We start from the raw sequence: 144179 nt of genomic DNA on the forward strand, positions 1-144179 counted from the left end.
AGCCAACACCGGACAACATGACCACCCTCAAGCTTGCCACCCGGAAGCATCACCAACTGATCCGCGACACCAAGAAAACCGCATTCAAGGACCGGCTGGATAACAACGCACACAACAGCAAGGAACTCTTCAACATCGTGAAAGAGCTCTCCAACCCCAACGCCGGAAACAACGACATCACCCCATCGCAAGAACTCTGCAACTCCCTCGCCTCCTACTTCCACAACAAGATCGCGGACATACACAACAGCTTCAACACCCAACCGACGAACGCCACGTCCAACTCGACCGAACCACCGCCCCCCACCACCGCCCTCCACGCCTGGACTCCGATCTGCACCGAAGAAACCGTCCGCATGATGAACTCCATCCACTCCGGATCTCCGACCGACCCCTGCCCTCACCACGTCTTCAACAAGGCCGACGCCGTCATCGCACCCCACCTGCGGGACATCATCAACACCTCCTTCACCACCGCCACCTTCCCTGAGAGCTGGAAGCATGCCGAACTCAGCGCTCTACTCAAGAAACCAACAGCGGACCCCACCGAGCTCAAGAATTACCGCCCCATCTCGCTGCTCCCGTTCCCAGCCAAAGTCATCGAGAAGACCGTCAACAAGCAGCTGGCCGCCTTCCTCGAGACGAACGGATCCCTCGACCCCTCACAGTCTGGCTTCCGAGCCAACCACAGCACCGAGACCGCCCTCATCGCTGCCACCGATGACATCCGAACCCTGATGGACAACGGAGAAACAGCGGCCCTCATCCTACTAGACCTCTCCGCGGCCTTCGACACCGTCTGCCACCGCACCCTAGTGCATCGCCTCAGCAACGTCGGAATCCAGGAGAAGGCGCTGGAATGGATCATCTCCTTCCTCGACGGAAGAACACAGAGAGTCCGTCTACCACCGTACAAGTCAGAGGCCACCGAAGTCATCTGCGGCGTCCCTCAAGGATCCTCGCTGAGCCCAACCCTCTTCAACGTCTACATGAGCCCCCTCGCGGCCATCGCACGCCAACACAACCTCAACATCATCTCCTACGCCGACGATACCCAGCTGATCCTCTCCCTGACCAACAACCCCGCCGCCGCCAGAGCCAACCTTCACGAAGGAATGAAAGAGGTAGCCGAGTGGATGTCGACCAGCCGCCTGAAGCTGAACTCGGACAAGACGGAAGTCCTCATCCTGGGATCCTCGCCCTCCGCCTGGGACGACTCCTGGTGGCCCCCCGCCCTGGGCACCGCACCCAAACCGACAGACCACGCACGCAACCTGGGCTTCATCCTGGACTCCTCCCTCTCCATGACCAAGCAAGTCAACGCCGTCTCCTCGTCATGCTTCAACACCCTGCGCATGCTACGGAAGATCTTCCGGTGGATTCCCACCGAGACCAGGAAGACTGTCACCCAGGCACTCGTCACCAGCCGACTGGACTACGGCAACGCCCTCTACGCTGGAACCACCACCAAGCTCCAGAAGAGACTCCAACGGATCCAGAACGCCTCAGCCAGACTCATCCTCGACATCCCACGACACAGCCACATCTCCGGACACCTAAGAGACCTGCACTGGCTCCCGGTCAACAAGAGAATCACCTTCCGTCTCCTTACCCACGCACACAAAGCTCTTCACGATCAAGGCCCGAGCTACCTCAACAACCGCATCAACTTCTACGCTCCCAAACGACACCTCCGATCAGCCAGTCACGCCCTCGCCGCCGTTCCCCGCATCCGAAGAACGACAACAGGAGGAAGGTCCTTCTCCTACCTGGCCGCCAAGACCTGGAACTCCCTCCCGACCCACCTGCGCCTGACCCAAGACCACCTCGCCTTAAGGAAGAAGCTCAAGACCTGGCTGTTCGGGCAGTAGCAGCACCCCCCCCCCCCCCCCTAGCGCCTTGAGACCCTCCGGGTAAGTAGAGCGCTCTATAAATGCCATTGATTGATTGATTGATTGATTGATTGATTGATTGTTTTGTTCTAGAACAGTGGAGGAGGGAGCCTGGGTGATGGATTCCCTATCATGCACATAGCCTCAGGGACTCCTTTATGCATTCCCTCCCTTCCCTTTTTATCTGATCATTTCAGGTGATATTGGCAGTTCCAGCATGGCCTCACTCAAACTGGTATCTTCTGCTAATGTCTTAGAAGGACTCAGGGGGCTGGACACTGCCTCTCAGCCCTCCTCCTCTGATAGTTCCTGCATTAAATCCTAAGGTTTTGCGGAAGCCCAATTTAATGACTTGTAAATTGAGAGGAGGGGAGGTTATTGCTGAAGGATTTGCCAGAGGATCTGGCAGTGCATCTAGGAGATCTTCAACTCTTAAATCTTATGTGCAACATTGGAGATCTTTTTCAAATTAGTGCATCAGAGAGGATATCAATCATACAAGAGCTGATGTGCTGCAGGTACTACAATTTAAAAGAATGGAGCAGCCTTAAGAGTGGGAATTTTTTCACTCAAGCAAGATTCCATGGGATACAAATAAAGCTTTTGGAAGTTCATGTAGAAATTTTAAAGATGGGAATAAACTGGTGATTTGTTTTTTTAAGGATTTGAATGACATGTCTCTCATTCCTCCTAAGCAGTTCACAGTATGGGATTTAGAAATAGTCTTCGGAACTTTAATGGGTCCACCCTTTGAACCTTTGGAGGAGGCTGAGGTAAGATTTCTAACTTTGAACGTTTTCTTTCTGGTTGATGTTACTTCAGGAAGGAGATTGAGGGAATCCTGTGTAGTAAACATGCTTATTGTAGGATTTTTCAGCATCGAGATGTTTTGCGACCATTAACTTCCTTTAACCCTATAGTGAATTCTCGGTTTCATATAGATTAGGATGATACTCCACCAGAATTCTATCCTATGCCTTTTCCGAGGTGGAACATAAGTTGCATTTACATGATGGTAAGACAGTGTTCATTTTTTACATACCCAGGGTGGCCACTTTCAGGCTGGCAGAGGCTCTTTGTTAAAATTTTGGAACTGCCAAAAATAGGAGAGAATCCCACCACAGCCTGTTTGAGTCATTGGGACTCTCATCTCTCTAGCGTATGTGGTAGAGAGTCAGGGTCCACTTTCCAGGATCCAGGCTAAATCTACATTAGCCATGTCATCCTCCATTGCTGAGCTTCAAAGGGCTTCCATTAGTGAGGTGTGTCATGCAGCTATGTAGGCTTCTCCTTCCGCTTTTGCGGATCATTGTAGAACAGATCAAGGGGTGGAGCGAAAGGGTGCTTTTTGGAACAAGAATGCTATCTTCCATGGATTAGTAGGAGATTACTTGGTTCTGTGATGAGGTATGGCCGTGTAATCAAAGACATGGTTTTGGGGGTGTTGCATCCTTAGATGTCTTGCTGCATTATTTTGCGCGGTACATCCCTTATTGTTATAAATTTAGGTGAGTGAGAGATGATGGGGTACAGCGGCGGCAAGCACTAGTAAACGCGGGGGGAGTCGACAGATGATGGAATAGGTATATTTAAATAAATAAATAATACCCGGTCTGTCGTCTGTCGACTTCTGCCCGCCGCGCACTGCCCAGCCCAACTACGCTTACCTGTGTCGTCCGTGGCTGTGGGGTAATGCATCAGTTACATAACTGGTAATTGCATTACTCCAAGTCCTACTCCCTCGCTTCAATTCACAAATCCCTCCCTGGGCAGTCAGGACAACTGGGTGGGATAGGAACCTAGCTTGTCTACTGAACAGGAGGAGTGGGTAAACAGGGCAGGGGCCTTGATAGCAAAAAATAAGAAATGGGTGGGGTGTCTAGCAAGCAATTGCCCCCTCATATTGTTATGAATTAAAGTGAGGGGGAAGGACTCGGAGTAATGCAATTACAGGATATGTAACTGATGCATTAACCCACTAAACCTCCATATTTTGAAACGTTGACATTCGTACCGCATCAAAGAAGCATAGTTGCAACAACACAATAAACAGACTGAAAACGTACTTGGAAGATCTTTCTGAAGGTGAAATTAAAAATATTTCACAAGCTCATTGTCATTTCACTGAAGGAATTTTCGGAGAGGTGACAAGAAGGGTCATGTCTTGAAAAGACTTTGTGAAACTAGTTCTAAAGTGCTTTGTATTGAATTCTGCAGAAACTTCTTTTTAGTTGTCAAATCACTCATTCCCCCTTCAAAGGTCTCCATCAATGACTTATAAACATTGTCAAAATCCACTAAAACATGTTTATTGTAATTCTATCAGGTCTGACCAAACAATATGATTAAAATGCACATAATTATCAAAATATTTTGCATTGGCTCCGCTATCCGTGCCCCATTATCTAAAGTTGCCTCACATCCATTGGTTGACCTGTCAGCTCATGGTAACCCCTCGCCCTGGACCTCGCACTTGAGCTATGAGCAAGGCCACAGGAATAATGCAACAATTGAGGGTCAAGTTATTCGGCAGGGTTGTGTAAATTATGCAACAAAAATAGGAAAATGATGTGGCATAATGCAACACATTTTGTGATAGTATTACTTTATTATTTTGTCCTTTTTAGGTTGAGCATTCGAGACCTCTTCTATATACTTTAGTATATTCTTATGTATATACTTATATGTGGATGTACTTTGTGGGCTCTGGAGATCAGCCCTAGGACGTGTCTGCTTCCGCTTAGGGACCTTTTTTTCTGTTCAACTGCCTCTATTTAACTGTCTTGATAGAAAACGGCCAGCAGAGGTCAGTAAAATACCAGAATTGCTTTCTGCTTAGGGAGTTTCTTTATTTTAATTTTTCTGGCAACTCTCTCTATTTAACTTTCTTGATGGAAAACAACCAGCAGAGGTCAGTTAAATACCAGAATCCCTTTAGCATTCTATAGATTCCAGTCCATAGAAATTGTCTTCCACAAGCACCTGTAGACAATAATATTTTTTTCAAATCCTGTATTTTCAGTGGTACGACCACCGAAGGCCCAGCTTTCATATTAAAAACAGACCTTTGGACTATACCATTTCCTGCTGAAAGGCAATACTTCTCTTCATGTGTCCCCATACCTGGGGTGTCACGCAGTTTGGTGCTTACTTTCCCTCCATGTAAAAGAACCGTAGATGTTTCAGCACCCAGGCTATTGTGCTGCATAGCTAAATACATATAAGGTCCCAAAGGCGAGACCGATTGCATTGCAAATGCTTGCTACACTTGTTAACACTGTCTGGGCATTGGTTGCACCTCATTAGTACCACTTTAACATGGACATATAGCAATAGGCAGGAGAAAGTTGACCAGTCAACCTTGGCAAAGAGCCCTCTACAGCGCAGCAACATGTGCCACTGCGTTTTTAGTAACTTTTGAACTTTTTGAGCTCGAATTCAAATCTGCAAATTGTGCAGCAGATGATGGGTTATGTGGCGATGTTCAAATCCATAATTATGCGCAAAACGCTGCGGCCGCACCATTGCATAATTCCAGTGGCGCTGGCTATGAGAGTCACAGCATATTATTTTACAGAGGCCATCTCGAACCACACAAGATGAAAGCGGAATCTCTTCAGAGAAGTGTCAAACGACAACAATAATTACCATATCGTCCCTCCTCCACTATAATTACCATATCGTCTTCCCCCCCACCCCCCCACTTCTCTTTCTCACTGTCCTCGTCGTGCTACTCGCGCGCTAGGCATCTCTGCGCGTGCTGTACTGCTCAGCGTTCCACGTGCTCTGGAAGCACGTCGCGCGCACAGGAGAGGGCACCAGCTGCAGCGTCTGGCCCAGCACACGCTGCCTCATTACACACAAGACAGAAGGAGAGACGCTAATGAGGAGAGCACTGTCCTCAGCAGTTTTCGCATCCTCCCCCCGCCTCCTCTCCCTCCACGTCCTCGGCTGGGCCACCAGCTCCCCGACTGGAAGGGGGTCTCTCCGAGCGAGTGGCACGCGGTGCAGAAACTCTTCATTCATCATCCGCCAAACAAATTGAAATTTAAGGGCTTGTGTCTCTAAAACATGGAAAACAATTACCATTGAATTTTAATAGCGCATTAATTTATTGAATATGAGATGATGGATGGCGCGAAGAGGGTCTGACGGGGACTTGGAGCGGCGACCATCGTTGTGCTGATCACTGGGAAATAAAAGCGAGTCGTCCTCAGACGTGAAATGTACAGACAAGCAGTGCAATGTCTAAACTCCTGCAGTGCAGCAAAGTCTCGCAGAGGCCTGGAAAGCAAGAAAACAGAGTCATGGTTTTCCTCCCTTTAACAGCCAAACAGCAAATTCGTCGTCACTATAGGCAAACAGTAATTTGTCAAAGGCGCGTGAATCTCGAAGAGCAAATTATGCATCAGGGTTAATTAAATTGTGTGGCAAGAAAAAGCTAATTATCTGGCATAATGCAGCACATTTTGAACCAGTAACATGTTACTATTTCAACATAGCACATATTAATCAGGGTAGTATCATAGGTCCCTGCAGCCCCTGCGGGGCCCAGTCCTTCAGGGGAGCCTAATATAGCTAAGGCCAATGAATCAGTGTTTAATTTAAAAATAAAAATAAACTGGTGCCAGCGCTTTCGTCAGGAGGCCATTGCAGCTTCCACCAAAGATTGCCCCTGCTATCCTCCAAGGATAGTAGTAACCACACAACTACTAACCATCATACTCCACAACGTGACGATTCGGACTAATCCAGACCCCCAAAGCTAAGAGAATGTCTTGGGAGGCAGGTAATTTTTAGTGTAAAATGAAATAATAACTGACTGTTGTTGAGGTTGAGGTAAATTAGCCAGACAGCGCCACCCTGTGGCAAACTGTCACAAGCGCTAGTGTTGACAATGAAGTGCTGGTGCCCAGCACCAGAAACCACCGGCACAAATGAAGCACTGAAGAATATATGTGAAGTATGGTATATTAGTGGGTTAGTTGTAACATTCTGTGGGGGCGGGGGGCATCGTTTTTCGTTACACCACTGACATTGATACTGTTTATATATTACTAAAAATGTAATACTTCAGTAAGCAATCATCTACTAAATGTTGACTAGTTAACCCTTGCAAACAGTTTGCCATGGCACATCACCCTGTGTGACACTCTTCTTTAGTAACGGTTGATCCATTAGTGCTAGAACCATTTTGATTTGTTGAATTTAGCACACTATGCAGAAGATGGTGCTTTGCATAAGATGGTGCAATATGTGGCAGGTGCAGTCAGTCTGTAATTATGCAGAAATTTCGGCAGCAGCAGATTCACATAATTTCATGTTCTGAAAATGTGTCTCTCTAGGATCCAAAACAGAGACTATGGGTGGGAAACAATTAATCGCGACCTGCAAAGACAAGAAGTGTCTCTCTATGAAGGCAAGTAAAGTTGCCCTACACCCAGGGCCACTCTAGGTATGTCATTATGTAGATGTGGAGTATTCCACTTAATTATGAATTTGCTACTCAATCCATCATCTGCTACAGAACTGTGGATTTTAACAACAAAAAACTAGCTCAAAATAATCAAAAGTTGCAATGGAGTGTAAAGTCCTTCACAAAGGTTGACTGGTAGTCTTTCAGCTGCTTATTGCTGCATTTGGATGTTAAATTGGCACTAATGAGGTGAAACCTTTGACTTAAGTGTTAACATGTACACAAATGACAAAATAATTAGGTAATGCTATCCAAAAATATGACACACTATGCCAAATAATTTCCACTTTCTTGCTGCATAATTTAGTCAACCCTGCCGCATAATTCGGTCCTGTCCTGCTGCATAATTCAAGTCTTCCTGCCCATTTCACAAAACTTTACTCAAGGCCAGTTGCTGCTAATACTGAATGAGGGTGGCAGGGCGAGGGGTTAAAAATTAATATTAATTACCTTGTAGGGCCGCTGACTTTCCTCCATTGATATCTCTAGTCCTGTTCGGTCCGGCCGTAACAGGAAGCACACAGGCTCCCCTAAGCCAATCACAAAGCTGCAGTTAGCAAAGGGACGGAAAGCCCTCTACCCAGATCCTGTGGCAACAGAATCCCGCTTTGTGGCGGCTCAATTCTAAAGAAATCACACATTTATTCTTGCAAGATTATTTCTGCTCATAGAATAAGTGGCCAATTTTCTTGAAATTCTTAAAAATTTGTGGGAGAGCTCAATAGGTTTAGGTATTTTGTCAAAAATAAAAGTAGCAGGAAAGTAATTCACACAAGCACAAGTATTTATAACATGCCTCCACCTACAACAATTTTGAGGCGTTCAGTCACAAATACTTTCTAGTGCATGCTTTACTCTCATTCTTGATAGCCGAAATCTCTAAACAAAAAACCGGGCTCTACACATATCTATTTTTTTAAACTGTAAACATGCCTGCTTAAAGTGTTATCCAACTTTTCAATGTATGCCCGAAATGAAATCCCCACTCCCCAGTAATTTTGAAGAGATTTGCTAACATGTAAAATTCCACCTCAGTGAAGAAACTTTGTGTGATGAAAACCACATGGGAGTTAGAATACTGATTTTACAAATACAAAAGAGGAAGTAACTCTTGTAAATTGTAATTGTAATTGCATTTATATAGCTCTTACCACCCCTGACGAGTCGTTGAAGTGCTTTTTGGGGAGTAGCATGCTACTCCAGAACCCAAAAAGGATTAGTGGTGAATCATGAAATTAATTTGAGCTGTAAAAGGAGAGACTGACAAAGATAAAAGATATATATTGGATGGCTACATGTTTAGATTGATACATATTTGGATAGATGAACGAACAGGAAGTAGGGACACACAGATGGAGCAGCAGACAGTTACAAAACAGAAAGACAAGCAAAATGACAGGCATACAAACCGATAGAAGAAAGCTACGTAGATAGCTAGATCGAGGGATAGAGAGGTAACAGATAGATTGATAAATTGTAAAACAGGAAGATTAGACAGTGGAAGAGATTAGTAGATGTTCTGCTAAAAATCAAGATGTTAGGAAATCAATCCTAGTAGCCCTGTATCAAAAACCCACTACTAATTGTTGGCTACAGCTAAGTGCAGCAGCCTTCAGCCATAGGAAGATGCCTTTTGCTAACCCCTGCACCCAGATATTATCACCAGTGGCAGCTTGCAGAGGGAGTGCCACGGGGTGGTGGAGCGGGGAATGGGGAGGGTGGGAGGATAGCGAGGCAGCACGTGCAAGGTAAATATTTTTATTTATTTACTTACTTATTTTACTCCGTTCCGTCGTATGTCTGAGTCCACGCCCCCCCACCCTTCCCCTCCCAGCCCAACGCCCAGCAGCACGCCCTATGCGAGCCGCCACTGGTTATCACAAAAGAACCTGCTATGTATAGCCTTGGGCCATGTGCTGAGGGCTTTGGATGCTGGGCGTGCCTTTCTCTCCCACCCACCTTAGCCCCAAAAAACACTTTACATAGCCATCAGTTGTTCATATCAAACTCTGAGTAGGAGCATAGCTTACAGCAAAGCCTTGCTACCTTTCCCTTGCAGCAGACTGCATAGTGAATGGAATGAGGCCATGCTCAGCTGGCTCTAGATGCAGGACATGAGCTTCAGATATGCCTTATGCCCTTTGGCTTCTCTAAACAAATGGGGTAATGCACAGTGCAGGGGCAGACATACTCATAGCAGGGCATGGTAGGAATCCATGACCTCTGTCCAGTGGCCAAGGCGTTTGCTAACACAGCTGCATAGAAAATTTAGTGAGATGAGGACTGGGCGTAGGTCATGGCCAAATGCTACATCCTACATCAGTGGTTCCTCTGCAGGCCTAAAGGCCACGCGTCATAGGCTTAGGAGCACGAGGACTGGGTGCAAAGCATGACTGGAGTTCTTGCTTGCCATACATTAGCTGCTGCCCATGGCAAAATACCATGCACATTTTACACAGAGGTTTGGAAACTTGGATAAGCCAGGCATGGCCAGATTCAGAATTCCATATGCAGTAAATTGTGCAGATATGCAGAATGGACAAAGCTTGGAATGCTGCCAAGGGCCATGGTTATAGGAAGTGTCACATTTTTGACACTGTCTTGGAGATGACCAAATAATCTACACACCAACTTGTCAATAACAGTAAGTGGGTAAATGTGCATATAATTTTTGGTTGATATCTTAGAACCCTTTCTATGAACCGTAGGCGAATGCAACACTTTTAGGAACCAGGGATCATACATAAACTGTGACATCCTTGCTAAAGTGGAGCCAAAAATGTCCCCAAATCTCAAGGTCATATTTCATTACCTAAGCTGATGTACCATCAGGGCCTTGAACTGTCACAATCTATCCTTCCTATATGTTGTAAACTCAGACGAAGATGGTGGGATCATGGATTTAAACGTGTGAGTATTTAGATAATCATAAACCCTGTTTGAATTAAAAATCCCCAAAAATAGAGGTCAGTAATATATTTTGTCCCTTTCGATTCAGTAATGGATAGTGCACACTTCTGATTTTTTGCACCTGTAAATAGTGCAATCAGTGCTTAATTTAAATCAAGTGGTTTCCAGTGCTTGGCACTGGCACTAATCTGCTCCAAGGTGGCGATGTAAGGCTAATTTAGAGATGACCATAATAACATTTAAAGATTAATTCAATATACATTAAAATGACTATTACCTGCCTCCCAAGTCCTTCTTATAGAGTTGGGAGCTTGTAATAGTCCGAGTTGTCACACTTGAACGAGTGCAAGGGTTAGTAGTTGTGTTGCTACTATCTTTGGCAGCATAGTAGGGGATATGTGTGGTGCAAGCTGCAGTGGCCTCCTGATGAGAGCCCTTGCACTTCTTTTCTTACAAATTAAGCACTGACAATTGCCAATATCGGAGAGAGACATTTTTCTCTTGCTGCTTCGCGGACCGAACACCATACACCATCTGCTCTCTTTTGTTTTAGCAATTTCTGAAGTAAAGCAAATTTATTTTTAGAATATTACATGCTCGATGCTCTCGATAATTGAGGCCCTGCAAGTGTTAATATTTTGTACAACTTTTGCCATCATTAGCACTGCACAATATTGGGGCATATTATCAAGAACGGCGTTAAAATTATCGCCGCTTTAGCGGCAGAAACTGCAGCTAAAGCGGCGATAATGGACTTGATAAGATGACCTTGAGAATTCCAATAGAAGCCCAGGTTCACACCAGAACATGGGCTTCTATGGGAATTCACAAGGGCTTAGTATCAAGCCCATTATCGTTGCTTTAGCGTCAGTTTCCTGCCGCTAAAGCGGTGATCATTTTAACGCCGTTTCTTGATAATATGCCATAGTTAGTTTCTCCCTGATAGTCAAGTGACTCCTTTATACTCCCGTAAACAAGTTAGACTTATCAACAAGTCTAGAGATAATGATGTCTAAGTTATAATATAAAAAAAGTGGCAAGGCCAAAGGCTGTATTATATTTTATATACTTATTCTGGAAATTAGATGACCTGGACTATCAGTTATTGTAAATAGGTACATGTGCTGCCACCTACCAATTTCCAACTTAAAACATGTTAAAGGCAAAACATTACTTCACATGTTATCAGTTTGTCCTCTCTGAGTCCCTCAGTTATTCCCCGTTCTGTATTTGCCACTAATGGGTCTCACAAAATTATGGGCCATTTGCAATGGGGTCTACGAAAGGTGATAATTATCTTATAAAAGAAGCTAACATTGTATAGTGCCCTATTATTTATCAACCATTCACTGACTGTAACCGCCCTCTCAGTGTACTCCACCAGGAATATCACCTTTTGTCTGAGCCGCTAAAAAAACAGCCACTTTCTGAATGCTGACCCAAGAGTAGTGTACCTTTCTTAATTGACTTACTGATGTCATTTGAGATAGATTCCTTGACATTCCAAGCAGCCACCAGCTCCCCAACTCTTCAATGCCTCACAACTTCAAACTAGATCTTAGCATTCAAATCTCTGAGGATAATTATATTTCCATTTAGGGCTTCTTATGTTTTTTTAAGCGATAAACTGGAAAACCTTTAATAAATAGATACATTTGGTTTATCAGATATAAACATGAGTCTAAGAATGATGTTAAGAAAAACTCTATATGTACTACATAGGTGTTTACAGTGATAAAACATTTATATTTCCACTGTCCAAATTCCAGTCTTTTTTTAAGCTGCATATTACCTTTTTTTAATCGAAAGTTGATATCCTTGATTTTTCTTGAAGACTATGCAGCCAGGGTGTGTTCAGAGATGGGGTGCTCAGTTCAAGACCAAACTGCAGGGTCTGACTGAAGAAAAGAGCTTGAACAACATTAAATTGAACTTGTTTAAAGGAATGCCCATGTTGGGACTATTCAGTACCGGGTTTAATCATAGGCTTAAAAAAGTATGAAGGGATGTAATTTCTATTAGTTGTTTGAAACTGATCATTTTACAATGGATCGATATTTTCTGACATCTATATGCCTCATATGCCCGAAACCTAGTAGGTGAGAAATATATTGGACCATAAGCAAATCATTTTCAAACACTTCACCATCAGGGATGGCCAGAGTATACACCAGAAGAGTGAGCAATGCTTTTTGTAACCCCCAAAAAATTATGCTTCCATGGAGTGGTTAGCAGAGTTGAAAGTATGTATTTAGACCAAAAAGATTCTGTATTTTCACAATAACAAAAACACTTGCTCCTGTTGAGCTGGAAGACCAGAGTCATTAATATAAGAAAGGTGCAAATGGTGGAAGGATCCTTCAACAAACCTTACTTACTCAGGAGTAGGGATGGTTGAGGAGATTCCCTCTAGCCTTTCTCAAGGGCAGGAAAGTAACGCCCATACCGCTTGGAGCTTACCGAAACGGGACCACTTGCTACTTCCCCTGCTATGCCTGTATGCCAGACAGATAAAGCCTAAGGCAAAGACTATTTAAGGCTCTTTGAGGTTCTCCATCTTTGCTCAAAGTCTAGAAAGCAGAAATGCAACTCCACAATCTTGCCATTCCCCTTCCATGCTCTCTGACCTTGCTCAGCGTCCAAGGAGCAAAATGTCTGCACCACCATGTGATGCAACCCTCAGCTTCCACATCTGATTTATTGGGCCAGAAATTGGCAGTTGATTGGTGTGTGTGGCAACAAGAGCAACTCTGCAATGGATGCCAAGTCAGCGAATGCCTCATGAGTGTCACAAAGCTACTTTATCGAGCATTTGTTGGGCCAGCGTTTATCACCATGATGCCTGACACTGACTAGGATAGCTGTCACCTGCTTCTTCTGTCCAGCTTCCCACAGGTGGAGTAGAGATTGAAACTTCAAACACCTTTGGGGGCTATCCTCCCTTTGCAGATTGTGAGGAATGACAAGACACATTCTGGTACCTGTGTGTCTCTGGTAAACAAAAAGAGGCTGGACTCTGGATGGACTTTTTCCTGCATAGTGCAAGTACAATAATAAGGCAGAACAGAACATTTTTGGGAAGTCCAAGTATTCCTCATAAAGTAAAACCAAATAAAAATATCCCTACAGGTGATTACTGGATATCCCTGTGGAATTAGTCCATGTTTGCTGAGTCCAGAAGAACATCTAGTAGCATCCTGTGGTATTGTGGTATTGTGGGATTGCACCCTGTCCCATATGAGACATACTAATCGTGAGCAGCAAAGGAGTGCACAGCTATAACTAGAGGACTCCTTGAAGTAGTCGACCATGAGAAGAAACTACAGAAACAATTAGTAATGTTCTTTGCTACTGCATTCATTAAATTTCAAATTAATTTAAATGCATTAGATTACATTACCACATTGAATGTCATTTATTAAAATTCATAATGTCTAAATATAAACTTGGAAAGATTTTAGAAAGAATGCCATGGTTACACAGACAGAATTCACTCAAGAGATAAATGCAATTTTGGTGCACACGTTATAAACAGTCAAGAAAAAAATCATTATATATAAAGCAATATAAATGTCTAATAAATCTTGTATGACTAAGTTGTTTACATCTCATGGTCTCAAGAGAATCCCTTCTAGGTTCCCCCAAATGTTATAGTTAAGGAAGGCCACACCCTGCATCCACACCGGATGAATATGGATGAATGCAATGAAAAGTGACATAGGTTCCCAAGGGGCAGCTAAAGACCACATCCTGAGCCAAAAGTCTTACAGTATGGTCTCTGGGAGGAAGGAGACTGGGTCTTTGGCATGGGCTTTAGCTAAAGACATGGCCTGTGGTCATTCTCAGCGTTCATAGCCATTTGGGCCTGTGCATTGTTCACGTTTATGCCCTTTTCAGAAGAGGGAGTTGCTTAGTGCAAGAGGTGGGTCATGAAGAGTTTCGACACATGAAAGAGAAAAGACTTAGGGGAATATTTACAAAGAAGTGACAGAGCAAGGTGTTAGCATTCTTGGCTTAATGCTGCACTCCGCCACTTCTGAAATGCAGGGCTGCAGAATATTTACAACAATACAGGGCAGCCCCGCATTTCCCCCAGTGCTGGCACTAATTTCAGCTGTCTAGCGCCAATGCAGGCACTCTTAAACTATAGTGCAAGGGTGCCTGCGTTGGGGAAATGATTGTCCCTTCCAGTAGATAAACAATCTTAAATGTAACTTCTATATGTGCTGCTTTGTGAGGCACACATAGCAGTTGCTACTTGTCATTTTTAAAATGATTGTTTATGTGCAGGAAGGGACACCTTCCTTCAAATAAACAATCAAGCATGGCGTTTTGCAGTTTCTATGTGTGCTGCACAATGCAGCACACATAGATACAGCAAAAACGAGTAGAAATAAAGCATTTCTTCTCATTTCACCAAAGACCAAAAAAACCTCTCTTAAACCAAAGAGAGGGGCTCAATGTAACCCAAAGGGAAATAGAGCTCCAATATACCGTCAGGTAAAAAACAAAATTCCTTTTGGGAGGTCAAATGATCTCAAATTCAAACAATCACCTCATTCAGTCAAAATCTCTCACTCAATTATAAGCTATCAACTTATTGTTTGGGAAATACTCAACAAAAGAAAAACCTAATTCATATAAAAATATACACTTTTATTTTCAATAAAAACACATAAATCCATATACAATTTCAATAAAACCCTACACAAAACATGTTAAAACCACCTGGTGTGGAATGGGAGAAATATAGGACAAGACAATACACTTTGTCTTCAGTATTGTTAATTTGGACGCTTTGTTGACAACATTGGGAAGATCTATTTTCCTTATATCCAACTATTTGCTGACAACTCCAAATGTAACCCTTATGTAGTGCTTCGACGCGTTTCGGAAGCTTTTGATGATTATAGCCTCCTTCCTCAGGACAGTGTGTATAGCTTTCTCCACAATCAGTATTTCACCTAATGCACATAACATTACTTTTAGCAAACAGTATTGTTGTTAAACAATAATACACAGAAACAACAATCTCTTTCCTGTGCCCTATACTCTAAGCTGTTTGCATGATGAATGGGTTTCGCCAGTTCACAATGTGACAATTCTACTACTGTTTTTTCATACCGGTTTAAAACATTTCTAAAACATAGCAATCATCTTTGCATATTATTTATGCAATAAAAAACATAAAAAAGAATCTTTTTCCTATGTCTTTTTTTAAGCAACATGTGTATAATCAGTGTACTAAAACAATTCGCGATTTGACAATTTGCAAAAGGCCATATCTATTGATGTTTTTTCATATTGTTTAGAGCATTTCCCCAAAATGGCTCGAAACTTGACAATAGTCTTATATTCCATCTCACACACGACATTTTCACACCATTCAAAAACCGTATCTACAGTTTTAAGCATGACTCACCTATGCAAATGCATCTAGGTGATTAAGACTTATCCGTACTTCGTCCTATTTGGGGTCGTTTTTCGATAAATTTCGATCTCCCACGCCACTGTTAAATATGAATAGGTACAGCCAGTTAGTGCACCCTCCTTCGTGATCGCTAAACTTATCACTCCAACTGCCTTATTTCGCTATTGGGCTATTAACCTGTTAAAATGCGATGATTAGCTCAAAACGTGGTATTTCAATGTCCTCGTTCTACTCCTATTTACGAAAGAATATTTCTTTTTAATGCCTAATCTTAATACAGGTTGCCAAAAATTTCATCTCACACCTCGTATCATAGATAGTTACCTCAAGGCTCTTGTCTTGTGTTATAACCTTGGTGGTCCCATATATTCTTTTTCCACCGTTATGTTTTCACCTCCCTGTTCTAAAAGAGGAGTAACTAATTCAGTACTTTTTATACTCATATAGGTAAATACTATTTTCTAGATTCACACAAGAGCTCACCTGTTAGGGGAGACCTTTATTCTGTTGTGATCTTGTTGCACCCGGGTATCTAACGCTCGTGGCTGCATGTTAAATGGATACAAGAAAAACAAGTTTTCTTTACTTATTATGGAATATCCCCAATGGTACAAATACCGTTATTTTTACAATGGGGTAGTTTATAAACCCAGTTTCGACATTGATTTAATTGCGATTATCTTAATATTTTAAATTACACTGCAATTAGCAAGTTAAAAAAGCACAGTTCTATTTAATAATATCCCCAACAATGCTTTATTTATTTTACTCTCTGTACCCGCCTATTGGACTTATAAAACTTCCTAACTGGATGTATCTACTGTATTTACTGTGAAGCCCGATTTGAAACATACCTTGTATAGTTGCCAGGCAGATTTTCCCGGAGTGTTTCTCTTGGATTTAGGATTTGATAAACAGGCTTGTTTACCGCTCGGTCGCTTTTTGAATGCGTGCTCTTGCCAACGTCCCTACATACTCGGCACGCCCCCTAATCGCTACTTGCATCGTGTACAACTTTATTGTTTCACGAACGTACATCACTATCTTTTATTCCTAACTAGACTTTTTACATACAGCTAGTCGGCGGGATTTCATTAATATTGTTTTTATATTTGCATATTTTTAGCAAGCCCTTGTGTCAGTATAGATCAATTTGAAGTCTTATATTCAAAGTAACACACAATGTATTTGGGTTACCTGTGTTCACAATATGTGAACTTCTCTAGTAGTTTGTTACAGAGTTTGACATTTTTCTTCTTATTACCCTCATATTTATAAGACGATAAAAATAACACTTATTAGGGGCGAAAATAAGATTCACTATTTTACTTTATTTTACATGTTGCTAAAGCGACAATAATTATAATAACACTATTATTGCCAACATGTAAATATGTGGTCCGAGATCTAACCATTATTTATTCTTTTAATGTTATGTTTTCATGCTATCTTTTTCTTGCTTTCTTATTGTTCCTGCCAACATATTAGCATATTAATACAAATAACCAATTTTAGTTGTTATGGATCATGTATTGATATCAGCAAAACTTAGGGAAACACTATTTACTTCATTTATATTTTGTTTATTCTTTGATTTTTAATGTTTTTAGATATTTACTGTTTAATTATCAGATATTCTCTATTTAAACCACAATTCTCATCCAGTCTTCTTTCGTATTAAGACCTTTATTAACTGTGTCCAGGGTGGAAATATACCATTGCTCTCGGTTCCTACGTTTTATTTCCACATTACCACTTCTTTTAGAGGAGGTGATCTTCTCTGCCACAAACCACGAAAATTCCGTATGTTTGTGTTTCAATTTCATGAAATGCTCAACCATAGGAGCATTCATTTTACCGGTTTTAAGGGCAGATCGATGTTCTAATAAGCGTAACCTTATTTCTCTTCCTGTTTCGCCAACGTATGCTAATCCGCATGGGCACAGAAGGATATATATTAGATTGCTGCTTCTACAGTTACTCAGTGTTTTGGATGTCATTGTGCAATTGTTATAGGTTTAGGTCTTGGTGACAATGCAATTGTCACATATTGAGCAGTTGCTGCATTTGTAATTGCCCACCGCTCTGGTACCATCCATCGTCATTTGATTACTCTGGTTTCCCTTCCTGTATGTGCGCACTAGATTTTGACGAATGTTTTCATTGCGCCTAAAAGCAAAAATGGGTTTAGGAATTTTTGTCTCTTTCCCATCATTTAAGATGTTCCAGCTGGAATGGATGACATTTTTTAATTTATTGCTGATGTTGGAGAATTGACTCACAAACACCAGTTTTGAATCAGTCACAGGCTGTTTTTTTTGGTTCAATTCAGGATGTATCATACTCTACCGATTATAGAATCTTGCCCTTTTACATGAATTCTTTAGTAATTTTCTGGGATATCCTCTATCTTTAAGCTTTTCTGCCACCTTGTCTGCATGTTTAAGATAATCACCCACATTGGAACAGTTCCTCCCCAATCGGAGGAACTGGCCAAAGGGTACATTATCTCGTTGGAAACGCGGGTGGTAACTGTTGTAGTGTAATAATGTGTTTTTATCGGTGGGTTTGGTGTATAATTCCACCTCCAATAGTCCCTCTCTATTCTTAATAGTGATATCCAGGAAGTTGACTGAGTTTGTATCGTATGACGCTGTAAACCTGAGGTTGCTATCCCCCATGTTTAGCCACTCTAAGAATTCTTCAAGACTTTCCATCTGACCCTCCCAAATAAAGAAAATGTCGTCAATAAAGCGGCGCCACAGCTTGATATTTTCAAAGAAGGACGCCCATGCTGGTACCCTTACGTTGAAGGAACAACTCATCTTTAAACAGAAACATGTTGTTTTTTAACACCAAGCTGATGCACTGGATAATAAAGTGCTTGCTCGCACCTCTGAGATCTGCGTTTTCAAGAATGTCACCAATCACCACAATGGTGTTATCTTGCGGTATATTGGTGTATAATGCCTCTATGTCGAGGGTCACCAAAATTTGATTGTTGGAATTATATGGCAATCCTTCTATCATAGAAATAATATGAGCCGAATCTCGTACATATGATTTCTGTTGGATTACGAGAGGTTTTAGAAAAGTATCGGCATACTGACTGAGGGGTTCAAGGCGTGAGCCGATGCAACTGACTATAGGTCTCATGGGTGGGTCATTGAGATTTTTGTGTATTTTTGGGAGACCATATATCGCCGGTGTCCTGGCTTCCTTATTGTTTAAGAAATCATATTCAGCTCTGCAAATCCATTCATTTTCCAAAGCTACCTTTACTATCTCCATTACCTCCCTATTTAGAGAGTCCAATTTGGAAAATGACACCTTTTGATAGTGCTCCTTGACTTCTAGCAATTGTAACATCCTGGCATCATAGTCCTCTGTATTAAATACAACCACTCCTCCGCCTTTATCGGCCGGTTTAATGGTTAACTGTAAGTTATTTTTTAAGTCTAACATCGCTTTCCTATGCTCTTTGGACATATTATTGGTGTCAGGATGGGCATGTTCTATTATTTGTCTAACTTTAGATTCAACTGCTTTCTCAAAGATTTCCACATTTATGCCTACTTGTGAGATACTAGGTGTGAACACAGACTTTCGTCTGAGGCCGGATCGATTCAGGGCCGGATTGTAATCCTTATCTTCAAATAATTCCCTCAATCTAATTTTTCGGAAAAAGGCTTTGAGATCTTTCTCCAGATTAAACTTATTGACATTAGCAGTGGGGGCAAAGGTAAACCCTCTTTCTAGGACTTCCAATTCTATTTTATTGAGGGTGTAACTTGAGAGATATATAATTGGAAATTTCGGTGTATTGCCTAAATCTAACGACGATACCGCTGAATCCTTGTATTGGGATACTCCTGAGGGGCCGGGTTGTGTTGTTGGTAGTTCGTTCTGTGGCCACCTTGGTATTCCTGATGTTGGTTCCTCTGGAACCGTCCCCTGTGTTGGTATGGTCTTCCCCCCCTCTTTTGGCGATTTTATAAAAAAGAGTATCCTCCGTTAGATCCATTTGTGCGTCCTACATTGTCAGTGGTGGAGCCTTCCTCCTCTCTACTGGATCCAGATGTATATGAAAAGGTGACACCTTTATTATTGCCCCTGTTGTAAATTGGTCTATGTTCGGAGTTTCTTTCCTCCCTAGGTTGTTGGAAGTAATCTTTATTAGTATAGGGGTAGACCATTTCTAGGCTGAATTTATTGACGTCCTTTTTAAGTTTTATGGTTTTTTTGTTTATCAAATATTCCCTATATCCGTCTATTTCCAAGTTTAAATCCTCTAAGCGTTTCTTAGCATTATCCACTGCTGACATCTCTAGGAGTGCGAGCTCTAATTGTTCTATCTCTTTTCTTTCTATGACCACTCTCTCCTGTGCTGTTTCAATAATTAGTAGGATCCAGTCCCTACTACAGAGAGTAAAATAAATAAAACATTGTTGGGGATATTATTAAATAGAACTGTGCTTTTGTAACTTGCTAATTGCGGTGTAATTTAAAATAGTAAGATAATCGCAATTAAATCAATGTCGAAACTGGGTTTATAAACTACCCCATTGTAAAAATAACGGTATTTGTACCATTGGGGATATTCGATAATAAGTAAAGAAAACGTGTTTTTCTTGTATCCATTTAACATGCAGCCACGAGCGTTAGATACCCGGGTGCAACAAGATCACAACACAATAAAGGTCTCCCCTAACAGGTGAGCTCTTGTGTGAATCTAAAAAATAGTATTTACCTATCTGAGTATAAAAAGTACTGAATTAGTTACTCCTCTTTTAGAACAGGGAGGTGAAAACATAACGGTGGAAAAAGAATATATGGGACCACCAAGGTTATAACACAAGACAAGAGCCTTGAGGTAACTATCTATGATACGAGGTGTGAGATGAAAATTTTGGCAACCTGTATTAGGCATTAAAAAGGAATATTCTTTCGTAAATAGGAGTAGAGAGAGGACATTGAAATACCGCGTTCTAAGCTAATCATCGCATTTTAACAGGTAAATAGCCCAATAGCGAAATAAGGCAGTTGGAGTGATAAGTTTAGCGATCACGAAGGTGGGTGCACTAACTGGCTGTACCTATTCATATTTAACAGTGGCGTGGGAGATCGAAATTTATCGAAAAACGACCCCAAATAGGACGAAGTACGGATAAGTCTTAATCACCTAGATGCATTTGCATAGGTGAGTCATGCTTAAAACTGTAGATACGGTTTTTGAATGGTGTGAAAATGTCGTGTGTGAGATGGAATATAAGACTATTGTCAAGTTTCGAGCCATTTTGGGGAAATGCTCTAAACAATATGAAAAAACATCAATAGATATGGCCTTTTGCAAATTGTCAAATCGCGAATTGTTTTAGTACACTGATTATACACATGTTGCTTAAAAGAAGACATAGGAAAAAGATTGATTTTTATGTTTTTTATTGCGTAAATAATATGCAAAGATCATTGCTATGTTTTAGAAATGTTTTAAACCGGTATGTAAAAACAGTAGTAGAATTGTCACATTGTGAACTGGCGAAACCCATTCATCATGCAAACAGCTTAGGTATAGGGCACAGGAAAGAGATTGTTGTTTCTGTGTATTATTGTTTAACAACAATACTGTTTGCTAAAAGTAATGTTTTATGTGCATTAGGTGAAATACTGATTGTGGAGAAAGCTATACACACTGTCCTGAGGAAGGAGGCTATAATCATCAAAAGCTTCCAAAACGCGTCGACGCACTACATAAGGGTTAAATTTGAAGTTGTCAGCAAATAGTTGGGTATAAGGAAAATAGATCTTCCCAATGTTGTCAACAAAGCGTCCAAATTAACAATACTGAAGACAAAGTGTATTGTCTTGTCCTATATTTCTCCCATTCCACACCAGGTGGTTTTAACATGTTTTGTGTAGGGTTTTAATGAAATTGTATATGGATTTATGTGTTTTTATTGAAAATAAAAGTGTATATTTTTATATGAATTAGGTTTTTTCTTTTGTTGAGTATTTCCCAAACAATAAGTTGATAGCTTATAATTGAGTGAGAGATTTTGACTGAATGAGGTGATTGTTTGAATTTGAGATCATTTGACCTCCCAAAAGGATTTTTTTTTTTTACCAAGACCAAAAAAAAACCTTAATTTTGGCACTTCCTCCTATTTACGCCACCCTTGTAAATAAGGGGCAGCGAAAAAAATCCATGGGTGTTGCAGCAAAACGCCCACCGCAACACGCATTGCCCACCCCTTTCACGCAAAGTATAGCGTGAAAGAGTGTCTTATTTACAAGGTAGCATTATGCCACGTTAAGTGGCTTAACACTGCTTTGTAAATAAGGTGAAGCCTGTATCGCCACAGAAACATCTTCAAAAGTGACGTTCCTGTGATAATTGGGGCTTGTAAATATACCATTTAATCTGAATTTTTGATCCAGTTGCTTGATATGTGAAGAGAGCACTGACAGTGGTGCATCAGAAGAACATTGCTAGCACAAAAGCAACCACTAGCAAGTGCAGTTGTGAGCACTGTCAGCAATTACTAAATTCACCAATTATAGTTATCTAAAGTAACTATAACTCGTGCCCTAAAGAAGTAACTATAGCCCGCACCCCACCATGCACAGTATTGTTGTTGTTAATGTCAGTTCAGTTGTCATCAGTAATTTTATCAATGATATCACAGAACACACCATGAATGATATAATATGTGATGTAATGTGTGAGTCATAAGCAGTGCATAGAGAGGGCGTGAGTTAAAGTTACTTTAGGGCACAAGTTATAGTTACTTTTAATAACTATAACTGGTGAATTGCAGTGGTTTTGATAGTTTAAAGCTGTATGTTTTAACTGAAATTTTCACCTAATTATAACATCTCTTTAATCGTTGTTTTTTAATGTAAGTGAAGATATAATTACAGTTCTTAAGTATAACTTCATTTTATCCATTTTGTTTTTTAAGTGGCTTTCTAGGAGTTTTTAAGCATAAAATATCTGACCAAAAGGTCAGAACACCACCAGGAATGAAAAATTGCTATTGAAAAATGCCAAACAGCATTACTTTAATGGAGCAGTGAATTATAAATAAGAGGCTCCTCTCGCTAATTTATGAATCTTTTTCCCTTTTTTATTCATTTTTTTTATTTTATTTTGTGCGATTTATATATAGCGCGCAAATACCCTGGGTGTCTCGGCGCTGTGCAGTTTAAAGGAGCGCATCTGTAATTTGATGCCTACTGGGTTGAAAAGCCAGGTTTTTAATTGTTTCCAGACAGATAGAAGGGTGGGGCTGGTTTTGATATAGAGGGGGAGGGTATTCCACAGTCTAGCCGTGGCAACTGTAAATTGTCTGTCTCCCCATGATGTTTTCTTTGTCCAGGGAATAGTCAGGAGGTGGGCCGAGGAGGAGCGCAAGGGTCTGCTGGGAGTGTATGGGCGGAGTACCTTTTTTAGGAACTCGGGTCCAGTGTTGTTGATTGCCTTGTATGCAATTCAGAGTTCCTTAAATTTAGATCGACTTCTGATAGGCAGCCAGTGAAGCTAACGTACAACTCGGAAGATCCGCTTGAACTTGGCTTGAACTTGGAGGTGCCGGACAGAATCCTGGTGGCCGAATTCAGAACTAGTTGTAGTTTGTTGAGGACTTTTCTCACAGGCGTTTAAGAGGAGTCTATTGCAGTAGTCAACTTTTGACATTACCAATGTGCTTATGAGAGTCTTACCGGCTCTGGGGGGAGGAATGGTAGGAGTTTCCTTATCATCTTAAGAGTGTAGAAGGTTGAGGAGATGACCGCATTTGCATGGTGTATGAAAGATAACTTGTCGTCGAACATTACACCCAGATTCTTGACCTTTGTGACAGGTACGGGAGGAGATCCCAACTTAGATGGCCACACAGGTGGGAGCCCAACCAGGGGCCAGGCTGCCAAAGATCATTACCTCCATTCGGACTTTAACTTTAGGCAGTTGTTTGCCATCCAAAAGCTGATGGCTAGCATTCTCTCTTGGAAAACTGTCAGCAATTGCTCCTCCATCGTTGTGTACTGCATGCACCAGTTGTGTGTCGTCGGCGTATGAGGTTAATCTCATCCTGTGTGCTTTGATGACCCTGGCCAAGTCCGACATATAGATGTTAAATTAGGTTGGACTTAGGGTGAATACTGGGGAGTAGAAATTGCTGAGTTTAAGTGACTGGGTGCAGTTGGAGAGAAAGGAGGTTAGGAGGGCCCTGGCCCTATGCCTAATGCCGATGGAGGAGACACGGTTGATCTGAATATCAAACAGTACTACAGAGTGGTCTGTCCAAGTCAAGGGGAGAACGGTGGTTAGGGAGATATGCGTATTGTTAGAAAAAAGACCCTCAAGTGTGTGACCAGCCCGGTAAGTGGGTTTTGTCACTAGCTGGAGTGTGACAACTGCCTTTTGTAAGTCTTCGGGAGATTCAAGGTGAAAGTTAAAATCTCCCAGGAAGGTATAGTCGGGTGTTCCTGCTAATGGTTCTATTAGGCTTCCTATGACTGTGAGAAAGTCATCTCGGGAGCCCGGTGGGCGATAGAGGAGGGCTCCTTTGAATGATTGGGTATTGGTGAGCATAATCGAAAAGGACAGTGCTTCACAGACCGACGAAGAAATCGTTTCTGTTTTAACTAAGTATTTATCTTGGTAGATAATCGCTAAGCCACCTCCCTTCTTTATAGGTCTATACTGTCTGAGTGCACAATAGCCGTCGGGAGTGGCAATGCTAAAATCGGGTCCAGATGAAGGATCACCCAATGTTTCCGTTATGAATAGGAGATCTAGGTTGTGATTAGCTAGTAATTCAGGGATTTCAAATTTGTGTTTAGGGAGGGAACATGCGTTTATGAGGGCGGAGTGAATGTATTCATGGAATGTATTCATGCCAAGTGTGTGCCCTGGTCGCCTCCCAGGGCACCCACATCAACAAAATTGTTGTGGACTATGGGCCTCCGAAGCCACTGCTGGCTCACCGCGCTGACGAGAACTTGCATGAGTTTTCCAAAGTTGGTGCGCACTGAGGCATCCACATCCCCGACATTAATTTGGTCTCTGTTGTATCCCCAACTCCAAGGCACCAACGTCGCTGCCGGCTTCCCATCACCAACAATACTGGGTGCCCTGGTACCCATCCCAGGTACCCACATTACCAAATCATTGGACATCGTGGAGGGAGCCCCAAAGCCTCAGCGAAGCCTGCTTGCTCCTCATGCCAACACCCATAGTGGTGCTGTGGGAGACGGCTCACTAAATTTACTCTTGCCTGAGCAGGAGCAGCATATTTTCACTGCTCTATCCCCAGTGGGAGCAAGGTTGTGTGTGTTTTCTGCCCAGGAGAGTGCAGCTGAGTATGCCCACACTCTCCCGGGTAGGAAACAGCAGTGTTGCGGCAAATTACGTACTGGGGGCACTGCTTAGATTGGACCCCTATAGGGCAATGGGGTATTTGGGCTGAATTAGGCTGGGGGGGGGTTCCTGACACCCTCTCCCCTTCAGACCCAGGCCCACCCAGGGAGATTATTTTTAAAAGAGAGAGAGATCACTTTTTTTTTGTGGATCCGTAGATCCTCCGCGGATACCCAGCAGCAATAAAAACAATGTGGGCCTCTGAGACCCCCTCACCAGGCCTAAGAGGGCATGGTATACCTAGCCTACCCCCATATGTATTTTTTTTAACTTTTTTGCAGGATAGGAGCCTGCATCCTTGAGTACTGAATTGACTAACATCACATCTTTGTTGATGAGCTGACAGTCAATCAGATCTTATCTACAGATCTGCCGGCTCCGTGGATGTACGGTTGAAATATACAATTTTTTTAACCTAAATTTCTCAAAAACTACTGAACAGATTTACACCAAATTACAAAAAGCACACTTTCTGGACCAAGATCTAGCTTTCTGCCAGACCCAATGTAAGTCCATTAAGCAGTTTTTGCGGTATTGGTGTTCAATTGTGGGGATCCCCCCTTTTTCTTGAATCCTTCCAGACGGATCACCCTGAAACCTTCCAGGAAGGAGCCATGGTGGAGGAGAAGTTTCCAGGCTCAGAGCATTGCATAAATCATGTAAAAAGAAGCAGAGAACTCTGGGTAGTTCCATGTGCTCTCCACCTAAACTTGGGAACTATATATATATATATATATATATATATAACTATAGTTATAGTTAGGACCTAGTTACCATAGGAAAATCGCAACCTTCTATTCCCCATAACTTTGGAGCCGAATAACGAATGTTCGCGAAATGTTAAAAATGTATGGCCCACTCTGGTCCGGTACTATCTTAAAAGTTTCAGGGTGAATCTGCAAGTGGGTGCCGAGAAAAAAGGGGGGTCACAAAACGTGTTTTCCCCATGCAATTTTCCATAGGAAACTTTAGACACGCCTACAGTGGTAGAACCGAGGCACAAGAAAAGAGAAAAACTAACACGCAAAACACAAAAAGGGGGTAGGGCAGAAAGACCCTGACCCCCTAGGCCTGCACAGGGGGTCCCACAAGGACCCCCAAGGCCCAATTTTTAAATCGCGGGATGCGCAGAGGATCCGCGGATCCGGGCGTGAAAAAAAAATGAAGCGTGGCCGCCTGCGCTTCGTTACTATTTAGCCCCCGGGTTGGCCAAGTCCCGGGTCAATCTTTATATTGTAATGGGGGCCCAAAGGGGCCACCCAGCCCCGGAGACCGCCACCCCTCGGGGCTTATAAAATAAATGGGTAGGGGGCTCAAAGGCCCCCCCAAGCCCCGGGGACCACCACTCCTCGGGGCTTTTCGAAAAAATTTGCGGGGAGCTCACAGCCCCTCCGCAGCCCCGGGGACCACCACCCCCTGGGGCTTGTGCTTAAAAAAAAACCTAACCTGTGTTGGGGGCTCGAGCCCCCCCCCCCCACACACCCTGGGGATCGCCACCTCCCCAGGGCACTAAGTTTGCAAATTGGGGGGTCTGGTATGGACCCCCCAGCCCCGGGGACCACCACCGCCCGGGGCTTTGAAAATGTTGGGAGGGGGGCCGCGCGGCCCCCCTGCTGGAGCCCTGTCATGGCCCTAGGGACCGCCACCCCCGAGGGCCGGCACCTGCAGTGTCCCAGGGTCCCCACCCCGGGACACTGCTGTTTGCTAAGGCAGGGCAGTAGCCTCGCTGCTCTCGCCCTGCCATAGCAAACTCTGCTTTGGTTGTTGGAAGAGCGAGCAGGAAACCTGCTCTTTCTTCCAAAAACCAAAGCAGATTGCATTTCCAGACGGGGAGCTGCATCTTAGCAGCTCCCAGTGTGGAAAAGCAATGCCGGCTCCCGCAGGACGTGGGGAGCCGGCGGGATGGGGGGGGGATTGGGGACCCCCCACGGTCCCCAACGGAGAGGGCCAGCCCCGAGGGATGGGGTCCCCGGGGCTATTAGTGGCCCGGGAAGGGGGCCACGTGGCTCCCCTCTTCAAAAATAAAAAAAAAACAACAACAAAATAATTTAAAAAACATTGGCCGGCCACAGGGGATGGGGTCCCCGGGGCCATAAATGCCCTGAGGAGGGGGGCAAGGAAGCCCTCTCCAAAATAATTTTTTTTTAAATGGGCATGCCCCGGGGGATGGGGTCCCCGAGGCCGATTATAGCATCGGGAGTGGGGCCACGGCCTCTTCCAATTTTTTTTTTGTTTTTTAAATACATTGGGGTCAGGCCTTGGGAGATGGGGTCCCCAGGGCCAGTGTAACTGGAAAAGAAGGGGGGGCCACACAGCCCCCTTTCTTAGCAAAATAACATTTAAAAAAAGACTGGCATCGTGCCTGAGGCCCCGTCCCCTCCCTGCAGCACTCTGCAAACGCGCCAGGGGGCTAATTCCTTTTGAATACTGAGGGTCCCTGGGGGCCAACTAGCCCACCAGGAACCTCCAGTATGTGCCAGGGAGCTACGTTGCAGAGAGGTGTTCAGAGGCCATGCCCCATTTTACACTGCTCTACAACGCAACTCTGTGGCGCTTAATGGAGGTACCTGGTGGGCTGGTTGCACCACATTTTGTTACAGAAGTATTGATAGACTAATGCATCATCTCACAGATCTCCTCAAATACTTATACAGTGAATGATAGATTTACCGATACAGTGATGCATGCAGTCATAGATTACACTGAAAAAGTTATGCACTGTGTTATAGAGATATTAAGAAGTTGTACATTCTATTATACAGTTGTTTAGGTAGTAATGTGTTTAGTGGGTTGGTTATAATTCATTTTGCAGTTATAGGTTTTGAATGTGGTGGCAGCTGTTGACTATCTGAATTTGTTTTGTCATTCCGCGAAGTACGCGGTGATCGTGGCTGCCGAAATCATTGCGACCTCCTGCGTCACAGCGAAAACAGAAAATCAGTTTAAAGGGTTGATTTTATGCAATTACCTACATGAATATGACTTTAAACAGTGCAGTAATAATCCCCAGTGTACAAAATACAGTAAAATATGTGCCTAGATGTGTTTTGCAACCCCTAAAAAAGGTGAGATTGTCGTGGTTACCGAAGTCATCGCGACTCTGCGCATAATCGCAAAAACAGGACGTAGGATTCACACAGTTTTTTGAAAAGTTACTACAGAAATGTGTGTACAAACATGTTCTTTAAGTTAGTAATATGTCTATCGTAATAGTTAAAATAAATTTTTTACGTTAACTTTTTTTAATGTGGTGGTGGTCGTCTGCTTTTGTTTTGCGATTTCGCCACGTGATCAAGATCATCGTGACGTCATCGTCGCGGATTTTATAAATTTCAGAAAATTATGTAACAAGAAAATTAACATAATTTTGGCTTCTTGGGTGGCTCTGATTTAAATAATGCCTTTAAGTATATTTTTCAGTTTGGGAAATACATTTACTGATCACAAAATATTTTAAAAAATAAAACCAGTTATTCATGTACTTTCTGATGAACACATACCAAATCAAAAAATGAGTGGTATACAATATAAATATAATATACAATATACAATTGCGATTCTCCTATTAACATGCCTAGAGAATCTAGATTTCATTAAAGACACGGAGGCTCACATTATGCAATGACTTTTAATTGCAGATCCAAGCAGCCGCATCACAATACAAAGGTTCCAATAAGACCACTGAGATAAACTAAGAGAAATAACATAGCAACTATCAGCCTCTTTTAAAACAGGCGAAAAGAAGATCCAGTAGAAAGGAGAGAATTCGAAATGAAATCCAAACAAGAGTTGAAGAAGGCTACCAGCCAGTGAGAAACCATCCAACGTAGCTCAAGTAGAAGGGTTATCTGAAAAGAAAAGAACAATTAAACATTGTGTCCAAAGGAACAGAGTAATCACAACGAATTTAACAATTTAAATCACATGTCAATGCAAACATATTAGAAACAACATGTCAATGAAAAAAATATGAGCAATCAGGCTATAAGTGAGAATAATAATAAGACACCAAATACCAAACAGGGAATGGGATGGGTGGGATAATATGAGCCTCTGTGTCTTTAATGAAATCTAGATTCTCTAGGCATGTTAATAGGAGAATCGCAATTTCATTACAAGAACGGAGGCTACATTATGCATGTTGGTAGCCTTGTAAAACGACATTAAACACGTGTTCAATTGGTTCACAATAGTGTCTTGCGAAGGTACTAGCATTAGACCAGTCGGCAGCTTTAAGAATATCATCCAACTTACCTCCGGACCAAAGTGACTTACTCGCCATAGCACTTCTGAGAGAATGAGCTTGAAACTTGGTTATATTGATACCTGCTAGAGACATAGCGGACTTAACCCATCTAGCAATTGAAGTGGAGGAAATGGCCTTATGAGGTTTAACGAAGGAAATAAGAAGTTGATTCTCATCAATAGGCCGCAGGTTAGACATTGTCTGATCATAAGCTTTCATACATTCAACTACACAAAGTTTCGGGCAAGGCTCGAAACGAGGATAAAAGATTGAGTCAGACATGGTCTTGGTTCTTCTGTAGACCTCATATTTGACTCCAAACAAATTATAGGACCTGTTAGAGATCTCCAGAGCTTTAACGTCAGAAACTCTACGACAAGAGATAAGGCAAAGAAGAGTAGCGAGTTTAATAGAGAGAAACTTTCTATTCAAAAGAAAATTGTCGGGCCAAGAGGTGAAAAGATCTAGAATCTAATTCACATCCCAGAGTGTATCATATTTAGGTTTCGGGGGTCTTTTGAGATGAATGATCTTCATAACCCTACAAACAATGACTTTTTTACCGACTGTCTTGCCATTAACAAGAACATGACCCACAGAGATAGCGGATGTATAGCAATTAATCGATCTATAACTCAAACCTTTGTCAAAAAGGTCAGCCAGAAAGTTTACTACATCAACGATAGGCGCCTGTATGGGATCCAAATCCCTCTCCAGGCACCAACGAAACCGAGATTTCCAGATATTATTGTATCTGTAGAGAGTTCCCGATGCCCATGACTCTCTGAGGAGAGTAGCAGCTGATGTCGAAAGTCCTGAGACTTCGTTGGATCTCCTGACACTCTCCAAGCAAGAAGGTTCAAACTCCTGGATAGGGTCAGAAGGTGAGGATCTCCGTTTACGTCGGTAAGGAGATCTTCTAGAGAAGGTATCAGAAAGGGAAGTTCGTAAGTTAGCTCCAGAACTGTGGGGAACCACGCTTGTGACGGCCAGAAGGGAGTTATCAGGACTAGAGAGCATCGCTCTTGCCTCACTTTCTGCAAGACTCTCTGGATCATTGCAAATGGGGGAAAGGCATATGCATTGATCACTGACCAGGGTTGGAGAAATGCGTTCACTGCTAGAGCACCGGGATCTGGCATAAAGCTGAAGTAATGCTCTAGTTGAGAGGTGAGACGGCTCACAAAGAGGTCTATTTCGAATGGACCCCAGCAAGAATTCAGTGAGTCGAAGACAGCGACGTTGAGTTTCCAATCGCTGAAGTCCGAAAGGAACCTGGAATTCCAATTGGCAGAAACGTTCGATTTCCCTGGGTAGTATTCTGCTTTGAGGGCAATTTTGTGTTCTGAGCAGAACATCCAGAGTTTCTTGGCCAGGTTGGAAAGGTCGGCAGATTTCGTACCTCACAACCGGTTGATGTAGGCCACTGCGTAAACATTGTCCATCTTCAGAACAACCGACCTCCCCTGTATAGAGTGCTTGAAACTCATAAGGGCGTAAAGGCCAGCAGTAAGTTCGAGGAAATTTATGTGGTGAGATGACTCCTTCCGAGACCATACCCCTCCCGTATTCTGGTCTAGGAAGCATGCACCCCAACCATGAAGGGAAGCGTCCGATTCCAACTCAAAATCTGGTTCTGAACCAAAAATTGCTTTTCCATTCCAAGCCTCCAGGTTTTCCAACCACCAGTCTAGTTCTGCCTTGGCCTCCAAATGTAGAGTAATTCGGTCCTCGTACCAGAGACCGGACCTCAAGGCCCTTCCTTTTATCCTTTGCAAGGCCCGGTAATTCAGAGGGCCTGGAAAGATTGCTTGGATGAAGGAAGATAAGAGACCTAGTAGTCTTGCCAGCTCCCTTAAAGGGATATCCTCCTGTCTCAATACATGTTGAATCTCTTTTTTGATCTTCGATATCTTTGAAGGAGGTAAGAGGAGAAGACACTTGGAAGTGTCCAGAGTGAAACCGAGAAACTCCAGGGATTTTGAGGGGGATAGAATTGACTTCTCTATGTTGATGATGAATCCTAGACTTTCTAGCAGATTCACAACCGTTTCCAAATCTAGGAGAATTTGATGGAGGTCTTGAGACATTATCAAAATGTTGTCGAGGTAAACGATAAGGCGAACGCCTCATTCCCTCAGGAAGGAGGCTACTGCTCTCATAACCTTGGTAAAGCACCAAAGGGCGGAAGAAAGTCCGAAGGGGAGAGCCTGGAACTGGTAAAGACGATTTTTCCATATAAACTGTAGGAATGGCTGATGCGCAACCGCCATCGGAATCGTGAAGTAGGCATCCTTCAAATCCAGTTTGACCAACCAGTCCTCTTTCTGGAGAAGATCTCTCAGGAGATGTATTTACTGATCACAGATTCTCCACAGTAAATGCAGCAATGCTGTGCCGACTCAAAATATTCTTACAAATAAAACCAGTTATTAATGTACTCTCTGATGAACACATACCAAATCAAAGAGAGTGGTATACAATATAAATATAATATACAATATGCAATAATAGAGAGAAAATACACAAAATTTTGAGGCTCACTTTTAAAAAAAAATTGATGTTAAAATTAAGAATTTTAAAAAAACTTAAAAGGTCACTGAAAACACCAAAGGTTACATGGACATTATAGTTAGGAAATAGTATTTAAAAAACCTTTGAAATTCATTGATGAACCCAAAGGTTACAGGGACGTTATAGTTAGGCTGAGATTTCACACGTACAAAGCCAGAGAAATTCAGCAATTATAGTTAGCAGATCTAACTATGACTCGCACCACGGCAATGCACTGCTTATGACCTCACATATTGCATTACTCATGAGATGGTCATGAATGTGTTTTAAGAAGTACGTATGTTCTTAAGAATTTTTTATTTGTATGTTCTTATAATAAGTTAATGTGGCCACCAAAAGTCGAGTTGAGTCGAGTCACAAGTGTTATCTGTAGATAGATACTCACTTATACATTTACACCAATTAAATAGAGGGAGAATGCATTTCCCTGCATTAAAAAGAAATGCTCTTATTGATATATTTTAGTCATTTTTTTATTTATTGAAAAGCTGTCGTAATCAGAACAACCATCAAAATATAAAGGAGCTTTCTGTAAAAATCATGTTTTTTTAAAATATTGGATAAACAAAATTATTGCATAACTGATGGGATAACTGATGACAAGTTTTTGGTGATTGCACATTCTAATCCCAGATATTATTGACACTTAATTGGCTGGCACAGACTATTGCCTATTGTATGACACTAGATAATATGGTGCCAACACATTATTAGTCTTAATATTAACCTCTTCTATGCTAATGACAAGGTCAGCTCGTCATGCAGTACCACTGGAGCTGTGCTTATGACGAGCTGACCTTGTCATGAACAATGGTAAATCTGGGAATGCAGCACAGGAGAAAAATACCCTGTAGCATTGAAGGTGTTAAGATTGTCGACATTGTAGGGAACTGAAAGAATAAGGGGCTGATTTATATTTGAGAGGATGGCCCATTTTTCTGCCAGGACGATGGAATAAAGGCCTCTGTTGCGCTGGTGGAAGGAGCGCTTGTCAGAATTATAAATGACCACTAAGCCAAAATATAAATCGGTCTCTATGTTCTTTGCAGGACACCAACTGTAACCTATGAAAATGAATAGTTGTTGAGAATTATTTTCTCGAACAATATGATACTTTATTGCTCAGCAGTGGATCATTTTAAGGTATGAAGAAAGTCATTATTTGTCCAATTAATAATATAATGGTCCAGCAACAATTAGGATCGCATACTCTATATTACAGGACTATGGATCATTTGCATTTGGAAGCTCACTAGATTGTTCACAGCAGTGAGCCTTCTGAACGTAACTTATATGCCAGGATATAGACAAGAATCTAGACTTAGACTTCTTGTAATCTGCATTAGTATGTAATTATTTTTTTACAATAAAAAAATTGTTAAGAACATGGATCTTCAATGTTTGTAAATAGTAGTTAAAATAGAAAAATGGACGATTTAGAACAAAATATTATGTATGTGCACTTTTACTGCCTACAAAAAGACCAGTATATGAAGCATGTTTCAGCAGGAGGAATCCCTTAAAGATTGTATGTAATCGATTCATTAGAAACATAATTAATTATATGAATTCACAAAAGAGTGTCCTAAACCTTTATGATGTATCATTTTTATCTTACTTTTTGAAAGCTTGTGTGGGTTATTAAGAATCGTGTGCAGTAACATACTATACAACTGTAGATGATTATGGCCTTAATTTAGAGTATGGCAGCCGCTCCAGTGTTTTACAGGGCAGGGGTCAGGATGTGCTTTGCTAGCCTGCTGGAGTACTGACCACAATAGTTAGAGATCTATCCTCTAATACTTCAGTACTGTCACCCTTCCAGCAACCTTGATGAAGCCACTAAAACTTTGTGACGAGGTCCCATGTTATAGTATCCGCTCAGCTCATTTTATTTTTTGGTTTTCTAAAACGAATTTCCCATAGAGGTTTGTTATTGAAAAACAAATAGACATACATGCTGGGATCTTTCTCTCAGTGCTTGGAGGTAATTTCTTTGGTGTCCTGCTTGGGACCGTCAGGTGGATGATATAAGTTACTTTGGCCAATCGTCCAATGTCTTTCAGTTAAAGTTTTCCACTGGCAGAGTTACCATATGCTCTGCCTTCAGAAACATGGCATTTTCCTCAGTTCTAAACAGAACAGGGTGAACCGCAAGCCTGGCATCCAGAACATCTGCCCCTTTTATTTTTGTTAAACTCTAAATCATGCCCTAATTCAGTTTAGTCATATAATATAAAGTCTAAGAGTAACTAGATACTTAGATTGCCAACACTTATGGGCCAGTTGTATTATTCCTCGAAGAGGAGTGTCGTTTGTTTAAACGTCATTTGCATATTCATTCTTTCTTAATCTGTTTTACCATCTATTTGCCATTCCACTGATGCCTTTAAATTGCCTTCCCATTAACTCTTACTCTATGCATCTGGTGCATGATCATTACTCTATGATTACATTTAATTGTAAAGCACCTTCATTTGCCTTGTTTCACATTCTTATTCTAACTTTGTCGTTGATTCATCTTGGCTCTAAGATTTAGAAGTGTTTGTGCAATTTAAAACGTAATTATATTGCCCCAGAGGAAGCACCTGAGGATGAGGAGCTCTCTGGCCACGAGGACACTCGTGAAGTTACAGATGCGGTGTCACATGAAGTACATGGGACATTATCATGTCACACCTTGTCTGTCTTCTGGAATAGTCCTACATGCCCAAACACTTCCCTGTCTGCTTTCCATTTGCCATGAATTATGGTGCCCTTAAAAAATGTGATTTCTGTGTCATCTGAATTGGATGTAATTTGTCATTTGGTTGACACAGTGCCCATCTGCAATCTGCCTCAAATATGAACTATGCAATGAAAAACTCTGTCTTTGATGACAAACTGTCATGTCAATGGTCTAAGATGAATGAAAGGCAGCAAAAAATGATCCGCCAGTATGCTGATTTCTGCTTGAGTACATTTCAAATCTTGACCATCATGTTTTCGTCTTTACTAAGAGAAATTAAAACTTGTGTCAGTTCAATAACACATCACCCGTGCCTGTCTTGTCATGTCAGTATTATCTACATCAAGATTATTGACTCATTAGGTCATAATAAAGTATTAAATGAGATACCTGGAGGAGAAACACCCTTTGCATTTGCCTAACTGGATAATGTAATGCATAAGAAAATGAACACACATGTATTGTCCAAAGAATGTTAATTTGTTCAGTAATGACCTACCAAGTGCCTAACTACAATCCATCATTCTGCAGGCTAATTGATAAAACAGAGTAAAATAGCAGAATAATAGAATAGACACAAAGGTACCAAGCTTAAAATGTGAACGAGCACAATAAATACTTGCATCACACATTTCTCCCCAAATTGTTTTTGCAATTCAGCATATTGGTATCTATACTTAGATATAATTTTATGATTCAACCATGGTAAAAAATATCTCACTCAAGAAGCAATTAAAACGTCAATGAAAGCACAATTACCTGAGTATTGCTCTGCATCAGTGAACCCAAAATGTAGTCCCAAAATAAAGTCCAATCACTAACTAATATTTGAGAGGACAGGGTTAAATGGATCAGAATATCTGTATAATTACATGTTGTTCCTTTAAGTGTGTTGGATAAATTTAACATGATTACACATTTAGGGGCATATTAACAAGGGCTTTATCTCTGCTTTTTAGGCTTCAAAAGCCAAAGAAGCGGAGATAAAAATATCACCCTATCAACAACAGGGTGCTAACATGCAAAACAGGGGTCCCTTCAAAACAGTACAATGGCCTGAGAGCTCCTGAGTGAGGCCCCTCCATGTACTTTGCAGGGGGTGCCCAATTGAGTTTCGTTAGGCCACTCATCAGAGCTTGTGTCCAGCACGCACCACGTTGCATGGTGCAAGCTCAAAGCAACCCCACTCATAAATATACCCGCAAATTAGGGCAGCAGCATCCAGGCACACGAATGAACAATGAGCAAGGCGACTATTTTGCACAACGGTGATGACCCTTATTGTCTCAGTTTACTGTTTTAAGAGGTAGATGCTGAGTCAACTGGGTAGATGTTGAGTTAACTGCCCCACCTCCAAAATATTTACAAAGTTCAGGTCATCCTGTGATGCATTGGAAGGATTGGCGGGAGTCTTTGAGACTTATTTGGAGGCAATGTGTTGGGATGTGTTTGTTGTCAAATGAAAGTTGGCCATTTTTAGGAACAATTTGGGTGTTGAGGGAAAAAACGGTATTGAAAACTATTCCTATTCCTGTGATTAGCACAGATAACGATGATGATGCTTCTGATGTGGATGAAGTGGCTAATGGTGAATGTACGCATGCTATGACAACTTTCGAGGAGAATTTTGAGAAAAAAGTGAGCATTATAGTGGAAAGGTATAGTTTTATTTTTTACAATGCACAATTACTGGAGGAAAGTGTTGAACAATAATGTCTACTCTTTGAACCTTGGCACTAATTTGCACTAATATATCATAAGAGGCCAGTTTATCAATAGAACTAATAACATGAGAATTCCACAAAAATTATTAGAATTGAAAAAACAATCACTGTTGCACACGTTTTGAAAACATATTCAGGTATGTGAAGGAACTTAATGAGGGACCAAGTAAGAAAAAGGATGAATGATATATTCATGTGGTGCAAAAGACCCAGAAAGACCCTAAGATATCTGCCAAGGACAAGGTGTGAAGCGAACATGTTTTTCTTTGAGAATTTAAGACACTTAGCTGAATCGGAATTTTGTCCAGCTTCAAAAGGCAAGTGTTTTAAATGCAAGAAGTTGCAAGAAGTTGGCCATTTTTTGAGAGTGTGCAAGTTTGAAATTCGTGGTGGGAACAAATAAAATGTAATGTTCTGCAAGAAATGACATATGAATATGACGTGGATGGAGATTTGTCTGATGATGGGAGAGTGGACGTATTGGTTGTGAATGAAAACAATCATCAGAATTCCGAATATGTCATTGGGGTTATTCGTGAATGACATTGCCCCCTGAATTGTCAGTGAGATCTCCATGTGGGCTGATTCATGCAAACCAGACACCTTAATAGATTAAACTATCTGGGGAAAAAATGGCTAATTCTGAGCTTCTCCCAACAGACGTGAAACCTGAAGTTTACTGCGGTTGAAAGTTACCTACATTGGAGTATTTTGGGGCATGCAGCAGTATAAGGACAGATCTGCATGTACGAGAATGTATGAGGCTGAAAAGGGGAAGGCGTTAGGGTAGAAATAACAGAAAGCTTTGCACATAAATTTGAATCCCAATCATTTTGATCACAAGTTGCTCACCAACAATGCAAATAGTGAGCTCTGGAACATGAAATTTTCAAAATTATTTGCTAATCATTGGAGCTCACTAAAGAAGCTTGAACATCGTATCATCTTAAAGTAAGGATTCATCCCAGGTGCACAAAGTGTACCATTACCCTTGCGTGCAGGGTCAGTTGAGGGAAAAGCTAGACCGGCTTAGCTCTTAAGGTACTGTTGAACCAATTAAGTCATCTTAGTGTATTGGCGACCAAGTCCAATGGGTACTGAAGATGTGTGTGGACTTAAGAGATTTGAACAAGTGAATTTGGGTTGACCAACATCCTCTTTCGTGTATTAATGAAATGCTCATGAACATCAGAAAAGGTCAGTTACTTCTCACCTTTGTACTTGTCAAGTGCATATCACCGGGTGCATTTACATTCAGAGTCGAAACATCTGACATTCTTTATAACACCTGAGGGTGCGTGTCAGTTTGTATTCATGCCTTTTGGTTTGGCATCTGCATCTGTGATGTACCAAAGGGTGATGCAAGGCATTTTAAAAGGACTAAATAATGTGCTGTTCTTCCAGGATGGCATTGTAGTGTTAATTCCTGATAAAGAGAGGCATACTGATGTTCCTCATGTAGTACTAGAAACGTTGGAACGTATGGGATTGACAGTAAGAATGGAGAAATTAAGTGGAGTATTTGAGACAAGCATTATATTGGAATAGTATCAAACCCAAGTTAAAATTGGTAGAGGTCATTGAAAAGGTGCCCTCCTATGCAACAAGAAACAACTTCCATCTTTTTTGAGTTTGGTCGAATATGATTACAAGTTTGAGGAACTTTTTCAGACAAGGTTTATGTGGTGTGCCTGTTAATGAAAAAGGGCGTTAAGTATGAATGGGACCAAGGAGTATCAGTTGGCATTTGAGACCATTAAAGAAGCAATTGTCTAGGCAGTAATCTTGAAACCTTTTGACCTGTAAGATAGGACTATACAGGTCATGGATGCTAGTGCCTATGGTCTTGGGCCTGTGCTTATGCAACGGAAGAGTGGTCAAGAAAGCCTGGCAGCATTCGCATAAAGAACTCTAGAATGTGCAGAGGGGACATTCTCCACTAGAGTGAAGGAGGCATTCTCTTATTGTAAGGGTATGCAGCATTTTAAGAACTATATGTGGAGAAATGTATTTGAACTTAGCACTGTCCTCAAGCCTCTCATAGAATTGTTCTCCACAAAGGGGACAGGTAGAGCAACTCCTAGAAAAGCCAAATGGTTTTATCGACTGCAGGAATACAACTTTGAAATCAAGTATGTTCTGGGCACAAGAAATGTGAATAGATATTGTTTGTCCCATTTAGCTGTTCAGTACACCGGTGGAATGGAAGATGATAAGAGGGTAGTGGCCACCGCTATGACTCAGCTGCCCTCCTTGCACCTGACCCCGGACGGAACAACAACTTCCAGAGATCTATACCGAACACCACCCACAGGCAGTTCTCCTGCCTACACTGCGGACAACATCAACAGCCCCCCCACGACCACTGAACCCATGCCAGACTCCCGCACCACGGAAGCACTGACGTGCATCCTCCTCAACATGTGCTCCCTCCACAAATCTGGGACCTGCTCGACACGCTCTCGCCAAACGTCGCCTTCTTCACGGAAACATGGACCAACACCACCTCCGCCCTGATATCCCCACCGCCATCCCCGACGGACAAAAGATCCAAAGAAAGGACCGCCACAACCGTCCAGGAGAAGGACTCGCCATTGCACACAATAGCTCCCTCTGATTCACCACCTCTAGCATGAGCGACCCCTTCTCCAACACAGAGCACCTCCACTTCCAGATCCAAACCAGCCCCAGAACCATGCTGCACGGGACCCTCATCTACAGACTCCACCAGGCCTCGCGCCTCTTTAGCCACCACCATTGGCGACCTCGACGCACCCCACGATATTGCCTCCACAGACTACATGCTAATCGGAGACCTGAAATTCCACCTCGACAATCGCAGCAACCCAGACTCCACCACCCTCCTTGACAACCTCACCAACGAAGGACTTAAACAGCTCATCACCACCCCCACCGACAGAGCAAGACATACCCTCAATCCCATCTACTCAGGAGGTGCAAACATCCACTTCAGCCACAACACGCATCCCCTCTAGACAGACCACCACTGCGTGCATTTCACCTTCAACACCACCACCACACCCAAACCCACCCGCGCCTGCCACGAAAGAACTGGAGCAAGATCACAGAGGAACACCTTAACACCACCCTCCTCCACGACCCCCTCCGCCACGACCAACACCAACTCCGCAGCCGTAGAACTACACTGCTTGCTCTCCAGCTGTGCTTACAAGCTCGCACCCCTCCGCCACCCTGTCAAACAACGCCCCAGGAAGGCTGCCTGGTTCACCACTCACCTCCAAGGAGCCAGACGCTACTGCAGACACCTCGAGAAACTCTGGCAAAACAGGAAAATCACTGCAGACCAGAACAACTACAGAAATGCCATGAATGAATACCACCAGCGCATAAGCGCCACCAAGGGGACCTACATCAAGAACAAAATCCACACCAATGCAAGTAACGCCAAAGAACTCTTCAACGTCATAAAACAGTTCACCAAGCCCCCCAGCGAAGTTACGGATGTCACACATTCCCAGGACCTCTGCAACAAGCTCAGCTTCTACTTCCACCTGGCAATCAAGGCCCTCTACGACAACTTCAGCGAACAGACTCCATACACCAGTCTCCCCCACCACTGAAAACCAGCCGACCATCACCACCTGGAAACCTGCTACTACGAAGACACCACCACGACCATGAAGAACATCCACTCAGGAGCCCCCAAGGACCCCTGCTCACCACACATCTACCACAGAGCTGCCACTGCCACCATAGCACCCAAACTAGGCTGGACATTCAACGCCCTCCCTCGAATCCGGCATCTTCCCCGACAACTGGAAGCGGGCAGAGATAAAGCCCCTCCTCAAGAAATCCTCTGCAGACCCAACGGATCTGAAGAACTACCAGCCCATCTCTCTCCTTCCCATTGCAGCCAAAGTCACAGAGAGGTTCATCAATGCCCAGTTGACCACCTTCATCAAAGAGAATGCCATACTTGACTCCTCCCAGGCCGCATTTCGCAGCTACCACAGCACCGAGACCACCCAACTCGCCGCCACCGACGACATCCATATGCTACTCGACCAGGGCCACATTGCGGCCCTCATCCTTCTAGACCTCTAGGCACCCTTCGACATCATCTCACACCACACTCTCAAAGCCAGACTCCACGACTTTGGTATACGAGGAACCACCCTCGACCAGATCTGCTCCTTTCTCTCTGGCAGAACCCAAAGGATCAGACCCCCCCCTTCCTCTTAGAACCTACAGAGATCAACTGTGGAGTAACCCAAGGATCCTCGCTCAGCCCCACGCTCTGCAACATCTACATGGCCCCCCCTCACCCCCATCGTCAGACAGCTTGTGCTCAGCATAGTATCTTACGCCGAAGACACCCAGCTCATCCTCTCCACTCAACGACGCCGGACCAGCATACCTCAACAAATGATTCACCTTCTACACCCCCAACTGCCAGCTTCGCTCTGCTGACCTCACCCTCACCACCATTCCACGTATCCACCGAACGACCACTGGCGGCAGATCCTTCTCCCACCTCGCTGCCAAGACATGGAACACCCTCCCCATCCACCTGCGTCAGACCCAGGACCTGCTGACCTTCAGGAGACTTCTCAAGACCTGGCTGTTCAAGCAGTAGCAGCTCCCCCCTCCCCCGGTTAGCGCCTTGAGACCCTCACGGTGAGTTGTGCGCTCCAAAAATGTTTGATTGATTGATCCTCTCCCTCACGAAGAACCCCGAAGACACCAGACTCAGCTTCCAAGAAGGAATTAAGGACGTTGCAGCCTGGATGGGAGACAGTTGCCTAAAACTGAACTCGGAGAAGACAGAGGTCCTCGTCCTTTGACCCTCCCTCACTGCGTGGGACAGCTCATGGTGGCTCCCTGCTCTCGGAAACCCCACCCAATGCAGAAAGGCCATCACCCATGCACTCATAACCAGCAGACTGGACTATGGTAACACCCTCTATGACGGAATCAACAAAACCCGGCTACACAAGTCCAAACCATCCAGAACACCGCAGCCAGACTCGTCCTCGGAACCCCATGACACGAGCACATGACTCAGTACCTATGAGACCTCCACTGGCTCCCCATCGAGAAGAGAGTAACATTCAAAATACTCACCCACGCCTACAAATCCCTCCACAAGATCGGACCCAAATACCTCAACGAAAGAGTCTCCTTCCACATACCCAAAAGGAACCTCCCCTCCACCGACCTTGCCCTGGCAGAGACCCCACGCATCAGCAGAACCAGAGCTGGCAGAAGAGGCTTCTCCTATGTTGCAGCAAAGACCTGGAACGAGCTCCCAGTCAACATCAGACGCTCCCCCACCCTTCACACCTTCAGGAAGAGACTCAAGACCTGGCTCTTCAACTGATCCAGAGCTGCAACCCCTCCCCAGCGCCTTGAGACCCTCGCGGGTGAGTAGTGCTCTTTATAAATCCTTGATTGATTGATTGATTGATTAAATGTAGAAGAGTTATATAGAGGTGCTGTTTCTGAAGATGAGTTGAGGCAGGAGTTAACAGCCAACAAAACTCTAAAGCTACACATATATTGCTTGTCACAGACTGGTGGACTAACTAAGGTGGAAAGGCTGGAATTTAGATGGTGTGGTCTGAGTTATCTTTTTTGGGTGGTATAGTTAGACTATGTGGAAGGTTGGTGGTACCTGTTGGGGTAAGCTTGAGATTAGTGGAGTTGCTGCATGAAGGACAGCATGGAATGTCAGCCATGAAAAGGTAAGTGCGTACGGACCTTTGGTGGCCGAGAAAGAATAGAGAAATTCAGAAGTTTGTGCATGATAGTCTTGCATGCACATGCAGTGATAAATCTCATACTTCAGTTGAATCTCCTATTGTGGCAATGACATTTCCCAGTAGAGCATGACAAAGGTTGGGAATGGATATATACGGTACTGTCAGTGGAGGAGGGATAGAAGGGAAATATGCTGTGGTGCTGGTGGTCTAATATTCCAAGTGGCCAGAAGTGGCTTGCATGAAAGAGATTAGGGCCTCTAATGTGGTGTGTTTTGTGAGGAGGTTTTTAGGAGAGAGGGGTATCCTGAGTGGATAGTTTCAGACAATGGTTCACAGTTTGTAGCAGAGGTGTTTCAGCAGCTTTTGGAAAAGGCATGTATAGAGCATAACAGGACTGTGGCATATCATCCTTGGGAAAATGGTCTTATGGAGCGATTTAATTATCGAGTGTTGAAGGAATGTATACAGTAGGCTATCAAATCTGGTTTGGATTGCAAATGTGAAGTTAAGAACATGTTGTGTAGTTATAGAAATACACCACACTGTCATTGGAGAAACACCTTTCATTTTGCTAAAAAAAGAAAGGTAGCATGTACAAAAGCGGAACCTGCTTGGATGGAAAGAGTGGATCTTTCGAGTGTGAACAAAGTTAAAGGAAAGAGTAGAGGGGTACAAGAATAAATATGTAGAAAGGTACAATCACAAGTTGGAGAAAAGGCCGCAAAGGTTTAAGGTGAGTGATTGAGTAAGAGTTGGTGGTATAAAAAAATGTTCTAAGTGGTCAAGTCCCAAGAAAATAAGCACTGTGAAAGGAAACACTGCCTGGTTGGAACATGGGATGAAGTGGAATGTGAGGAAGGTGACGAAGTATAATGATGTAGAACATCATATATGGCTAGAAAATAATGTGAACACCTGTGAGGCAACTAGCAATGGAAAAATAACACCTGATGCCCCCGTCTCTGTAGGAAGTGTGGGTATGTGTGAGGTGAAAAGGCCAAGTAGGTTTGATGGTTACGTGTGTTCCTAATTCCTATTCTTTTGTCATTTTGTCCAGTTTGGAGTGTTGCTTTTACTCCTTCTTTTCCAATCATAGATTTCCTTTGTCATATGTAGGTTATTGGTAATTGTTTTTAATTTTTATATTGAATTTGATTTTTAGATTGTTTTTTCTTTTCTTGCTGATATATATTTATTGTGGAAAAGTAATTTGTCTATTAAAATTGTATGAAAAGGGAAACATGTTGTATTTCAACTGGCAGCTGTGTTCTAATAGGAGACTAGGGAGACTGGAATGTGTGGGGAGAAATGGATTGGCGAGCCAGGGGTTGGATGACTTTTCTACTTCTCTCCAGCTCTTCAATAGCAACATTTTATTAACATAGTTTGTGCTTTTATCTCAGATGAATATGGCATAGAGTAATTACCAGAGTCCAAGAATAATTCAAGTATTAAACCCATGTCTTCTCTCAATTGAGTAACCATGCCAAGAACTTGCCATCAGGCATGCAACTAGAATCATTATCCTGTTTGCTGATGCCACACACAACATGTTCTCTTGTATACCCTGTGCAGGTTCGCCCTCAGAGATTGTGTTTGCTAAACTCATGTTATGACTTACCTAACAAACCAGGGATCAGGTTAATGTCCAAGAGCTAGGTGTCACAGTAGCAGTGAAGAAGACCCAATATGACTGTGAGTGCAATTTATATTCTTTCTAACTAGTAATATACTGCAGCTTCAAATTGGCCAGATTCATGGGCCAGATTCACAAACCACATTTTGTAGTAAATAAAGAAGTACTTCAGGAGTACTACTCACTACAAAATTCAAGTCACAGGCCTTTGTTTGTAAATCCCCACCTCTTTTTTTTTTAAACATATTTTTATTGGCATTTCGTAATACAATAATCAGTATACATTTTTGTTGCAGTATAAACTTTTATAGTTGTTTACAATTGGCATGTTACAGAGTTTAGTGTTGTTGTCAAACGCTCAGCGTCCTAAGTATATCGTCAATAGGAGGTCCAATGGTCATGTATCACGTTAAGAAACAGTTCACAGTTCGACCGGTGCAGTAATATATTTTCATGGTAACAGTTTCTGAATCTGTGTAACCTCAAAGAAAATCATAACATATCTGCCACTTAGGTTAATGGTATTTGGGTACATAGAGGCTATGCCACATCCAGATCTTATGTAGAGCAATGCTGCCAACGGGGTAATGAAACAAAGTAACAAACTGCCTGTCTAGGTCTGGTGAGGTGCTATCTACAAATAAAGTGCTGTGCATGTCTTCAGTCGGCCGGGGAGGGCCAGAGGCGGGCACGCGGGGCATCGGGGGGCAGGAAGAAAAGAGGAGGGCAACTCATCTTATCAGGCAGGGCAGGCCTCCATCATCGCCCAGCCCATCTCAGCCACTTATCCCTCCATCGGTTGATCTTTAGGTTCTTGTCATGTGGTATATAGGGGGAGGGGAATTCCCAAGAGCCACAATCATGTGGTCTAAGGATCTGGGATGTGGACTCTGCAAGACTGTAGATTAGGGTGAGGGAGGTACGCTTTCTCCATCTGCGCTACTCGAGAAGGGTGGGTATTCCCAGGCATGTAAAATGTCTCTCCATTGTTCCGCCATAGGGCGTTAGCGTAGTCCTCTCAACTTCTCCCTACGCAGCGCTCTCTCTTCTGCGCAAGCCCAGATAGTCACCTCCCTCTGCCAAATATGTGCTTGCGGCCCCATAGGTGCTTTCCATGTGATTGCTACCCGCCTCCTAGCCAGCACCAGCGCCAGGTCTATGAACATATTTCCCACTTTACGTTTAGGTGATCTAGGGAAAAGTCCAAGTAAACAGACGTCCGGGGCGTAGCTAAGCGTTCTCCCAGTGTCATAGTAAGGTTGAAGAGGACTTCCTGACAAAATACCTGCATGACCCTACACTCCCAAGTCATATGCAAGAAATCTGCATCCTCTAGATTACACCTCGGGCAACGTCTCGGCTCCCCTCCAAAAGTGACAAAGATGCTATGGGGGTATGTTACCTTTATAACGCAACTTTTACAACGCACTACCATTACAACGAAATTTTTACAACGCAAAAACCATTACAACGCATGTATTTACAACGCATGTTTTTACAACGCAGGTACCTTTACAACGCATACCATTACAACGTAAGTATTGGTAAGTATATAATTATATTTAAAATGTTATATTTTTAGTTTTTTTTAGGGGTATTTTTAGGGTTCAGGGTCAGTTTTCAATTTTTGAGTAAAAGGGTATTTTTAAGGGTTCAGGGTCAGTTTTCAGTTTTTGGGTAAAGGGGTATTTTTAGGGTTCAAGGTCAGTTTTCAGTTTTTGGGTAAAGGGGTATTTTTAGGGTTGCGGGTCAGTTTTCAGTTTTTATGTAAAGGGGTATTTTTAGGGTTCAGGGTCAGTTTTCAGTTTTTGGGTAAAGGGGTATTTTTAGGGTTCAGGGTCAGTTTTCAGTTTTTAGGTAAAGGGGTATTTTTAGGGTTCAGGGTCAGTTTTCAGTTTTTGGGTAAAGGGGTATTTTTAGGGTTCAGGGTCAGTTTTGGGTAAAAGGGTATTTTTAGGGTTCAGGGTCAGTTTTGGGTTTTTGGGTAAAGCGGTATTTTTAGGGTTCAGGGTCAGTTTTGGGTTTTTGGGGTACAGGGGTATTTTTAGGGTTCAGGGTCAGTTTTGGGTTTTTGGGTAAAGGGGTATTTTAAGGGTTCAGGGTCAGTTTTGGGTTTTTGGGGTACAGGGGTATTTTTAGAGTTTAGGGTCAGTTTTGGGTTTTTGGGGTACAGGGGTACAGGGTAAAAATAAAATAAAATTAAATATAAATTAAATTAATTAAATGAAAATAAATTAAATTAAATTACACTAAATTAAATTAAATTAAATTATATTCATTTCATTTAATTTAAATTTAAAAAATTAATATATACTTACCAATACTTACGTTGTAATGGTATGCGTTGTAAAGGTACCTGCGTTGTAAATACATGCGTTGTAATAGTTTTTGCGTTGTAAAAATTTCGTTGTAATGGTATGCGTTGTAAAAGTATGAGTTGTAACGTCATACATCCTGCTATGGGTCGTCAGGTAAGCCATGTGGACATAATTGAATTGGATATATTTTGCGTGCTCCGCGATGCTTTCTTAGGGGATTCCAAGATTTTAACCCATTCTGAATCTGTGAGTACCCGTCCCAAGTATCTGTCCCATAGTGCCCATATCGGCCCGCACACCAGCCCCCCAGCAATATGCATATCCCATAAATAATCAGACCAGACAATTTGTTGATGGGAAAACGTTGCTGCAGGTTTATTAGCATAAACAATGCCAACATGGTGGGTTATCTTACAGATGATCCAAAGGCAAGCCGCCCCTCGCAGTTTACCACCTGATGGGCCAAGTAGCATCATGGCCTTGGCCAGGCGGTGCTTAGCGGTTGTGGTGGGAGGATAGCCCCTGCCATATCCGGTGAACCATTGGTCCACCCTCTTGCTCACACCCCCCCCCCTACGAGGGGCGGAGCGTTCAAGCGACCCCCGGTTGCACAGGTTTCCAACCGCCCATAGAATAACGGGGTGCCGTCACACCCCAGGGTTCACCGCACAGATCTCCCGGGGATATTAGGTCTCACCACCCTTTGTGCTCCTGAATAGGGTACTCCTGAGTACCTTTCCGCCTCTGGATAATCCTGTAACTCCACCTGCAACACAAATAATAGCTGTTAACACACAACCTCCACCCCCGCCATCCTGAGATGCCAGGTAAGCGGTAGGGAGGGAACATCGAAGGTGAAGAGGCCAAAGAGGCCACCAGTAGGGGGGAGCCTTAAATACTTCCACCCCACCCCCCACCCCGCCGGAAGTGACGCGCCTTCACGGAAGGGGCGACCTTAGACCCTGGGCTGTCTCGCTTGCAATCTTGTGGCACTAAGGGGTCTGCCCTCTTATGAGGGTCCCCTGCGGGGACAAGTCGGTCAGCCCGCATAGTGCCCATATCGGCCCATACACCAGCCCTCCAGCAATATGCATATCCCAAAAATAATCATACCAGACAATTTGTTGATGGGAAAACGTTGCTGCAGGTTTATTAGCATAAACAATGCCAACATGGTGGGTTATCTTACAGATGATCCAAAGGCAAGCTGCCCCTCACAGCTTACCACCTGATGGGCCAAGTAACATCGCGGCCTTGGCCAGACAGTGCTTAGCGGTTGTGGTGAGAGGATAGCCCCTCCCATATCCAGTGAACCATTGGTCCACCCTATTGCGAACATCCCCCCCCCAACGAGGGGCGGAGCGTTCAAGCGACCCCCGGTTGTACCGGTTTCCAACCGCCCATAGGATAACGGGGTGCCGTCGCACCCCAGGGTCCACCGCACAGCTCTCCCGGGGATATTAGGCCTCAGCACCCTTTGTGCTCCTGAATAGGGTAATCCTCAGTACCTTTACGCCTCTGGATCATCCAGTAACTCCGCCACAGCCCTGGATGTGGCGACCGTCGCAACCAGGGCCCCCCACCTGAGCCCACCTTCTTACTTGCAGCCTGCTACTACTAATGCTTCTTCAAGGTTTAAGAGGAACAAGTCCATGCCCACATTGGAAAGGTGAACTCCTTCTTCCTCAAAACATCCTGTGGATTTGGCGTGCAGTTCCCCATGTCTAATGAAGCCAAAACCCATCTGGTCCTTGAATTTACGCATGGCGCAGTTAACTCGCCTGCGCGCCACCTCCAAAGCTTGCCCCGATCGGGCCCCATGCCACACCAGTCGTGGCGTGATCTCTGACCACCACAGTTCACATGTCCCTAACATGCTGCTTATCTTGCACAGGTTCGCCTTCATGTCCCTCAGCAGAAACCTTTTGCCCAGTGCCGGTAGGTCGTTCCCTCCAAGGTGTATGACTAGCACGCCTGGAGGAGGGTAGATCCTATCCAGTTGTCACTGCAAAGTGCCCGAAAACCCATTCCAACGCATGCCCGGGAATCCCAACCAAATGATTTCAGTGTTGCAAAACCCATGTTTCCATTTCCTGCTTTCAGCCCACTGTGCCATTCTGGAGACACCCGCGTGGCCCATCACCCAGACTTTTGTTCCTGGTAAATAAAGAGATCTGATGTATCACACTTGTTTTATTAAACACAAATCAAACCACACTGCAAATGAATACATAACACCACACTCTACTGCCATAACTTTGTCTTTGTTTAGAATTACATGCCCCTAACTCCCCTATGAAATGCCCCCGCAGTGTCTGTTGTTGGACCTGACCATATAATAACGCTCTCATGGTCTAATGTACCTTTTGAAACAGTTCGATTGCTACCGCCCCACCTGCTTGATGCCCTCCGCTGTCAAGCCTTCTGTAAATGCTGTTGTGGCCGCGCCTATGCGAAAGGAATGGGTGCAAAAGCGCTTTCCCGGGTCGTTCCCCCAGACAGCGCCAGACATGCGTGCATGACGTGTTCCATCTGATATTTGGTGAGGGGGGTGCTGTCTGCATGGATGAGGAGATAGCCGTCCCCTGCTGGGCGTGCTGCCAGGTAAGCGACCACTAAACTGACTGGGCAATATTTGCTAACTCCTAGGGTGTACAACCAAAACACTTTTCCTCCCCCCCGCTGATCAGTCTTAGATTGTCGCAGCGTGAGTTTGAGGGCCTCGCCAGAGAGTGACACATCCTGCAACTTCAGTGCCACCCCTGACGTGTCGTTCTTAGATCTAGCAACCAATTCGCAAATCCTGAACGCACCAAAGAAAGCCATGCTAAAAGTAGCTGCAAACAGCGCCGCCTCAAAATAAGAGCTGGTGGCCTGGGGCAGCCAATCGATCATTCCTTGTAGAGTCTGGAAGTCTATGGGTGATCTACTGTCTGGTGCCTTAGGTACACTCCTAGCCCAACCTTTTAACGCTGCCCTAATCACAAAGGCCTTGGTAGGGTCAGCTTGCTCCCTGAGCTTGGCGTGCTGGCTGATGGCCGCTAGGTGGCCAGATATCCAGGAGTGGCTCTTCTTGCTGTCCTTAGCCCACAGGATAAATGACTGCACTCTCACTCCTAAGGATGCCCCGCAGTCCTCCCAAGCCCCCACCGTGGCACACATTTTTTGAATGCATGTCCTGTATCTATTGACGGTCTTAGGTGCTAATGACAGCTCCCCCAGTCCCCTCATTCACTTTTCCACTTCAACAGGTACCAGAGATGTGCCGGGAAGGGGGTCGCTTCCTCACTCACTCTCTGCCATGCTTCCCGGAATCGGCGCCACTGAAAACGAGAGAGAGCGTCAGCCGCAATGTTTTGGGTACCTTGAATGTGACGTGCCCTGCATTCTACATTGTTGAAAAGACACACTCGCACCAGCTCACGTAGGAGGCACAAAACCAGTGGGCAACTAGCAGAATGGGAGTTTATGGCTTGCACTACCGCCAGGTTATCCGACCATAACAGGACCCTTTTGGCTGACAACACTGCAGGCCACAAGTGAAAAGCCACAACAATGGGGAATAACTCAAGCACTGTAATCTTAGCTGTAACCTTTTTCTTATGCCAAGCGTTGGGCCATTTCTCTGCACACCAGTCCCTGTCCAAAATGGCATCAATACCTTGCCTACCAGAAGCATCAGTGTAAAGCGCAAGGTTGAGGCTGCCAGCCCAGGGTGTCCTCCAGATCACTGCCCCGTTGAAATTGGCCAGGAACTCTGCCCACATGGCCAGGTCATGTTGCATGCCTTTACTCAGCTCCACCATGTGGTGCTTCTTGGTGACATTGGCGGTGGCCCTAGCGAGTCTCCTGGCAAACACCCTACTCGCTGGGATGATTCTAGCCGCAAAGTTGAGTTTACCTAAGATGACTTGAATGCACTCCCGGGAGGCCCTGTCTAGCCCAGCTAAAGATTGGATTTGACTCGCCAGGTCCCGCACCTTGTCTGCCGGTAATCTGGACTCCCCCTCAATGGTCTCAATCTCAATTCCCAGGAACGTTAACACCTGCGCTGGCCATCCTGTCTTTCCAGGGGAGAGAGGGACCCCCAAATGCCCAGTTAGTTGTACAAAATCTGCCAGGACCTGCGAGCAGTGCTGTGTCCCATCGCTCCCGATGAACAGGAAGTCATCAAGGTAATGAGTCACCCCTTCCACCCCGTTGGTGTCTTGGAGGGCCCATTGCAAGAAACAACTGAACGCTTCGAAATAGGCACAGGACACAGCGCAACCCATGGGTATGCATTTGTCATAATAGTACTGTCCATCTAGCTTGAAGCCCAGTAGGTGAAGCTGCTCGGGTGGACTGGTAGTAGGCGAAAAGTAGATTCAATGTCTGCCATTGGCCAACCAGGCCCCTCTGCCCGCCCGCCTGACTAGGTCCAAAGCAACGTCCAGCGTACAATGTGACACAGAGCATGCGCCCTCCTTCTAACCATGGTTAACAGAAGCCCCCTCTGTGTATGAAAGGTGATGGATTAATCTGAAAGCACCCGGTTCTTTCTTGGGTACCACCCCCAGGGGCGAGACAACAAAGTTTTCCATCGGGGGAAGCGGGAAGGGTCCCCCCACCCGGCCCAACGCTTTCTCCTTCTCCACTTTTGCCCGAACTATCTCTGGTTGGTCTTTCGCAGATCTGAGGTTGTCTGCTTCTCTGCTGCTGAGGGCACCTACGTAGGGGATCCTGAAACCTTCATGGAACCCAAACAACAACAGATGGCTGTCCGTCCCCAGGGGATAACGCCTAAGCAAAGGGGTAATGCTGTCTAGGATAACAGGAGAAAAACCTAAAGCAGCATGCCCTGGAGAAGAAGCAGGAACAACTGGCGGCAAAATAGCAGGGAAAATAGAGATACCACCCCCGACCAGGTGGTGAGCAGGGGCGGGAAAAGGTGGCGGGGGGGGGACCTGAGCTGGGGGCTTGTTAACTGATTCAACTGTGCTGCCCCCCTCTTCCTGTTGGTTGCGAGCTTTGTTTGGGTTGGCAAGAGGCTGCAGAGTGAGGTCCCCCATAAGTGTGACATGCGTGCAGGAATTTGCACGTCTTACCCCAGGAGCATGACCCGTTGTTAAACAGGTGGCATGTCCCTGGGGGGATCTCTTGAAGCCCCCTCTGTGTCCGCCCCCTTTGCGGGCTCCTCGAAAAGTATGTTTGCCCCTTGGCCATCACTGAAAGGACCCCCCCTAGAGAAGGCTGCCCGCCGGGGGGATTACCTTGGGAGCCACTGGTCTGGTGAGCGCGGGCACCCATGTGCTCCATCCAGAGCTGCACCTCTTTCGGATCCCAGCTCATCTCTGGGCACTGCGACATCTTTCTCCTAAATTCTCTGTCGTAGTTGACCCACCCATTACCTCTCCATTTCATGGCCTCGTTGTGAATGATCCTGGAGTACTGAACCAACTCCGGGCCCTGCTCTGGGAATTTCTCCATCGTGACGGAGGCTAGAATGGAGAAGGCTTCAAGCCAGTTTGTAATGTTCTTTTCTGGCCAGGGTTGGTACTTAACCTTTTTCTCGTCCTCCTTGGCCCCTATCTTTCTGGTGTCTATGCCCTCCTGGCCCAGCATGAGCAGCGTGAAGATATCTATGAAATCCCACCTCCAGATCCCCTCTTTGGCGGCCTGCGGCACTTGCCAGGCCAAAGAGCAACGTCCGGACAGGAGCGGGGCGGTGGACTGATGGTACCAGGGAGGTGGGGGGAATGGGCGCCAGGATAACTGCAGGAGGGACCCCTGTGCTACTGTGTGCTACGGGCGGGACCGGGCTGGACACCAGAGGAGGAGCGACCGGAGGAGGCACCGCACTCGACACCCCATCACTGTTGACAACCGGAATGCTCACCGCCGGCGCGTTCCCGCCCAGACTAGCTGGCTGCCCTGTGGACCACACATTAGACGCTACAGGTGCAGCACTCACTTTATCACTGACAATGGAGCCCACCTGTGTCGGGCTTGCATCTACTGAACCCCACGCTTTCGAGCCCCACTGCTGTCCAAGGTGACAATTGCTCCACAGTGGTGATCTGTTGTAGGTCACCATGAGGCAGTTCCACCAGTTGTAAATCTGGTGAATATCAGGGACTATCAGGTATTGTCCAGAGGCTATGCCACTAGCACTGCAGCGCCGTAGTCTGCATTACTGCAGTGTAAAGAACTTTGGTTGTGGGTACTAGGATCCGTACCAGTAACAGATTGGGGCTCTGGTCTGGCTCCTCCAAGAGGGTCCCAGCAGTATGCGCACCATCCAGTCATTGTGCTAGCCATTGCAGTTGGGCTGCAAGCTGATACAGTTAAAAATCAGGAGCTCCCAAGCCTCCAGCATCCATTGGGTGCCTAAATGTCTGGAGCGACACCCTGCGCCTACCCTCTTCCCAGATTAGGTCTCCAACCAGAGAGTCCAGATTGCGGAATCAAGCCACTGGCATTAAACAGGCATATATCCAAAATAGTATAATACTCGAGAGAGCATAACCATTTTCACCATTGATATTCTGGCCAGTATGGGGAGGGGTAGCGTACCCCAGAATTGTATGTTCGACCGAAGCGACCGGAGCGCCTTGTCCAGGTTTCCCTCCTTCAAATCCTCCAACGAGTGGAAGATCTGAACCCCCACCTCCACCTCTTTTGTAGTTTCTATTGGGAAATCCTCACACATGTATTTTTGCTATAGTACTAAATGTGGGGGGAGGGACCACAGGAGTGGCTGGAAATTGGGACTATCTACTACTAAATAGTAGGGGGTGTTGGGGAAGAAAGAAGGGGTTTAGGGAGGGCTAAGCAGTTGGGTTTAGTGAGGAACAGAAACTCACCCACAAATGAGTACTTTCATTGCTAATCACAAACTGCACTTCTAAAGTTTCTAGATCCAAAAAGGGCCCGAAACAGTAGTAAATGTGCTCCACCTCAAACCTGGAGTAAGTCCTGCACCACACATGGCCAACCACTGCTTTAGCAATAATGTTCCAGAGAAAATAACGGAGGTGGGGCTTAAAATGGAACCTCACAGGAAAATATGTTGAAATGAATGAATGTATTTCAACTTTAGAAAAAATACATATACATTTAATTTTAAGCAAAATATATATAATTAAAATGAAATATTATTTATGGTAAAATATTGCAAAACATTTTAGATAAAAATAAATGCAACTATTAAAAAAAATCATCTAAATTAATTATACAAATAACTGTAACTTACTCTGGTTTCTCTTCAAAACAAAAAAATAAAGATTTCCTTGGAGAGGCACTGTTTGGACTTTTTAAAAGAAAATAAATAAATATAAGCATTTTACTTTAGGTGGGATTTTTTCAAAAATTTAATAAAATAATTTGAAGTTAATTTAATATTTGTTTTTAAAAGTCAGTTAATAATGTTTTAGATTTGTTTTATTTTTTTCTACATTTAAAATAAATACAATAAATACATAGAATGAAGTTACATTGATGTTTAACAGGAAACTATTTTTACAATTTTGCTTAGAGCTTAATATGCTTGTATAATTTATGCTATGCTTTACTCTAAGGAGATCAGTGCCCAAGTGGTGGAGAACTCCATCTATGTGTGAAAAGTCACTGGCAGTAACTTTAAACTTAGAACTTTGACTCCACCCCTTGCTTCAAGGGGTAGAACCATGTAAGTCCACAATTTGTGGTGAATTTACAATCAGTAATGATAAATCGCCAAACATATTAAACTTATTACAAAGTGTAAGAGTAAATTCACACATATAGATTTAGTCATGTGTAAATGTATTTTTGAGAATAGGACCCATTGTTGTTGTGAAAAAGAAAAAGTGAAAGTGAAAGTTCACCGGTTGCTGCCTGTTAGCTCTTACCCTTGGAGTTACTGATACAGAGAGCACCAGTAACTCTTAAGGGTGGAGATATTATTGGATTACGAGTGGACCCCGAGCGTCACTCTTTATAAACGAGGAAATGCTGTGCAAATATTTCTTTCCAGTCCTAATTCCTTTTTTAATTTTTTATATTCCACGAAATATTCCTCCTGGAGATTTAAGATGTATTCAGCAGGCGAAGGCTCTTGGTGTAACACACCAAATCCACAGATTTACAGCAAATTTTGTTATTATGAGGTAGTAATTTCCATAGCTGACACCACTGGAACTAAGGGGTCGATTATGATGGCGGTGAATCCGCATCCTCTGGGCCGGTGGAAGCCACCGCTGGCCCGGAGGATGCGGATTCACCGCCGCGGTCACAGAAAACACCCATCGCCAGATTAGGATGGCGGTGGGAACAGCGGCGGACGGCAGGTCCGTCCGCCGCTGATCCGCGGGTTGTTGAGTGCTATTTGGTGGCAGTGTCTGCAAGACACCGTCAGCCAAATTAGGATGTGTGTTGAAACATGCTTTTCCGCGGAGGCTTTTCCGCCGTGGAAAAGCATGTGGAACTTTGCTTCTGGGGTCCCTTTGCGGGCCTCAGGGTGAAGGGGGGTGGGGGTGCACATGGGGGGTACCTATGGTACCCCCCTGCATTTACATGCACAAAGCGTTGTGCATGTATATGCAAATCATGCATTTTTAACCTTGCGGCGGGTGCTGCTTCAAGCAGCACCCGCTGCAAGGTTAAAGATACGGGATGTGACCGCCAGTGTGGCGGTCACATCCTAATTGCAACGAAGGGACCGCCGCTGCCCCTGCTTACGGTCCCTCCACCTCGGGGGTGGTGGACGGACGCAGGTCCGTCCGCCATCCTAATAGGCCTCTAAGTAAGCACTCATAATCAAGGCCTAACAATTTTTTGAAATGTCTACCCTTTCAGAAACGTATAGAGTTTTGGATATATGCGAATAAGGGGGCATATTATCAAGACAGGCGATAAAATTATCGCCGCTTTATCGGCAGAAAACTGCTGATAAAGCGGCGATAATGGGCTTGATAATATGCTCTATGAAATTCCAATCGAAGCCCATGTTAGATGTCTTCACATCTAACATGGGCTTCGATTGGAATTCCATCGAGCATATTATTTCAAGTCCATTATCGCCGGATAATTTTATCGCCTGTCTTGATAATATGCCCCAAAGTGTAGAAAAATTCGTAATATCCCCGCAGAAGATGACAGGTGAACATTATTGCCAAGTTCATTAAATTTGTATACGTTTTCATAGACATTTGAAAAGGTTGCGAGAAAAAAGTTCAGCTGACTTATTGATCATTGGTGATATTTTCTGTGATGTGATGCATGAGCTGATGAGCAGTGCAATTATGTATTAGGGCTACAGAACTAACCTTAGATGTGGAATGTCAATGTTTTTATCTGTCACTGCATAACATCCAAATAATGTTGTCCGTAACCCACCAGAGATAAGACGAAGGCAAGGAATGGAAATACTCTAAATATCAAAGAACTGCTCTCTCTCTGTGTCCTCCCTTCATATTCAGAACCCAAGGGACCCCTCTTTCCAGCCATGCAAGTCTCCACATGCCTGGTCTTTGAAAAGTTTAGAAAGTGTAATGATGTTGAAGAAGGTAGCATCCATTGCCGGCCCCATTGGAGTTAAGAAGGCACTTGTAATCAAGGACTGTTTTATGCAAAGCATACTTCTTCAGAACCATAATAAATATTGGATATCTATGAAATAAAAAAAATTCAAAAATCCTAGTATCCGTGTTAAAGTGCAGCAGAAAATATACTTGCCGAGTTCATGAAGCGTCTTTAGTTTTTCACAGAACTTTGCAAAGATTGAAAGAAAAAACATTTGCTCTGCTTGAGCTGCTAATTAGTGCAGTTGTGTACTACATCTGCACAGCTGATGAACTTTAAAGTTTGTCTTTACATATCGCTGCCTAACATCCACGAAAGGCCCGAGATACTACGCAGGAAAGGTAAAAGAAATTCTTTAAATCCCAAAGAAATGCTCTCTCTGCCTTCTCCACTCAAAGCTAAATCCCATGGGACTCTGGCCAGCCACTAAAGTCCCCAAGTGCCTGCGTTTGTGAAAAGTTTAGTCAGCTTAATTGATTTACTTGTGAAGCTATTAGAAGGATAATTGGTTGAAAAAGTAATCGATTCCTAACACACTCCACTTTTAGTTGAATGGGAAGCTCCTGGAAAAAAAATCCTTGAGAAGAATCAAGCTCAGAATTTCAAACCTATAATCTGAGATAATGGAAAAAAAGATGATTTATGTGAGTAAACATTGACTGCTGGCTGTTCTGTAATTGGAGAGTGCTTGAGTGTCTGGAAGTGGGTACTTTAAAGAGAGACTGCCTGGATAAACACAGTAGTCCCTTTGTGGCAATATAAATCCCCTACCTACAGTCACAAAAACCTTCATCACTCTCTATCCCAGAGAACTACTATATTATTGGTACTTGAAATAGTGCAGACCTTAACCCAAAGACTAGCAGGACCGCTTAATGAGAACATTGTATTACTATTATTGCAAATCTATCCTTATCACGCGCTATCTGCCCGCACCCACCAGCTGCCCCGAGGTCCTGTGCTGCTGCTGGGGACACCAAGTCCCAGGATTCCTTGCTCCTCACGAGGGAGGAGAGTGTCACTGGTGGCGTGCTGAAAAAGCACCTAGCATCACTGCGGCGCGGGATGCGCTATCTGCCCGCATCTACCAGCTGCCCCCAGGTCCTGTGCTGCTATTGGGGACACCAAGTCTCAGGATTCCTTGCTCCTCAGGAGGGAGCAGCGTGTCACTGGCAGCGCGCTGAAAAAGCGCCTAGCACCACCGCGACGCCGGACCCGCTATCTGCCCGCACCTACCAGCTGCCCCTAGGTCCTTTGCTGCTGCTGGGTACACCAAGTCCCAGGATTCTTTGCTCCTCAGGAGGGAGGAGCGTGTCACTGGCGGCGCGCTGAAAAAGTGACTAGCATCACCGCTGCGCGGGACGTGAGCGGGCCATGCCCGGGCCAAGGGCGAGCCCGTCCTTGCCCGTCAGTGCCATCAAAAGGCAGGGCAGGGCCACCCCCCTTTTTGCTCGCAGACCTGGGCAGGCATATGGGATTGTGACAACATTGGTAAGGTACTGTTCCGGTGTTATTTGCCTTTCTTCCACCACTATTGTGGAAAATCTGGACAAACACTAACTGTTAATTACTGTTGACTTGTGCAAACCCTTTTAAGTATTACCATTACTCTCTAGAGATGGGGAAAAGAAAGTCTATGGAAGGGGGGGATGATGGTATGGGTAGTACAATTTGCAAAGGGAAAAAAGTAAAGAGGGCACCTAAACATTCAGCTAGTAACTGTGTATTGGATCGTATTGGCACACTCATAGAGGAATGTGAGGATCTGCTGGTAAGCGAGCCTAACCCACACGGGACGGCGGATAAGTTCCTGACTAATATAGTACATCCTACTAGGGATAGTCAAAAATATCGTTCTGTCATCCCTAACATGTTCCTTAAAAACAAAAGGAGTTCTAAGGAGCATATAGATGACAGTCGCTCAAACTCTGGCAGGGAGGATGCCCCTTCTGACATCGACCCAAATCCCACTGAATCTGATGGCCACCATCCCATACTAATTGATCCCACAGTTATCTGCATAATCAGATATGACATACTGTCAAGTCCCCAGGCGGAGGGAAGTACACAGTGCTTGGAACTCCCAATTGTAAATAGCAAGGAGCAGGTTGATAATCAGGCCAAAAACCATGCTCTAGACACACAGGAGACTAACCTTGTAGTTCAGTCGCTTCGGACCGAACTAGGGTCTTTGAAGACGATGATGGAGAACCTAACATCTGTTACTCTCCTAATACAAGGAAGGTCTCCCAGTACACAAGCAGACCCCCGGGACCACGCACACAATTCAGCGAAGACATCACGGACTTCATCAGCCCACACGCCCTCCCCTCCGCCGACTACATCCTCCTAGGGGACCTCAACTTCCACCTGGAGAACAACAAGGACCGCAACACCGTCGCCCTGCTGGACAACCTCACCATCCTCGGACTCAAGCAACTGGTCAACACCCCCACCCACTACGCCGGCCACACGCTTGACCCCGTCTTCTCATCCAGCAAGCACATCGCCTTCAACCACTCCACCGGACTTCACTGGACCGACCACAGCTACGTCCACTTCAGCTTCAGGAAAACGACTACCCACCACCACCCGCAACAGGTACCCCACAGGAGCTGGAGCAAGATCACCGCCGACCAGCTCACCACCTCCCTCAACCAGAACCCACCTGCCAGCACACCGGACCCCAACAAAGCTGCCCGCAACTTCACACACTGGCTGCCAACCTGCGCCGATGACCTCGCACCACTGAAGAACCCTCCCAGCAAACCCAGAAGCAAGAAGGCTCCCTGGTTCACCGACGAACTCAAGGACTCCAAGAAGACCTGCCGCACCCTCGGGAAAGCCTGGCTGCTCGACCGGACCACTGACAACATGACCGCCCTCAAACACGCGACCCGCAAGCACCACCAGCTCATCCGCACCACCAAGAAGAAATCACTGAAGGAGCGACTGGACAACAACACCCACGACAGCAAGGAACTGTTCAGCATCGTCAAGGAGTTCTCCAACCCCAGCACCGGCAACAACGACATCACCCACTCACAAGACCTCTGCGACTCCCTCGCCTCGTTCTTCCACCGCAAGATTGCTGACATCCCCAACAGCTTCGGCACACCATCCTCGCACCCAACCATCGAACCAAAGCACCCCACCACGACCCTCTGCACCTGGACCGCAGTGACCACAGAAGACACAGCCCGCACGATGAACACCATCCACTCCGGATCTCCAACCGACCCCTGCCCCCACCACGTCTTCAACAAGGCCGACTCCACCATCGCACCCCAGCTCCGAGACGTCATCAACACCTCTTTCGACACCGCCACCTTCCCGGAGAGCTGGAAGCATGCCGAGCTCAGCGCCCTACTGAAGAAACCAACAGCGGACCCCACCGACCTCAAGAACTTCCGCCCCATCTCACTCCTCCCTTTTCCTGCCAAAGTCATCGAGAAGATCGCCAACAGACAGCTTGCCGCCTTCCTCGAGACGAATGGATCCCTCGACCCCTCGCAGTCCGGTTTCAGAGCCAACCACAGCACCGAGACCGCCCTCATCGCAGCCACCGACGACATCCGAGCCCTTCTCGACAACGGGGAAACAGCGGCACTCTTCCTCCTGGACCTCTCTGCCGCGTTCGACACTGTCTGCCACCGCACCCTAGTCCAACGCCTCAGCAACACCGGCATCCAAGAGAAGGCATTGAAGTGGATTATCTCGTTCCTCGCTGGAAGAACACAGAGAGTCCGCCTCCCCTCGTTTCGTTCTGAAGCCACTGAAGTCATCTGCGGCGTCCCGCAAGGATCATCACTCAGCCCCACCCTCTTCAACGTCTACATGAGACCTCTCGCAGTCATCGCACGCCAGCACAACCTCAACATCATCTCCTACACCGACGACACCCAGCTGATCCTCTCCCTCACCAGAGACCCCGACACCGCCAGAACCAGCCTCCACGAAGGGATGAAAGACGTCGCCGAGTGGATGAAGAACAGCCGCTTGAAACTGAACTCAGACAAGACGGAAGTCCTCATCCTTGGACCATCACCCTCCGCCTGGGACGACTCCTGGTGCCCCCCAGCCCTGGGCACCGCCCCCAAGCCGACAGACCACGCACGCAACCTGGGCTTCATCCTGGACTCCTCCCTCTCGATGACCAGACAAGTCAACGCCGTCTCCTCGTCATGCTTTCACACCCTCCGCATGCTCCGCAAGATCTTCCGATGGATCCCGATCGAAACCAGGAAGACGGTCACCCAGGCCCTCGTCACCAGCCGGCTGGACTACGGAAACACCCTCTACGCCGGAACCACTGCCAAGCTACAGAAAAGACTGCAACGAATTCAGAACGCCTCCGCCCGACTCATCCTGGACATCCCTCGACGCAGCCACATCTCCAGCCACCTGTGGAACCTGCTCTGGCTCCCCGTCAACAAGAGGATCACGTTCAGACTCCTCACCCACGCACACAAGTCTCTCCACGACCTGGGCCCCAAGTACCTCAACGACCGCCTGACCTTCCACACGCCCACCCGCCAGCTACGATCCGCTAGCCTCGCCCTCGCCGCCGTACCACGCATCCGAAGAGCCACCGCCTGAGGCAGATCCTTCTCCTACCTGGTGGCCAAGACATGGAACTCCCTCCCCATCCACCTTTGGCTGACCCAGGACCACCTCGCCTTCAGGAGACAACTCAAGACCTGGCTGTTCGAGCAGTAGCGGCCCCCCTCCCCCAAGCGCCTTGAGACCCTTCCGGGTGAGTAGCGCGCTATACAAATGGTCTGATTGATTGATTGATCAGTTCAGGTAAAATCATCCACCCTTCAAGGTAGAGAAATGCAGAGAAAAGTGACCCCTATATGCAGTGAGACGGCCAAGCAAAAAATCCCCTTGAAGTGATTCCCCCTGAAAGTAAAGTACCGTCTAACACCATAACCACTGTAAGCCCTTTATCAAATGCTACGCTTAGGAGACAGCCAGCGCAGGGCAGGAATATAAACAATGGCATGCCTTTGACTAACAAGCAAGTTATCGGCGAAGGGAGGGGGGACTGTGCCATTACCAAGCCGCAAAACAAACAGCAAATTTTTATGGTGAATGTGCTGAAGTTGGGGCATAACAAAATTTAAAGTCCAGATTCATTGATCAATAAGGCTATACACTGGATAAGGTATGTAAGGGGCTACCGCTCAGTATTAAGGGATGACATCATAAAAGCACGTAGGCTCACTTCTCCCACCAACCCCCTAGACTGCATCGAATTAACTTTCTGGAGTGATGCTTTAGCTGAAAATCTATGAGTATTAGAATACAGAACCTGCCCACCTGACCACTCCTCTATTCAGTTCCAGCAGACTCTGCCTACCAGCAAACCCCAAAACCACTCAGAGCACTTGGCAGCAGGGCGTATAGGCAGCTCTACGCTTGAATGCAATGATTGACTGATCGTAGTACCTAGATATTGTTCTGGCAGTGCTGAGGATCTGAAAACAACTAGAGTAAGTGGCCAAGGGATTCTGACTTGTGGTGATCAAGACATGTCAAACATGTTAGTTCAAAATCCGACCCTGCAATTACCTGAACTTGTGTGCCCAATAGGGCTCAGTAGCCCTGAATCACGTAGACCCAGTATGTAGTGGCCATGCCATCAATAGGGACACTCTGGTATCATGGAATATTGCAGGAGTTAGTTCCAAGTTCTCATCACCAGATTGGCTTACTTTTATTGAATCATTTGATATTTGTTGTTTTCAAGAAACGTGGCTTTTAAATCCACTACATCGGGTAGGCTTTTTAAACTATTATGTGCCAGCAGTAAAAGGGGCTAAAGGCCGTCCCTCGGGTGGGTTGATCATATGGGTACGGCAAGCACTAGGTGTTAGTATTAAGGAACTACCTTCATACAGCAATGACATCCAAGTAGTGAGAATAAACCTGAGATCAATAGACAAAGTTGATATCTATTAACATCTATGTGAGGGGAACAAGAGGGGGCAGGTCTCAAGTTTTAGCAACTTTAGACAACCTCCTCGAACTACACTCACTAGAAAGGAACATAATCATAGCGAGTGATTTTAACTCAACATTTGAGCCACTCATCAACGATGAATGGCCCACCACTGACGAGGAAGATGCCCAGTGGGGAATACCAAAATTGGAGCTCGCTCAAATAAAGAAATGGACAGAGGCGGTAATCCAAATAAACTCCATCTGCCTTGAGAAGCGGCTCAGTGCCCTGTGTGGTAGGACTTCCAGAGATAGACTAGGGTCTAACACATTCAGTAATGGATCCAGTACAAGCAGGATCGATTACATACTTGTGAGCCTGAAACTCTGCCATACCATCGATGATATGGAGGTAAGGGTTCGACTCGAAAGCGATCATAATCCCCTGGGGAGAGTCTTACACTTGCACAATGTTATCCCCACCAACAAAATGAGACGACTTAAGTGGTCAAGTGTAGTTGAAAATCTGAGGGCCCTAGAAATGATTTTTTTTGTAAATATATTTTTATTGCAGAATTAAGAACAAGACAACATCTTAAGCCAATCAGTACACTTGCAGCATCACAATCTTAAAAGTTACAGATATATCGTGCACAGCCATTTGGCCCACATCCCGGAGGCTGGGCGGCGCTGCAGGATTACCCTTCTCAGTAGAATGCTTCCGTGTCCTCCTTTCCCAGGTATGCGACCAGCATCACTTTTTAGTATCTGCTTTTACCCCCCCTAAAACTCCCCCCCCCGAGGGCCCTAGAAATGATGGCAAAGGATGTTAACCATGCCATACTAACGCATGTCGCAATAGCTCAGGTTTTGAAATTTCTACCAGGTCCCATGATAGTTTCTTTTGTCGTATGAAAACATATTTTACCAAATCACATAAGCCTAGAAAATCAACAAACCAGAAACTAAGCCGTTGGTACAACACTGATTGTCGGCATCAAGAGGATTGGAGGATTGGCACTGTCCTGGTTGGAGAGCTTTCTCTCCGGCCGCTCACAATCTGTTAGCATGGGACCCTATCGTTCCACCTCGAGGGTACTCACTAAGGGGGTGCCACAGGGCTCATGTCTAAGCCCCACATTATTTAATGTGTATGTGGCCCCCCTTGCAGCGATTGTGAGAAGGTTTGGGTTCACACCAGTGTCATATGCTGATGACACACAGCTGCTTTTTCCTTTTAACTCTCTGACGCCCGATGTGAAGAACAAATTTGCCGAGGGCATGAGAGCGGTGTCCCACTGGATGGCTACCAACTGCCTCCAGTGTAATGTCGGGAAGACGGAGGTAATGCTATTTGGGAAAGCTAGCATGCTCTGGTCTCCCGACTGGTGGCCTTTAGATCTTGGCCCCGTCCCATGCCCAAAGCCAATTGTTAAGAACTTGGGGGTAAAACTAGATCAGACTTTGAGTTTGAAGGAACATGCTAACTTTGTTACAGGAGCCTGTTTTAGAACAATTGGCCAGTTAAGGCGAATCTTCCCCATGCTGCCTGACAATCATAAGAAGACCCTTGTACAGGCACTGGTGATAAGTCGCCTAGACTACTGCAACGGCCTCCTCATATCAGCAAACGAGGAGGCGTTAAATCGTTTGCAGGTGGTCCAAAATACGGCAGCCAGATTAATTCTGAATGCTCCCGCAAGGACCCCGTCCAAACCTTTGTTAAGTCATCTTCATTGGTTGCCCATACGACAACGTGTCACATTTAAAATCTGTTGCTTAGTGCACAAATGTCTCTATGGGCAAGGCCCCAAATATCTGGCACAAAAATTTCAGATATATAAACCTGAACGTTTATTACGTTCGAGCAACCAACGCCTACTGGAAACTCCCAATGTAAAAAAAGTCAGACAAGGTGGACGTGCCTTATCATTTATTGGCCCTACCATGTGGAATAAACTTCCCTCTGACCTAAGACACAATGATAACCACCTGTGTTTTAGGAAGACCCTAAAAACTCTCGTGTTTCAGATGGCATAATTCTTCATGTGGCTTCCACAGAGACAACATACTTTAGAACTTTTGCGAGCAAAGCGCGGAGATACCTTCTGGTCGATTCCTGCGCGATACAAGCAATTAAATAAATAAATAAATAAAGAGCTCTCCTAAGGAAGGCCACCAGAGGCGGCGAACCAGTTGCAGTGCATCCAGCTAGGCAGGCATATAAAAAATCTATGTCCATAGCCAAACGTTGCTGGGACGACAAAAGATGGCAGGACCTCAATGAGGCTAGCATAAAGAAAGACAGCAAACAATTCTGGAACATCATAGAGGTGGGACAGGGAGGGCATCCCAGACCCACCACATAATCATGTCTCACAGGAAGAGTGGGTTAAACATTTTGAACCACAATACACATGTAGCCCACTACAGCTAACTATGGAAGGTCTAACCCATGTGTTTTATGAAGGGGAGGCATTTAATATCAGGGATGAATAGACAGCTCTTGGCGAAGTGGTAGGAGGGAGAGCACCCGGCCCAGATGGCATCCCTGCTGATGTGTTACTCCACGACAAAACCAGATGGGGAAAATACATAATGTTATTGGCTAATGCGATTACACAAGGAGCCCCTGTACCGGTCTCGTGGAAAGGAGCCAAAATAATCCCTGTGTACAAAAAAGGTGATAAGTCACTGCCGGGGAATTATCGACCCATCAGCCTGATTGACTCAATACAAAAAATATTAGGGAGACTGATTCTCAATAAAATACAGGATTGGGTTAAGGACTATAGTATATTGTCACCTTTGCAAGCCGGCTTTCGTGCATCCACAAGCACCATTGACCAGGTGTTTCGTTTTGTTTTAATTCCCTGGAAAGTGGTGGTCTTGGGCGAAGGCAGTCTGTATGCTGCCTTTGTCGACTTAAAATCCGCCTTGATCTCGTTCTCCGTTCTAGTCTATGGGCAACGCTCCAAGAACTTGGTTTACCCATTGAACTCTTGACTCTCATAAAGAAATTGCATGAGGGCAATTATGCAAAGATACAATGGGGTTCCCAGGGACAAGTAACTAGCTCTTTCCCTGTCGAGCGGGGGGTGCACCAGGGCTGTGTTATGGTGCCGACCTTGTTCACTGTGTTCATCAACAGTGTAGTTGACTGCATGACCCGTGTGAACACTGATGCCCCATTTTTAGCCGAGTTTTAATGTTTGCGGACGACACGTTGATGATTTCAAAGACTCCGAGCGGGCTCCGGCGAGCTCTGAAAGTATTTGAGGAATTCTTTACTGCTCGTGGTCTCGAAGTCAACGTGTCGAAAACGAAATGTATGACTTTTATTCAACACAAAGTTTTTAAAGAGGGCATCATAATGAATAATCACCCTCTGGAGCAAGTTAGGGAGTTCATATATCTAGGGGTGTATATACAGAGTGATCTCAAATGGACTCATCAGATTGTTATGGCCACACTGAAACACAGGCAACTCTCGGGGGCCATACGTCTTGAACATAATAGGTTCTTTACGAAACCTATCAGACCGGTGCTTCAGGTATATGACTCTAAGGTGGTAAGCTCCGCATTATACGGCGTAGAATTATGGGGATTGGATAATACATCCAAACTTAGTTTGTCAGAAAACAGGGCAATACCAACCTCCCACAAAGCATGCCATTGTGCCCGCGGCTTTATGATCTCGGAAGAAAACCCCTTTTTGATACTGCAAGGCTACGTATTGTGTTATACTGGCATAGACTGTGGACTGCATCAGAATTGTAACCGTATGCCGCTGGCTTTGCGGATATAATAAAATCTGACACCTACCACAAAATCAGCTGGCTCCGTGGCATTAAAGATATTCTAGTCAAAATTGGTATGTTGATTCTTTGGGAGGACCACGTTACGGCTTGTTTTCCCTCAAAAAAAGGTTTTAAAAGAAAAGTACTTGGAAATGGTGGCACTCAACAAACTATCAGCTAGCGAATCTTCTTCACTAACAGGAAGATATTTGGATTTTAAAATCACTCCGAGTCTGCAACCATATTGGGACTCTGTTACTAAACCACTGGACAGGAAGCTATATTTTCAACTGAGAGCAGGCTTGCTGCCCTTAGGGTCCTTTACATCAAGGTGGAACAAAACAGGCAACAGCAAGTGTCCTAGTTGTCAGGCATGTAATGAATCCGCTGCACACATGTTATTTGCTTGCCCAGCCGACAAAATACCACGAAGGGTGGGGTTGAGCGCTATATGTAAGACCTTGGGGACAAAAAGTAGTCTGGTGGCGGAATAAATTCGGCGCACAAATACCGAACCCCCTATCTCTCCGGCAGTTGCAAAATATCTTGGGTGGATGTGGATAATCAGGTCTAAATCCAGCCCTGCTCAAAACGCGCTTGCATAATTGATTTAAAACACTCCTCAGTCATCGTGATTTTATCGTTTATGTATGAACTTCTGCCCATAGTGTATTATGAAATGAGCCTTCTGTACTAGGGTTTGTCTGACTGCTATAGTGGAGATTGCTCCGAAAAATAAATGATCTACTGTAGTATTTTATGATGTACATAACTGTCCACTGGTCAAACACGCTTATTTTATAATCTGTTTTGAAATTCTCATTGTAATTTTGTATATGTTTTATGTGCTATTATGACTATACGTCGAATAAAGCTTGTTTGACTGACTGAATATTGCAAATCTATCCTAATCAGCCAACTAGCATGACATTTCACAGGCAAATTATCAAAAGAAAGACTGCTGAAAAACTAGACTTCCCTGTTATTGGATGAGCAAAAGCTTAAAATCTACCATATGTCTTGCCTTTCACACTGTGTGGTGGCTTGGCAATGGGCATTGTGACACCAAAATCATCTGTGAGAAATGATTGCAGGACAGTAAGGATGCACTGTTCCAATAACATGTGAGTAGTGATATCAAAATAAAACTGCAATAAACAAATTAGAAACAAGTTAGGCCTTGAAATGGAGTTTAAAAGCAATTTTGTAGGTTTTCTCCTGGTGAAAATGGTGAAGGCCAAAACACGAGGAGGTTGGTATTGCTCCGCCAAGTAAAAATAATCCAAGGTTTAGTGCCCATAAAAGGCAATTTGCTATGAACTCAGAATGTGTCTCCTAATGGTATTATTGTAACAAATAGGTACTATGTTAAACTAGTACTATCATTGAAGAGCAAATACATTGGATTGGAGCTTTCTTCGCTGCAGGGGCTCTGAGTCTTCTTCCTCATACTTTCACACTGGTTGTTGTCCTCTCATGAAACATTGCATGATTTATTTGCTGCTTCAACCAATTCCACGCTTTGGTGAACATTTGCCATAATCATTCTGCAGTAATATTTGCAGAAAGACTCCTGACTACGTGTGGTTCACTTTTTTCTTTTTTACATAAAGGTAAAGTCGAGTGCAAGAGGTAGATCTAGCTAAGGTCACTACACACATATTTACATTTCAAAGTATCATTGCAATGCACTTAGAATTATTTCAATATTAGTCCAGATTCAAGATTAGTCCAATATTAGACCAGATAGGACAAATCCCCTCTCAGATGAAGAAACCCTAGCCTTACTCCGAACATATGAACAACCGGGACGGGGGAGTGCTGAGAGAATCAAAACAGTACCAATAGATGCTAACAGAACATCCAGAAAGAATGGCAGGAAAGCAATCCACCTCAACCTACAATATATCCATTTAACAGCAACTGAATCCGAAAATGGGAACTTCAGTAACTCTGAAAAACCTCTGAGTTGCCTTCTACTCAATTGTCGTTCGGCAACCAAACATGCATCAGACATAGCAGCCCTCATCCTCAATAAGGAAATTGACCTAGCAATACTTACGGAAACATGGCTCAATGAATCATCATCGCCCGCCATGGATCTCTTAGTACCACCGCAATATAACATTGTGAGATTAGATAGGCTAAGAAAAGTAGGAGGAGGTATAGCTTGCATCCACCGATCAGAGATAGAGGTCAACCAAATCCAAGCCGACCCCCTTGAATTTTGTGAATATTTGAGTCTGAATATAAGATTATCAAACAACCAGAAAGGCAATCTGCATGCGTTTTACCATCCACCAGGAGATAACGCAAAGTTTACAGAGCAACTAATAGAGATCATAACGGCCAACTCCGACTCTGATGCCAACCACATTTTCCTGGGGGACTTTAATCTACACTGGGACGACTCAAATGACAAAACGGTTAACCTGCTTAAAGAGTTTCTCGCAGAACTAAACCTTACACAAGCTTGCACCCAACCCACACATGCGCAAGGAGCGACTTTAGACTGGATTATTGCAAATAAGAAAGGGACATCAATACTCGCTATTGATCCTTGTGATTGGTCGGATCATCACGCCATAACATTTGTGATTCCCACAGTGAAAAAGGGTAGGACTGTGCAACCCCCCAGATCCAAAAAAGCGATACGAGATACAAAAGAGGCAAATATTGAGCTACTGGTTGAAAGGTGCGAGAAGGATTTAAAGTCACCTGACGACATGCAGAGGGTAAACGAGTTGACTGATCACTACCTAACCTCAATTGGAAATATCGTCAATGACACCATGCCACTAAAACTGAAAAGAGTCGCAGAAAAATAAAAAAATCCTTGGTTCAATGGATCACTGAATGAGGAAAGGCGTAAATTGAGAACGGCCGAAAGAAACTGGAGACGACACCCTTCCTCCCATGAGCTAAAAGCCCTCAGGACCACCAGAAGTCACTATAACAAAAAGATAATCAATTCCAAGAAAGAATATATAAGAGCAGAACTTGACAATGCTAAGAACAGACCACGAAAACTCTTCGAGATCTTAAAACAACAATCAGACAAACTGGCCAAATCGGCACAAGAACATTCAAAGACTCCCTTAAGCGGCGAGGAATTCTCCACATTTTTCACGGAAAAGACCAAATCGCTAGAGGTAGAGCTCTCAAATGCCACGGCTATCCTCCCGACCCTACATATGCCGACAAACGCGGCCCCGATGACAACAGAGAGGACTAAGGCAAAAAATAAGGCGAATTGGGACACATTTGAATTATATGACCAGGTCGAGATCGCTAAAACGCTCTCGGAAATTAGACCGAATAACCATTATCATGACCCTTTACCGGCAAAGTGTGTAAGAGAAATCAGCCACATCCTGGTCCCAATCTGGACCAAAATAATAAACGCGTCACTTGCACAAGGGATCCTCCCAGACTGCCTAAAAACAGGACAAGTAGTGCCAATAATCAAAAAACCAACAGCAGACACAACAGATGCGAATAACTATCGTCCAGTAACCAACATCCCTTTATTGGCCAAACTTATTGAGAAATGCGTGCAGAGCCAATTGAATCTACACATCACCAAGTTCTCCTTACTAGACGAATGTCAATCAGGTGTTAGAGCAGGGCATAGCACGGAAACAGCGATCCTGCACATTGTCGATGACGCGCTACAAGCCCTAGACCAAAAGCAAGCTTGCCTACTGATTCTGTTAGACCTATCAGCTGCATTTGACACGGTAAATCATGAAGCATTATTGTCCAGACTACAGGACAGGATGGGATTGTCCGGAAATGTGCTGAAATGGTTCAATTCTTTCCTACGCAACAGAACACAACGATTCCTGGTTAACCAAGCAATCTCACCCTCATGTCCTAATACAATTGGGGTCCCGCAAGGCTCAACGCTATCCCCAGATCTATTCAACCTATATGTCGAACCTCTTACTGACATTCTACGGAAATCACAGATTTCCTACCATATGTATGCAGACGACACGCAAATATACTTGAAGATTGCCAATCTTGAGGACATTGACCTAATGAATGAGACACTAAAGATGGCTCTGGAATGGTTAACCTCTAACCATCTGAAACTAAATGCCCATAAAACAGAATTCTTGCTAATTTCACCACCAAGGAGCAACTCTGAAATAAAGGAATGGACCAAACTGCTGACGGCACTAAACTGCACCCCAATGCTAGTCAACTCAGCTAAATCACTAGGAATTACTTTAGATGAAAATCTCGACGTGAAAGCTCATATTAATTCAATGGCGAAAAGTGCCCGCTTCCACCTGAGTTACTTAAGAAAATTAAAACCATTCATCTCGGACGCAGATTTAAAACTGGCTATTCAATCTCTAGTTATATCAAGGATCGAATATGGTTGCTCCACATTAGCCGGCATACCAAAAACATCCACAGCACCACTAAAAGCCTGTCTCAACGCAGCGGCAAGACTCGTCATGGGGTCTAGGAAATTTGATCATATATCTCCTCACTTGAAAGCACTAAATTGGCTACCTTATGAGGCTAGAATTCAAATGAGGATAGCATGCATTACCCACAAAGTGGTGCACTATAACACACCAAGATATCTAGCCAAGAAAATCAAGCTATCGGGAGGAAACAGACCAACCAGAAGTGCTAAGGAGTTATTGTTGCGGCCAGCCATCTTCTGAAAGAAAAAGTCTTATGACCGATCATTCTCTGGAGCTGCCCCTAGAGTCTGGAACTCTCTCCCTCCAAGCATCAGGAAGATTCAAAATATTGTTCAATTCAAACGGGAATTGAAAAGCCATATGTTGAGGAAATACCTTGAGTAGGGAAGTTAACGGAACTCTAAGACGAATATTCTTATTCAGATGAAGGGCGGGCACCTTCATGAACAATATCATCGATAAGTGAATGACTCCACCCACAAACCTGAACTGAACTTTGTCCTCACTGCCATCTCCTTACCAGATGAACCGATAACTGTTTTATAGCAAAAACTATATAACCTCTACCTCTTCTTATTTATCGATATAGATAGGATATAAGCTAAGCCTTATCCACCTTTTATTGTTAATTGCACATGCGTTTGGAATATATATATTTATGCACCCCCTCATAGCCATAAGTCTTTCTACCTCATATCTGTTTGGTTCTATAATTGTGATTGTACTGCCAATTTGTAACCGATCTCGATGTTAAGCGCTCTGATACCCTTGGGTCTTGTTTGTGCTATATAAAACACTATAATAAATAAAATAAATAAATAAATAAATAAATATTAGAGCCATGATAGAGATCTTATTTTGGTAAATATCTACTTTCTCATGCCCAAGTGACCATTAGTTATGTAGTGAAGCAGAGCAATGTCTGAGGCCTATTGCTTCAAATTCCTCTGGCAATACATTTAAACACCCGGGGGCTTATTTAGAAACTGATTTACTGCACGTTTAGTAGCAATACAATAGTACAACTCGTACAGCAAAAATGCTAATTCATACCTTATGTATGGTAGTGTCCTCCTGTGGCAGAGGTCTCTGTATGTGTGTAAATGTAACTAGTATTTGCTGAAAACTCATAAATTAGTCTCCACCCTCAAAATTCTCTGGGATTGACACATATAAAGCTATACTTTGTAGTAAATTTATGCTGGTAAATGGTGAACAGACAAAATTAGCACATTTACTATAAAATGTGAGAGTAAATTTACACATGTATATTTATTAATGTGTAAATTTACCTTTTTGAATATGGCCGTGTGACTTCAAAATTACCTTTACTTTAGTTCTGATGTTAGACAAGAAATGTAAATTCAAACTCCACTCCTGACTAAACATTTAGGGGTCCATTAGGATGAGGGGCAGATCGCCAGCCCCCGCATGGCGGTAGCCCTCCGTCCTACATTCTTCCCCACACGCCACCCATTTCCCCCCCATATTAGTATGTCGGGGGTACCGCAGTAGACAGGAAGACCGTCCGCTGCTTTTCCGACCAGGCGGAAAAGGGTTTAATATGGTGGCGGTGTTTGTTAGACACCGCCATCCATATCAGAATGCAGGCAGGAGGCAGCCTTTCCGTGGCGGCAAGGCATGCAGATTTTGTAGTTGGGAGCCTGTTGCAGAAACCCAGGATGTTGGGAGGTCGGGCGGCACCCCCTGCATGTGCATGCACAACATGGCAGGCACCGCGCGGTTCCTGCCACATTGTGCATGCATATGCATAACATGCATTTTTGGCATTGCGGCGGGTGATGCTGAAAGCACAGCCCGCCACAATGTTAAAAATGCAGGATGCGCCCGACAGTGTGGCAGGCGCATCCTAATCACCCCCACGGGACCACTGCACTTATGGCGGACGGTCCCTTTTTACGTCAGGATGGCGGGCGGATCCGCCCGCCATCCTAGTGATGCCCTTTGTAACAGCAAGAGATTCCACAAGGTGGAATCCACTGCTTTATATATAAGTGTGAAAGTTGCCTGAGACAGGTTTGAAAGGCTACTTCTGTGGGTGGCACAATTAGTGCTGCAGGCATACTAGTAGCATTTAATTTACAGGCCCTGGTTATATGTCTAACACTTTACAAGTGACTTGCACGTACATGAATATGCCAAACAGGTGTAAACCAATTATACCATGTTTAGAGGAGAGAGCACATGCACTTTAGCACTGGTCAGCAGTGGTAAAGTGCCAAGAGTCCTAAGGTCGACAAAAATGAGGTAAAAAAATAGAAGAAGGAAGGCAAACAATTTGGGGTGGCCCTTCAGAGATCGCCATTTTCCAAAAACCTACAAACTATACTAAAACAATTTAAACACAAATAACATTGTAATACTCATAGCTTATAATACTGAAAATATTTCCACCTATCAAACTAATTAAACAACTAATTTTATACAACTATATGACATACCATATTATATACAAATGTAATTTCAGAAAACGATATTAAATAACTAAAAGCCGAATATTCTTACCTTCCATATTCTTTCCCAGAATATTTCTTACTTCATGATAGTCTTGACATGATATTTGTAAACCGCAATATTTGTATACCATATTTTGTTAGAATGCCCTCTTACCTCATTACATCTTTTCTGACAATATACTTGCTTCTCTAGGAATCAGGATTCTGCAGAAGACTAACATTTATCAAAGTTGGTTCTTACAAAATAGCAATGTCCATATACCAAAGCTGAATGCCGGTAAAAGGTTTGATGCCCATGAATGTTAAGAGGGTAGTTTGAGAAGATCCTGAATAAGTGATGGGAAAATACATCAGGAATGTTTGTAAAAATAAAAAAAGAAATGGTTGCACAGTAGGGAGAAAAAAATGCATAGTTTACAGTAAGAAATGTTATATGTAATATTTACATAGTGTTGTTCAGTTTGATTTGGAGACATGGACATGAACTATAATGGACTTAGTCATCAACCTTAATGCCAAGGATGACTTTTACATTAAAACATTCAACTGCACTGTAACCATCCAAAACTGAAAAGTGAAGAAATTGTCTATGCACTGCATGTTTTGACTAAAGAAATATACCATAAGCTACATGGCAATGCATAATTTTGAGAGAGCATGATTGAACCGCAAGCTGCTGTAATGAACAGAAAACAAAAACCCCTCTGGAACAAAGGCATTCACTGACTTACAAAGAGATCTGATCATTAAAGCACAAAAAAATGCACACCACAGCCGGCCTTAAGCCCACCAGTCGTGCATCGAGCGCAAGATGTCAGCATAGTATAAGAAGTAAACACAGCGCAAACAAAGCATCAGGAAAGATCCCCAATAATTACCTCAACCATCCACTGAACGGCCACGAAAGTTCACATACAATATAGCGAACACCCACCACTTTTTAAAAAGATCACAAACCCAGATCAATCCATTGGGGAAACCAACAGACTGAGTCACACTTTACAGAATCCAAGAGAAATTACATGCCCAGTGTACACAATCTGACCACATACTGGACTAACAAGCTAAGCAAGCTGAAACACATAATTGAAAACATAATCAAGGAATTAAATATAGAACATACGAATATCAGGGAAACCTCACTAGCTTTCCAAGAGATTAAGACAAATGTACAATATGCATTAATCACAAAGGTTAACAATCTCCTCATTCAACCACAAGCTATGTAACCCACACTTGGCCATCCACTCTTTGGCCCAAGTGTGCACATAGCCATCTATCTATGACAGACATTGAAGTCTTGCTTCTATGCTACAAGGATTCCACACTGCCAGCCTCACCACTGACCTACAGCAGAACCACTATCAACATAAAGGACAGACGAAGGCCACAGAAAAAAAGACTGAATACAAACCACAGAAACCTAATCTTGCCAACACCAAATCTTACAAAGGATCAACGTTCAACTTCATCATATCCAGAGAAGGAGCACTGACAATTGCCTCAATCACACCCATCGACTGGTCTGGTCTGATCATCACTAAATCATTTTCCACCTAAATATGAACACACAGGGAGCTAAAGGAAAAGAAACCAAACAGAAATGTTGTGTTAGAGACACCAAAAACATGGACTGGGTGGAACTGACTAAACTTTGCAAGAACCTCACTCCCCCAACTGTGTCCCAGAATGTTCTCAAATTAACTGAGTGCTACAACCATAAAATATCAAACATAATGGAGTTAGTAGCCCCATTGAGCCTCAACAAACAATAAATCAAACCCCCCACCCATGATACAATCATGGTCTAAATGAGAATTCTTAATCATGCAGAATGACATTGGAGACATCTCGACTCTGCTCCTATTCAAACTACGTGAACAACGGAACAGCTACCAAAAACACATCTGGAACGTAAAAGCATGGTACTTCAGATCCCAACTCGACCTTGCAAGGAAACGTCCATGGCGATGGTTTGAAATTGCCAACCAACCAACCGGGGCAAACAATGCAACCAAGATCAGCAGTAACTCAGTGAAAAACTGTGAAGCGTTCTCTTCCTTTTTCAATGAAAAATCCAAGAAATCGAACCAGAAAAAGAAAGTGTAAGCTGACAAAAAATGTTAAGGGCCACAATAGACAATGATCACCTTTCCGACATTGTGTCTTAATACCCAGTGTAGGAACAAACAATAACTCACCCATCCAAGACCAAAAATAAAGCTTTCTGGAGTAAGTTCAAAACACTAACCGAGGAGGAGGTCCACAAGAGCTTACAATCCATGAAGCCAACGTTCCATTTTAATGACCCGGTCCCCTCCACAATATAAAGGAACTCATTCACCTCATCTCACTCATACTGACGAATATATTAAATTCATCGCTAATGTAAGGCATTATCCCGGACTGCCTGAAGGCTGGGCAAGTAACAACCCTCCTGAAAAAAGCAGGAGCAGACCCTACAACCCTGATTAACTTTCACCTAATGCTGTATATTCCCTTTCTGGCCAAATTGTGCACAACCAACTGAGTCAGCATTTTGATCTATTAAACCTACTCAACACATTTAAAAAAGGATTTAGACCAGGGCATAGCACAGATTAGGTTTTTATTCACATAATGGCTGACACCCATAGGATGCTAAACAACATCGACTCTTGCCTACTCATCATACTAGACCTCTCATCTGCGTTTTATATGGTCAATCACAACCTACTAAAATTGCTACAAAACAGAATAGGGTTGTCTGGGAAATTGCTCTCCTGGTTCGCATCCTTCCTACAGAACCGCAAATCAAACTAGGCAACTCTTTCTCATGTGCCGCACCAGTGAGATGGGGAGTCCAACAAGGGTTGACCATTTCCCCCACACTGTTTAACCTTTATGTGGAGTCACAAACGGAAATCTTTAAACAATTGAATGTTGCATACCACCCGACAACACACAATTATAATTAAAGATATCCTCCCTAGAGGATTTAGCCAACTAAATAACACTCCAGTCTAAACTAAGTCCAGAATATCTCAAAACAACCTCAAGCTGAGGTCCCTGAAAGCAGAACTTCTACTTTTCTCCCCTTATAACAGCTCCACACATATTCAAGATTGGGTCAATCAACTAGACGCCCTCAACTGCAAACATACCATTATTGATTGTACTAAATTCCTTTTAATAACACTGAACACAAATCTGAACATGCCAGCACATATCAGTGCAATCACGCGCAGTGTGTCATTCCAACTCAGTCTACTGAAGAAAGTGAAACCATTCCTGCCACCTCCAGACTTCAAACAAGCAGCACAATCAATCATTAGTGGTCTCAAGACTAGAATAGGGATCAACGACCCTTTCAGGTCTTCCCAAATTGAGAACGGCTTCACTCAAGTGACCCTCAATGCAGCAGCTAGACTGGTAACAGTCAATAGACGCTTTTACCACATTACCCCATCCCTCAGGTTCCTCAACTGGCACCCTCTTGAGGCCAGACCTCAACTGAAAAATGCTCACCTCACACATAAAGTCTTACATTGTAATAAGCCATGGTACCTGGCAGAAGAGATTCAAATCTCAGGAGGCAGCCGCTTTCTCAGAGGCGCAAACTCTCTCAGGCTAGAACACCCCAGAGTCAGAAAGCAAAAAACCTACACAGGCTCCATTTCTGACTCCAAGGATCTCAAATTCCCTAAGACCCAAGGTTTGGTCTAATTCATCGACCCACGTCTTCAAGAAAGAGGTGAGGAGGATCCTATTGAACATATTCCTCTCATAAAGTCACTCTGTGACTGTACCCTGAGCGCAGTGGGCGGTACAATACCAGTAATACCAATACAGGGTTGAAGCACAACCATACCAGTAGAACCCATACTAAATATGTCCCGGGTACCTGGCACTGAACAGATGCAAAGCAGATTCTTGAAAAACCATCCCGGAAAATCTATTCCAGTGACTCATATATGAATGGCGGACATTTAATAACAACTCAGTTACAACATAACATAACTTACTGGAGTTTTTAAATGCTGGTTTATGCCTTGTTAGGTGTTTATTTTATGTTTAAGTTCCTGCTCTTTTTTTTGCTTATCAATCATATGTACAGCACTCTGATACCCTTCAGTCATGTCCGCACTTTGTAAAACACCAAAAAACAAAAAATCAAATTGCACCCAGGCTGGCGCCTGTGTTCTTGTTTTCTAAAAAGAATTGTTAGCAATAAATAGCAAATCACACTTAGGGGGATATTTACAAAAAAGATGTTGGAGCGCGGTGTTACTCCAAAATTGCTAGCGCCGCATTCCAACATTTTTTGAAATGCAGGGCTATGCCATATTTGCAAAAATACTGTGAACCCCTGCATTTCCACTGGTGCTGGCACTAAAAAAGCAGCCTACCGCCAGCACAGGCACCCTTCTGCCATTTTTCAAGGGTGCCTGCGCTGCAGGGGTGATTGTTTATGTGCAGGAAGGGTCACCTTTCTGCACATAAACAATGTTTACAGGCGATTTGCTGTTTCTATGTGTGCTGCAAAATGCAGCACACATTGAAAGAGCAAAATCTGAGGAGAAATAAAACATTTCTCCTTGTATCACCTGGTTACGACGGTATACAACGTTTACAACGCAACTTTTACAACGCACTACCATTACAACAAAACTTTTACCACGCAAAATCCATTACAACGCATACATTTACAACGCAGTCATTACAACGCATGACACTACAACGCACACCACTACAACGCATGCTATTACAACGCAGTCATTGTTATGTTATGTTATGTTATGTTATTAAATTATTTATTGAGCGCACTAACACTGATTAGTTTCTTGGCGCTAAAATCGACAGTAACACGGTCGGGGTGAAGGAGAGGAGTAGATTAAAAAGCTTGTCTAAAAAGCCAGGTCTTCAATGCTTTCCGGAAAGGTAGGAGATCTTGGCAATCCCGGATCTCCAAGGGAAAGGTGTTCCATAAGCAGGGGGCAAGTGTTGCAAACCTACGTCCACCGGAGCGTTTAAGTTTGAAAGGGAGAGTCTGGAGAAGGCCTAGGTGGAGTGAGCGAAGGTTGCGGGAGGGAACGTATCTGGTGATTAGTTGGTTGATGAATTTAGGGCTTTTGCCATGCAGCGACTTAAAAATCATGCAACCTGCTTTGAAGGCACAGCGTTGTGTGACCGGAAGCCAGTGCAGTTTGATGAGTAGGGGGTAGCTGTCTGCCACCTTGGTTGCTTTAGGATCAGCCTAGCAGCATAGTTCTGCACCATCTGGAGACGCTTGAGTAGATAATTTGGGAGACCCAAGTAGATGGCATTTGCGTAGTCCAGATGGGACAGAACAGTGGCGATCACAACCTGGGTGATTGCTTCTGGCGTTAGTAATCGCCGGACCTTCCTAATTTTGTTTAGCTGGTAGAAGCATTTGGAAACCACCTGGCCCACTTGTGCTTTTAATGAAAGGTCACTGTCCACGATAACTCCAAGCGTTTTAGCCGATGATGATGGTAGCGGAGCTTGACCCAGATCTAATGGCCAGTAGTGGAGGCCCCAATGCTTAGCACTGTCCCCGGTCAATACCAGTTCGGTTTTACCTGGATTTAGTTTCAGCTGATTTTGATCCATCCAGGATTTAATAAACCTCATGGTTGACTGGAAGTGGCTAATGGATTTTTCAGAGTTGTCGATGGTGAAGAGTATCTGCAGGTCGTCTGCATAATTAAATACTCTCACCTGTTTATCCCCAAGAGTTTGTATGAGGGGGAGTATATATATATTGAAAAGATGAGGTGACAAGGAGGAGCCCTGTGGCACTCCACATGGAATAGGCTGTTTAACACCGGTTAGGTCCCCTAAGCGCACCGCTTGAGAGCGATCCTCCAAGAAGGACCTTAGCCAGCAGGCCGCCGTGTCCTGTATGCCGGCCTGTCCAACACGGTCGACCAGGAATTACTTTAGATGAAAATCTCGACGTGAAAGCTCATATTAATTCAATGGCGAAAAGTGCCCGCTTCCACCTGAGTTACTTAAGAAAATTAAAACCATTCATCTCGGACGCAGATTTAAAACTGGCTATTCAATCTCTAGTTATATCAAGGATCGAATATGGTTGCTCCACATTAGCCGGCATACCAAAAACATCCACAGCACCACTAAAAGCCTGTCTCAACGCAGCGGCAAGACTCGTCATGGGGTCTAGGAAATTTGATCATATATCTCCTCACTTGAAAGCACTAAATTGGCTACCTTATGAGGCTAGAATTCAAATGAGGATAGCATGCATTACCCACAAAGTGGTGCACTATAACACACCAAGATATCTAGCCAAGAAAATCAAGCTATCGGGAGGAAACAGACCAACCAGAAGTGCTAAGGAGTTATTGTTGCGGCCAGCCATCTTCTGAAAGAAAAAGTCTTATGACCGATCATTCTCTGGAGCTGCCCCTAGAGTCTGGAACTCTCTCCCTCCAAGCATCAGGAAGATTCAAAATATTGTTCAATTCAAACGGGAATTGAAAAGCCATATGTTGAGGAAATACCTTGAGTAGGGAAGTTAACGGAACTCTAAGACGAATATTCTTATTCAGATGAAGGGCGGGCACCTTCATGAACAATATCATCGATAAGTGAATGACTCCACCCACAAACCTGAACTGAACTTTGTCCTCACTGCCATCTCCTTACCAGATGAACCGATAACTGTTTTATAGCAAAAACTATATAACCTCTACCTCTTCTTATTTATCGATATAGATAGGATATAAGCTAAGCCTTATCCACCTTTTATTGTTAATTGCACATGCGTTTGGAATATATATATTTATGCACCCCCTCATAGCCATAAGTCTTTCTACCTCATATCTGTTTGGTTCTATAATTGTGATTGTACTGCCAATTTGTAACCGATCTCGATGTTAAGCGCTCTGATACCCTTGGGTCTTGTTTGTGCTATATAAAACACTATAATAAATAAAATAAATAAATAAATAAATAAATATTAGAGCCATGATAGAGATCTTATTTTGGTAAATATCTACTTTCTCATGCCCAAGTGACCATTAGTTATGTAGTGAAGCAGAGCAATGTCTGAGGCCTATTGCTTCAAATTCCTCTGGCAATACATTTAAACACCCGGGGGCTTATTTAGAAACTGATTTACTGCACGTTTAGTAGCAATACAATAGTACAACTCGTACAGCAAAAATGCTAATTCATACCTTATGTATGGTAGTGTCCTCCTGTGGCAGAGGTCTCTGTATGTGTGTAAATGTAACTAGTATTTGCTGAAAACTCATAAATTAGTCTCCACCCTCAAAATTCTCTGGGATTGACACATATAAAGCTATACTTTGTAGTAAATTTATGCTGGTAAATGGTGAACAGACAAAATTAGCACATTTACTATAAAATGTGAGAGTAAATTTACACATGTATATTTATTAATGTGTAAATTTACCTTTTTGAATATGGCCGTGTGACTTCAAAATTACCTTTACTTTAGTTCTGATGTTAGACAAGAAATGTAAATTCAAACTCCACTCCTGACTAAACATTTAGGGGTCCATTAGGATGAGGGGCAGATCGCCAGCCCCCGCATGGCGGTAGCCCTCCGTCCTACATTCTTCCCCACACGCCACCCATTTCCCCCCCATATTAGTATGTCGGGGGTACCGCAGTAGACAGGAAGACCGTCCGCTGCTTTTCCGACCAGGCGGAAAAGGGTTTAATATGGTGGCGGTGTTTGTTAGACACCGCCATCCATATCAGAATGCAGGCAGGAGGCAGCCTTTCCGTGGCGGCAAGGCATGCAGATTTTGTAGTTGGGAGCCTGTTGCAGAAACCCAGGATGTTGGGAGGTCGGGCGGCACCCCCTGCATGTGCATGCACAACATGGCAGGCACCGCGCGGTTCCTGCCACATTGTGCATGCATATGCATAACATGCATTTTTGGCATTGCGGCGGGTGATGCTGAAAGCACAGCCCGCCACAATGTTAAAAATGCAGGATGCGCCCGACAGTGTGGCAGGCGCATCCTAATCACCCCCACGGGACCACTGCACTTATGGCGGACGGTCCCTTTTTACGTCAGGATGGCGGGCGGATCCGCCCGCCATCCTAGTGATGCCCTTTGTAACAGCAAGAGATTCCACAAGGTGGAATCCACTGCTTTATATATAAGTGTGAAAGTTGCCTGAGACAGGTTTGAAAGGCTACTTCTGTGGGTGGCACAATTAGTGCTGCAGGCATACTAGTAGCATTTAATTTACAGGCCCTGGTTATATGTCTAACACTTTACAAGTGACTTGCACGTACATGAATATGCCAAACAGGTGTAAACCAATTATACCATGTTTAGAGGAGAGAGCACATGCACTTTAGCACTGGTCAGCAGTGGTAAAGTGCCAAGAGTCCTAAGGTCGACAAAAATGAGGTAAAAAAATAGAAGAAGGAAGGCAAACAATTTGGGGTGGCCCTTCAGAGATCGCCATTTTCCAAAAACCTACAAACTATACTAAAACAATTTAAACACAAATAACATTGTAATACTCATAGCTTATAATACTGAAAATATTTCCACCTATCAAACTAATTAAACAACTAATTTTATACAACTATATGACATACCATATTATATACAAATGTAATTTCAGAAAACGATATTAAATAACTAAAAGCCGAATATTCTTACCTTCCATATTCTTTCCCAGAATATTTCTTACTTCATGATAGTCTTGACATGATATTTGTAAACCGCAATATTTGTATACCATATTTTGTTAGAATGCCCTCTTACCTCATTACATCTTTTCTGACAATATACTTGCTTCTCTAGGAATCAGGATTCTGCAGAAGACTAACATTTATCAAAGTTGGTTCTTACAAAATAGCAATGTCCATATACCAAAGCTGAATGCCGGTAAAAGGTTTGATGCCCATGAATGTTAAGAGGGTAGTTTGAGAAGATCCTGAATAAGTGATGGGAAAATACATCAGGAATGTTTGTAAAAATAAAAAAAGAAATGGTTGCACAGTAGGGAGAAAAAAATGCATAGTTTACAGTAAGAAATGTTATATGTAATATTTACATAGTGTTGTTCAGTTTGATTTGGAGACATGGACATGAACTATAATGGACTTAGTCATCAACCTTAATGCCAAGGATGACTTTTACATTAAAACATTCAACTGCACTGTAACCATCCAAAACTGAAAAGTGAAGAAATTGTCTATGCACTGCATGTTTTGACTAAAGAAATATACCATAAGCTACATGGCAATGCATAATTTTGAGAGAGCATGATTGAACCGCAAGCTGCTGTAATGAACAGAAAACAAAAACCCCTCTGGAACAAAGGCATTCACTGACTTACAAAGAGATCTGATCATTAAAGCACAAAAAAATGCACACCACAGCCGGCCTTAAGCCCACCAGTCGTGCATCGAGCGCAAGATGTCAGCATAGTATAAGAAGTAAACACAGCGCAAACAAAGCATCAGGAAAGATCCCCAATAATTACCTCAACCATCCACTGAACGGCCACGAAAGTTCACATACAATATAGCGAACACCCACCACTTTTTAAAAAGATCACAAACCCAGATCAATCCATTGGGGAAACCAACAGACTGAGTCACACTTTACAGAATCCAAGAGAAATTACATGCCCAGTGTACACAATCTGACCACATACTGGACTAACAAGCTAAGCAAGCTGAAACACATAATTGAAAACATAATCAAGGAATTAAATATAGAACATACGAATATCAGGGAAACCTCACTAGCTTTCCAAGAGATTAAGACAAATGTACAATATGCATTAATCACAAAGGTTAACAATCTCCTCATTCAACCACAAGCTATGTAACCCACACTTGGCCATCCACTCTTTGGCCCAAGTGTGCACATAGCCATCTATCTATGACAGACATTGAAGTCTTGCTTCTATGCTACAAGGATTCCACACTGCCAGCCTCACCACTGACCTACAGCAGAACCACTATCAACATAAAGGACAGACGAAGGCCACAGAAAAAAAGACTGAATACAAACCACAGAAACCTAATCTTGCCAACACCAAATCTTACAAAGGATCAACGTTCAACTTCATCATATCCAGAGAAGGAGCACTGACAATTGCCTCAATCACACCCATCGACTGGTCTGGTCTGATCATCACTAAATCATTTTCCACCTAAATATGAACACACAGGGAGCTAAAGGAAAAGAAACCAAACAGAAATGTTGTGTTAGAGACACCAAAAACATGGACTGGGTGGAACTGACTAAACTTTGCAAGAACCTCACTCCCCCAACTGTGTCCCAGAATGTTCTCAAATTAACTGAGTGCTACAACCATAAAATATCAAACATAATGGAGTTAGTAGCCCCATTGAGCCTCAACAAACAATAAATCAAACCCCCCACCCATGATACAATCATGGTCTAAATGAGAATTCTTAATCATGCAGAATGACATTGGAGACATCTCGACTCTGCTCCTATTCAAACTACGTGAACAACGGAACAGCTACCAAAAACACATCTGGAACGTAAAAGCATGGTACTTCAGATCCCAACTCGACCTTGCAAGGAAACGTCCATGGCGATGGTTTGAAATTGCCAACCAACCAACCGGGGCAAACAATGCAACCAAGATCAGCAGTAACTCAGTGAAAAACTGTGAAGCGTTCTCTTCCTTTTTCAATGAAAAATCCAAGAAATCGAACCAGAAAAAGAAAGTGTAAGCTGACAAAAAATGTTAAGGGCCACAATAGACAATGATCACCTTTCCGACATTGTGTCTTAATACCCAGTGTAGGAACAAACAATAACTCACCCATCCAAGACCAAAAATAAAGCTTTCTGGAGTAAGTTCAAAACACTAACCGAGGAGGAGGTCCACAAGAGCTTACAATCCATGAAGCCAACGTTCCATTTTAATGACCCGGTCCCCTCCACAATATAAAGGAACTCATTCACCTCATCTCACTCATACTGACGAATATATTAAATTCATCGCTAATGTAAGGCATTATCCCGGACTGCCTGAAGGCTGGGCAAGTAACAACCCTCCTGAAAAAAGCAGGAGCAGACCCTACAACCCTGATTAACTTTCACCTAATGCTGTATATTCCCTTTCTGGCCAAATTGTGCACAACCAACTGAGTCAGCATTTTGATCTATTAAACCTACTCAACACATTTAAAAAAGGATTTAGACCAGGGCATAGCACAGATTAGGTTTTTATTCACATAATGGCTGACACCCATAGGATGCTAAACAACATCGACTCTTGCCTACTCATCATACTAGACCTCTCATCTGCGTTTTATATGGTCAATCACAACCTACTAAAATTGCTACAAAACAGAATAGGGTTGTCTGGGAAATTGCTCTCCTGGTTCGCATCCTTCCTACAGAACCGCAAATCAAACTAGGCAACTCTTTCTCATGTGCCGCACCAGTGAGATGGGGAGTCCAACAAGGGTTGACCATTTCCCCCACACTGTTTAACCTTTATGTGGAGTCACAAACGGAAATCTTTAAACAATTGAATGTTGCATACCACCCGACAACACACAATTATAATTAAAGATATCCTCCCTAGAGGATTTAGCCAACTAAATAACACTCCAGTCTAAACTAAGTCCAGAATATCTCAAAACAACCTCAAGCTGAGGTCCCTGAAAGCAGAACTTCTACTTTTCTCCCCTTATAACAGCTCCACACATATTCAAGATTGGGTCAATCAACTAGACGCCCTCAACTGCAAACATACCATTATTGATTGTACTAAATTCCTTTTAATAACACTGAACACAAATCTGAACATGCCAGCACATATCAGTGCAATCACGCGCAGTGTGTCATTCCAACTCAGTCTACTGAAGAAAGTGAAACCATTCCTGCCACCTCCAGACTTCAAACAAGCAGCACAATCAATCATTAGTGGTCTCAAGACTAGAATAGGGATCAACGACCCTTTCAGGTCTTCCCAAATTGAGAACGGCTTCACTCAAGTGACCCTCAATGCAGCAGCTAGACTGGTAACAGTCAATAGACGCTTTTACCACATTACCCCATCCCTCAGGTTCCTCAACTGGCACCCTCTTGAGGCCAGACCTCAACTGAAAAATGCTCACCTCACACATAAAGTCTTACATTGTAATAAGCCATGGTACCTGGCAGAAGAGATTCAAATCTCAGGAGGCAGCCGCTTTCTCAGAGGCGCAAACTCTCTCAGGCTAGAACACCCCAGAGTCAGAAAGCAAAAAACCTACACAGGCTCCATTTCTGACTCCAAGGATCTCAAATTCCCTAAGACCCAAGGTTTGGTCTAATTCATCGACCCACGTCTTCAAGAAAGAGGTGAGGAGGATCCTATTGAACATATTCCTCTCATAAAGTCACTCTGTGACTGTACCCTGAGCGCAGTGGGCGGTACAATACCAGTAATACCAATACAGGGTTGAAGCACAACCATACCAGTAGAACCCATACTAAATATGTCCCGGGTACCTGGCACTGAACAGATGCAAAGCAGATTCTTGAAAAACCATCCCGGAAAATCTATTCCAGTGACTCATATATGAATGGCGGACATTTAATAACAACTCAGTTACAACATAACATAACTTACTGGAGTTTTTAAATGCTGGTTTATGCCTTGTTAGGTGTTTATTTTATGTTTAAGTTCCTGCTCTTTTTTTTGCTTATCAATCATATGTACAGCACTCTGATACCCTTCAGTCATGTCCGCACTTTGTAAAACACCAAAAAACAAAAAATCAAATTGCACCCAGGCTGGCGCCTGTGTTCTTGTTTTCTAAAAAGAATTGTTAGCAATAAATAGCAAATCACACTTAGGGGGATATTTACAAAAAAGATGTTGGAGCGCGGTGTTACTCCAAAATTGCTAGCGCCGCATTCCAACATTTTTTGAAATGCAGGGCTATGCCATATTTGCAAAAATACTGTGAACCCCTGCATTTCCACTGGTGCTGGCACTAAAAAAGCAGCCTACCGCCAGCACAGGCACCCTTCTGCCATTTTTCAAGGGTGCCTGCGCTGCAGGGGTGATTGTTTATGTGCAGGAAGGGTCACCTTTCTGCACATAAACAATGTTTACAGGCGATTTGCTGTTTCTATGTGTGCTGCAAAATGCAGCACACATTGAAAGAGCAAAATCTGAGGAGAAATAAAACATTTCTCCTTGTATCACCTGGTTACGACGGTATACAACGTTTACAACGCAACTTTTACAACGCACTACCATTACAACAAAACTTTTACCACGCAAAATCCATTACAACGCATACATTTACAACGCAGTCATTACAACGCATGACACTACAACGCACACCACTACAACGCATGCTATTACAACGCAGTCATTGTTATGTTATGTTATGTTATGTTATTAAATTATTTATTGAGCGCACTAACACTGATTAGTTTCTTGGCGCTAAAATCGACAGTAACACGGTCGGGGTGAAGGAGAGGAGTAGATTAAAAAGCTTGTCTAAAAAGCCAGGTCTTCAATGCTTTCCGGAAAGGTAGGAGATCTTGGCAATCCCGGATCTCCAAGGGAAAGGTGTTCCATAAGCAGGGGGCAAGTGTTGCAAACCTACGTCCACCGGAGCGTTTAAGTTTGAAAGGGAGAGTCTGGAGAAGGCCTAGGTGGAGTGAGCGAAGGTTGCGGGAGGGAACGTATCTGGTGATTAGTTGGTTGATGAATTTAGGGCTTTTGCCATGCAGCGACTTAAAAATCATGCAACCTGCTTTGAAGGCACAGCGTTGTGTGACCGGAAGCCAGTGCAGTTTGATGAGTAGGGGGTAGCTGTCTGCCACCTTGGTTGCTTTAGGATCAGCCTAGCAGCATAGTTCTGCACCATCTGGAGACGCTTGAGTAGATAATTTGGGAGACCCAAGTAGATGGCATTTGCGTAGTCCAGATGGGACAGAACAGTGGCGATCACAACCTGGGTGATTGCTTCTGGCGTTAGTAATCGCCGGACCTTCCTAATTTTGTTTAGCTGGTAGAAGCATTTGGAAACCACCTGGCCCACTTGTGCTTTTAATGAAAGGTCACTGTCCACGATAACTCCAAGCGTTTTAGCCGATGATGATGGTAGCGGAGCTTGACCCAGATCTAATGGCCAGTAGTGGAGGCCCCAATGCTTAGCACTGTCCCCGGTCAATACCAGTTCGGTTTTACCTGGATTTAGTTTCAGCTGATTTTGATCCATCCAGGATTTAATAAACCTCATGGTTGACTGGAAGTGGCTAATGGATTTTTCAGAGTTGTCGATGGTGAAGAGTATCTGCAGGTCGTCTGCATAATTAAATACTCTCACCTGTTTATCCCCAAGAGTTTGTATGAGGGGGAGTATATATATATTGAAAAGATGAGGTGACAAGGAGGAGCCCTGTGGCACTCCACATGGAATAGGCTGTTTAACACCGGTTAGGTCCCCTAAGCGCACCGCTTGAGAGCGATCCTCCAAGAAGGACCTTAGCCAGCAGGCCGCCGTGTCCTGTATGCCGGCCTGTCCAACACGGTCGACCAGAATGTTGTGGTCGACCGTGTTGAACGCGGCCGACAGGTCTAGGAGCACCAGGGCCTGGGGGGAGCGTCTATCTGCGCAGTCTCGGAGTGTGTCCAGAACTGCGGTGACCACTGCCTCCGTTGAATGTGCAGGCCGGAATCCAGCCTGGTAGGGGTCAAAACAGGAGGACTCCTCCAGAAAATTAGAGAGGCTTTTCGCCACGTGTGCCTCTAGGATTTTTGCCAAGTAAGGCAGTAAGGAGATGGGCCGATAGTTTGCCTTACATGCAGGGTCAGCCCCGTTTTTTTTAATAGAGGTATGACCGTGGCTTCTTTAAAGGCAGACTGGACTATGCCCGAAATGAGAGAGTCGTTTAGAAGGGCAAGAACAGGGGCTGGGTAGGTAGAGAAGCATTCTTTTAGGATGCGAGGGGGGCAAATATCCAGTGGGGAGCCGGATTTGACTCTTGTCATTAATTCCAGAAGCTGGGCCTGAGTTATGTGCTGAAAGTTGGTGAGGGTGGCAGTACCGGTCTTGATTGCCATGCCGGTCGTGATTGAGGTCATTGATTGGGGAATGCTAGTTTTTATGTCTGTAATTTTATCACTAAAATAGGTGTTAAGTGAATCACACAGACATTGAGTAGGAATTACTTTAGGGCGGACATTCTCCAAGTTCGTCAATTGATTAAAGACAGAGAAAATATCCTTAGATTTGTTTGATGAATCTAGTCATTACAACGCATACCATTACAACGCATAGCATTGCAACACATAGTACCCTACACTATCCAACACTTACCCTGCTGTTGCACCCCCTGGAGTTAGAATAGTAATTTTTACCCCTACACTATCCAACACTTACCCTACTGTTGCACCCCCTGGAGTTAGAATAGTAAATTTTACCCCTACACTATCAAACACTTACCTTACATGCAATGTAATGTAATGCGTTGTAATGGTATGCGTTGTAAATGTAGTATGCGTTGTAGTGGAATGCGTTGTAAAGGTAGTTTCAAAGAATTTGTTGTAATGGTATGCGTTGTAAAGGTGTGCGTTGTAATGGATGTTGCGGTGTAAAAAATGCGTTGTAAAGGTAGGAGTTGTAAAAGTATGCGTTGTAACGTCATACATCCGGTTACGACCAGGTCTTTCCTGCTCTTATTTGTGTTGCTGCCTCATACCTTGTAAATATGGGGCAGTGTCATAAAGCAATGGGTGAGAATGCCCACAGCAACACCCATCGCCCGTCTCTTCGCCGTATGAGACTGCTGTGGTAATGGGCATATTGCAAGGTGGCGTTAAGCTTAACCCCACCTTGTAAATATTGGATTGAGAGCAACGACACCGGAGAGTCAGAAAAATCGATGCTCCAGTGGCGTTAGGGGCTTGTAAATATGGCCCTTAATTTCATGACATTTCACAAGAGTTTTTCTTTGCTTTTGTGAATACGGCTCTGCCTTATCATGATGTCTGTGTATTCATTTCAAATACAAGTGGTAATTGATGTGGATTTGGGGCTGAGGCAGCAATGAGCTGCATACAGAGACAACCTCTCTATATGTGCGTCTTACTCAGGTCCCTTCCGATGGCGGAGGGTGGAGGCTGCGTTGGCGCCCCATGCCGGTCCAAGGATTTCCATATTAGAGAGCAAGGTTAGAGAGCAGATGAGACACTAACCATGAAGATTAAAGAGGACCAATGCATGAAAGGCTATCAATCATGAATTCCCCCATCACTAAATGACATAGGCATCACAAGCTTGGCAACATGGGAAAACTTTTGATTCATAGCAAAAAAATTAATCCAATGGTGCTTATTTGAAACACTGATTTCCGTTTTAAAATAGAATCTGGTAAGGACCTGACTTAGAACTTAGCAGATGAGTTACTGTCCTTATATCCCCACACTTGTAATAAGGCAGAAAGGATATCTGTCACATTTGTGTCATGGTAACCCATCCACCGAACTCTAAATGAGGCCTTAAATCATGGAAAATGTAGCTTCATTAACTTTCATAGTTAGTCAGGAAATATATTGCCCATACTCTGAAAGCGAAGCCAATTCAAGCAGGTAAAAACACACATACTTGATTAGGATGTGTGTGTATGTGTAGAGTGAATAACCAAAATAAAGTGCCATATTATCTACAGTTAGAGTAGCAGAGGAGTTTTATAACAAAGAAATTAATGCACTAAATTGGTGTTGATCTTTTTTATTCCATCCTCTTGGGATTCTCTGATGCAAGCCGTGGGAGGACAAAGACAACTAGTGGGTGCTGTGGGTTGGGCAAGTTCCCATGAGAAGGTATGGATGGTGCTATATTGGAAGTGTGGGAAATAGAGAAAATTGAACAATCATAACAGCCACTAATGACCTCATTAAGATTTCCCTTTTAATCCAAACAATCCTGTAACATTGTTTACCACTCTTATCAGAATTAGGAGATCCTTGGGAACATAGCAGATCTGTTGTGCTTCACCAAGAGGTTTCTTCTGCTGAAGTAGCCAAAATCCCTGGGTGAAATTCCCCATCTAATTCCTAATTTTATTAGGGAACCTCAGTGTTCCAGCTCTAAAACCTATTGAAATTGCAACTCTTGTATTACCAGTACATCTGATATTGTTAAATCCAGAGTGGGGGAAATAATGGGATAAAACCATGGACCTCATAATCTTGTCATAAGTCTACTCAACAGCATTTTAATAGTGGATAGGAGGAACTACAAAACTACCAAAAATAAGCCAAATAATTGATCACAAAAATTCAGATTTTTTACGAGCTGGTAAACCTGTTCTTCTGCCAGAAGTGCCGCAGAACGAGAATATTTCACATGTGTATCATGAAATGTAAGTAGGTTTAGTAATGAACCTAAGGGGATCATTGAGTGTCGGGCTCAAAAGGAAGGCGGACATAAATCAGAGGTTCACCTACCACAAACTTTGTTCCCCAACATTATTGAGAGGCGTGAGAACTGCTAGGTTTCCAGTGCCAGAGCTTCAGCTTCTTTGGCCTGCAAACCTACCACAATGTGCCAGGATCAAGCATTGTAACATCCACTCCATTTGAGCTTTACAGTCCCTGGCTGGAAAAATCTTCAAAGGCTCCCTCGCTGAAGGAAAGACCAATGATTTTTTTTATTATTTCAAAACTAACTCCCCTCTTGAGGGGTATCTTTTACAAGTAAAAAAAATCAATTGCAGATTGCCGCCAAGTAATGGTGGGCATCTGGCGTTATATTTTTACAAACATTTCCCCTAACACTTTGGGCTAATTTACAAGCCCCTTGTGCTGCCGGTGCGTCACCTTTTCCCATATTAAAAGTGATACACCGGTGGTGGAAGGGGCTTGTAACTAAGTCAGTTTTCTTGGAAAAGTGCCCCTTCTGAGACCGTTTATGACCGACACCCTAAATGTAAGAAAGTGTGCAGCTGGGTTCAATGTTGATCCAAGAGAGATTCGGAGATGGTTAGACTTGGTAAGTGATAATGTTATTTTCATAGTTCTTTCAGAGAATCAACTATTTAATATCTAGAATCCATCCTGGGTAATCCTTGGTTCCTCGAAGACAATGGGTTACAAAAGGGCTGAATTAGCTGGACATTCTTTGGGTAATAAGACTGCATGTGGCCTAGAAACAGAGACATGGAGTGATACCTCCAGTTTTCCGACAGATTTAGGGGCATATTTAAAAGCCCTTATCGCAACCACAATGTCACTTTCAGTGACGTTGTGATGGCGATAGAGGCTTCGCCTTATTTACAAGGCAGTGTTCCACCTCAATACCCATTGATTTTGACGCTGCCTCCTACTTACAAGGGTAGCGTAAATAGGAGGCAGCCTCAAAATTAAGACCATAAAAAACCTGGTCTTAAACAGGTGCCATTTGTGTTGCCTTGTGCAGCACACTTAGAAATGGCAACTCGCCCATGAATGTTTATGTGCAGGAAGGTCGCACTTCCTGCACATAAACATTCATTTAAAAAAAATGCTATTTTGCAACTTCTATGTGTGCTGCATCAAGCTGCACAAATAGAGTTAAAAAATGGAATTCAAAGATTGTTTACGTGCAGGAAGGGGGACCTTCCTACACATACACAAACTTCCCCTCAACACAGACACTCTTGCACTACAGTGCAAGGGTGCCTGCGTTTGCACTAGGCAGCCAAAGTTAGCACTAGTGCAGGGGGAAACGCAGGGCTGCACCATATTCTAGTAAATATGGTGCAGCCATGCATTTCTAAAGTGACGAAGAGTGTCGTTAGCCTTCGTGGCTTAACGACACACTTTTCCACTTTACTAGTAAATATGCCCCTTAGTGTCCTGTTTGCTTACATTTTATTAGCCTACTGCTGGTTAGTAGAGCACCACTGCAGAGAAGAACTCCCTGGGTCTGCTCTAAACTAACTTTCTTACTGAAAATACAGTCCATGTGTCCCATGTCTTTACTCTTTACATTTTCCTTTTATAGGGTCAAATTACATTCTAGTGGAAATGCAATACAGTGTACAGTGTTGGCAGATCTCAAAATTACTCATGGGTACAAGTATTAGATTTTAACATTATTTTGAGAAGGATTTGTGGTTCTTCTTTAAAGAACTAAGCACTTTTATGCGGCGACTCAGTATCATGAGCATTCAGGGGGGAATGTAGCAGGAGCAGAGCATCAATTTTGATGCCATTAAATTCTCTAGAACACATTTTTTAAGGGATACAAATTAATACTGAAATTGTGATAAACTGTATTTCTCCTGGCACTTTATTTAATAGTAGTGTTATCTTTCCAGTCACAGGATTTATGATCAGTGTTTGTTTTTCTTCCTGAAGACAGTGTCTGTCACAGCTTGTCTGTTGCACATTTAATGTTTCTACTGGGCACACAATATTGTGTCGGACACATAATATTGTGTCGGATTTTGCAGCTGCAGGGAAATAATGCTCAGAGGCTCTGTGGCTGGCCCAACAACAGCGTACTATTATTTCGTGCCTTCCTTTTCGGGGAGTTGTTAGTTATTAGATTTGGAAAATGTACTGCAAACATCATGGTTTCGGCTTATAAAAATGTTCTTCCTATCCATGTGCTCTCCCTGGTAAGATTCAGCTCACTTTCTGTAGACACTTGGAGACTTAGGGGCTATTTTCATCACCTATCAGGGCGTGTCGTCCGTAATAGCGGAGGAGAACCGTCCCATTCGTCGGAGTTAGTCAGACAAAATTAAAATGATAATGAAACAATATCATTTTATTTTTCTTTGACTGATTCTTACATGTGTGTAGGGCGGGGGCGGGCCATGACAGGCGGGTGGTAGCACTTAGAAGTGCGCATGTATGTTTGGCCGGCCAGCCACTTCTATTTCTCCAACCCATCTGTGATCACAGTCAGTTTGTAGAAATGCCACAGGCAGTATCTGAGTGGCAGAGCAGGTTACTCAGACCAATTCTGCCACTGCTCTCCTTGCAGGAGAGCAGCACCAGGATTAGCAGGACAGGCTGTGCCTTCCCAGAGACTGCTGGGAGATCTCCGAGACCGTGGCGGCCATCGGAGGCTGCGGGAAAGAGGTAAGTTAAAAAAAATTATTTTTCCTTCCCCATTCCCCCATCCCAGGGCTCGAGTCGGGGGTACACGTGGGTGGACGGCATCCCCCCATTCTTTACACAGCGTGGACGCCGTCACCCCTGCCAAGAAGCTGGGCCCTGATCCAGCGGCCTATAGAAAATATATCATAAACAACGCTACCCAACTTCATAACCTATAAACAAAATTATATACTAAATTATGGACCCATTTATAAACCTGACATATTTTGGGCCTACTGAATCAGGTGGTCAGATTAAATCTATATACACATTATCTACAAACTATATACAATTTTATACATCTGCGGAAAGAATATTGTCATTAGAATAAATCCTAACCATTTAAACGACCACCATTGGCGACGTGATCTAGCTAATAGTAACCTGCACTTCTGAATAACCAAGACCAGCTTGTTTGTCAAAAGTAAGATTTTATTTACTAAATTATAGTATTTTAATTGATAGTTTTATAAAAGTTATTTATTAGCATTGAAGCAAACATGATTGTAAAGAAACTTGGAAAATACAATTTAAGCAATTGAATCGAAATTAAAGTAAGTATTTAAAGTTTAGCATTTCAAAAACCTAAGTCCCTAACTGAGCTAAATAGATAGAAATTAAAGTAAAGTTCTTTGAGGATTCTTACGTGCTCCACGCAATGTCCGACAGCACTTCACCCTCATCGGAAAGTCAGAAAGCAGCAGCCAGCCCATCCCTAGGGGCATGACTTTTTATACCTTTCTACGCTAACTAAACTACGCAAAGGAAAGTTTTCAGAAATCTTCGACGTCCCATTGGCTGAGAGTGACAAGTGACATGTCACCCACATTTCAAATCTTCCATTAGGTCACTTTTCTTAAGGACCATTGTCTTTTCCGAATGCAACCAGGAGCTTCCTAGGTTTGCAACAAATGTATAATAACGTTCTCATTGCTTCCAATTGACTTCCGCGGATGCCAAGTTAAGGGCTGACAAAATGTTCTTTTTCGACCTTGGCCATGTCCGACAGAATGATGATAGCACGTCAGTTTTTGCTTTGTGAATGCAGCTTTTGACGAACACTTTATTTCAGAATGGGCGTCTCGTGACTTTTGCAGAAGTAAAATTCAGCTTTTTGTAACTCGAGCAAACTAGGCCCAAAAGCAGGCAACTTATGCTTTCTAGTATAAAACAAACACAAGAAAAGTATTAATGTAAGAAATAATGTAGATTCTGTATCCACCCCAGGATTTACTAATTAATTAACCCACCCGATTAATCAAATGTTACCTAGCAAATGCAAACAAATAAAGCAGCGTTTATATCTACCAGTCTTCATTAATCCATGAGACTTATGTGCACCTAGAATAGTAGAATTGACATCACACAGACAAGGAAAAGCAAAACAAGCACATGCTTCTTTTAAGTTTGCAGCAGTTAGTAGTGACAAAAACGAAAACAATAAATTATTTTATTATTTTGCACAAACAAAAAGATGCAACAATTATGCACGTTTATGAGCACACATGTTAGTCCCCCCATGTGTAAAGTTTAATCTAAGTTGTATTAGCAAGACATATCACAAATCATTAATATTATTATTCATGTTATGGAAATGTGACTTCACGAGTTTAAACAAAATTTTGTTTTCTATCTCGCTCCATCAACTCCCTCATCTGGTGATTAACAAATCACCACACCAGCACCCAAAATTTTGGTAATTTAAACTCCCTAGAAATTGATTCAAATTCATTTGTATCAGTAATCCTAAAAGTCTGTTTCTGCATAATCTTTGGAATTAGCATAACACTCTCTATGTAACTCCTGTAATTCGATTTCCCTTCCTTCTTCTTTTCTAAGTTTATAGATTCTTTTCTTCTCTTTCAACTGCTTCTTTCTTTTATGTAACAAACAACCTATTTTGGTCAAAATAAAAATGAATACTATTATTATCAAAGGTGTCAAAATCTTGCCAAGAATTGAACTTCCAATATCGTGAAACCAGTTTTTAATTGCTTGGAACCTTTTTGAAAGTTTCCCTGTAAAATCTTCTTCTTCTAAAGGAATTATCTCAGAATGCATTTGTGTAATATTCTTAATGTACATTTCAATATTCTTACTTTCATCAGGTATATATGTACAACAATGTTGTACATGTAAAATGCCACAGACTCCTCCCTCTTTTGCTAGAAGTATGTCTACAGCAAGGCGGTCTTGAATTACCATGGATCTAATTGCAATAACTTCAACATTCACTAATTGAAATCCATCAGCTGTGTCAGTTGATAATCTATCAACTATAGTGGACAATTTTCTGATTCTCCCTGCATTTAAGGTTATACCAACAAAAGGTATTACTGCTTGAAAAATATCTCCCAGAACTTCAGTAAAAGTTTCTCTTTTAACTCTATTTACATAATTATGAATTTTAAACAATCCTTCTGAATCTCTGTCAACATGAAACACTTTAGGAAAAACAATTCCCACATAACAAGTTCCATACCAGTGGTCTGGAAGGTTGTAGTAGGCTTTGTCACCACAAACAAAATAAATCCCAGGAAAGATTGGATCCCTTCCACCTTTGAATCCCCAACCTCCCAAAATCTGATAAGTATCTTCACAGTTACTTGCACCTACAAAGTAATTATCAAAACGTGTATTATCTCTTCTAATGCAAAGCTTTCCACTAACTGGTTTGTCTATATGAATTGCAACATTTTCAAGCATTTTGCCATTTAACTTTTCATCCTCTTTTTGCCAGAATCTAGACTTAGTCTGCTTGACTAATTCATTCCTCTTATAAATTGCTCTTCTCTCCTCAACCATATTCAAAAATGTCTTTCCTTCAGCACTTAATTTGCAAGTTAGATTATTTTTATAAGCATACTCATAAGTAAGTTCGTTAGTAACTAGGAAAAATTCTCTCATTTGCTTTGCTTTCTTATGCTTGTTTAAAGCATTTTCAATCTTAATATTTGCAAAAATTTCGTCATAATTTGAATAGTAATATTCTAAACGTCCAGTTTGATAAAATAAGCTAGTTAACACACTACATGTTACACCATAAGTGAGAGGAAGCATATTATATGTTACTCCCTCAGAAACAGAAGCAGGTAACTTAACGCAGACGTAGCAGTCTTTTGCATCCATTACCTTAACATATTCACTCAATAGCTTTGTGAATGTATTACTTGAAAAATCACTAATTGATTTATCTTGATGAATGTTAGGCTGATGATCAATAACTTTTGCAGACGTACTATGTTTAGTTTGGCTAACCAGAGCTTTGTTTGTTATGTTAACTTTGTGTAATTCTCTATTCATCTCCAAAGGGATAATCACAGCTAAAACCAACCAGAGCAGAATTAAAATGAGCAGACACACCAGAGTCATCTTACAGCATCTCTTAAAAACAGAACACTTTGAAGTGCTCTCCTTAACATAAGGCATTTTTGGTTAGTTTAGCCTCAAAATAAAATAAAATAAAACAAAATTTTTAAAATCTAAATTTATATTTACACCCCCCTTTTAAAATATTTTTTTTTTTTTTTTTTTAAAACCCTAAACAAGATTTCTTCGACCTTATGTCATACATAAGTTTTCTTCAACTAAACAGTTTTTCTTCGACCTTGTGTCAACTAACAAATTTTCTTCAGCCTTTTGCCAATTTAATATTTCTGTACTTCAATCATTGTCACTAATTTCTTGGATTTCGTTTTCTTCTTCACTACTATCATATATGTCAATAACAGGTGGAATTACTAAGTAAGTCCACTCAGGAGACTTGTATTTTTGGTTTGGTCTTACTATTCTTTTTCCTTTTCTCGATATCACTTCAATTTTCCTTCCAACTCCAACTTCTTTTCCAGGACTCTTTTGACTACTGATTTCTTCAACTTGTTCTTTTGGTTTCTTGATCAATCTGACTCTCAATCTTCCACCAGGCCAGTAGTCTGCTTTTCTCACGTACTTCTTCTTTGGTTCAGAATTATTTGATTCTGACTTCCAAGTCCTTTTCTTTCTGTTTTCACTTTCACCATCCACGTCACTTTCTTCAGTTTCGTAGTCTGAAATTTCAATTGACTCAGGAACTTCTCTATTCGGCAATTTCACTCCTTCAGGAACTTCACTTTGTTTTCCATTACTGGTACTCGGTAATTCGTCTTCTTCCTCTTCTTCAATTACCCCCAACTTCCCAGATTTTGGATTTCTGTTCCTTACTCCAGAGCTTGTTCTCTGCCTTTCGATACTCTCCTGGTCTGAAACTTCTTTTTGTTCTGCTTCTTTGTCTTCGATAGAGACAACCGAATCCTCATTATCTTTCCCTTTAACAGATTCTCTTCACCTTCAGAATCTATTTCAATGATTTCCAAGTCTTTTCTTGTCAAATTTCCATTCACTGGCACAGTTTCCAGATGTCGACTTTCTTGTCGATCTTCAAAATCTGGATTTATTTCACCTTCTGTTTCGCCTTCTGCTTCAGAATCAGAATCATCTGTGGTATCACTTTCAACATCAGAACTCTCAGGAGTTGGTACTGGAATTGTATGACTAGGATGAATCCAGCGTTTCAATCCTCTGCACTTTACAGCATTAGTAGTGATTAAAATTATTTGCCTAGGCTTCTGCCATCTAGGAGCTAGACAATTCCTTCTCCGATGTACTTTTGTTCTGACCCAATCGCCAGGTCTCAGATCATGTGTCAAAACCTTTTCATTAGATTGTGCTTCAGTTCCCACCTGATTAGACACAGAAGTTACCATATCAGATAACCTTTTACAGTAATCCAAAATAGCACTGTCATTTATGCTCAACAGTTTACCTACAGGTACAAAAGCTTGCCTCATAACTCTTCCCATTAAAATTTCATGAGGACTCAAACCTGTCTTTTTATCTGGTGTACTTCTTAATGACATCAAAACAAGTGGAAGAGCATCAGTCCACTTTACACCTGTTTCAAGACACATTTTTCCAATTCTGTTTTTAATTGTTCCATTAATTTGTTCAACCACTCCTGATGCCTCTGGTCTGTATGCACAGTGTATTTTCTGCTCAATGCTCAAAGCTTCGCAAATTAACTTCATCAGTTTGTTATCAAAATGGCTTCCTCCATCACTCTCAATAGTGACTGGAAAACCGTACCTTGGGATGATTTCTCTGAGCATTAGTTTTGCTACTGTAATTGAATCACAATGTCGTGTAGGGAAAGCCTCTACCCATCTTGAAAACAAGCAAACAATTACAAGCACATATTTCAAACAATTGTGTAAGGGCATTTCGATGAAATCCATTTGTAACCTGGTAAAGGGACCACCCTCTCGACCAATTATTCCTGTCCCCACCACTGATTTTCTGTTTGGATTCATTTGTTGGCATGACAAACACCTTTGACAAAAAGATTCTGCAATAGTTCTAAACTTAGTATTGAACCATGTTTCTCTGAAAATTCTAACCATAGAATCTCTTCCCAGATGTGCTGGACCATGATATAATCTGGCCATGTCAGCAATCAAGCAATTTGGTAAGACTACTCTGCCATCTTTGTAAACCCATACTCCATCTTCTTCACGTGGTCTACAATCTGATCTTAACCACAAGTCTTTTTCTTCATCATCTGCTTCATTTTGTAAATCTCTAATCTCATGCCATGTTTCTACAACTGTTGTTAGCATTAATGAATTTGAATCAGTTTCTTTACTCCTTTCCCGATTGTATGCATAATTTTTTCTTGCGCAGTATTTAGCTGTTTCATCTGCGAAGGCATTGCCTTTGGAAATATAATCAATTCCTCTAGTGTGCGCTGCACACTTAACAATGGCGATTTCTTTTGGCAATTGTATTGCTTCAATTAATCTCCTAATGAAAACTGCATTTTTAATTGGTGATCCTGCTGATGTCATGTATCCTCTCTGTGACCAGAGTTGTCCATAATCATCTCCAACTCCATACCCATACTGACTATCAGTAATGATGGTAACTCTTATATCTTTTGATATTTCACATGCACGAATCAAAGCAATTAATTCAGCCACTTGTGCTGAACGAACTCCTTCAAGACATGATGCTTCTTCGACATCTTTGACTGTACAAACTGAATATGAAGCTTTTAAGACACCTCCTTCGGATCTTAAGCATGAACCATCTACAAAGTAGACAAAATCCGATTCAGACAAAGGTCTGTCTTTGATGTCTTTTCTTGGTTTAGTGCAGAATTCCATGACATCTAAACATTCATGTTCTGTTTCAATGTCATCAACAATTTCAGAATCAGGCAGTAATGTAGAAGGATTCAGATTCAAACATCTTGAAATTGAAACATTATCTGCTCCTAATATGATTTTCTCATACTTTGTCAATCTGCTACTTGTTAAGTGTTGAGTTTTACCTCTTGTCAGTAATATTTCCACTGAATGAGGCACAAAAACTTTCACAGGAAATCCCATAATGATCCCCTCACTTTGTTCGAGACTAATACTTGTAGCTGCAACTGCTTTTAAGCAACCTGGTAATGCTTTTGCAATTGGATCAAGAACTGCAGAGAAGTATGCAATAGGTTTCTTTAGATTTCCGTGTCTCTGAATCAACACAGATAATGCACATCCTTCTCTCTCACTGCAATACAGTTCAAAATCTTTCTCATAATTTGGCATACCTAAAGCAGGAGCTTGACATAAGCTCTTTTTCAGGTTTTCAAAAGAATCTATCTCAGCATCATTGAGAATAATTGGATCTTTTACATCTGATTTTGTCAGTCTTTGTAGTGGTTTTGCAATTACTGAAAATCCACTTATCCATTGTCGACAGTAACCAACCATTCCCAAGAACATTCTGACCTGTCTTTGTGTTCTTGGTGGTAACATTGCTTGAATCATTTTTATTCTCTCTATTGTTACTTGTCTTTTTCCCTTTGCAATTCTGTGACCAAGATATTTTACTTCTTGTTTGCAAAACTGTAGTTTTGCTGGGGACACTTTATGTCCTTCTTCTGCAAGGCGATTCTGTCACACAATTTTCTCTTGTCTTTGCAGCTATTAACAGATCATCAATATACTGCACTAACGTAGACCTACCAGGTAAGTCTAGGTCTTCTAATGATCTTTTTAACAGTTCATTAAAGATTGAAGGACTTTCTGTATAGCCCTGAGGGATTCTTGACCATCCGAGGGTCTTACCTTGGAATCTGAAAGCAAAGATTTCATAACTGTCTGGATGTAAGGGAACAGTAAAGAATGCATTGCAAAGATCAATGACTGTACACCATTCAGCATCATGTGGAATCTGGAATAGAATTACTGCTGGATTTGGAACCACAGGACAACATGGAACGACAATTTGATTAACCTTTCTCAAATCTTGTACGATTCTAAATGTTCCATTTGACTTTTTAACTCCCATAATTGGTGAATTACAAGGACTACTCTCCATTTCTTTTAATACACCTTGCTTGATTAATTTTTCAATTATTGGTGTAATACCTTCAATTGTTTCTGTTTTCATTTTATACTGTGGAATGTTTGGAAATTCTATTCCCTGTTTCAATGTAATTTTTACTGGATCTACGTTTTTCATCAGACCCATCTCGTTCCCAGTAAAATCCCATATTTCAGATTTCACTGTTTCTTTGAGCTCTTCAGGTAAATCCTTTTCTTCAAATGCAGGAAACAATTTTGTTTCTTCTGCTTCCATCATCATCATTGTCATTCTGTATAAACCATCTTCCTCCATTGTTTGTAACTCAACTCCATCAGGAGAACAATATATTCTGCAATTCATTTTACATAGGATGTCTCTGCCCAATAGATTCACTGGACTACTATTACAAACCACAAATCTGTGTTTGTCTCTGTAATTTCCAATTTCAACTGGTACTAGATCAGTTAAGTCAGTTTTAATTTGCTGATTACTTACTCCAACAACTTGGATGGTATCCCCAGAGAGAGGTAGGTTTTCAATTTCCACTGATCTAACAGTAGAACGGGTAGCACCAGTGTCCACTAGAAAAGTGATGTCTACATCATTAACTTTCCCGTTTACAAAAGGACCAGACTGGTCAACCTCAAGAGTGGCTCCAACAACACACTCTTCCTCCTCTCTCGGGCACCGTCAGCAATAATCATCAGAATCGCTGTCTTGACTTTCTGCTAATAAAAACTGTTGTGAAGCATTTTGCATTTGAACTCTTTGCTGCTTTTGCTGTTTTTGCGGTTTTATTACCTGTTCACTTCCCTGAAATCCCACGTTTGGATTATATTTTTGAACTCCCCCACAATTCGGAAAAGGTGGTTGTGGCAATTGATCCTGACGATTATTCACCTGTTGCTGTTGCTGTTGCTGCAACTGTCGCTGAATGTTTAATTCGTTTGACCCCTGTTGCATCTGTAGCTGTCGCTGCAGGTCAACACCATTCTGCATCTGTGGATTTAATAAGGGATTCTTTAAGTTTTTAGGAGGATGAGGACACTCGTCTCTCCAATGTCCAATTTCGCCACAATTAAAACAAGGTAATCTTTGTTTCAACTCCTCAATCTTTGGGCTAAATTTCTTTGGGAAATTATTACTTTTAAACTTTCCTTGTATCTGGTTTGTATTTCCAGTTTGAACAAAATTAGTGTTCTTATTACCCATGCTGGCAATTTGTTGCTCAGCCACTTTTACCTGAGCCCACATGGCTTTCTCCTTGAGCTTCTTTTGTTTTACTTCTATTTCATCACTGCAATACTTTGCCTTTCTTAGAATATCATCCACAGAAAGTGATTGCCATCCTACAATGCTATTTCTGATCATTTCTCCGATTTCAGGTTTTAGTCCATAAACAAATCTATAGACAAAATGGCTCATATCCTTTTCATCTAGTTTTTCATAACCGCTGTATTGTTTAAAAATTAACAGTAGTCTTTCATAAAAAGAATGAACTGATTCTTTTGTTTCCTGTTCTGTCCTTTCTATTTTAACCCAATCGACTTCTTTGGGTGGAATTTTGTTTTTCATCCAAACAATCACTTTTTCATAAAAATCCATTACAAGTGGATTTGGAGCACCTGTTTCTTTGATTCGCTCAGGTTCAGTTTTTGGCCAACTAATCGATATTTTGCATTCTGTCCAAAGATCTGATGGAACGACAATGTCAAAAAATCCATCTAAATCAATCCACAGAACTTTTGACACTTTGATAAATCTATCTACTTGTCTGTACCACTCCACTGGTTTTTCCCTCAATTTTGGAAAGTCATTCGTAAACAATAGAATGTCCTGTCTCGACCAAGGGACATGAACATATCCTCCACCTGCAATTTCTCTCATTGGAAATTGTTTTGACAATTTTTCCAATCTTTCATCTTCCTTCTTTTTCGTCCATTTTACTCTCCACTTATTCAGTTCTCCTAGCTTTTTGATATAAACAATCAAATCTTTTATATGTACTATTCTTCCCATTGAGTTCAAACTCTCAATGTCACTTTCTGAAAAGTCTAATCTGTAATGTTTCGCAAAATTCTTTTGTTTGCTCACATCGATTTCAAGTTCTGCTGCTAGATCCTCTAGTTGATCATATTTATTTTTTGTTTTCCATTGAATGCTTTTGCAAATGAACAGTAGTTCATCATCTCGATAGTAATTTAAACTATCTGGACCGATTGTTCCGATTATTAATTCTTCGATATTCGCTTTTAATTTGGCCACATCAAGTTTTGGTGTGGTTACCCTGACTTCAGGACTCCCTATATCTGATATAGCACCCATTGGTGTTTTCGGAGATAAATCCTCATTAAAGGTTAAATCAGGCATTCTCGATTTAGAAGAGTTTATTTCAGATAAGTCTGAATAAAATTTTTCAGCAACCCTTTGAATTTCTGCATTTAAAGGAATAGTTAATCCTGTCTTGTTTGTTTCCTTTTGGTCAAATACAGGCTGAACAGGACCAATTGTTACTGGAACTGTCACAGCTTCCATGCCTTTTGTCATTCTTTTTATTAATTCTTCTTTAGATCTTAAATATTCATTATAATCGACATCTTCAACATTTCTTGCCTCTCTTGTATAATCTTTTGGAGCTTCTCTTGCCCTTGGAGCCATTGTAAAATGTCTACCTTCATTTCGAGCATTATCAAATTCTGGTCTTCTAGGAGTTTCAATGATTTCACAATTATTTGGATAAAGTTTAGGAGCTTCATTAATTGGAGGTGCACTCGGTGAAGTTTCAGTAGAAACCACCGGAGTAGACCATGATCTAGGAGGTCTTAAATGCTGATTCTTTCTAGCTGTTGTATATATTTCTTCCATAACTGCATCCTCAGATTCACTTTCCATAGATTTCCCTGTAGGAGTACCCATTACCATTTCCTGAATTAAATACAATCCTTCACTCATGTTTCCCTGTCTCCACATTCGCAATCTATCTTCATGAGTTTCTCTTCTCCAAGGTGGATTTTTAGAAGGTCCTTTAATTCCACTAGCTTCTCTTTGTAACTGATACATCTCATCTTCCCACTCAACTAAAGCTTCAAATTGAGTTGGTCTCGGTTTTGGAATAAGAGCATTCATTTTCTCTCGTAAATTTCTCAAAACTTTTACGTTAAATGAACCATCATCAGGCCAAGTTAAAACACCGTCGTTCTTAGTATAGCGTTTCCAACTATCAAACCATAAGACAGTATGATATCCATATTCACCTTCCATGTACGCTGCAGGTGTTTTATACTTATGAAGTAGTTTACCACCTCGCGTTTCAATTTTCTTGTCAGGTGAAAATAAATTTTTAAATTTCTGAAATAATGTTGGCTTTTTCTCAACATGTTTAAAATGATAACTCATTTTTAAGAGTTAATTCTAATTCACAAAATCGTTCGTAAAATATTTCCGGGATGTTCCGCAAAACAACCAATCCGTGCGCGAAACACACCGACAAGCCAATGACAGTTGAGCTATGTCACTTTTCTGCTCAACCAATAAAAATGGAGTTTTTCTGAAGGACCAATCAGCTTACAGGTCGTCAGAGACTCAAGAGCCAATCAGAATATAGCTTATGACGTAGGTCACCCAATCCCAGCGCGGCTCTGTGACGTACACAGCAGCTGCGGTTTCTCGTTTCTCACTCCTGGCGCTTACCCCTCCTTCACAAAATCTTTTCACAGCGCCATTTTAAGAACACTTTTCAGTGTAAATTAATTCTTAACAATGACTATAAGGACATCATCTGTTCGTTTCACTATTTAGGATAGTTTACATACATTCAAGTATCCACACTTCGGAATAGACGGCGCTATTCACACTAAGGATAATATTCAATTGTCAGTAGAGTAACCCTTACCCCACCCTTCTAACACGTATAATTATGAACTCGCTTTCCTCTGAACGCACCGCGAAGTGACAGTTCTAAGAGTTCCACTTGAACATAAAATACAAATCAAACTCGCACTTTCACACTGAAAATTCCCTAATTTCAAACACACATGAAATCCGTACAGGACTCTCACCTGTTTATAGAGATCATGCACCGTTAGCGAAATAACGACGTTATCCGTACAGGGCTCTCACCTGTTTATAGATATGAAACATGTACCCGTACAGGACTCTAACCTGTTTATAGATAATCATGCACCGACGCTACTTTACCCTTCACTCAAGCTCGGATATAACTAATACTCTTATCACAGTGAGTTTTATGGAAGGCGCTTTGTCCCTATTCTCATGCTGCTTTAATTTCTTAGAAAACCCTCACTATTCAAGATTCACACCTAGCCCTAAAACTGTGCTGCTCGGCGACAACACTATGGTACACGGCGATACCTCTTGTGATACTCGGCGATATCACTACAAACAGAACAGATGGCTTGCGTGACTAATTTCTCGCCACACAATCTATACCGGTATAGCTTACAGATAGCACGAAAAACAAACTCAACATGTGTTAAAACGTCGATCCTATTTCCATACCATAACACTTTAGTAACCCTTAGCAACCAACATATTACCTTGGTTACCCTTAGCAACCATCAATTTCTGCTACCAGAGAATTGATCCAGCGGCCTATAGAAAATATATCATAAACAACGCTACCCAACTTCATAACCTATAAACAAAATTATATACTAAATTATGGACCCATTTATAAACCTGACATATTTTGGGCCTACTGAATCAGGTGGTCAGATTAAATCTATATACACATTATCTACAAACTATATACAATTTTATACATCTGCGGAAAGAATATTGTCATTAGAATAAATCCTAACCATTTAAACGACCACCATTGGCGACGTCTTCTAGCTAATAGTAACCTGCACTTCTGAATAACCAAGACCAGCTTGTTTGTCAAAAGTAAGATTTTATTTACTAAATTATAGTATTTTAATTGATAGTTTTATAAAAGTTATTTATTAGCATTGAAGCAAACATGATTGTAAAGAAACTTGGAAAATACAATTTAAGCAATTGAATCGAAATTAAAGTACGTATTTAAAGTTTAGCATTTCAAAAACCTAAGTCCCTAACTGAGCTAAATAGATAGAAATTAAAGTAAAGTTCTTTGAGGATTCTTACGTGCTCCACGCAATGTCCGACAGCACTTCACCCTCATCGGAAAGTCAGAAAGCAGCAGCCAGCCCATCCCTAGGGGCATGACTTTTTATACCTTTCTACGCTAACTAAACTACGCAAAGGAAAGTTTTCAGAAATCTTCGACGTCCCATTGGCTGAGAGTGACAAGTGACATGTCACCCACATTTCAAATCTTCCATTAGGTCACTTTTCTTAAGGACCATTGTCTTTTCCGAATGCAACCAGGAGCTTCCTAGGTTTGCAACAAATGTATAATAACGTTCTCATTGCTTCCAATTGACTTCCGCGGATGCCAAGTTAAGGGCTGACAAAATGTTCTTTTTCGACCTTGGCCATGTCCGACAGAATGATGATAGCACGTCAGTTTTTGCTTTGTGAATGCAGCTTTTGACGAACACTTTATTTCAGAATGGGCGTCTCGTGACTTTTGCAGAAGTAAAATTCAGCTTTTTGTAACTCGAGCAAACTAGGCCCAAAAGCAGGCAACTTATGCTTTCTAGTATAAAACAAACACAAGAAAAGTATTAATGTAAGAAATAATGTAGATTCTGTATCCACCCCAGGATTTACTAATTAATTAACCCACCCGATTAATCAAATGTTACCTAGCAAATGCAAACAAATAAAGCAGCGTTTATATCTACCAGTCTTCATTAATCCATGAGACTTATGTGCACCTAGAATAGTAGAATTGACATCACACAGACAAGGAAAAGCAAAACAAGCACATGCTTCTTTTAAGTTTGCAGCAGTTAGTAGTGACAAAAACGAAAACAATAAATTATTTTATTATTTTGCACAAACAAAAAGATGCAACAATTATGCACGTTTATGAGCACACATGTTAGTCCCCCCATGTGTAAAGTTTAATCTAAGTTGTATTAGCAAGACATATCACAAATCATTAATATTATTATTCATGTTATGGAAATGTGACTTCACGAGTTTAAACAAAATTTTGTTTTCTATCTCGCTCCATCAGCCCCACAGAAACAATCTGAACGTGTCCCTGTGTATTTTTTAGACACCGGGACACGTTGAGCACGTGACGTCATGAGGCCATTTGCATAGTGGAGAAGTGTGGCTCAATGGTTAGAGCGGCAGACCCTGATGCAGAGGTCGGCCCGGGATCAGGGTTCAATTCCCGTCGCTGCAGGGTCTTGGGTCAATGTCCGCGGACTCGATAGTTCTCGCCTAGGTGCCTAAGCTAACCATGGGTCGCACTCTGCAACTCTGGGCAATAGCTTGCTTAATCTCCACAACGGACCTATCAGCGCCGGGATGCCTGGCTTCACCTTGGGGGTGCCCAGTAGGGACCATCTCACAGGGAAAGCCAAGACGGGTTCCCCAGCGGTATACAGCGCCAGGACACTCCGAGATGGAGTAACAGTGTGCTTTACAAGTATACATTTACATATTGTCAGTCCCCCCACTTCTTTTTATAGGTCTTGTGCCCTGCCCCATCCCCCCACCCGTCCGTCCCCCACTCTCCCACCTTTGTGTTGTGGTGGCCCCTACTGTCTCCTATACTAAGTGAGAAAGTACGCCAGTGTCGGATGGCGAGAAGTTTGTTCTAAAATGTGCCTGGCTTTCTAGAGCAATAAACTAACACTGGTTCTAGTATTTCTAGCAAACCCTGACAGATTATTCACATACCTTTCTTATTATGAGTCAACTATATGTGACTGATACAGCTTAGACAAACTATTTGAATTGGCAACATATACTGCTCTATATGCAGTAGGCAGACATTAGAACTGCAAGAGTAGGTGTTGATGAAGCTAAGCTGTTTGAACAATGGATGAGGAGAGAACCCCACAAAAAATGTTCTAACAACCAGTGGTTGATTTGAGCCAGTGGTTGCAGTTGGGGCCCATTACCACTCAATTTTGGAGGCAGAGACTTATTTTTCTATCTGTTGAATTTGACCCAAAACAAGAGAAAGAAAAGTAGAAGAGTGGGGAAGGAGGAGAAGACAGGTGGGAAAACAGCAACAAAGAGAGAAGGCAGTGATGAAAACGAATCTGTGGTGGTTAAAGAAAGGGGCATGAGGTGGAGTAAAGGCTTGACAGCCTTGGTATTCAGCAATACCGGCATTCAACAGGTGGCTTATGAATAGAAGTGTGTGCACAAATTAAGCACTTCCCATACACGTGGAAACTTTAAAAGTTGACTATTTCCTAGCACAACTAGACATCTGTTATCTCTATGGAGAGACTGCTGAGTGTCTTGGAATATCCCCAAGACTGGCTAAGGTTTCCTCAGACAAGCATTATCATTCCATATACCTAGAGGAGAACGATTAATAGGCAATTGCCTGATAACTTTCTAGGAACGCCTAATAAATGCTTTCTCTCAAGTTAAGGTTGTAGGTTTAGTGGGTCAGCACACTAGCTGAAAAACATTTATGTTTTTGCTCGGGAAAACTGGTGTGATATCACTGCTAGGCTACTTTCATCATGGAATTACCATCCCAAGCACCATCTTTAGCCCTGAACTTAAGCCCATCCTCCCCTCTGTCTGACAATGCCTCCTACTTCAACCCCATCCCAGATATGCGCACTGTCTGGAACCAAGAGCGTATTCAATCATTTACCCACAGCCCAATAGGTTCTGTAGGGTCTTGTCAAATATTTAGGGCCCTGATCAAGGCCGTATTGCTGAAATGCATAGAGTTTTGTTTGTCATGAATGTAATAAATTAACTGCATAACTGCTCCCCTGTCAGGGAAAGAATAAAATTCAAAACCCTGTGCATATAACATCAAGCCTTCCATAGAGCTAGCCCTGAGATCAACCACACACTTCTCACCCCCTACTGCCCCGGCAAGCTACTCCGATCTACGATTGCATTCCTTGTCGCAGTTCCCAGAATCAAAAGGTCCAGAGCAGGAGGCAGGTCCTTCACGCTCAATGCCGCTAAACTATGGAACTCCCTTCCCCTTCCCTTAAGGTCCAACCCCATCCTCACGTCCTTCCGTAAAGAGTTAAAAACATTCCTTTTCAGAAATTAAATACTCCCTCCCTGACTCTCTCCCCCGTCCCTCAGAGTACTATTCCCTCTACCTAGCGCTTGGACGCCCTCGGGCAGCAGTCGCGCTCTACAAAACCCCTTTCATTCATTCATTCTAATGCAACTCTGGAGTGCATGTTTCCTTATTCTATTGGATGAGTCTTTGTGTATGTGTGTGTGGGGGGGTATATATAAGTTGAGGCACTAATATATTGTAACTTTATATTTTATTTATTCTAATTTCATATTAATTATTGACTTTTTTTACATTAAAATAATTGTATTTCATTTTTGAAAAAAATAACAAATGTATAATTTGTTGTGCATATGCCGGAGCACTCCGCAAACAGTAATTAAGTTGCTAATTATAAATTATAAATTTACAGTTGTAATCTGAGTTTCAATGAGCTCCAATCTATCATTTGATAGCAAAGAAACTCCTACATCTAGACCACGGTGTAAATCTCCAATCATAAATGGTATATAGCAAAAAAGTGGAGTCTCCCACCTAGATTTAGGGGATCTTTACGTTATTGGAGCTGCGGAAGTAAATTTACCTTTGTGAAACAGCCCCACAGATTCATTTAAAAATATGGTAAGCTACTATTTACAATCTTCAAAACAATTCACTAGGTAAAATGTCTAACCATCCTAAACAACCTTTGAATTCCAATCCATATAGGTCTTTGAGACATATTTTCAAGAGGTTCAGAAACTATTGGTTGATTTGGTTTAGGCTCACAAAGGGCTATGAAACAGACTGGGAAAATCAAGAAAATATCTAAGGAATGGAGGTCGGATTTTCACAGACATGTAGCAAAGCTTTTGAGTAAATACAGTTTCTAAACTGACAAATCAGTTTGTTGCAAACAAAGAAAGAACATAATAGTTTCAAACGATGCAATGAAATGACTTCCACATAAGGTACAGCTGGACATCAATTAAACATTTTCACAGCAAATATATGATTCAGTAATTCCCATCACTAATAAGAAAACACTGCTTTCACAGACAGTGAAAGGAAACCTTATGCCACGGATTATCAAATTTTCCAGAGGACACCTAAATATTTGCAGAATCAGAAGGAAAGATACAATTTTAGGTCAGTCTTCTAAGAGTCAAATACTATTTTCTCTTTAATGTTATAAAATCTCTTTCCAACCTGTGTTTGAATGCAGTCATCTCTCTCTAAAGGATCAACCATTTTTCAAAATATATTTTATTTAACTAGGAAAAGGAAGAACGTGTATTGATTTTTGGGTAGCTGACTTTGCAAGAGAGATTAGTACCACACTTAGGAGACCTCATGAAACAACATTTTGAAATGATAGATTGCTGGAAATTAGTTAACCGCATGCGTGCTGCGCTATTTTTGCGCTATGCGGCTTTTTTCCAAAAGCCGCGTTACATGACGAGCTCAGCTCGTCATCAGCGTGCGAGCGGCGCAACTGATGACGAGCTGAGCTCGTCATCAGCGCCGAAGGGGTTAATGTTCAACATGATTATAAAGTAAGCTTTGGTAAAGAAATCCTTTTGCTGACGCCGTGAACTCCACTGAGCACCTCTGACCCAGCCTGCTGTGAGCCGCCACCCCTCGCCGGACCCGCTTCGCGGGTCCCGCTTTGCGGTCTTGCAGCGGCTGTTGAACTCAAGGGGCCTCACCTGTTGACCGGCAGGGCTGCGAGGATAGAGCGGTGGACTCCACGGACCAGGAGTCCCCGCGCGCCCGTTTCCAGCTGGGCTCCTCTCCCTGCCGGCCCCGCCCCCACCACCGCTGGTCTTAAACGGCTTCCAGGGGCACCCTCGGCGGAATCCTTTTGCTGACGCCGTGAACTCCACTGAGCACCTCTGACCCAGCCTGCTGTGAGCCGCCACCCCTCGCCGGACCCGCTTTGCGGGTCCCGCTTCGCGGTCTTGCAGCGGGTGTTGAACTCAAGGGGCCTCACCTGTTGACCGGCAGGGCTGCGAGGATAGAGCGGTGGACTCCACGGACCAGGAGTCCCCGCGCGCCCGTTTCCAGCTGGGCTCCTCTCCCTGCCGGCCCCGCCCCCACCACCGCTGGTCTTAAATGGCTTCCAGGGGCACCCTCGGCGGAATCCTTTTGCTGACGCCGTGAACTCCACTGAGCACCTCTGACCCAGCCTGCTGTGAGCCGCCACCCCTCGCCGGACCCGCTTCGCGGGTCCCGCTTCGCGGTCTTGCAGCGGCTGTTGAACTCAAGGGGCCTCACCTGTTGACCGGCAGGGCTGCGAGGATAGAGCGGTGGACTCCACGGACCAGGAGTCCCCGCGCGCCCGTTTCCAGCTGGGCTCCTCTCCCTGCCGGCCCCGCCCCCACCACCGCTGGTCTTAAACGGCTTCCAGGGGCACCCTCGGCGGAATCCTTTTGCTGACGCCGTGAACTCCACTGAGCACCTCTGACCCAGCCTGCTGTGAGCCGCCACCCCTCGCCGGACCCGCTTTGCGGGTCCCGCTTCGCGGTCTTGCAGCGGCTGTTGAACTCAAGGGGCCTCACCTGTTGACCGGCAGGGCTGCGAGGATAGAGCGGTGGACTCCACGGACCAGGAGTCCCCGCGCGCCCGTTTCCAGCTGGGCTCCTCTCCCTGCCGGCCCCGCCCCCACCACCGCTGGTCTTAAACGGCTTCCAGGGGCACCCTCGGCGGAATCCTTTTGCTGACGCCGTGAACTCCACTGAGCACCTCTGACCCAGCCTGCTGTGAGCCGCCACCCCTCCTCGGACCCGCTTCGCGGGTCCCGCTTCGCGGTCTTGCAGCGGCTGTTGAACTCAAGGGGCCTCACCTGTTGACCGGCAGGGCTGCGAGGATAGAGCGGTGGACTCCACGGACCAGGAGTCCCCGCGCGCCCGTTTCCAGCTGGGCTCCTCTCCCTGCCGGCCCCGCCCTCTCGGAGTCCTTTTGTAAAGCTACTAAGAGGAGGTATCATACCCGCAGCGCGGGAGCGCGCGGGAGTGCGCCGGGACAAGGGCGGGACCGTCTGCGGCCGTCAGAGGCCGAGTGAGGCCGGGCTGGGCCACCCTTCTAACTTTCACCACTCAATAATTTTAACATCTTCTGGTATCACCTAATATATGTTTTAAACGTTTATCTTGCAAACATTGCATCCAACCATACCCAGGCTTATCTTTGCCCATTACTGTACATAATTTGAGGCCTGATTTTGGTGTTAATTTGGTTACTTGTATATCTAAAGATGACTCTAAGATCTGGCAAAGAGAGACAAGTCCAGGTCTCCACCTCTAATGGCACTTTTACGGGTACAATTGACCAGTTTTTTAAACGCTCAACTGCCATACTGGAGAAAGAAATCGCTCTAGCTGAAAAACGTCTTTCACTAGATATAATTACAGGCAAGCGATCCTCTCTTGGGAAAATTAACGAGGCAGTCTCCCCCATTCCGCTTTCCCTTATAGACACTGATAGCAATAATGTTAATACAGATTTAGTGCTTGTAACTGCTTCTGAGTCCCAATCTGTGGAGTTAGCGGAGACAGGTCAAGATAGTTCATATACCACTGCACAAAATAATATGTTAAATGGAGGGACTACTATTTCTCTAGACCAGTCTGAAGAGAAATCAGGTCTCTCGGATTCACCTAACCTTAATATCAGTCAGAAGCAAGTGAATTCCCCTTCACCCTCACAACGTCTACCCACACAGAATCCTGGGAAACGTAAAAGGTTAGACTCTCCCGACTTAGACGAACACCTTGAGGGGGCGGGAAGTACTTTTGATTCACCTATACAGTTGCCTAATACTAATGGGGTGGCTCAACTTGAAGACCATAACTCCACAGTTAGTATTGCAGAAGGCATACTCCTGGCTAAGATAGAGTTACTAATGAAAACCCTGCTTTTACCACTATTCGAAAGGACAAGACTATTGAATACTAAAATGGATTCCTTGGATAGGTTGGTTAAAGATAATATAGCATCTACAAACAGAACTCTTGCTAGTTTAGCCCCCAAAGGTTTGCCCCCCTCTGCCCCGTCATCATCGAAGCCTACTCTGGTGAATAACAAAGCAGGGGCTTCAACCTCAAAAGCGGGACCATCTATGTTAAAAGCCCCGCAGCCAACAACTGTATCGGCCCCCAAGAAAACAGTTAGCTCTGAAAGCGCATCTAGACTGAAGGCCGCAAAGCAACCCCAGGCCAAGAAAACTCTTAGTAGTCACGACCAAAACATCCGGCCCTATATCAAACCTATCCCGAGGAAACAATGTGTTAATCTCCCCCCGGAGTCACAGCCTTACACCATCATCTTAACTGGCGTGGCTCCTTTAGTAGATGGTAAAAGAGAAACACACAAGGACCTCTGCAATAAAGTAACATTCTGGCTTAACAAAAATCGCCCGCTCCCACCCAACATGAATCCTGAAATTCTTAACGTAAGGAGGGTGGATTGGATAGGTTATGGTAAGAAAGATCTTGAGGGGGACTGTGTGGTGATAAGTTTTAGAGAGCCATGGGTGGCCGAATTTATCAGCAGGGAACCTAGATTTGGAAGAGTTGGGGATGTGCAAACTTTACTGTTGAATTATTTCTATCCTGCTTTATATGCAAGTAGACCCCACACCCCATTTCAACCTTCTAGAAGAGACAGGCCAAGAGGGAGATTTCAGTTTGATACCCCAGTCTACCCTTTGTTTCGTCCGCACCTCTCAAACCGGTTTGCTCCGCTATCCGGCTTGGAAGGTGTGGATTGACTTGACAATCTTCTACCGATTCCCGGGTCGAATGAAGTTGCACTGAGTTCCCCTAACTCTACTCCTTCTCCCAGGGCTGAGATTGCTACAGGGCTGAGTGGAAATCCCCAAGGGGAGGTAGAAAGAGTAAAACTTCCAAATCCCACATATAGACCCCTGATCCCTGAGGAGACTGTGAATCCATTTAACAACTTGCCGAAAGAAACAAGTAATATCCTCACAGCCTTGTCTTGGAATATAGCGGGATTAAAAGGGAAAATGTCTGAGGATGACTGGGGTTCTTATGTGGACTCTTTTGATGTAATCATCTTACAGGAAAGCTGGTCAACTGATGCCATCTTTCGAGTTGGCTATCTTAACTACTATAAACCAGCCTGTAAAGGACCTAAAGGTCGTCCTTCAGGTGGTCTGGTTATTTGGATCAGACAATCCCTAGCCTTTAAAATTATAGATATCCCTACCTTAAGTAGTGATATTCTTGCCTTGAAAATGTCTGGTAAAAATAACGAGGACTTTTTTCTGATTAACATATATGCTAGAGGGCAACCTGGTGGGAAGCCTGCGAGAGCAGTTAGCGATTTAGATTCCTTATTAAATAATATTAGTAGCGACAAATGCATAATGGTGGCAGGTGATTTTAATTGTTCTTTTGAACCCTTTCCTAGTCTTGATAAAGAAGGATATGGGGATATAGACCATATTTGGAATATTCCACCATTATCCATCCCTCCAATTAAAAAAGTTACCGAGGCCGCAATGCAGTGGTTAGGCCTCTGCCTTGAATGGGATCTGCGCGCAGCTAACGGTAGAACCAAATCAGATTCAATGGGAAAGGTCACTTTTGACAATTCCCAGCATTCGAGTCGTATTGACTACTTCTTAATAAAGATAGAGTTTTGGAAAATCCTAGTGGATATGGAAGTAGTCCAAAGACCTGAAAGTGACCATAATCCCCTGGCAATTAAACTACTACTGAATGAGGGTCTCAGATTGGATTTTGCATCTACTACCGTTACAGCTGAGGCTGTTCTCACGAATGACTGTAGAAGGGTCCGATGGACTAGGCTTATAGACAACCCTACTGTATTAGAAAGGGTTGCGGTGGAGGTCTTAGCAGCCACCAATTCGATGGTACCCATAGTTAATGAAGGCACTTCCCTAGAAGAAATAGGGTTGATCCATGAGTCTCTATTTAATAAGATTAAAACCTTTTTTAATGAATCCGCAAAAGGAAGGAACAATGGTCCAGTACCAACTAGGACCAAATGGTATGATAAATCCTGTCGTCTTGCCCATAGCACTTTAATAGCAGCTATTAAATCCAAGTCTGCCAACGATATTAGGCTAGCTAGGGTTAATTACAAGAAAGCACTTAAAGAGGCAAAAACCAACTGGGACGAACAGCGCTGGTTAGATTTATACCAAGCAAGCACCTCATCTAACCAACAAAAATTCTGGGAGACTGTGAGGTGGGGAGGGACTGGGGACTTGAAAGTCCCTGTAAACTATGTGCCTGCAGAACAATGGGTCAAGTACTACGCGACGCAGTTTAGTAACACGGAACGGATCTCCCATTCCTGGGAAGATGCCAGTGTACAGACTGCGGTGCCTATACTTGACCACATTGTCTTCACAGAAACAGAAACTGTAGTTGCTCTTAAACAAGTCCAGAACGGTAAGGCCCCCGGTATGGACTGTGTCCCAGCAGATCTTTTTAAACATGACCAGGTGCATTGGGTTCCGTACATAACCACCCTAGCAAATGCGATAGCTAGAGGGACCAGGATCCCAAATTCATGGAAAGGGGCAGAGATTCTGCCCGTGTATAAAAAAGGGGACAAAACTGATGCAGGAAATTACCGACCCATCAGTCTTATTGATGCCCTACAAAAGGTAGTGGCTAGAATGCTCTTAGGAAAAATCGACACCTGGATGACCGAAGCTGACATTCTCTCTCCATTACAAGCTGGCTTTAGGGCTCACATTAGTACTGTAGATCAGATCTTAAGATTTGTTATGATCTACTGGAAAACTGTGTTTTTGAGAGGTGGCACGATATACGCTGCATTTGTGGACCTCAAATCAGCGTTTGATTTGGTCCCCAGAGGAAAGATGTGGGCTGCATTAAGAAAGATGGGAGTTCCCCCTGCGCTCCTAGAATTTACCATTAGGATGCACGAGGGAAATTTTGCTAGAGTCAGGTGGGGTCGCCAGGGCCAGGTCACAGAACCCTTCCCCGTGACTCGTGGAGTGAGACAGGGCTGCGTCCTGGCCCCTACCCTTTTTATACTTTTTATTAACCAAGTGGTTACGTTTCTCTCAGAAACCCCTACTGATGCACCATCACTGGGTGGGACTAAATTCCCCCTTTTAATTTTTGCTGATGACACGCTCATATTGGCTAAAACACAGAAGGGTCTGCAGGTAGCTATAGACAAATTTGTGGATTTCTGCAATGAGAACGATTTAGTAATTAACATCAACAAAACCAAATTTATGGTATTCACAAAGAAAAAACCACAGAGGGGCAATGTTACAATGAATGGGTCTAGTCTGGAACAGGTTGAGGCGATGACCTATCTTGGTGTGACAATGGACTATAGATTACGCTGGAAAGAGCAAATCGCGGCGCTTAGCTTGAAATTTACGCGTCTGTCCGGTTGCCTGGTGAAGGAGCAGCGGAGTTCTCTGACCAAAAGGGTATTGCCCGCTCTTAAAATATATAGTGCAAAAATTAGCTCTGCCATATTATACGGGGCTGATATATGGGGTTGTGTGGACTTGGCTGTCCTTGACAGGATACAGAACAAATTTTTTCGAAACTTAGTCAGTCTTCCTCCATCAACACCCGCTTTACCACTTTTGATGGATATGGGGTTCCATTCAATTAAACATCAAGCCCAGTACAGGATGGTGGCGTTATGGAGACGCATATGGTCCACACCGGAACTTGCCATGTTTGCCCAAGAGCTTCAGGATGTTAGATCACAGCAGGGGGCAAGTGAAATTCCATGGTTTAAGTTAATTAGAATCACTCTTATCGGAATGGGCCTCCCCCAGTTGTGGTTTGAGCCGGGCTCTCACTTCTTTCCCTCTAAGAAAGATTTTAAATCTCTCTTCTGGTCTATGATTAAAGATGAACACGTTGCTCTTTCAGAGAAACCGAATTTGACCGGTCTGTTTCTGCTACATAAAATAGTCCCTCATACCGAGTGCTTTTGGGATGTTATTCTCAAATCCTTAGATAGGAAACTTTACTTTCAGTTCCGACTAGGTACATTGCCATTACGGGCCTTCACCAGTGGCTGGCAGACGCCGGCGACTTCACTTTGTCCATGTTGTACTGACCATGAGGAAACAATAGGCCATTTCTTGTTTGTTTGTAATGCTTACCATGAACCACGCCAGAAGTGGTTAAAGCCTATATGTTATAGATTAAAGAACCGGTCGAGCAGTGAAGCCTTGCACATTCTAAGAACTAACACCTCTGAATGTCTTTTCATTGGATTGGCCAAATTCCTTGGATGGGCTTGGTTATTAAGGTCTAAGACAGTTTGTAACATACCGTCATGAAAAACCAATACTATAGTATGTTACTTTATTAGATTGTGACTCTGACGAGTATTGATGTGGTGTCATTTCATATATATTTGTACAATAATAATTTTCTGTTGTCGTCTTTATGCACATATTTAATTGAGGTTTTAATCAATTTTCAATTCTTTTTGTTTTACTGTTCTTTAGGCTTAATTTTCATATAATGTCATTTATTAATTATGTAATGTTGTTATTATTTATATGAATGTAAACATTTTGTCTTTTATGAAGAATATTCGAAATAAAGACGTAAAAAACTGGAAACTGAAAGAAATCAGCTGAGCGCTGGCTGACAGTCTTTTGGCTTTGTTGATGCTTGTTTTGTGTTTAAATATGTTTTTTTTTATAAAACATTGTAGAGGAAGGTCAGAAACCCTCCCAAAAAGAAAAAAATGTAAACAAGTAAAAAATATGTATTTGTTCTTAAAAAACACACATTCCCGTCGTAGGCCTTGGCACTTGAGTACATTGTAAGTACATGTTCTCCTTCTGAAAGGCACAATGCCATTACTCACAGTAAAGTTAGCCAATGGGTAACGTGAGCGGACCCACTGCCTCATGCTGTATGCTGTGGGTGGCAAGATAAAACGTGAATGGCACAATAACAGACTAATGTATGAATGGGGCTGACTGAAGGCCCCTATAGGTAAACATATATTATATAGTTTTTTCTGAAACCAAAAGGATTGTCCCATTTCAGCCCTAAAAATTGAAATCTGGGTTGAACTGGTCGCTGGTTATTAGGTTCCATGAAATATCTGCAAATCTACTACATAAGTTTCTAACATTGATTGGGCAAAGAAATACCCCTTTTTACATAAATGGTTATAGCTATGAAAAAGTCGAGCACTAAAACTGATGATTTTCATTAGTTCAATAGGAACCATGATTTGAAAGAGATTTGGGACCAGGTAGTCAAGGTCAAAGGTAAGAATGTGGCCAGTAAAAGTACAGTCAGCAAATTTGTGTTTTTGTTTGTTGTAATGCTTGAATTGGAGAAGATGAAAATGATTGTTTTAGACCTCCGATTTGTTGCATATGGAAGAGTGAAGTGGACCACACATGTCCATATAGACCAGGTCAAAACACTCAAAAGCACAGGTGCCAATAGGGACATAAGAAAGAGTTACACTGACAACTTTGTATGAAAATGTACTTTTATTTTTCAATGCTAGATTCACTTAGTTATAAGTGTGGTCTAGTCTCCCTTTTTTACAGCTCGAAAAATAAATGGAAACATTTTGAAATAACAATATGAAAGCAGGAACTTGCATGAATGTAGATTTTATTAAAAAAAACATGTAAGACATATAAAAAATAATGAATGCATGTTATAAACATGGTGTGGGGCATGCTGCAGCTGAATGAACACAACAATGTGTACATTGGGCTAGAACAACTGATTACAAATAGATGTGCTTACACACAAGATGATGAAATCAGACACAGGGTTTGCTTGCACAAAGCCATTCCACCCACATGCAGAAACATGTGAAACAACTATAAATAAGCTGCTACAGTTTCAGGCACACACGATTAAATGCTGTTTTCAATTTGATGCCAGCGTCTAATAAAAAAGACTCAATATTACCCCTTTGGAGCAATATCGCAGGGAAACAGATGGGGAAGCAGAACAGATTTATTGGATTCTGGCTGTGAGTTTGTTTTACTGGAATATTGTCCAAGTTAGAGTTGATGCTGAAATAGAAGAAAGAGGTCGAGATGAAATGTGTTAGTGTGCTTGAGCGACAGAGAGACAGCATGAGGTGGGAGGGAGAAAGGAAGAGGGAGAGCCAGGGACAGAAAGAAAGCGAGAGAGAGAGAGAGAGAAATTCTGAGACATAGAAATTAGGAAATATTGATAAACAGAAAAAGACGCTAGAAAAGAGGGTGAGACTAGGAATGACTAAGAATGACGGAGTCAGGGTGAGAGGGTGGGAAAGAAACTCGGGGCATATGTACAAGAATTGGCGATAACTATTGCTAACGCCAGTTAGCCCAATTGTTTTTATCACTCTGTACCGCAGAAAACTATCCTCTTGTTAGCGACGTATGTACAAGACGTTGCTACATGACGATAGCTTCAGGGATCAGCGGTGAAAACTGCTGCTTACTATAGTGTGATGGCGATAGGAATTCCGGCGTTAGAGGGCGAAAACCAGCGAAAGGCTATTAGTGGCAAAAAACACACATTAGTCAGCCCAACGTGAGTTTTTTTTGCCTCTAATGGAAAAAATAGCCTAGTAGTCGACCTCCAATAGAAAATAGGTAAAAAAACAATGGAATGCAGAAAGGAGCAGCCAGGGCCAAGTGCAGCACACATCAACAACCCCCTCAAGCCACCCAACATCCAGGATGACCACTATGAGAGCCTAGATGCCTTGCAGGACCTGCGCTTGGAGCCTGGATGCGTCGCTGGACCTGCGTCCGGAGCCTGGATGTCTCGCTGGACCTGCGCCTGGATCATTGACACAATATCGATGTGAAGAATATCGACCTACCAAAATATTGCGGTAAAAATATCGAGGATCAGAATATCAACTTCCTATCTACAAACAGGTAAGTGCAAAAATATCGAATCCAAAATATCGATGTTGAAAATATAGGGCCCCATTAGGATGGCAGTAGGATCGTCCCCGCCGAGCCGGGGGTAGTCTCCGCCGGCCCGGCGGGGGTGATCCGCCCGCAATCCTTGTAGAAATGACCCCCGCTATATTACAATGGCAGGGGGGTCCGGGGGGGATGGAAAGACCGTCCGCCACTTTTCCGCCCAGTCGACATGTCGACAGGGCGGAAAAGGGTTCAATATGGTGGCGGTGTCTGAAACCGCCAGCCTTATTAGAATGTGGCCTTGGAAATGCCTTCAATGCCGGCATGCAGAGTGTGCATGGGGGCTCCGTTGCGGGCCCCCAGGGACTCCGGGGGCGGGGGGTGCACATAGGGGGTACCTATGATACCCCATGAACAACGTGGCAGGCACCGCGTGGTGCCTGTCACGTAGTGCATTGAAACGCACAACCTGCCTCTGTGGCATTGCGGCAGGCGGTGCTCTCTGCACTGCCCGCCGCAATGTTGCAGGTGCTCTATGCACCCCCAGTGTGGCGGGCGGTTGCTAATCGGGAGTACGGGACACTCGCACCATCAGCGGGCGGTCCCAGTTCCCGAGGGGCCCGCCATACTAATGGGGCCCATAGTTTGCAAAAATATATAATTTTTTAAATGTCTTAAAAGTAATATAAAATTAATGAAATAATAAATATAATTAAGTAAAACATATTTAAATTATTTTAAAAAAATGCTAAAATTAAGAAATAATAATTGAAATGTAAAAAGAATAATTACATTTTAATTTTGTTTGATATATTAACTTAATAATATTTAATTATAAAATGTTAAAGAGATAATCACAAATATTTGGAAATGTACAGTTTTACAGAGGGTGCTTATATTATGCCTCTTATTGAAATGAATACATGTATTTACCCTGTATTTATGTGAAATTAATCATCTTTTTGACCGCAAGACGAATGCATAATGAATTGTAAAAGTCTGTCTTCACTTGTGGTGAAAGGAATGTCACTTGATGTTCTGTTATGGTACAACTTTATTGATGTGGTAACACAGCCGTACTCGTAAACAAGCAGCGGACCCTGCGAAATGCGTCTGGTGTATTTTGTCAATAAATCTCACTATGGAGCAATTTTGGGGCCTCAGCGTGTTATGATATAAATGTAAAAATAAATTATATATAATTAGTTAAAACATTAAAATAAATAATATTTAAAAAAAATTACACTACATTAAATATAACAATACTGAAAACTTGCATAGTGTAGACCATAAAATTACTATTCCCACTCCAGCGAGTGGAAGAGCAGGGAAAGTGTTGGATAGCGGGTATATAAAAATTACTATTCACACTTCAGTGAGTGGAAGAGTAGGGAAAGTGTTGGATAGTGTGTATATAAAAATGACTATTCCCACCCCAGTGAGTGCAACAGTAGGGAAAGTGTTGGATAGCAGGAGTGTAAAAATTACTATTCCCACTCCAGTGAGTGCAACACTAGGGAAAGTGTTGGATAGCGAGTGGGTAAAAAGAGTGGGTAAAAATTACTATTCCCACTTCTCCAAGTGCAACAGAAGGGAAAGTGTTGGATAGCGGGTGGGTAAAAAATTACTATTCCCACTCCAGCGAGTGCAACAGTAGGAAAAATGTTGGATAGCGGGTATATAAAAATTACTATTCCCACTCCAGTGAGTGCAACAGTAGGGAACGTGTTGGATAGCGGGTGGGTAAAAATTACTATTCACACTCCAGCGAGTGGAACAGTAGGGAAAGTGTTGGATAGCGGGTGGGTAAAAATGACTATTCCCACCCCAGTGAGTGCAACAGTAGGGAAAGTGTTGGATAGCGGGTGGGTAAAAAATTACTATTCCCACTCCAGCGAGTGCAACAGTAGGAAAAATGTTGGATAGCTGGTATATAAAAATTACTATTCCCACTCCAGTGAGTGCAACACTGTTGAAAATATAGGGCCCCATTAGGATGGCAGTAGGATCGTCCCCGCCGAGCCGGGGGTAGTCTCCGCCGGCCCGGCGGGGGTAATCTGCCCGCAAACCTTGTAGAAATGACCCCCGCTATATTACAATGGCTAGGGGGTCCGGGGGGGATGGAAAGACCGTCCGCCACTTTTCCGCCCAGTCGACATGTCGACAGGGCGGAAAAGGGTTCAATATGGTGGCGGTGTCTGAAACCGCCAGCCTTATTAGAATGTGGCCTTGGAAATGCCTTCAATGCCGGCATGCAGAGTGTGCATGGGGGCTCCGTTGCGGGCCCCCAGGGACTCCGGGGGGCGGGGGTACCTATGATACCCCATGAACAACGTGGCAGGCACCGCGTCGTGCATGTCATGTAGTGCATTGAAACGCACAACCTGCCTCTGTGGCATTGCGGCAGGCGGTGCTCTCTGCACTGCCCGCCGCAATGTTGCAGGTGCTCTATGCACCCCCAGTGTGGCGGGCGGTTGCTAATCGGGAGTGCGGGACACTCGCACCATCAGCGGGCGGTCCCAGTTCCCGAGGGGCCCGCCATACTAATGGGGCCCATAGTTTGCAAAAATATATAATTTTTTAAATGTCTTAAAAGTAATATAAATTAATGAAATAATAAATATAATTAAGTAAAACATACTTAAATTAATTTTAAAAAATGCTAAAATTAAGAAATAATAATTGAAATGTAAAAAGAATAATTACATTTTAATTTTGTTTGATATATTAACTTAATAATATTTAATTATAAAATGTTAAAGAGATAATCACAAATATTTGGAAATGTACAGTTTTACAGAGGGTGCTTATATTATGCCTCTTATTGAAATGAATACATGTATTTACCCTGTATTTATGTGAAATTAATCATCTTTTTGACCGCAAGACGAATGCATAATGAATTGTAAAAGTCTGTCTTCACTTGTGGTGAAAGGAATGTCACTTGATGTTCTGTTATGGTACAACTTTATTGATGTGGTAACACAGCCGTACTCGTAAACAAGCAGCGGACCCTGCGAAATGCGTCTGGTGTATTTTGTCAATAAACCTCACTATGGAGCAATTTTGGGGCCTCAGCGTGTTATAATATAAATGTAAAAATAAATTATATATAATTAGTTAAAACATTAAAATAAATAATATTTTTAAAAAATTACACTACATTAAATATAACAATACTGAAAACTTGCATAGTGTAGACCATAAAATTACTATTCCCACTCCAGCGAGTGGAAGAGCAGGGAAAGTGTTGGATAGCGGGTATATAAAAATTACTATTCACACTCCAGTGAGTGGAAGAGTAGGGAAAGTGTTGGATAGTGTGTATATAAACATGACTATTCCCACCCCAGTGAGTGCAACAGTAGGGAAAGTGTTGGATAGCAGGAGTGTAAAAATTACTATTCCCACTCCAGTGAGTGGAACACTAGGGAAAGTGTTGGATAGCGAGTGGGTAAAAAGAGTGGGTAAAAATTACTATTCCCACTTCTCCAAGTGCAACAGTAGGGAAAGTGTTGGATAGCGGGTGGGTAAAAAATTACTATTCCCACTCCAGCGAGTGCAACAGTAGGAAAAATGTTGGATAGCGGGTATATAAAAATTACTATTCCCACTCCAGTGAGTGCAACAGTAGGGAAAGTGTTGGATAGCGGGTGGGTAAAAATTACTATTCACACTCCAGCGAGTGGAACAGTAGGGAAAGTGTTGGATAGCGGGTGGGTAAAAATTACTATTCCCACCCCAGTGAGTGCAACAGTAGGGAAAGTGTTGGATAGCAGGAGTGTAAAAATTACTATTCCCACTCCAGTGAGTGCAACACTAGGGAAAGTGTTGGATAGCGAGTGGGTAAAAAGAGTGGGTAAAAATTACTATTCCCACTTCTCCAAGTGCAACAGTAGGGAAAGTGTTGGATAACGGGTGGGTAAAAAATTACTATTCCCACTCCAGCGAGTGCAACAGTAGGAAAAATGTTGGATAGCGGGTATATAAAAATTACTATTCCCACTCCAGTGAGTGCAACAGTAGGGAAAGTGTTGGATAGCGGGTGGGTAAAAATTACTATTCACACTCCAGCGAGTGGAACAGTAGGGAAAGTGTTGTATAGCGGATGGGTAAAAATTACTATTCACACTCCAGCGAGTGGAACAGTAGGGAAAGTGTTGGATAGCGGGTATATTAAAATGACTATTCACACACCAGTGAGTGCAACAGTTGGGAAAGTGTGGATAGCGGTAGTGTAAAAATTACTATTCCCACTCCAGTGAGTGCAACACATGGGAAAGTGTTGGATAGTGGGTGGGTAAAAATTACTATTCCCACTCCACCAAGTGCAACAGTAGGGAAAGTGTTGGATAGTGGGTGGGTAATAATTACCATTCCCACTCCAGCGAGTGCAACAGTAGGGAAAGTGATGGATAGCGTCGGGGTAAAAATTACCATTCCCACTCCACAGAGTGCAACAGTAAGGAAAGTGTTGGATAGTGTAGGGGTACAAATGTCTATTCCCACTCCAAAGAATGCAACAGTAGGGAAAGCGTTGGATAGCGTAGGGGTTAAAAATAACATCATAATAAATTACATATTTTTTGTCATTAAAAAATTAATTATTAATAAATTAACAATAAAGTATATAAAAATACCAATAAATAAAAGTTTATAATAACTTTAATACAATTAAATTACTCCCCCCCCCTTTTCCCCAATAAACACACAATGCACTCCAATAATAATTAATACAATTAATATAATTATCAATTAATTCAATATTAAAAAGTAATTACCAATTATTAATTACCAGCAAAATAATTGTCAATACCAATAAATAAAACATAACTACTTAATTACAATTAAATTACTTCCCACCCTATTCCCCTATGAACCCACTACCCACTCCTGAAAAAAGTACACAATTAACAAATTAATTAATAATAATTAATATCAAATGAATAACTTATTAATATATATTTTTACACAATAAACATAATTACCAATTCCTTATTGTTATTAGTAAATGTATAATTAATGTATAATAAATTAATTAACAATATAAATTATTAACAACTAATTTATTAATTAATACAATTATGAATTCATTTCAATTAAATTACTTCCCTCCCTATTCCACTATAAACCCACAACCCGCTAAAGAATTAAATTATGCAAAAAGTGATTAACATATAATTAGTTAATTCTGAACAATTCTTAATTAATATATTATAATTAAATTACTTCCCGCCCTATTCCCCTATTATTATTATTATTATATTTATTCTTGTAGAGCGCGCAGCTATCCTGAGGTTTCCCGGCGCTAAGGACATTTTGAGCGAAAATACAGTAGGAGACAGAGGAATTATGGGAAGATTATTGGTTAAATAACCATGTTTTTAAGTTCTTACGGAATTGGAGGTAGCATTTGTCCGTGCGAAGCTGAATTGGGAGAGAATTCCAAAGAGAAGGGGCCAGGTATGAGAAAGAACGTCCTCCCAGTCTTACTCGGTTAATCCTGGGTATCTGAAACTTATGTTGGCTTGAGGAGCGTAAGGTTCTTGGGGGGCAATATTGATGAACAAGGGTGCTCAGATAGGATGGTGCTTTGCCTGCATTAATTCTGTGCATGAAACACAAGGCCTTAAATTTTGTGCGGTTTTTGATGCGAAGCCAATGAAGACTCCGTAGACCAGAAGAAGTTGGAGATTTTTTGGGTAGTTTGCATAGCAGCCTAACCGCTTCGTTTTACACTGTTTGAAGTTTCCTTGTGACTTCTTTGCAGGCTCCCAGATACAAGATGTTGCCGTAATCCAATCTAGATGTAATTAGAGCTTGGACTACGGTTTTTTGTGTGTTCTGGGGGAGCATTCACATGATTTTCCTGATCCACTTGAGGATGGTAAAACAGGTGGCTGCCACTCTGACCGCTTGTTGTTTCATAGACATTTGGTCATCAAAAATGATGCCAAGATTGCGAGCGGTTTTGGAGGGGGTGGGTGTAGGTCCCATCTGAGGAGGCCAATGTTGGGGGCCCCATAAGGTAGTGTGTTTACCAAACAGAAGCAGTTCGGTCTTTCCTCCATTGAGTTTTAGTTTGTTATCATGCATCCATTTGGTAATGTTGTTAAGGCCGGAGCAGAGGGAAGACGGGTTAGAATGTGCATAATGAGCTGGGTATCGTCAGCATATGAGTAGATCGTCAACCCAGATTTTTCCGCTAAAGTAGCAAGGGGACTGATACACAAATTAAATAGGATGGGGCTGAGAGTCGAGCCTTGGGGAACCCCAAATAGTGAGTCATGAGGTTTTGAGGAGGATGTGGAAGAGAAGACTTGGAAGGTTCTATCAGTAAGGAAACTTTTTAGCCATGCCAGGGCAGGTCCAGTTAAGCCACAGGTTTGCAAGGTGTTGAGGAGGATGGTGTGGGAAACCATGTCAAACGCGGCACTAAGGTCGAGTAAGATGAGTGCCACAGTTTCCCCATTGTCAACTTGCCGGCGTATGGTCTCGGAGACCCCTAAGAGGGTTGATTCGGTTGAGAAACCTGCTCTAAATCCCGACTGGAATGTGTGAAGGAGGTTATTTGTTTCTGTAAAGTGAGTGAGTTGGCTAGCAATATGTTTTTCCAAAATTTTGGAAAATAGGGGTAGAAGCGAGATTGGGCGGAAGTTAGAGGGGTCATCTGGATCTGCGGTAGCTTTCTTCAATAGTGGTGATACCATGGCATGTTTCCATGCCTTAGGGACTTTGGCTTCTCTTAGGGAGGCATTGAGGAGCTCCAGAAAGAGCGTAAGGGAAGGGTTGTCGAGTGTCAGAAGGATTTGTGGGGGACCTGTGCCTAGAGACTGGATGCGTTGCTGGACTTGTGTCTGGAGCCAGATGTCTCGCTGGACCTGCACCTGGAGCCTGGATGCATTGCTGGACCTGCGTCTGGAGCCTGAATGCCTCACTGGACCTGCATCCGGAGCCTGGATGCCTTGCTAGAGCTGCGCCTGGAGCCTGGATGCATTGCTGGACCTGCATCTGGGCCTGGAGTGGGATGTGGAGGAGTTGTGGAGTCGACGAGGTACGGCAGTAAACATTGAGCGGGGCGATCACCCGTACCTGGTGGTGAAGTCAGTTCGGTCTCATGGAGACACGTTGCTGACCTGTGTGAGAAGACCACTTTGCGCCCCTTGGAGCTGTCAATGGTAGAGGCGCTCCTGTGCACCAATGTAGGGAGGTCTGCATCGCTTTCTACGATCCACCACTACACCGGGGTGCACAGAGAGGATTACCAATGGTGGGCGACACCTCTCTGCATCACAGGCTGGATTAGGTTGCACTGGCCGGATGCTGTAGAGGGTGAGATCCGTAAGCTTCGCCAAACTTGTGTTGTGGGAGCGCTGCAAATTCATGCCTAAAGTGGCCCTGCTGCATCAACTGAATCAGGAGGTTCACCAGCGGACTTGGCGGTGATTGCTGTACCCACGCTTGTGAAATCCAACCTGGATGAGGCTCCTGTTGGGTGAGTCACAGATTTAGAGAGAGTTTCACAGATTGCGCCACAGTGTCAATGTCCAGGTAAGGAGAAGTGGGACAGGTAATGGAGGAGGCCTGGGGTCGAGTCACCCAGGCCTAGCACCAGTAGATGACGCACCCCCAGTTTCGGCTCATCCGCTATGGCGGAAGAGCCTTGCCCCACTGCTTCCAAACAGTGCAAGAAGAGGATCAATCATCACATGATGATAACTTCCTGATGCTATGGTGCCATGTTTCCGATGCGGGCGGGAGGGTGGGTAGGGCTGCTCCACTTATGGAACAGGGCAGGGCGAAGTGGCATGCCCACTCAAGTGCGCAATGACTGTTTGGTTGGCCTGCTCAGGCCGCACAAAGCAGTCATGCGCACTCTCCTGTTCGCAATGCAGGCTGCATTACAGTCTGCATGGAGAACATGGCCACCCCTCCAGCCCCTGGCTGAATGCCTCGTCCCGGCGCCAATGACCAATCCCAACTTAGCATTGCCGCATTGTGATTGGCTCATGGGAGGGAGCCTGGCTGCCTACTTCCTGTTCCTGGAAGCAGACTCAGGAGAATAGGAGCAACAAAGACATGGGACCGGGCCTCGAGGTAAGGTTTTTCTCATTTAGATATTTGCAACACCCGCTCACACACACACCCCTGCGTCCATGCCCCATCGAGTGTTCTTTCCGACATTTCCCACCTCCCAGCTGTCCAGTCCCCCCGCAGCACTTCTCAATGGTGGCCGCTGTGCGGACATGCGCAGCTGGCATACCAGTTGTGTGCCATAGGTATATATGGAGTTATGACGCATACCATTATATCACATTCCATTACAATGCATACTAATACTAGGCATATTGCAACAGCAGGGAAGGTGTTGGATTGCGGAGATGTAAACATTACTATTCCCACTTCAGTGAGTGCAACCCTAAAACTGACCCTTGCACCTCAAAGCAAACCCTGAATCCTAAAATTCATCTTTGAGCCCCCAAAACACACCCTAAAAATCATATTTGACCCAAATGCACACCCAAATGTTCATATTTAACTAAAATGCACACCTCAGTTTTCATATTTTACCCAAACGCACACCTCAATTTTCATGACCGACCCCAAAACACAGCCTAAATTTAAAATTTACACCATAATACACCCCACATTTCATCTCCGACACCCAAAACCCATACCCACCCTAAAAATAAAAAATACCCCACTACTGACCTCACAATGTGTTGTAATGGAATGCGATGTAAAGGCACCTGCGTTGTTGGATTTGCGTTCTAAAGGCATTGCGATGTAATGCCTGCGTTGTAATGGAAGTCTCCCATGCCAAAAGCAAGCCATAGGCAAGCCCGTCTGCGTCGTCTGTCCCTGGACCGTGCTCAGCACCAAGGACCCTTCCTCTCGGACGCTCCACCCCTACGGCGCCAGCACCCGCTTCGCCATCAACCCTGGACGTCACATCGCCTGCCAGGACCAACATCTACTCCGGACTAGACATTGCCATCATCATCACCGACGGCTACTAAATCACTCACAAGGACCACCATGAACGTCCAGGAGGAGACATTGCCATCACCTACAGAAGCACACTCTGACTGACCACGCACTCTAATGACCCAACGGTGATCATGGAACACCTCAACTTCCAGATCTGGACCAACCCCAACCCCATCCTCTGCGGCACCCTCATCTGCAGGCACCCAGGGCCATGGAAACTCATTCTCCAATACCATTGTAGACCTCATTGCACTCCAGGCTCTCCCATCCACCGACGACATCCTACTCGGTGAACTCAAGTTCCACCTGGACAACCCCAGTGACCAGAACACTACCCCTCCTGGGGTAATTCCCCAACATCAGACTCAAGCAGATAGTCTCCGTAGCAAGCCAGATAGCAGGACACACGGTCAAGCACATCTCCTCCACCATCGGGACCTTCAACTACAGCCACACACCGTACTCTCCTGGACGGACCATCATTGTATACATCACAGCTTCACCGTGCCTACCATACACAACCGTCATCATCGCCCCCCTCGCAGCTGGATCAAGGCCACCGAAGTACGTTTCATCAACTCCCTCAGCACCACCACTCCGCCAACGATTACAGTTGATGACACAGCAGCGCGAAACCGCCACCCATGGATCTCCAACTGCGCCGACACCTGGGCACCCCTCAAGAACGGCACTGCCTCAGTACCATACGCCTGCATGATGGCAGGCGTAAGGGTGACACAGTGCCACAGGGATAGGCTAGTATCCTCAAATGCGAGTTGTTTTGCCAGAACAACTCACATTCGAGGATACTTAAAGAATAGAAGCAAGACGACTGCCGAAATCTATAATATGTCACTGAATAGTCTGAAAAATGACTGAAATACGGTGACAAGAAATTTTTAAATAAACGCACGCTTCCTCATCGATGAAAGGAAAATGTGTACACAAGTGAAAATTGGAACTAATAAGGATTATAATCGGAAGTAACTACTGGTACATCTATCTCCTGGAGTTTTCCTACCACAATGAGATTTATTATTTGTGGCTAAGACAACATACCTCAAAATAAAAGCTAGTCCTGAAGAAGGTGGTGCAGAATAAGACAAGTCCACTGAAACGCAGCGTCAACACTTTTGCTTTCACTATACTTGTATGAACATTGGTTTGATTCACTGTTTTAAAAAAAATGTTTGTACGGAATTTTGATAATATGTGAAATGTTTATTAAGAGTTATTCATGTGCAGAGATTCACAGATAAAAATCAGTGTATGAAAATTTTGATTTTTAAACAAGTGTAAATAGGAGGAATGACAAAGGAGGCCTTCTGTTTTTGTTTTAGAACTTAGTATACGATTGATCGATGAAAATATTTTATGAAATATTTATTTGGAATATTGAAAATGAGTCTGTGGCTCTGTATATAAACATCAATTACTGTGATTCAGTGTTACATGAATATAAAAGGAACATTTGTTAATAAAGGAGGAGACATCTTTTGCAAAAAACAGGTTTTATGTATTTTGAGTATGTATGCATGAATGTGATAATAGAAGAACAATAGGGGTGTTCCACAAGATTGATTGAATCAGCACAAAGGGGACGATATTTTTTTTCCGACTACTATCAAAGCAGCCATAGGGTTCAGTGTTTCAGTCATTGGATCTCTGCTGTCCAGTAGATCCTGATGGTTGTCCATAGTTTGGCATGACTTATCTAACTGACCATTGTTTAAAAGCCTGTAGACACTGAACTCTGAACTGGTTATATGAGGAAATCTGTTTTTTAAAATTTTCCAGTGTTTTTTTTCATTCCAGTTTCTTTTCATTCCAGTTTCTTTATGAATTGTTTCTGGTGAGAAGCCCAAATTACTTTACTGCACCCACAAATTTGAGAGATAGAGTCGAGTCGATTGTATTTAGTTTTATTTGGGTGATGTCTCCTGGTCTAATTTTAATGTACCTGCCACTTCCAATAATTTATGTCTACCTGGAATAATATCTTTTGAGGCATTACTGTGGGATCTAATACGACCTGAAGTAGATTCCAATTGTTTTCCTCTCTATCCCCAAAAGGAAATTTCTCCAGATCACTTTTGTCCGTTCTTACATCTATACTGGGAACCATTGTGTTCAAGTTTAATACCACTGGGGAATTTTAGTACACATTGGTAGCATTAATGTTTCTGCTTTCTGCTGACTTATTTCCTTTGATATTTGTGAAAAAATGGATTGTTGGTTGAAGGGGGGGGTTAACACCTGCTCAGGCAACAACCACAATCTCTGTCAGGGTGAATCACAAAAGTCACTAAATTAACCTTTGTTTAACCATCTGGCACAAAATAACTCCGGTTTAACTTTGAGGCAATTGTAAAGTATTTATGCAGCACACAAACAGTAATAAAGTGAAAACACAACACAAGAAAAATCCCACACCAATTTAGAGAAATAGAGGATATTTTTAATAAATTATTTGACACCAAAACAACAACACTCCAATAAGTCCAGAGATATGAATTTTTAAAGTTTTTAGTAAAAACATGTGCCTAAAATACCAAATCACCAACTGCATACATCTAGTCAAACGAGAATGGGTCAAAATACAAAAATATGTCTGAACCTTTACAAGGAGGGAGTGCATCATCAGGGAGTTGCTGGATGAAGTCGCTTTGAAGATTTCTATGTTCGGACGTAGTCACTTTTTTGGGAGTCAAAAATCTCTTACCGGATGAGGCAATAGGCTGTAGCCAACTATGATTCCAGGAGGCCGGCTACCCCTTTGGCGAAGGACCACTAAACAGGATGTGCTGCTGCAGAGAAGAATGTGGAGGGAACTGCCACAAATTCTGGCCTGCCAATGCACCTTGAGAAGATAGATGAGCAGGTTGGTCCCAGTCTTCTCTTATTCGTTTTTAGCCAAAAATGTTCCAAGTACCACGTTTAGGATGTGGGCTATCTGGGCACCTTTAGCACCACCATCAAGGGTCCTGGGCTAGAGGGGCACAACTTGGGGGGCTAATTCTCAATAAAGCCGAGTCCAGGTGTGGGTTCTCGATGGTAGGAGCCTGTGCCTGTGCCTCAAAACAGGAAGCCAGAAAACTAGCCGCTGGGGTCACTCTAGTAGTCCTGGGTTCAGGTGAAGAAGTAGGGCTCAAGCTGCAAAGCAGGGCTTAGAGGGTTGAAGGCAGGCCTCAGGCAGCAAAACAGTCCTTCCAGGTGCAGTAAAGCAGTCCTATGGAGTATACAGCAGGCAACAGCAGCAGGCAGCCCTCTGAGAGTCCTTCTGTAGGTCCAGAAAGTGAACTGAAGAGTGGATCTGAGGGCCCTATTTTTATACCTGGTGCCATCTTTGAAAAAGGAGAAGTTTCTAGAGGTTTCTCTTTGAAGTGTTTGGAATTTCCTAACTCCCCTGCTTTGCCTTCAAGCTTGCCTCAGAGACAACACAGTGGTGAAAAACAGAGCACAGCCTAATCAGTTGCAAGTGGTGCGATGCCCCCCATTCTGCCATCAAATGGTCCATTCAGGAACTCCTAATCCCTATATTGTGTGGCTGTCTCGGAGGAAATTTACAAAGTCCTCACTGCCAACTACACCCAGTCGTGTAACCCAGGGAAGGCTGCAGGCACCAAATGGCAAAGGGCAGGTAAAAGCAAACTTTCTAAAAGTGGCATTTTCAAAATTTAAAGAGGATTTTTAATTACAATTACATAGATGCCAAACATGAAATGCTTATCTGTCCTTGAGCAAATGTTAGCACTTATTAAGTGCAATATAGCAACCCAATGTTATCCTATGGAAGAGGTATGCCGCACAGCAGTACAAACTAACTAAGGAGTATTTCACTAACATGACATGTGAAACTTAAACGTACATGTCCAACTTGTCATTACAATGCATCCTGCCCTATGGGCTAACTCAGGCCTACATTATGGGTCACCTATATGCCAGAAAAGGGGAGTTTAAGGCTTAGCTAAGGGTTTTTACTAGTAAGTCCAATTCACCATTTTAAAACTGCCTTCAGGCTGCAATGGGAAACCTGGGACATGTTTTAAGGGGCTACATAAGTGGGTAGAACAATTAGTGCTGCAGATCCACTAGTAGCATTCCATATACAGGCCTTCAGTATATGATATACCACTCTACAAGTGATTTATAAATACAGTAAATATACCATTTAGGTGTTAAACACATTTTACCATGTTTATGGGAATGAGCAAAAGCACTTTAGTACTGGTTAGCAATGGTAAAATCCTACGGCCAACAAAAATGACCATCAGGAAAAATGGAGGGAAAACAGGCAAAAGGTTTTAGATGTTCCTGGAGAGTGGGCCAGCTCCAACAATATTTATTATGAATTTTGCTCAAAATACGATTCAGCTTTCCATGAGATTGATTATCTAATGATTGATGGACTTGATCCTGGACAAGAATCTTCTGTTTTTCCTGGTTATTATCACGTTGTGGCTGATCAATTGGTTGCATAAAGCCATATGTCCTTGGTGGTTCTACCAAGGATGTTAATGATGGTAAGTTCTTGTCCTGCCAAAACTGTGGTATGATTTCCTGCGACTTCCAATTCTTTTAATAACTCATTAGTCTCTTGCTAGGATTGTGTTATTCGCATGGTGTTTTTTTATACATCATTCCACAGTAGTGAATATGAATCTTTTTTATCTTTACCATTAAGATATTGGTTTCCAGTCTCGTGTTTTATTTTTGTAACTTGATTGAAGTAATGCTTAAGTGAATACTTTACAGAGGATTGCATATTTGTGTAAGGTTGACAATTTTGTAACTGGGTTCTAAGTCGGATTTGTCGTACACCAACATTTAAGTTACACTTATAACTGTTCCACAAATATTAAGCTACCTAAATAAGTATAATACAAACTTTCATTTGGTGCTCAGATTATTGATTGGGCACTGAGTGCTCTGTTATGCTGGTGTGCAGGCCATGCGTGTGGTTGTAATTATAGAGAATTTAAGTTAGTCTATCACAAAACTGACCATCATGGTTGTTGCACTTCTACAAATAAGAAAAACTTATTAACCTTGACACATTAGCAAACATTTACCACTGAAACCACTACAATATTTAATAAAGAAAAACATCAAAAGAGTCAAACATATCTTCTTAACACTTCTAAAACAGTATAAGGCACCAATACCAAGTTACACTAATTTGCTTGACATTATTTCATTGTAGTACTTTAATTTTTTTAATTGTGCTCAGTTTGTGCTTTGATTTCTCTAGCTCAATTTTACAACTGATAGGACTGTAACTGTCCTGTAGTATGTTAGCTATGCAAGTTACCAAACAAATTCTTAGAGCATAATCTTGGTTTGTACTTTGGAAGGAACAGCCATAAGGGCAATTCCTTTCAATGTCCAGAAATGTTTAATGCATGACCACCATCATTGAATATCCATGCTCTGATAACTTCAAAACTGGATTGTGTAAATAGCTTGTACTTTTGTTTACCATCCTAGCTGCTTCACCAATGGCAGATTATTCAAAATGCAGCAGTATGGCCGATTCGGAGGTTACCTGCTCACGTCCCAGTCTCAGCCCTTCTGCGGAGTCTTCATTGGGTGGATGTGGCAAGTCATATAAATTTCAAAGCCTGATCACTTGCCTTTAGAGCTGGTGAGTATAAAGGCACTGGTTACTTGAGGAAAAGACTGCTCCCCTACCATCAGGCAAGAACACTTTGATCTAATGGACAGAAGCTATTAAGTGTCCCAAAGATCAGTAAGGTTAGAAGAGCTGGCCTTTATTTTTCTTATTTAACTGCCAAAGTTTGGAACTCGTTGCTTCAAATCCTCTGTTTTGCGCCCTCTGCGTCAGTTTTCCCCAGACTACTGAAAACATATTTGTTCGATAATTAGGCTCTTTGTATCTTGTGGTCCATTCTTCAGTCCATTTTACAACCGATAGTGCAAGGACACCTCTTTGGAGGCAGCTATGCGCTTTATAAAATCTATTGTACTCACGGGCAACATAAATATCCAAAAAGGTGTCCGCCAGGGATGCGTCCTGGCCCCTACTCTATTCACACTCTTCGTGAATGGAGTTATAGATGAGCTTTTTAATTGTGATGGAGATCCTCCTAAAATGTCTGGCAGAACTGTTCCCTGTTTGCTATTTGCGGATGACACCCTATTAATTGCAAAAAACGCCAAGGGGAATCCAGAACCTCCTCAATAAATTTGAGGGGGACTGTAATTCGAGGGGGCTTGTAATCAATTGTAGTAAGACCAAATACATGGTGTACAACCCTTATAAGCATCAAAAGGGAAAGTTGCTTCTCAACTCCCAAAGCCTGGAACGGGTAAAATCCTTTGACTATCTTGGTGTTCGAATTAATGAAAATCTAGCTTGGTCGGATCAAATAGAAAAGAGCACTCTAACACTCCAACATATAGAACTCCACAGAGCAAAAGGACTAGGTGCGGCGCTCTATGGAGCCGAACTCTGGGGCTTAGAAAACCTAAAAGGTCTAGTCTTAGCAGAAAATAGGTTCATCAGGATAATTTTTTAATCTACCTATGAACACCCCTCTTTTACCCCTGAGACTAGACCTTGACCTTAGATCCATTGCCCATTTTGCCATCCTGAGGGTATTAATTGTTTGGATCAGGATCTGGGTCAAAAACTCTCAAGTCCCTCTTTGAAGCGGCTTAACGGAGCTAATTAACCTCCACAAAATGAATGGGCGTGTCAAATGGCTTGGAGGGATCAGAGACTGGTTTTACAAACTTAGTATGGGTTTTGTCTGGGATTCCCCAGAAGGCATTAAGAAAGAGATGGTCTCCACATTGAAAAAGAGGTTCTGGGACTATCAAGATCAGTGTATTTTAAATGTCAATGCCTACGGTACACTGACCTCTGCCTTTCTCGAAATAAAACCCAGCTATAGCTTTGAATTGTTTCTTGATGAGGTCAAACCACCCCAGGCGAGAATGTTGTTTTTACAATTCAGATATGGCACCTTGCCTCTAAATTCAGTAAAGATTAAATGGGGTCATGACTCACTCCTCTCGACATGTCCTATGTGTCACTCTGCTATATAGACTAGTAGTCACTTTATTCTTTATTGCACAACCTATGCAGACTTTCGTAGGAACTGGATCGCACCAATTTGTCGCCTGCTATCATGTCAAAGCCCAGCAGATGCAATGAGAATTTTTAAATCAGAGTCGACTAGATGGCTGGTCTTTGCACTTTCGATATTCTTGTTATATGCGTGGTGGAGGAGAGCGAAGAATATGAAAACCCGTCTAGCTGGTAAACTGTGATAATGAACTGTGATAACCAAGGCATTTGTAAAAAGGTAAACTAACTGTGATCATTACTATAGTAATTAATGCACTTTTGCTTGTGAATACATTATAGGGACTGTGTTTTAACAGGTTTTAAATTTACAAGGTGCTATTTCCCCTTTTTAATTCTTTTTTATGATGTAATTGATCTTAACTATGAACTGTGATTTTTTTTACTTTGTTATGGTCATATAAATGATCAAATAAAATTATACTTACTTACTTCTATTGTATTGTATTTGATGGCCATACGCTAAGCTTGTTATAATTTTTGTTTTTCAGAAAAAACTCACACGGCAATAGTTTTTTTAGAAAAACAGAAAACAAATGGCCCCCACACCCTGGTATTGAGTTTTCTCCAAGGTCATGGGGAGAGTATTTGTTTTTTCTGTCACTGACAAGCACGTTTTTCCTGATGATCACAGACAGGGGAAAAAAAGACATTGCATCATCCACCCTAAATAGGTTGGGTGCTGTAATGTTCTTTCTCCTACTTCAACAGGAAGTCAGAGGAAACTTTCCATTGACAGAGCCAAGAGGAGCTTCATCAGTGGAAAACTTAAGGTCTACCCATCTCTAAATGACCGAGGGTTTGGTGGACAGGGTGTGCCAATGTATTTGCGATTGTATTTGGGTAACTGCATGACAAAATGTTTTTCACCATTTCATGAAGGGTTGATGACATGCATCATTCCAGTTTGAAGATGTTTCTTGAGATTTACGCTGTCAGTGAAGAACTACAATTCCACAGTGTTCCAAAAAGATGGATCAATACCCATCTAAAAGGAAAAACAACACTTGTGTTTAAATGGTAGGAGGATTTTAGGGAGTTTTGCTATTATCTTAATCTGAAGAGTTCGTACTTTCTCATCTCTGATTTGGTGACCAAAGTAGGTTGTTAAGCTTTGCTGTACCAGGAATCTTCATTGGCTTAATTTTAAGATTATCACAACTGAGTGGCAGCAGCAAGTTTATCAAGTAGATCAGATGACCCTCCAAATCAGAAGTAAACACTTTTATGTCATCCAGGTAGATACTAGGGGCCTCATTTATGAAAAGTGACGCATCGCTGTGTGAAAACAGCGATGCGTCACTTTTCACTGCGCCCTCCTTGCACCACCAATGATGCATCATATTTACAGTATGACGCATCATTGCGCAAGGAGTTACAGATACGTCAGTATTTCGACGTATCTGTATAGCGCAAAAGTGGCGCATTGCTGGAGTGTGTCACAAAAGTGACGCAACTCAAGCAATGTATCCTTTCACATGGGGCAAGCCCCATGTGATAGGGCCTGCGTCAGTCTTACGCCTGCTGTGAGGCAGGCGTAAGAAATTACGCATTTGTGTCCTAGAAGTGGCACAGTGAAATTACATAGATTTCACTGCGTCACTTCTACAACCCTTTCTTGCGTCAATACGCCCCCCCTTGCATACATTATACCTGGCACAGGTATAATGTGGCGCAGGGGTTTACAAAGTGACGCATCTACCTAGATGCGTCACTTTGTAAATATGGCACAACAAGGAGCATTTTTTACGCCACTGGTGCGTCACAAAAAGTGACGCACCAGCGGCGTAAAAGTGACGCATAGCCTCATAAATGAGGCCCTAGAATGGGTGTATTCAAGAATGTTGTTCACAAGCCTCTCAGACACCTTACAAAGTTTCTATAGTCTGCCATAGTCTGAAAATGGAAAACAAATCTGGGTGAATAATACAGTCTTATACTTGTCACCTAGACAAATGGCAATATGGCACTACTCACTGGTCAAATCAAAGATACAGGGGACGTGCATCTATCTACATGAAAGTTAAAAGTATCACAGTACCATAACTTTGTAGCAAAAATATCTGGGACAAAAGTATTGAATTTACATTCTTACTATGTAAAGTACTGTAAAATTGGCTAAAAGAATATCAAAGAAAAATATTTAAAAGGCATAGGTAAGTAGATATTTAAAAGTATTTAACATTAAAATAGTGTATAAAATAGTTTAACTTAAACAATTATATTAAAAGGGTATACTAATGTACATATATAAATGCACATTAAAAAATTTTATAAAAAAATCTCCATACATATACATAGGCATATGTGAATATATATGCATATATGTGTGAGTACGTAATACAATAAAATAAACTCATATTATCAAAATTAGGATTAAATCATAAAAATTACAAATACAATGTATTACTGAAAATAACATTTCTCAAACTATAAAACACAAAAATTTAAAAGGAAAAGAAAATAAGAATATACCATGCATAAATGAAATCCTAAAAAGAAATTAAAAATACATGCAACTTAAAGACACATATAAAATAATTACAATTGCAACTACAACTTAAAGAGTTGGACTTGGAGGGACAAGGTTTACTATTGAAAATACAGTACAAGCAAAAGTAAAAAAAATGTTTTGGACTTTAGAGGCTAAGGTCTACTATTCCCACTCCAATGTATCGACCAGCAGGGAAAGTGTTACACTTTGGAGGGCTCAGATTTACCCTTCCCAATCCCAACTGAGCAACATTGGTGAAAATGCTGGCCTTCGAAGCGGATAGATGTACTATTCCTCCAACCTAAACAACAGTAGTGATAGTTTTGATCTTTGGAAAGGACAGATATACAATTGCCACTCCACCCTGGGCAGACACATAAGCAGCAATATGGAAAGTGTTGGATTTAGGAGAGATCAGATTTACTATTTCCCCTCCAAACTGAATAAGTGTTTGGAAAGTTTTTGCAGAGGTCAAACTTAATATTAACACTCAAATCTGAGCAACAGTAAAGAAAGTGTTGGACTTTGGGGTGGTCATAATTACTATTCCTAATCCAACCAGAGCCATGTAGAGAAAGTGTAGGACTTCAATTGGTCAGATTTATTTCTACTCCAATGTATGCAGCGGTAGGGAATTGTTTCATTTTGGAAGGGTCAGATTTACTATTGCCACACCAACCTGAGTAACAGTAAGGAAAGTGTTGGATTTGGAGGGTAAAATTTATAATCCCACTGCCAGCCTAAGGAGCAGTAGGGAAACTTTCTGCATTTGAAAGGGGACATATTTTTTATTCCTAATCCAGCTTGACCAGTAGCAGATTTTAAAAAAACTAAAATAGAATGAATATAAAAAAAATCGAATGTATATTATAATAAAAAAACTTTTAAAGTATTACACATAAAATCAAACAAACTCACTGTTTTAAGTAATTCAAGATACTACATATAAATATATACATATATACATATATATAAAATCAAAAAATGCAAAACAGTATAAAATTAATATAAATGATTGAATACTTCATTTGCATAAACCTTAAACAATATTACCAATTAATAAGTAATAAATACAATTAAAACATTTTAAAATTATAATTTCCTACTACCCTTCAAACCAAACATCAACATCCCTTCAAAAATAAAAATAATGAATGCTTCAATTACTTACCGGTAATTTTATTTATCTGAGTCCTCTTCCCTCCCTTCTATTCATTACAGCATTGAAGCAATCCTGCCTCATCAGGCACCCATACAACTCAATTTAATCACAAATAAAAAATCACCTTCTCCCTCCTTCCTCCTTTAAATATCAAGTTACCCGACCCAAAACCAATTATTGGTTGGCGTGGACTACCCAAGAGGGAGGAAAAGAGGGATGTAATGCACAGAAGCAAGGGACGAGGCCTCAGAGTGATGCAATCACTGGTAAGTAATTGAAGCATTAACTTATCGTCCCCTCCCTCGATTCTCTTCATTACAGCAATGCCAAGCACGACATCCAAAAAGGTAATGCACACACTGAGGTTGATTAAACATTAAAGCAAAAGTAATGAACCACTAATGAGATGCCATAGTGGGCAGGACTTTAGCCCCGAACACCTCAGACAGTTCAACCTCCTAAACAATCCTGTAATGACAGCCAAAAATCAGTGGGAATGCCAAGGTGACTGCCCTGCAGATCCCAGAAATGGAAGCTCCTTGAATCTCAGCCCAGGAGGTAGACCTAGACCTTGTAGATCTACCATGAAACCCTATAAAGGAGAAACTCACACAAAAGCCTTGTAGGCCAGAGAAATCAATGTCCGAACCCGCTGACTCAATGAGGAAGGGGAAGGCTTCAATCCCTTATTCAGCGGGCCAAAATTCACAAACGGGGGATTGGAAAGTTGCAGAGAAGCCACCCTATCCAAATACATCAGAAGAGCTCTCCGGACATCTGAACAATGCAGCCGCATTTCCTCCTTAGAAGAAGGAGACTCGAAAAAGGACAGCAAAATCAACTCCTGGTCCTTATGAAACTGGGAATCAACTTTAGGATGAAAAGAGAGGAGAGGCCTCAAAATGATTCTGTCATCAAAAATCCAACAAAAACATGCTTGAAAGACAAAGTGCAGAGCTCACTCAAATGCCAGTGGAAGAAACAGCCAACAAAAAGAACTTCTAAATGCTTAATAGCAGCCCACTGAACTTTAAGGGTGGCAACCCTCAAACCCAAAGAAGCCCCATCCAGCAGAAACAGCATCACTTCAAATAAGTCAGGTGATGTAGGGTCCAAACCCTTACAGTGAACCCACTTACTGAAGGAATGCCAGTGTTGTAAGTAAGACTTATTGGTAGACAAGGGCCAAGCAGCCTGCAGAGTCGGAGTCAAACTAGCTGAAATCCCTTTATGCAGCGAGCCTAGCCGTTCAACCTCCCTGGGGATAACCTCATCCTGGACAGAACATTCTGCTGCAACATTGGGAATAAGAGGTGAGAGGGAGTCAGTGGCAACAACCACTCCTCCGCCTGCCTCATCTGCACTAGAAGAGGAAACCAAGAGAAGTGCTGCTACTACGGGTCAATTAGAATGACCGACGCTCTCTCCCTCCGCACCCCAAGAAGGAACCTGAGAAGCAGCGGAAAGAACAAGCCAAACACCCCCTGGTCCTTGAGCAAAACATTGGCACCTTGGCCTTGAGAGACCTCTCAAAAAAGATCAATCGTTGGGGCCCCTACTGACATGTAATCTCCAAAAACAGCTCCTGTTGGAGACATAAATCCACTGATGATGGAATCGCCCTGCTGACAGTGTGCATCAGATTATTGAAGACTCCCTGAGTGTGAATTGCAGACTCTGTCAACTGACATGACTCCGCCCAATAAAATAGGTTGGCCGCAACCTGTGCTAGCGAAAGAGACATTGCCCCCCACCTGTTCAGATAATCCATTGCCATAACATTGGCTATACCGAGAGAAAGCCTTCAGAGACAAACGGACAGCTTCCAATACCCTTCAATTCGAAGACCTCCTGCTCTTAGATGGAGACCAAGAGCCACTGATCGTGGAGAAGTGTGGCTCAATGGTTAGAGCGGCAGACCCTGATGTAGAGGTCTGGCCCGGGGCCAGGGTTCAATACCCGCCTTGGCGGGTCTTGGGCTCAATTTCCTTGGACCTGATCATTCTCGCCTCGGTGCCTATTCTAATCATGGGTCCCACTCTGCGACTCTGGGCAATAGCTTGCTTAATCTCCACAACGGCCCCAAAAGCGCTGGGATGCTTGGTTTCACCCTGGGGGTGCCCAGGAGTGGACACTCACAGGGAAAATCAGGAAGTGTTCCTAAGCGGTATACGAACAGCGCCGGGACACTACCTCAGGGAAGTAGCTGTGCGCTCTATAAATACCGGTACATTTACATTTACATTTGATCTGACGTACCTTCATCCATGCCCCCCACCCGAAAGACTGGCATCCAGCTAGCGGAGGCAGAGAATACCCCTAAAACATTATTTCAAATACCTAAATCCTTCACTAACACAAAGGACTGTGACAACCCAGAGAACCCATCGCAAGCACTTTGTGATGGTATTGGCCAGTGTTTTTCGGAAAGAATTGAACGTATTTATGACAAGATTTCTTCTTTTGGGAGCCAGCAATTGGATGCTTTACCTCTTGATTCACCAGCAATTGTTACATCGCATCTGCTGGAGAGTTTTCTTCCAATATCTACTGAGGAGGTAGAAACCTTACTTCATACAGCTAATTCTGGCTCTCCCCTCGATGCTATTCCTGCTAATGTAGTTTCATCACTCTCCAAACAACTGTCTGTGTTGATTGGTACCATCTTCAATCTCTCTATGAGACAGAGCTATCTTCCTCGGGAATGGAAGACGGTACAAGTCATCCTCATTCGGAAGAACTCTAAGGTCCCTATGGAAGAGTTTCGCAATCTTCGCCCTATCTCCCTACTCCCTCTCCTGAGTAAGGTTTTGGAAAAATATATTAACAAACAGCTGTCGAACCATGTCGAGACCACAGGTAGCTTGTATCCTTCTCAATCTGGATTCAGGCCCAAACACAGCACAGAGTCTGCCCTGTTAGAAGTCACAGATAACATCAGGATGACCCTAGATGGGGGTCAGTCTACGATTCTCGAACTGTTAGACCTGTCGGCTGCGTTCCACACAGTCTCTCACCAAATCTTGCTCAGGAGATTAGAGGAGATCGGACTTAGAGCTTGCACTTTTCAGTGGATGACTAGTTTTCTGTCTTCCCGTACCCAGATTGTCAATCTGGGTCCTTTCCAGTTGAAGCCTCTGGAATTGACCAAGGGAGTTCCTCAGGGCTCGTGTTTGAGCCCCACTTTGTTTAATATCTACATTGCTCCCTTGGCCAATCTTCTTAGATCCTATGGCTTCATGCTGATTTATTATGCTGACGCCATCCACCTTCTTTTTTCGTTCAACAAATCCTCCTCAATGGCTCAGTCCTTTTTCTCCGCGGGTATGACAGCTATCGCAAATTGGATGAAAAGCAATTTTCACCAACTTAATGCAGAGAAGACGGTGATTATGCTCTTTGGTGAGGTTCCTCTGCTGTGGTCACCTGATTGGTGGCCAGCAGCTCTCGGTTCTCCCCCTGCCCCGAAGGCTCTGGTTAAAAACCTGGGCATTCACCGCAATCACACTTTGTGATTGAAGGAGGCTGCTGCCTACACTGCCAGTGGTTGCTTTTATGTGCTGGGCTTGCTTTGACGAGTCTTCCCCCTCCTCCCAGACTCTACTTGCAAAACCCTTGTCCAGACCATGGTTGTGAGCTGGTTGGATTACTGCAATGCTCTCCTGATATCTGCAAGAGAGTCCTTGTTAAGCAGATTGCAGGTGGGTCAAAACACAGCCGCACATCTTGTCATGAATGCCCCATCAAGAACTCCCTCCCTTCCCTTGCTTCAACATCTACACTGGCTCCCCATCCACAAGCAGGATACATTTAAAGGTTACTTTATAGTACACAAGGCCTTGTACAACAAAGGCCCTGCTTACATTTCCAGGAAATTTAAGCTTTATGCTCCCATCAGGTCCCTCAGGTCGAGAGACAAGGCACTCCTTGTGGTTCCTCGGGTGAGGAAATGAGGCTATGTGTGAAATCTTTGTCCTACCTTGTTCCCTTTTACTGGAACCAGCTTCCCATCAACGTGAGACAATGCCCTGACTATTTGCGTTTTAGAAAACTTCTCAAAAAAGCTCTATTTCTTTAAGGACTGTCTGCCTGGCTAGTACTCATCCTAAGCGCAGAGATACCCCTCCGGGGGTGATTCAGGTGTGTTATAAAACCTATAAATAAAATAAATAAATCACTTGTGACAATCCTCGGAGTGGAAAGGGAGAGAGGGATACCTTTCAGGATTTTCTCCTTATCTAGCCACCAGCCCAGGTCCATTCTGACTTGAGGGTCGAGAAGAATCTGAAAGGACAAGGGTTGAAAAATGGGAGACCAATAAGCCAGGATGTTAGCCATCAGCCTGTGCAAATGATAGTGAGCCCAGGGAAATAGAGACACAATTTCAGCCAAATCCCCCTGAACCTGGACCCAACGCGCCGCTTTCTGAACTGGCTGTGCCAAAAGACCCAGAATGTGGGCTCTGAGTTTTGCCACTCTTATGTGTGGCAATGTGACCATGCCCAAATTGGTACAAATTGTTGTCCCCATAAACTAGCGATCCTGTTGTGGCGCAAGGTTGGACATATCCTGGTTTATAAGATAGCCATGCCCATGCAAAATGGCAAGAACAACCCTCTCATGTTTGAGAGCTAACAGCTTTGTGGGAGCGTGAACCAGCCAATCGTCCAGGTAATGATGAAGGAAGATCATGTGATGGGGCAGCCTTCAGACCGAATGACAAGGCTGAAAACTGAAAGTGATCTTCCCCTACTGCAAACCACAGAAAAGTTGGGTGAACTTGTGCCATTGGAACATGCAAATAGGAGCCTTGGAGATATATGGAAGCCATAAAGTAATTGACGCTGACTAAGGAAATTATGGACTGTAAGCTTACCATCTTGAAATGAAAACATTCACCGCTTTTAGATCTAGAACTGTCCTGAAACCTCTGGACACCTTCTATACTAGAAACACACTTGAATAGAATCGATCTTACTCTGCCATGGGAACTTAAACTATTGCCCTCTTTGCCAGCAGAGCCTGAACCCCTTCCAAAAGAGCTTGTTTCTTTTCCTAACACCTGGGGAGATGCCCCATCCAGGAGGCTGAATGGCAAAGTCAATAAGATAGCAGTTCCTGATAATGTTCAAGCCCCATTGATCTTTCCCATCCTTTCTCCAGGCCTCCTGAAAAAAACAATAGTCTGCCTCCCACAGGAATCAACGTCGCTGTGCAATAGTTGTTAGAACTTCCACTTGGAGGAACCTTGCTGCCCTGTGGCTTCTGTTAAGACAGGCAACTTTTTTGAGCTGGAATTTCCTCTTATGAATAGAAAATGGTCTTGAGGACTGCCTGGAGGAGCAAAAGGAATAAGAGGGAGAAGGCTGATCCCAAAAGCATTGAGAGGAATAAGGTTTTCCTTTGTAAGGTTAGAGAATGCTTCCAACCTTTGAACACTTTGGTAATCATGCTGTCCTAATGATCACGAACACCATTTTTCCTTCATACAGGATCTTTAGCAGAGTAGACTTGTCATAATAGTCTGCGTCCAAATCCCTGAGCCACAAATTCCTCCTAGCCAAAACCATGG

The sequence above is a fragment of the Lissotriton helveticus genome, chromosome 7 (assembly GCF_964261635.1).
Source record: "Lissotriton helveticus chromosome 7, aLisHel1.1, whole genome shotgun sequence".
Lineage (NCBI taxonomy): Eukaryota > Metazoa > Chordata > Amphibia > Caudata > Salamandridae > Lissotriton > Lissotriton helveticus.